General features: G+C 38.6%; 6 protein-coding genes across 9 annotated transcripts; 1 reads left to right on the top strand and 5 right to left on the bottom strand.

The window, feature by feature from the left end:
- Positions 1-1,152: 1,152 nt before the first annotated feature.
- fam167ab (family with sequence similarity 167 member Ab) lies at positions 1,153-8,962 on the bottom strand. Its single transcript, XM_055185397.2, has 3 exons — positions 8,805-8,962; positions 4,854-5,341; positions 1,153-2,376 (listed from the first exon to the last, which is right to left on the bottom strand). The coding sequence occupies exons 2-3, from the start codon at positions 5,190-5,192 to the stop codon at positions 2,113-2,115; spliced, it is 603 nt and encodes a 200-aa protein (XP_055041372.1). The 5' UTR covers positions 5,193-5,341; positions 8,805-8,962; the 3' UTR covers positions 1,153-2,112.
- Positions 8,963-9,518: 556 nt separating this feature from the next.
- On the top strand, positions 9,519-14,312 carry enpp5 (ectonucleotide pyrophosphatase/phosphodiesterase 5). The gene is made up of 4 exons (XM_055185393.2): positions 9,519-9,673; positions 11,602-12,464; positions 12,544-12,720; positions 12,811-14,312. The coding sequence occupies exons 2-4, from the start codon at positions 11,630-11,632 to the stop codon at positions 13,191-13,193; spliced, it is 1,395 nt and encodes a 464-aa protein (XP_055041368.2). The 5' UTR covers positions 9,519-9,673; positions 11,602-11,629; the 3' UTR covers positions 13,194-14,312.
- Positions 14,313-15,590: 1,278 nt separating this feature from the next.
- On the bottom strand, positions 15,591-22,060 carry eif5 (eukaryotic translation initiation factor 5). The gene is made up of 12 exons (XM_055185396.2): positions 21,917-22,060; positions 21,449-21,669; positions 20,625-20,904; positions 20,453-20,534; positions 20,205-20,377; positions 17,834-17,945; positions 17,280-17,401; positions 17,040-17,201; positions 16,781-16,942; positions 16,530-16,694; positions 16,026-16,166; positions 15,591-15,912 (listed from the first exon to the last, which is right to left on the bottom strand). The coding sequence occupies exons 3-12, from the start codon at positions 20,694-20,696 to the stop codon at positions 15,814-15,816; spliced, it is 1,290 nt and encodes a 429-aa protein (XP_055041371.1). The 5' UTR covers positions 20,697-20,904; positions 21,449-21,669; positions 21,917-22,060; the 3' UTR covers positions 15,591-15,813.
- A 6,352-nt stretch (positions 22,061-28,412) lies between these two features.
- Positions 28,413-35,316, bottom strand: LOC129429200 (tumor necrosis factor alpha-induced protein 2). Its single transcript, XM_073855926.1, has 12 exons — positions 35,284-35,316; positions 35,030-35,095; positions 34,222-34,849; positions 33,863-33,977; positions 33,032-33,149; positions 32,776-32,875; positions 32,315-32,407; positions 31,898-32,012; positions 31,694-31,819; positions 29,396-29,551; positions 29,054-29,175; positions 28,413-28,868 (listed from the first exon to the last, which is right to left on the bottom strand). The coding sequence occupies exons 2-12, from the start codon at positions 35,049-35,051 to the stop codon at positions 28,676-28,678; spliced, it is 1,788 nt and encodes a 595-aa protein (XP_073712027.1). The 5' UTR covers positions 35,052-35,095; positions 35,284-35,316; the 3' UTR covers positions 28,413-28,675.
- A 14,594-nt stretch (positions 35,317-49,910) lies between these two features.
- LOC129429361 (tumor necrosis factor alpha-induced protein 2-like) lies at positions 49,911-74,622 on the bottom strand. 4 transcript variants are annotated; one of them, XM_055185989.2, is made up of 12 exons: positions 74,498-74,622; positions 63,671-64,356; positions 60,896-61,508; positions 59,431-59,545; positions 57,857-57,979; positions 57,616-57,710; positions 57,305-57,397; positions 56,906-57,032; positions 56,708-56,833; positions 53,144-53,299; positions 52,717-52,838; positions 49,911-51,283 (listed from the first exon to the last, which is right to left on the bottom strand). In XM_055185989.2, exons 2-12 carry the CDS (start codon positions 63,873-63,875, stop codon positions 51,124-51,126), a joined length of 1,935 nt encoding a protein of 644 aa, XP_055041964.2. In that variant the 5' UTR covers positions 63,876-64,356; positions 74,498-74,622; the 3' UTR covers positions 49,911-51,123. The 4 variants fall into 4 exon arrangements, with proteins under 4 accessions (XP_055041964.2, XP_055041965.2, XP_055041963.2 ...); XM_055185990.2 differs by lacking the exon at positions 49,911-51,283 and having other exon boundaries at positions 51,474-52,838; positions 63,671-63,811; positions 64,015-64,356; XM_055185988.2 differs by lacking the exon at positions 49,911-51,283 and having other exon boundaries at positions 51,474-52,838.
- Positions 74,623-77,080: 2,458 nt separating this feature from the next.
- Positions 77,081-82,695, bottom strand: LOC129429364 (tumor necrosis factor alpha-induced protein 2-like). Its single transcript, XM_073855924.1, has 4 exons — positions 82,417-82,695; positions 81,763-81,915; positions 80,649-80,770; positions 77,081-80,411 (listed from the first exon to the last, which is right to left on the bottom strand). Exons 1-4 carry the CDS (start codon positions 82,417-82,419, stop codon positions 80,252-80,254), a joined length of 438 nt encoding a protein of 145 aa, XP_073712025.1. The 5' UTR covers positions 82,420-82,695; the 3' UTR covers positions 77,081-80,251.
- Positions 82,696-109,537: the final 26,842 nt, after the last annotated feature.

The following is a 109,537-nucleotide window of genomic DNA, read 5'->3' as shown; positions in this document are numbered from 1 at the left end:
TTTCAGTTATCAGAAATCTTTTCATTTATCTCATGATTTCATACGAAGCTATTAGTTTAAGTCACTGGTATGACCTTCTTTATTGTTTGGGAATTGCAAAAAAAAAAAAAAAAAAAAACTAGAATACAAATAGATTAAACTACGTAATTTAGTAAGTATACAATTATTGACAACATGTGGTTTGATACTTTGCAGCAGCAATTTTGTAAAATGCAGTTTTCATGAAAATTGTCACTGGTGTTACCTTCCTTATGAGTAACACCAGTGACTGGTGATTTGTTGTGTCACTGGTGTTACAGTTTTTTTTTATTTCACATTAAATACAATCTTTCACATGTGACATGATGATCATTTTAAATGCATTTGCTACACTTAAGAATTAAGCTGAAAAATGTATAAATAATATTTCATAAACACCTTTAATATTGCTAAAGAAGTAGGAAACACTAGTGACGAAAAAAATTGTATGCAGTCTTTAAGTACATGCACACAAAAAAATAAAAATCATTAAGCTGTCATTTGTGTGTACTCATATGTCAAAGAGTAATCTAATAATGTGGTCTAAGTTTAAATGTTAGAAAAAGAAATCCATTTTAAGACATCTTGACATACCAAAAGTGGACGTTTCTGTAGAATGACCCAAATACTGACTGAGTGGTCATGTTAAAGATTGAAATCAACTTTGATGCTCCTTATCTCCTAAAACATTAGATTGAGACTTTAACCTGGATTTTACAAGCAGAGTTACATTTCTCCGAGGTGTTTTTGTGCGTTTTTCACTCATTATATTATCACCATTAAATATAATTGCTTTTATAAAGCTCTTTAATGGTTAAACAAGATAAACAAAATCAAATGAGCCATAATATTACGCTGCTGTGATTATCAAACAGACATCTAAAAACCCAGAGATAAGATAGGCACGTCCTGCTTTATTGTAGTGTTTGCGCACATATGTCGGACCATTTGTTTACTGCACATGCCGTTTAAATAACGCAGAGCTACAAAGACACTGTTTCAAAGTCCCAGATTGCACTAAATGGAACCAATTAAAGTAATTGGCTACATATTTAGAGATCTGCATCAGCTCAATGTACACAAAGCAAAATGATGACTCTCGACTTCCATACTAACAGACCAACTCGACGGCAATGTACTTAAAAAGCTTTATTATAGGATTACATTGGTGAATTTGTATAAAACCACTTTGTTAAAAATGGCATGGGCAGGTTCCCATAGATAAACTGAAAATAACATCCTTATTGCACTATGCAATTATAAGAATCTTTAAAATACGTCCCATACCATTTTGGTCTGCATTGGCACAGTTATACAATAAGCATACAACTTTGCGCAGGCATTTATATTATTTACCAGGTATATTTTGCTGTATCTGAGTTATATACAGTATATTTTTCCATATAAAGATTTGTCCCATATAAAGATTTTGTCCAAGAGTTCAGTTATGTGGAAATGCTAAATGAAAAGCAAATGTAAAACTAAATGCTTGTAAAGACAAAAATACCTTTTTTGTCTTTGAGGAGGTACCCTCAAGGTTCATTTATGTACCTTAATGGGTATACAACAAATTTAAATGCTGTACCTTTTGGAGTACAATATTATATTATAATATTGTGTATTACAATATTGTGTACCTTTAAGGACCAATTTTGTACCAAAACATTTAACTGTATCTTCAATAAATCCTTAAGGTACAGTAATGTATTCCAAAAGGTACAACATTGTATTATGTTTTGTATACCTGTAAAATTACCCCCCTTGCAACAGAAGAGGTACAGTTTTTTCTGACAGTGTAACTGCTTAATCTACTCCATATAGATATCTGTTTAAAGGCATAGTGATATATAACAGAAGTGTTGATATGTTATCACCACAACAAGGATTGTATCTAAGGTATGTGATTGCTCAGACATTATCCTTTGTTTATTGGACCAATACAAGTGGTTTTACTGGCACAAGTACATAGAATAACAGGCACATGACGTTCTCTCACAATTCATGTTACTTGTTGCGTCAATGATTGGTTATTTATACTCTCTTTTTTTTAGTACTCTCTATCTTTTTACATGCATTGTTAAACCGACTTGTACCCTAGCAAAGTGAGAACCGTCTGGAGTTGATGTTCATCTTCGTTACACCGATAAGACGAAGTGGTGATGAGAGGCCAAATCCTGGAGTGACGGGTCCATCACACAAAAGATCGGAAAGCTCGTCACGTTCCTCCAGGCCAAACGTGGCATCATTGAGCATGCGCTGATGCAGGTGACATGTCTGCTCGACTTTGAGTTTGTGGATGTCACCACGCAGTCGCATGAGCTGGCGGGCCAACTGCTGGTCCTGAATACGCATCTCCATCTATGAATTCATAACAGAGAAAGGAATCAATCTAACGGCTACTCGGAGTATTGAAGCTGGGGAATGCTTGTGTTATGTCTAACAGTGCATGCATGTGAGCGGTCCATTGGTAGATGCTGATAATGGAATAATCGGTCACTGTGCAAAATATATTTAAAGTCCCCATAATCAAAACATACAATTCTTATTTTTTAACGTAATATTGCAGTGTTTATTATAAACAATTTATCCGTGTAAGTCTTTTTTTAATGTGTGTTAATCAAAATCTGAAAATGTACTTCCGGACTCATCCGATCATTCACTGATTGCGTCAGCTAGACGTTTTGGTTGGGAGCATCCATTAACTCCGCCCCCTCCAACTGTCAGTCTGCTGTGAGTTTCTAAATGAAATGCCTACTTTTCGAGATCCAATAAATTCACAGTGAAAAACACAAGCCACACCTGCTAATTTCCTTATTTTTTTAGTGCTATTACTGCGTTATATCATTGCACTCATACGTCACAACGTAAGTTGATTGCAATTTCCGGTTAACTGGGACTTTAAATATGTTATGAATTTCTACATTTTGCATGGCAAGTACCACTTACATTGAAAGAAATTGCAAAAAAAAGTTACCAAATTTTGAATTGTTTTACTAGAAATAAATCAGTGGGAAAATCCTTAATAGGAATCAATAATAAAACCATGACACATTTTCGAGAACTTCTTGTTTAATGTAGTGTGGCTGCATTGTAAAAAAAAAATTGTTGCCTTTAATTTTTGTTGAATCAACTCAGATTTACAAGTAATTTTAATTTACAATTATTTATCTTGACTAAAGATGAGTTGTTATAACTTATAAAATATAGTTAAAAAGGCAACTTCATTTTATAAGTTGTAGCAACTCATCTCTTGTCAACATAAATAATAAGAAGTTGACATGACTTGTAAATATGGGTTGATTCAACAAACTAAAGGCAGCAAAGTTTTTTTACAGTGTGCTACATATGTACCTCATAAAATGTATTTCTTTATCCCTTTCCATTCTTCAAAATGTTCTTTTACGAACACTTTTGTATGTTATTGTCTTGTATGTCTCTTATGTTAATATGTCATTTTGGAAGCAATTCCATTATAGTTTGATGAAAAGTAATACTTCATTTATTTGTTAATAAAAATAAAAGACTGCCCACCTTGAAAAAATGCTCACTGTGCATGAGATGTAGCATACAACCGAAAAATACTTTGGAATTTATGGTGTGTTCTAGGGATGGGCGATATGCCCTAAAATCCATTTTGCGATATACATTGCAGCCTCTTGCGATAGCGATATGTATTGCGGTATGATGCTTTTAATAGATTTGTTTCAGAACATGTTATAAAGACCCTTAGAAAAAGTGTTTAAGTCCATAATGCCAATTTTGCACGTGAAGCAGCAGTTAACTTATGAGCGATCTACCGGCATTGACCAGTCAATCGCAATCGACGTATTGGACACCCCTGCTCTACAGAGTATATTTTCCTGCTGCTTGTTGGACGGCTTAAATCCAAACCAAGTCCAAATAATAGATGTTGCACCAGTCTTTTTCACGAGCTCCTCTGTTTCGCTGACACTTTCAGCCATGTTTATTCAAAATGACGAATATGATTATGCGTTGCAGCCGGCAGCAGCTCTTGGCTCTAAATTTCACGGGTTGATAGCGTCATCAACATGCATTATCGCGATAGAATTGAAATCTCTATCGTATGCCAATTTTGTATCGTTTATATTGCATATCGTTTATATTGCCCATCCCTAGTGTGTTCTAGACAGCTCCTCCACGTCCTACTTGTGAATAACCCCTGTGACCAATTTTGCCTGTTAGAATCTACAAATAATATTTCATGTTATTTACATTTGACTGTGACTTGAAACTGACTGGAAAGCTTTGAGGTTGAAAATGGGAAATGTTAACTTCTCTGGCATGTTCAAAGTATGCACAGCTGTCCACGAGTAAGACAGTTTTCACAGTATAACCAGCTGTTTAATCTTTGTATGTGTCTAATGACAAAAGAACAAACTATTGATATTAATTCATATAACAAGGTATAACATCTTATATAGAATTTTTTACTATTGGCCATTTGAGTAACCTATTGAAATGTCTATCTTTAAAAACAAACAAACATTTTTTACACTTAAAGGGAGCTTAAAGGATCTTCAAAAGTCCTCGCTTTTCACATGGTTGCATCCAATTTTCTATGCCCAAATTTTGTGTACACAAAGCTGAAAGCGATGGAAAACGGGCTCTGCTGGAACAAATGGAGTCCAATTGCGTCAGCTATCATACACCTGTGCTTACAAATATGCCATGAGCCGCATGTCCGAGTGGAACCAAAGTGATTACACAGGAAACAGACTCGTACCCATCTGCTCGGCATCCCTTCTGCTGCTCACTTTATCATGAATCGCAATGCTCACCAAATGGTCAACAAATTAAGATGAGGTTACACTTACCAGTTCCTTTCTAAGCCAAACAAGAGCTTCGTCAATATTTCCAAACTCTCCCAAGGTTCTAGTAGTAAGGCTGTTTCCTGCATTCGTGATATTCCTCTGAGGTTTTCCACTGGACTTCAGCCCAACACTTCTCTCCAGCTCCGATGACCCTTGTGAAACTGCTAAGCCTTTAGAGTTTTGAGCTTCAACACGGGCCTTCCACTCAAGATAGGATGGCCGTCTGGTTTCAAGTCTTAACTTCTCCGTCAGTGCTTTCAGCGTTCTTAAGTGATCATCTGGGGCCACCTCGAGACCATCATAATCCTCTATATTGATCTGAGGTATTGAGCTGGCATCCATGGCCTTTTGAGGAAGTGAACGGTGTAGCCGAAAATAAACTGTGAAAATCAATTTCTGTGGTCATAAGATCTCATTGCCTTGTTTGATCAATAAAGATGTGGTAGACCTTTGGATTTGCTTGAAGGTAGCAGGATGCCACGTCTGTGGGTCTATAAAATAAATCAATGAAAATATTGGCATTTCATTTTTCCAGCAGTATCACCTCTTTAGAACATGCACTGCAACCACAAGACTTCCACAGTAGCTTCTTCATCCATCCATCCATTTAACTATTTAAAAATATTTTTTATGAAAAACACCCAAAATCTTTAGATAGACACATTAGGAATTTGATTAAAAAAACATATAATATGTAAAGCATAACCTACCTCCGGATCTATGTAAATTAGAAATAAATCACAGACTTTCCGTCTGTCTCGTATCATATTGGATGTGAGAAAGCTATTCGTTGCCATAGCAACCAAGCAGCGCCTATGAGTCAGCACTGAAGGGCTGTCTGCTTTAAGAACTGAAATGTCACCTCACACTAACAGCAAAACCTGTGACAATGACTAAAGAATATAATGCCACCGATTTACAGTCATTATAAAGCCAACATTATAATGATAATCAAAATCATATTAAGAGGCCATATCATAACTATACACACTATATTCCAGGAACACTAACTTATCTTAGTTCCAGACTAAAATGCATGTTGGAGCTGCCTTCATTTAAAAATATCTTGCACTGACATATTTTAACATATAAAAGTGCCATTGTTTTGTCTCAAGATACACACAAGTATTGTTTTTTGTAAGGTATGTTTGAAAAAACTACTTAAATGTCGTAATATAGCTTAAGTCCTGGATTAATCTACCCTGTTCGGGAACCGGCCCATTATGTAATTGGTCTGAGGACCACCCGAACTTTGAAAACTTTCCTAGACAAACCTCTGTTTGATCTGTATGTGTGATGTTTGGAGCATCGCCTTGCCTTATTTCATCACCCCTGGTGCTTTATGAATGCATCCTGCCCATAAGAGGGGTTTTTAGACGTTGAAGAGCACTGGTACTTAATTGGCACCAGTGTAACCTCCCCTTGGCCCCCGTGACTAATCACAACCCTCAAGTTTCGGCTCATTTAACATTCATTCCCCACCTCCTCTACTTTTCAAGCTCTGTGTGTGGCGGGGTTAATGTGACTCTTTTCGCAGGGTGAACCATTCAACCCAGGCCACTCTTTTTGTAACCCTGGTGAAAAAACAGTAAATATATTTAATTTCAATTTACTTCAGTATACTTGCGGTCACACTAATGACCAGTATACCTAAAGTGTGCTATTTTGGAACAACACTGTAAAAAATTTGCTGTAATTTTGCAGCTGGTTGCCAGTAACTTACTGTAGACGATAAAGACGTAAAATTTGTAATGTTCATTTAACTTTGAACAAATTGTTGCCAGTAAATAACATAAATGTAAAATCTACAGTAAGTTACTGGCAGCTAGTTGCCAGTAATACCCAATAATACTGTAATTTCTACAGAAATATTTTACAGTGAACTTATGTTGTACTTAATATATTTTAGTTGTAATTTAATTGTAATGAAGTACAACTTTAAGTGTATTTAAGGCACTTTTGTGTGCTAAAGTGGAACAACTTCAAGTGTACTTAATACAATTTAAGCACATGACTGTGTTAAATGCAGGCTTGATAAGTGAATTTAAAATGTGTTTTTATTAGTGTTAAAAGTACATTACAAATGTATACATCTATAATATAAAATGTAACTGAACACTGCTCTCTCGTAATTTTAAGTCTGAGTTATTTCTCCATAAAGATAATATATATTTGTTGACCACTTTCAAAATTAACTTAAAATATAATGTTTCTAAAGAATACTAAATAATGTATTTTAGAAATATGCTGTCAATGCATTATTATAATGATAACTTTAAGCAAACAGATAAAGTATACCTAAAATAAATTTTAAAATAAGTTCAAATTATTATACTTTAAACATTGCACAGAACATTTTTAAAGTATACTTTTAGAAAATATACTAAATTATAATTATTTTGAAGTATGTTAAAAGTTTAATTGTCAGCAAATATGTTGTAAGCATACTTTCAATATATTTAAAGATTTCTTTCAAAGTATATTTGCAATGGACTGTTGCAAAGTTGAATAAAGTATATTTATTTTTCACCAGTGAAACCTCTGAGGAAGACAAATTCCAACACATTTCTCAATATAGAGACCTAATGAGATCTACAGTTATTTAATTGGAAAAAATTGCTACACATTTTTAAGAAAAAAAATTTGGGTTGTTATTTCAACCCATGGTTGGGTCTAATATGGGCAAAGCTTACCAAACGTAAAACTAGCATTCCATTAATAACCCAACTTTGACCAAGCAAATGTTTTTAGAGTGTATATGTGATGAACTGGGACTTTCCCAGCAACCAATAGCCGTCATTACCGTCTGGGTTAACTATAGACCCGATATAGTCAGGATATGAGTAACTCACTTCCACCCAAAATAAAATTACATTCGGTTGTCATGTCTTTTCCCAATATAACTTGCGAGATATGATATTCAAATTTTTCCTAATAAAAAAATCATGTCATCATTTACCCTCATGTTTTTGTAAAGCAGTATGAGTTTCTTTATTCTGTTGAAACCAAATGAATGATGTAAGCAAGCAGTTGACGGTACCCATTTATTTCCATAGCATTTGTTTTCCTACTATGGAAGTCAATCGTCTGTGTAGTTATTATCATTTATCAAAATATCTTCTTTTTTGTTTAACAGAAGAAACGTGAGTGAGTAAATGAGGACAGGAGTGTCATTTTTTGGTGAACTATCCCTTTAATACTGTATCTTTCCACGCTGTGTGAAGCAGTAGCCTATTTGAAATGCAGATTGCAAGGGAAAATATCTCTTTTCCAGACGTATTAAATGCTGTTGGCCCAAACAGAGAGTTTGTAACACTAGACATAACAGAATCCATCCATGTCTAATTAGATGTGGTTAACTGAACTGTATTTACTGGAGTACGAATCTTGTTCTCTCAGCACAAAACTGTTATCCTATTTGGAATAAAAATGAACCGATCCAGACAGAGTCTCATTTCATGACTAGTCTTTTCCATCTCACTGAAGCTGTTCAGTTGCAATGGCCAAAGTTGTCTTTTTCCTCTTATTCCCAACCAAAACCTTTATTAATTAATCATCTATCACATAGAAATGATTAACTCTGTAAATACAGCTTAAGTAAACCTGTTTGAGTGTTGAACAACCTGTCAAGACAATATAGGTACACGAAACTGACTATTTTAAACCTAATTATAGGTGTATTTAAGACCATTATATACAACACATTAAAATATAAAGATGTTTATTTAAGATCAAAATTACCGCAATGATCTAAATATACAAACGTCACTATAAGCAAGCCAGGTATCAGCTAAATGCCCACTCTTAAGCTGTTGCTAGTAAATGTGCTAAAAATATTATCTAAACACTTTTTTCTTTATATTAAAATATTGAGTTGAGTTCAGAAAGTCAACTAGTTCGTACAGAACGAAGCTATTAAGTAAAAATTAGGAATAAAGTTAAACACGGGATTACCTTCATAGTAGTTTAGCAGGCTCTCGGCAGATCGGCAGTGCTTTTACACTACACTTGTTTCTTCAATGAGATGAGACGCTTGAATGGAGGAGGGGCGAGCGTTACGTCAGGTTGTGGTTGTCGTGGAGACGGTAAGGAATCCACTAAGAGCCTCGAGGACAGCACAGCAGCATCACTCGGATCGCTAGTAACAATAAGTTATGGGATGTGCTAGTAGTGCTCCTGCATTGATGCTATTTTGAAGTTCATACATTTTAGGAACTGAATAACATGTGGATCTATATACATCCCGTTTTAGTGCAGTGTAAATTAAATCCGTTATTATTATGTATGTTTGAGTTTCTTGGAAATTAAAAGGGACGAATAATGGGCACAACATTTTGCCGATAAATCCTTATATTTATTAATAGACATTGGAAATATATTATATTGGATTAATTAAACTGCGTTTGTTATGATTGTCTGACCTCTGCTGGTGAATGTTGTCACTTTCACCTGACAACATGAAGCCGAGCATTTATAATGTTAAATATTAACTAAAGGCAGATGCAGTTTATGCCTATAATATTATGAATGCTTATATAAACAGTTTTGTAAACTGTGTAAAGCAAAACTCGTAACAGTACAGTATTTTTATCTACACTTACTATTTTTTAGAAATTAATTCATTTAAATATCCCAGCAGGTCTAGTACGCATATATAACAAGCTATTAATAAACAATAAATGAAACTGTCAATCAATTTACGTTTTACCTGTTTTTCGACATCTCATTTTATAATGAGTTGATTATGGGAGCGAGAAATGGGCGGGACTTCCTGTGTTCAACCCTCTGTTTATTTTTTTGCAGGCCAGATATTTTTCACAGAGGTAAGATGAACGATTCATTGCTTATTTTACAGACACTCATTTTCTCTGTAAAGTCGCATCAAATCAGCGACATTTTCATGATGTAACATGAAGACATACGGCGTTGTCATTCACCGTGCACTGCGCTAACTTGTTCCGTTTGCAGCATCTGCCGTTAAACGCTGAATCGCGCGGTTCAGTTTTAATGACATATCTTATACATTTTGATCTGACTGTGATTGTTTTGTAGATTAAAATAAAAATAGTCACATGAGCGAGCAGTATAGCATGCAAAAGGCAGATGTACGCACTGCATTGTGAATGATGTCATCGTGTTCACTGACGCACTGCAATATTGCAACATTTAAATTGTTTTGTTATATCTGACGCGCGATTTAACTATCACTGTTTATAGTGTTGGTAAATCAGTTTTTTATATAAGTGAAATGCACCTGTTAACGGAGCAGTCAGGCTGAAAGTACGATGCACAGGCAGCCATGACCAAATATGAAGCTACATATAAAATGAATAATCGTATGTTCAGTTCTTACCATATATTTCGGAGAAATACTGCGTTTGTGATCGCATTTTACTGAAAAGAACATACTAGGCCAGTTTTATTTTAAAGAAATCCGTCTGTTTTATGTTTTACTTAATTTTAGGTGACTTAGACGTGCGTAGGCTATTTTTCATACGTTTATATTTGAGTGTCCAATTTATTTTAAAAGTTTTCTGTATATCGTCAGCACACCAACATTTTCTTGTATAAATGTATAGGTGTACTGTAAAAAATAAACTTTACAATTTAATAGCCTTTATTTTATATCATGTTCTGTAGATCAAGTGCGCATGCGTTAGCAGCACTAAAGGTCATAGGTTCGATCGCAGAGAACACATGTAATGATAAAATGTATAGCATGCAAGGCACTGTAAATGTCTGCCAATTGCATAAATCTAATAAAAAATGTAATGTTAGGATAATAAGTGTATTCTTAATTTTACATGGAATCCTAAACGTCCAAAATACCAGTATGTGCTTTTTATACTAGTAGCTATATCAGTATTTTATAAGCAAAATTTTTTTTTACATTTGACCTTTGCTTAAAGGACAAGTTTGGTATTTTACACTTAAAGCCCTGTTTTCAGATTGTTTGTGGTGAGGTGGAGCGGTTTTGACTGAAATTTGGACGTGTGATGCTGTCCCGAGAAGTTTCGGGTGTTTCTTGTATCACCTCCCACCTTTACAATGGGTGGATAGGTGCACAGGAACAATCCTTCCTAAAATGCATTAAACTTTCGTTTACAAAGATGTGAAACTCTCCGAGTGGTCAGGGGTGTTCACTGATATGCTCACACAAAAATTGCTGCAAAAGAAGCTTTCCAACAGATTTTATCATAATTTTTGTCCAACTCCATTGACTTTTATTAGATGTGCTGTGAGGTACGGTATTACACCGCACCGGGAACCTTGTTTGTGTTCTTGCAATTGGCAAAGACCGATTATCGCCACCAACTGGGCTGGAGTGTCTATTATTCAAGCTCTCAACGGAAGAATATACGGGTGTGAGGCGTTTGGAAAAATAGGTCCACAAGTTTACAACGAATGCTAAAACACCTGTTGGAAAGCATCTTTTGCAGCGATTTTTGTGTGGGCGTGTCGGTGGGCACCCCTGGCCACTCGCTGAGTTTCACGTCTTTGTAGACGGAGGTTTGGTGCATTTGGGGGGGGATTGTTCCGGTGCACCTATGCAGCCGTTGTAGAGGTGGCGGCTGATACAAACAGAAACCGAAAATTCTCGGGCCAGCATCATATGTCCAAATTTCAGTCAAAACCGTTCTGTTTCATCGTGAACTATCTGAGAGCAGGGCTTTAAGTGTAAAGTACCGAACTTGTCCTGTAATACTATCATGCTAATGCTTGCAATTAACTAATTGGGTTTTTTTTGTAGGTCCCCCTTTTACAGAACATCTTACATCATGTTGGACCCCCTAGTGTTTAGAAGCTTCTTCCTATGTTGCTTATTATTCCTGCTGCTGGCATCTCGCTCTCAGCAGGACGAGCAGAGCAAGCTGTTACTGGTGTCCTTTGATGGCTTCCGGTGGGATTATGTGAACCGAGTGCCCACGCCAAATTTCCGTGCCATGATGGAAGAAGGCGTACAGGTGGAGCAAGTGGAGAACACCTACATCACTAAGACCTACCCTAACCACTACTCCTTAGTGACGGGATTGCATGCCGAAACCCACGGCATCGTCGCCAACGAAATGTATGACCCGGTCCATAACCGGTCTTTTTCCATGGAAGGGCCAACAATGTATGATGCGTGGTGGTGGGAGGAGGCAGTGCCGTTGTGGGTGACCAATCAGAAAGCCGGACGGAAAAGCGGGGCTGCCATGTGGCCTGGATCAGATGTGGCGATTGGTGGAACGTACCCGACGCATTACTTGATTTATAATGCGTCAATGCCCTTTGAGAGCCGGGTTGAGAAACTCATCGACTGGTTCTTGGGACCAGAAGCCATCAATTTTGGTGTCTTATACTGGGAGGAGCCGGATGAGAGTGGCCATAATTTGGGCCCAGAGAGCCCACTGATGGATGTAGTCATAGCAGATATCGATGAGAAGTTGGGATTCCTCAGGGATAAGCTCAAAACAGCCGGCCTTTATGAGAAGGTCAATCTTATTGTTACAAGCGATCATGGAATGACGCAGTTATCACATGATAAGCTCATCGAGCTGGACACCTACGTTAGCCGCGATCTTTACACGTGGATAGACAAGAGCCCTGTAGTTGGCATTTTGCCTAAAGAAGGTAACTACGCATTAGGGTCATCATTGTTCAAATTGGTGCCGGTTGATTTATTGATTATTATCTTTTTTTATTAATTCAGGCAAACTTGAAGAGGTCTACAATTTGTTGAAGAACGCCAATCCGAACATGGTTGTCTATAAGAAGGAGGAGATCCCAGATCACTATCACTACAGACACAACGTCAGGATAATGCCTCTTATAATAGAAGTCAAAGAAGGATGGACGGTCATGCAAAACAGAAATGGGTCTTTTATGCGTGCGTAATAGTATTTAAACAATTTATTGTGTTTGCTAAGCACACTTTCTATCACAGTCAGTTATATAATGCATATATGCTTATTTACAGTGGGAAACCATGGTTACAACAACAGCCTTCGCAGCATGCAACCTGTTTTTGTCGCCCGTGGACCGGCTTTCCGTCGCGACTACACCAAGGCCTCCATGACGTCCATCGACCTCTACCCTCTCATGTGCAACATTCTCGGCCTTAAGCCCTTGCCCAACAATGGTTCTTTGTCAAACGTGCAAGACCTTTTAGTGGAGACATCAACCCCAAAGCCAGCAGTACCACCCGTGCCCAAAGAGCCTTCTTACGCCTGGGCTATAGGGTCCATCCTTGGCTCCGCCCTCGTGGTCGGGTTCCTCTTTATCTTTGTAAAGCAGGTGACACAGCGGCAGCTCCCACCTCTTCATCTCTCCAACAGTGAGATAACACAGCCCTTACTGTAGCACCTGTAATAAATATGCAGCCTTTCTTATTTTGGCATGAGGGTCACTTTTCTCATTAAGAGGTTATCAAACATGTAGCACTGACGGGTTTCCAGTGCCACGAATTCAATCGTAGTCAGTATTCAGTCAGTATTTATGGTACCATGCCAAAGTTATATATACCAAAAGCAATATGGGGAATGATAATACAAATGGACAGTGGTAGCCCAATCAATGAAATAATAACTGACTGAACCAATAGTGCCCTCTTCTGGCAAAATTGTCAGTGATAACTTTATTCTTGTCACCTAAACTAGTGTTCAAGGAAATAAAGATGTTAGCATCCCCATGCTTTTCCTTTCAATTTAAAATGTTTCTTTAACAAGAGATATATTTGCTTTGCGCACTTGGATTTGCGTGGAGTGGTGGTGGTGGTGTAAGAAACGGAAATTTTAAGGGACATGAATTAGTAGTAGTTGCTTTTCGAGTTTGTTGGTTTTCCTACTCATTACTGTTTTCTTTGTTAAGTAGTTAAATGCAATTAAGTTGGCAGATTGACATTATTAAGTGTTAATGAAAAGAAACGGGTAGTTTTTCAAAACTACCTCTGTGTTGCACTATGATAAATGTAAGCTAATCAGGATAGAGATGAGACTTGTAGGATATTTAGCTTATCTGCATTTTGCACAATGTACTACCATTCATAATTTCTAAAAAAAAAGGTGTGTGCCAAAATCTTTGTTTGTCATGTTTTGAATTAAACATAGTAATAGGATAGGTTAGGTTCTGCATTAATGTATTTTGTACTTTTTGAAAATGATATTAACGAAAAGCCCTTTGTGGGGCAAAAACACTGTGATCTGTCTTTTACTGGTGCAAAGACTGAGGCGAGAAAAAAAATGCTATTTGATATAAATGTTGCTGTAGTTTGTAGTTAGCTGCTTGCAGAATGGTTTTGGTTATTTAGGGGGACTTTCTATATGGATGTGTGCAGAGATTGTTGTGATTTGTGTTTAATGTCTTTGATTTAACTGGATTAGATTTACATGTTCTGGATTTTATGGCCTAATGTTTGATTTTGCCCTGTCTGAGTCTTGTAAGCGATACATTAAAAATAAATAAATAAACAGCTGGTTTGACTGCATGCGTCCCTTTGGTTCAATGGGTATAGCATTGTGTTTGTTTGCACCACAAAGATCATGGGTTCACAGGGAACACACAGTGATTAAATGCATAGATTAAATGCAAGTCATTTTGGATAAAAGCATCTGCCAAATATGGCTGCCAGTTAATTGTCTAATAAATTGTGACGATTAATTTTGTTTTATTGCTGTGACATTTTATTCTCATACATTTTTTTGTTTGTTCATGGTATAATTTTCACACATTGTTGTGATCAATTAAATTAAATATTTTGCAAGATAAATATTAATATGCATAACACAAATTTAAAATAATAATTTAATGATATATCTTTCAAAAACGGAAAATTCTTCAACACAACTGAAATCAAAATAAACTGACTATACCAGAACAGGTCTTAAATAGTATCCAATCCTACTAAGGTCATATAAGTACAGGACTACATGTCTGTAGTGGCTGCAAAAAATAAATTCCTTAAAGATCCTTAAGAACAGCATCCTTCACATCACTACATTTGGAACTGCTGTTTTAAATGCTATTTTTTTCCACTGTATTGAATAGCTTTGTAATGTATCACGTAACACTGTCAGTTAAGGATCTGATAGTGTCTTGTTTATACAGACGCTGCAGCTCCCCCTTGTGTTTTATAAAGAGATATGCAATCATTGCGGTGATCTGAAATCATCGCGATGAGGTCAAACAATTGCAATAAGACGATTATTTAATCATGGTGACAGCCCTACTGCCAATTACATAAATTTAAATATAAACCAATTTTCCCCCAGACTGCAATATTTATATATATGATAATACAGGTGCTGCATAGTGTACAATGCAAATAAAAATGTGATGGTAGGGTGCAGGTCTTAAAAACAAAACCGCATTTATAAATGATCAAGAATTTGTATGATTTGCAAAAGAAAGATTTATGGTTCATTGAACCAATCTGTACTTCACATAGGCTGGGACTTATAGCACCTCCTACTTTTAAACTAACCAATATAGTTTAGTTCACCTCACAGCCTGGTTTCTGATAAAAAGCTGAAGTGCAGAATGATGTCAAATATTATGAATCTATACTGGCAGAAATGGAAGATTGCTTGGCTTTTAAAATGAGAATTTTCTAATGCTTTGGAGCACATTGGTTTACAGATATCCGTATGGCAAACTCCTACTAAAAGCCACCAAACTTGAATTCTTGAGAACTTGGAACTCAACAGCACATCCATACTTTAATGGTAACCATCAACGGTGTCAGAATCAATTAGAGCGCAATTCACAAGCAAATCTTTAATAGTTGCAAAAATACAAGGAGAAATCATGTGCATTTTATGCTCTATAATCTAGGAATCTCATGCCTACAAAGAACAGCAACAATTCATTAAGAGAGCTGGTGAGAAGATTAAAATAAGACGCTTTCAACACAGCACTGCCGAAGAGAAGGCCCAAGGAGGTGAAAGGCATGCGTCTGACAAAACAAAGCTTTTTGGTTTTATCTTTAAATGGCATCAATATCAATGTCATCCTCCTCATGGTCCGCCTTTACAGGTTTCGTGGTCTCCATTTTAAGCTCACGGGCAGCGGAAGAATATACCACCTGGGAATAAAGGAATAAGTAGTAAGCATCACAATCTATACACATGACCTATTAGAGGAAATATTCTTCTTTACAACCTTTTTTGGAACTGTATGCATGTTAAAAGCAATCACCTCAACATTGTCCTCTTCATCATCTTCCTCTTCATCACTGCCCTCACTCTCTTCCTCTGCCTCCTTCAGCCATTTAACAAAGGGCTCGGCCTTGGCATGAATCTCTTTTGCCAACTCTTTAGAGACGTACTTCTTGGAGACCTACAGCAAAACGTTCAGAAATGCACCAGAAAATGTATGAACTCTGAAGTGGTTAGGAGCAAAGTGCATTTTGTTGCCATCAAACCATAGTCTAACGCAGGTGTTAGTAGTTATCGCTTTACACACTTTTGGACACTCAGGTTAAGTAATAGAGACCCAGCAATTGTTTCCTAGCAACAGGTTACTGACCACATCTCCCCAATATCTACGACTACGTCCACTTTAATACTGGCAACCAATTCACAAATAGTACACTGCTAACCAATAAACCAAATCTAATATTTTTAAAATAGTATGAATGCTTTTGATCCATTAAGCATTACATAACATTCAATAATTAATGTGTGTGAGTGGACAGATTACCTTTTCAGCCCATGCCAGTATGACATCTTCCTCCAGCAGGTCTGCATCATATAGGGCTTTAAGTATAATGGGGACTCGGGGCAGGAGCTGACTCGGATACAGCTTCACCAGGCACTCAAATCCACCCAGGAGATATTTTTGAGCCTTCTTATTGTTGTGGCAGAACTGAGAAATTCAAACTTATTATGACTTCCACCGTTTTAAAGAATGCTTTAATTACAACGCAACACATACACACAACAGAAACATACCCGGAGGAAGTGACGCTTGTACTTTTTGATCTGATCTCGAATGTTGTCATCAAAAAGCAGCTCGCTTAGGATCAAAGGACCCATGGCCTTCACATCCAGCCTTTCAGCTTCAGCCAAAATGTCTTTATCTGCAGAGTCAATTGATCCACTGTCCTTCTTTTGCTTCACAGCAGAAATAAAAACAGCATAAATAGACCACCATTTCTGGATGTGCATCTCAAAATCTTTATGCGTTTTCACTGAAGGTTAAGACAAACACCTTCACAAAGCTGTAAAATATGTTGACCCTCTCCTCCAAGGATTTTTCCAGGTCTTCACTAAGTGTGAGGCCCTTGGCATGGTCGCTGATCTCTTCCATCCTACGGCGCTGGGCCTCCTCTGTGGTCTCCTCCGCCCAGTCTTCATCGTCATCATCACCATCCTGCCATAATAAAACAAGTCTACTATACTGGTAACCGATACACACCTCTCACTAAATACGCTCACAAAGCAGCATTACCACAGCATCAGGGGCATCGATGTCATTACGGTTCCCGGCTTCTCCACCGCTTGAGCCGTTCTCTTTGTCCTTCTTTCGATTCTTTTTTTCTTTCTCCTTTTTCACAGATCCACTTTCATTCTCTGTGCAACAGGAAGGGAGAGGAAATTAACAAATAAAGCTTATTTAAATGGCTGTCAACATGCCCATTTACTGTGATTCACACCATGAAAACCTGCATGAACAAAAAATGCACACAACAATAAAAGCAGAGAGCACCTTAAAGTGTCAGGATTTTAATGCAAGAACAGGACCCTGGTGCAAACTGGATGAAGATGCTCTACTTTAAATGTTTGTATTGAATGTTTCTAGCTTTGCATAGCAACCAAAACATCACCGTACAAAGCACATTGTGATCCATATTGAACCACGACTGAACTGCACAGGAGATTTAGTGTGTCCATGAGACAAAGCGTGAATCTGCTGACTTGGTTTCAATCTCTCTCACACCACACAGGGCTGCGAGAGGATGCGGTTACACAGCCATAACAAATGTGAAGAATTTCTGTATTTACCAGGTGGATTCTTGAGAATGAAGGTGCAGAGTTTGTGTCTGGTGTCCAACATGCCTCGGTACCCACAGGCCTTGCAAGAGTTTCCAATGGTCTGCTTCTTGGGGTTAATGTGCTATAAAAAAGATAAAAAAAAGGGAAATTGAATCTATGTTGCTTATATCAATATTTAAAACAATATGTTTTTAGTTTTTGACAAACAATGGACCCTAAAATGACTGCATTTAAATAAAAAATGCTATGACAAATTATAGCTCTCTAAACTTGCAAGTGAAACATTTTGTTGCTGGCAAATGTTTGCTTTGCTCTGTATTGAAAGAGCTAGTTCACCCCAAAATGAAAATTGTCTCAGTTATTCACCCTCATGTTGTCCCAAACCTGTAGGAGTTTCTTTATTTTGTTGAACCTGGATAATGTTATTTTGATCACAGATGGTAAGCACTCAGTTGATGGTACCCATTGACTTCCATGTTATTCGTTTACCTATTGTGAAAGTACTGTTAACTTTGTTTTTTAAATACATTTTTTAAAATTAAAATATCTTCATTGTTGAAAAGCATTTAAAAAAAACCCATACAAAATTAAACCAACATAAGGGTGAGATGACAAATTTCATTTTTGGGTGAACTATCCCTTTATTTTAAGCCCACGTGCTTAAAAAATGGGGCGATACCACTTTTTCCATTACAGATCCGATTTCGATACCAGCATTCTGATTATTAGCTGATACCGATTCTGCACGTAGTGTATTGCATTGCATGCATCCAGCGGTTTACGGAGAATTTTTCCTCAGATGTTTAAAATATGGTTATTGTGTGTGTGAGTGAGACGCACGTTCCAACTCCGCGAGCACCACATTATTTAGTTTTTGTGACCATAATATCTTCATATATGCATTTGTTTTTCACATAAAGCTGTCGAATATATTAGGAAGACTTTGAATAGTGTATAAAAACGTTTATGGTGCTTTTATAATAGTCTGACTTTTCTATAGCATGACAGTAACAACCTAGCCTGGTTAAAACCAGACCACTCTCAGTAGTAACCGAGTTATGATCTGGCAAAGCTTCATAGACACATAATTTCCAAAGGGTCGTCACCAACGGACCTCGCTCAAATGCCTCTTGGCGCAATCGGATAGACCAATCAGAGCAATGAAGGGGATGACGTATGCGCCACTACCAGAGGGCTCGTTGCTCTCGCTAATACCCATTTGTTAAGCCACCAAAGTTGCAAGCTGGTATATCAGACTTTTGCCGAATCCAGTCAGGTAAGACAACGATAACATCTTTTTTAGATATGAAGGCTTCGAGTGTTGTTCTTTGCTCGGGTTTTAACAAAAAGGAACAGTTTCAAAATCGCTTAAAACGGACGCAATAGCTGATTCGAACGAGTGATGATTCACAGCGGCATTCATCTGTGTAATGTACAAAATCTGCTTTACCATTGCTGCTCCGCGGTCTTCATCGTGTAAAGCCAGCCACAACGTTTCTGATTGGTGCCGCGATTTCTCGGCATTAGAAATGGGCTTGAATCAGACTTAACCAGACTACTTGCAGAGCAAATCTAAATTTGCCGGAAGTTGTCTGGGTTTTCCCAGGCTAGTAAAAACCACGAGTAACACACAGTATCAAATTTGTATCGGCCCCGTTAGCCCGATACCCGATCCAGCAAAAAAGGTCTGGATCGGCCCGATACCCCCACTATTATATATTAATAACCCCTATGCTATTTTTGCTACAACCCTATAGTAATAATGTTTGGCAGAGAGCCCTATGAGAGACATCAGATCATCTGGAACCATTCAAAATCTCCCAACATCTCCTACAGTACTGCAATGCAGTGAAAATTTACAGCAAACAAAAAAAAATAAAGACAGCATGCTTGCATGCAAATTCTGTTAAAAAACCTTTTGCAGAAAAACAAACCAAAAAAAACCCTGCCTGCCAAGCCCCTTATTATTAGTTTTGCCAACTTTAAAACAAGGCACTAAATAATGAACAGTGACATGAGATTATGGGTTGTGTAACGGTGCACATTTTCCCGAGACCCGCAAAACAAAATGGGCACATACAAACTATCCGGGTGACCCTATAGAGACCAGCATACTCAGCAACATGCATGCATGCAAACATACAAACAAACAAACACAAAGGGCACCCAGTGCACAAAGGGCATCCAGTTCAACAATTTTAAAGCAAACAATCATGTTTGTCCACCACACATTCATCTGTAGGTCATGGTCAAAGTGACACGGGGCAAAAAAAACTGAAGCAGTCACGAACTTTCACGAAAACAAGTTGGTATGATTACTGTTCTCGGTAAAGGCACAAGTTTAAATAAAGAGGGGATAAAGCATTTCTTGTGTACTTACCAAATCCGTTTCTGGATTGTCACACTCGGGACACAGCACAAACTTGCGAATGAATCCATCCAGCATGTCTTGCAGTTTGTTTGCCTCGTGAGAGCCATTGACGATGTAGCGGTCGTTTTTGGCATCAAACTGGGTCTGGGCTCCCAATTCACAACCAAAGAACTTGGTAGGATCTAAACAGACAACATAGACAACAATATAAACTCATGTGAAACCAAATTTTACAGAATCTGGCCTACAATACTCACATGTTGGAGGCCTATTCAGAGCCTTGGCAACATCAACCATGTTGACTATGACTGTCTTAATTCCATTGCCCTTGCCTTCCACCTAGTTAGAAAAAGAAACAGATTTCCAAAACCTTAAATCTGAACTTGTATTAATACATGACGGTAAAACCATAATTGGTTTAACGCCCACCTTAGCAATCAAACGGGGCATTTTATAGCGGTAGAACTGGTCTGACACGCTGCGGTTGACATTGAGGGACATTTTGGCTTGCCGTATGGTTTATCAGCAAGACGAGAAGATCTTGATTTGGTAATTTTCAGTGTCTTCTGTTTGGCGAGCAGGGGATGACATAAACAACTGTAAGAGTACTCTGTCTCTGACATGAGAAGGGTACGGCCACTGAGGCGCCAGGGGTCGAGTTCGTTGACTAAGTTCCCCCCAAACAGGTTCCGACAGCTGCACTATAGCACTGTGAAATGGAAAACAGAATGAAAATAAGGATTAATAGCTGAAAATACAAAGCACCACGCATTTTGGCACCGTTACATGACTGGTATCAACTTCAACAGGCACTAAACTCGAGGGTGGCCCGTTCTATAAGGCTAAATACTTATCTCAAAGTACAACTGGTAAAAGTGATAAAGGAGTATGCAACCCACTCCATATGTCTGCAGAAATAAGCAGCTATTTTCATTTAAACAATGGCAAGTCACATGCATAGTACACATAAATAAAAGTGCATAGTAGATTTTACCTAAAATTACTTCTAAAACATTTCTATTATACTTTTAAATAACGTTATGTACTTTCAAGATTACATAAGGCCGCTGTTGAGCAACCTCGTGCAGCACAGCAAAGGTGGATAAAGGACGCCATTTTAATCTGAATAATATTTAACATATCAAGCCTGATGTGCACACATCACACGCAGACGCGATTTCACAAACCAGTTATCGCGAGATACGCGGACACACGAGAGTTAATATATGTTAGAAATAACAATATCAACGTACCTTTCCCATCCGTAGCTCCTGTCGTCCAGGTACTCACCGTTTTCGCAAAACAAAGACATAAACACACCGCTGGTCGCCCTGGGAAGAGGTGAACTGCTGGTTTGGTGTTGTCGATTAAGTTTGAAGCGCTAGTTAGCGGTAAGCACAGCTGGGTTACACCTTGCTGAGCAGAGTGATAAACCCTGGAGAGTTAACTCACGAGGCCTTCGGTTGCAGGGAACCTGGAATAAGACATAATAAATACAATACAACCAAAAATGTTAATATTAGCAATAAACTAACACGACTGACGTGAAAAAGGCTAGTCAGCTAACATATGGCAGGATTACCAGCAAGATAGCACGCAGTATATTTTAATTCGAAATAAAAATACTTTCATGTACGTCAAATGCGACATAAATATATCGTTAAAATGTTTATTTTATTTATAATTGATGAGTCGAAATGGTTTCATTCGGTTAAACTCACCTCTCACGCGTTTCCACTCGTAAGCTACAATGAACGCAAACAACCGCGTGACTTCCAATCTTAACTCGGCTACAAAACGAACCCCGCCCCCTTTTCCTAAATCATTGTTTTGATTGGCTGACTGATCTGTTGATTCTACTTTATTTGTCGAATTTGCAATCCGTCATGGCAAACGTCATTATTATTGATTATTGTCGATTATGTTGATTTTTATAAGCTGTATACATTTATTCATTTAACAGATTGTATTTTAAATTTACTAAATAAATTCAGAGTTCACATTTCGAGTATGTGTTCCATACTTGACAAACATGTCACTTTCACTTCACTAAAAAAATAAATGAGTCCCCTTGTGGACTGTTGAAGTAGTCCTTAATATTTGGCCCACTATCCTTGATATTTAACCCATTAACCTGTCCTGTAGTTCAACTGGTAGAGCATGTTAGCAATGAAAATGGTCATGGACTCGAATACCAGGAAACATACATAGTGATCAAATGTAAAGCTTGTAATGCACTGTAAATCACATTGGATAAAAGTAGCCAAATGCATAAATGTAAATTTAATGTAAACCAGGCCAAATGTAATAATGGTAATAGAAAAATGTGAGGGTTGGAGTTAGGTAACTATTATAATATTTTAGTATGAAAACCATTGAGCTACTGTTCCTCACTAATGTAGCTTTAAATATATATAGCCTATTTACATTTAAGAAATATGTAATGGGATATAACATGCTTTTAGAAGCAACACATATTTTCAGATAACCAAGGGGAGTAAATAACACAGAGAGTGAATTCTGGATGTGTTTACAAACAAAAGATTTTTGGCAGAGGACATCATGATGCAGGCCAATGAAGAGCAATTTAAAGTACAAACAGCCAGTGTGGGATAGGGTTACTCAAATGGATATTTATTGTTTTGGGGACAGTGACAAAAACCTTTTAGCCTAAAATATACATTAACACAAAAGAAAACAACTATATTTTTATTTGAATGTGCAATCTAGTTAGGGGTCCAAGCTATTAAAAAAGTAAAGTAAAAAGAAATGCTCACTATTATTTTCCCACATGACATGCACTGGGGACATACAGTGGAGCTCGAAAGCTTGGGCCCAGTTGGTAAATATGAGCAAAGAAAGCTATACAAATTATCTATAATGTTTCTTCTTTTAAGCTTTAATAAAAAACAATGTTTCATTGAAGTAAAACAATTGACAGTGAAGAGGACATTACATTACAAAATAAATCATTTTCTCTAATACTCACTGGGCATATATATGGAGCACACCTTTATTTAATCCTCTTTGCTACCCCCATTTGCAAGGATAAGAGCTCAGAGTCTTCTTTTTAATGTCTGATGAGGTTGAAGAATTAATGGCAGGTGATCTTAGATTATTCCTCCATACAGAATTTCTCCAGACCCTTCATGTTGCTGCTCTACTCTTCAGTCATTTTCTGTATGGTTCAGGTCAGGAAACTGGGATGGCTATGGCAGGACCTTAATTTTGTGTCAGGGATCCATTTTTTATTTACTATGTTTTTTTAACCAATGTCTTGATGAAAGATTTTACCATGACCCAAGATTTCTAGCAGATCAAGTCAGGTTTTGACTTTTTTATCTGTTGGTATTTGATATAATCCATGAAGCCATGTGTCTGAATAAGATGTCCAGGACCTCTGGTATAAAAGTAGGTTCAAAACAATGACGGTCCAGCAGTATATTTAACTGCAGAAATTGAGCAATTTTTAATCCATGTGTGCACCAAAACCATCTTGTGTCCCTGCTGCCAAAAATACTCTTCTTCGCTTTATATGGCTGCAAAAACCAAGTCCTATTTAATTTGCCATACTAGAACTTTGATAGTCAGATAGTCCGAAGAAAGTTAATTTTTTATTCCTGTTTGGATCCTAAGGAATGAATGGGGCTAGGCTAAATGCTAACACATTCACGAAGCGCTGTGCAAAGATGAAGTGCACGCATTAAAAAAAGATAGGTATGTAGTAATTCATCTAAGTTGAGGAAAGAACATAGTTAAACATTGAAAAATGGTGGTGTTTTCCTTTAAGTGCTATATTTGGGTACCCAGTGCTTCTTCTATTAACCTAAAAAATAAAGAACAACCAAGCAATTTAGTTTTGGTAAACCATTATCTGCAAGCATGTGAAAAAATGGGTTATTGAAAATTGTCTCCCCTTGTGATGTCAGATAATACCGCCCCTTATCTGCACTATCCAAACACAGCACTGGTATTTAGTGCAGAGATCAGCTCATTTGCATTTTAAATGACACGCCCAAAATGGCACATTTTTGCTCACACATACAAAGTGGCAATTTCCACATGTTATCAAATTATTTTGAGCTAGAACTTCACATATGTACTCCTGGGACACCAAATATTTATTTTACATCTTAAAAACGTCTTGTGAAATGTCCCATTTAAAAAGCAGTTTGGGGGTAGTGCTACAGACCCCGGTACCTAGCCTACTTGTTGGTTGAGGGTCTGTAGTTATAGTTATATTTATGAAATACAACACAATCTCACCTCAGATTTGGGGTTTGGGTTAGGATGTAATTTAATGTATTGGTTTCTACATGTTTTTCTTCCAATTTTAAAACTATTTTAGCTTGCGGTTGGGGTTAGAGTTGGGGTTTGGGTTAGGATGTCTGCAGAAAGTCGTTCTAACCCCAACCCCTAGCGACAATGGTAAAAAATAGGAAAAAACAATGAGGATGCGGAATCAAATAAAGCATATAAAGTGTGTGTGTACCTGGTAATTATCATGTTGTGGGGACCAAATGTCCCCACAAAGATATAAATACAAGTATTTTTCTGACCTTGTGGGGACATTTTGAGGTCTCCATGAGCTTATAAAAATATAAAGCTTATAAATCAAACAGAATGATGTTTATTGAAAACCTAAGGTAGCAGAAAGTTTTCTGTGATGGTTGGTGTTACGGAATGGAATAGAATATAAAGTTTGTACGGTATAAAAACCATTGCGTCTATGGAATGTCCCCACAAAACATGGAAACCAGAATGTGTGTATGTGTGTAAGACACAAAGAGGAAATTTCCAGCACAGGTCACACTTACAATTCCTCATTTACTACGAATGGAAATGGGGATTCTAGGTTGTATTTGATTTGGTCCAGCAGACATTGGGACCAAACCAAACACACACTTTCTCACTTTTCTGAGGCACTTCCTAAATACGAGATTGACCAAGTTTTGGAGACAAAAGTCTTAATTGAATTTGCGTTTACCAAACAATGTGTAGATTTATGGTGCTACCAGGCTTCTCACCCCTTTCAAAAATCAATAAGAATTGGGAATCAGATCTTAATCATGTTTTCATGGTTTCATGTATACATGTATCTGTCTGTGCACGGCATGCACTAATGCAGTTTAAGTTGCACAGAATCTTTTGGACAAAGAATAAATTGTCTGTGCTTTTATTTCTTCTATTATGCCATAACAAACGGTGACCTCTTTTTTGTTAAAAACATCAATAAACCAGTTTAAGTAAACTATGCAAAAAGAGAAGAAATCCTAACCTGTGATTTGTCAAATATACGCCAGATGGCAGTATAGCATCTGTTTAAAGATCATTTGGCCACAAACTTAAGCCAAATGTTTCTGTCAATCACTCTAAGACAGGGGTCTCAAACTCAAACTGGCTTGGGGCCATTTTTTAAATGGACATCTTGTTGTAGGGTCGGAGAGCTATTTGAACAAAAAAAACATTTCTGTATATGTACTGCATTTAATGTCTATTAATAGCCTCTTAACCTTTTCTTCAATAACTTTTTTTATTAAAACCTTGCACTAAACTAACAAATTCAGTTTATGAATGCATTTATGAACTACAATAGCCTATTTTGCAACCAAAGTGTGTGTGTGTTGGGGGGTGCTGGGCTGCAAATGGGCCACTGCAGAGAAAACCCCAGATAAAGACCAGAATGAGGTCATGCACCACTCTGAACCAGTACCACACCTTCTTCATGTGTGGAAAGATAAACCGAGGACAAGAGAAAGTAAAACTCCTTTACTGGCATTTCCAAAGTCTCTTCCCAAGAGTCATAAATATGTTAGTTCTAATTAGGAAAGCAGTGAAGTTCCAAACAAAACATAAAAAAGTGATGCTATGACCTTTAAAACAAACACAAAAACATGAACAATTCCAGCATTATGGAATTCACAGAGTGTATATTTATATTTGTTTATATTTTCCTAAACCCTAAGGAGTGGTTTCCCGGACAGAGTTTAGGTTAGGACTAAAGGCCTTATATTAGGTCATTTAAGAAGTTTTTACAAACAATTTTCTTCTATCTTAGATAAGGAAAGCATGCATATATTATGGATGTGACAAAAAACACAAATGTTTGGGGTACCACATCATCTGCAGGAATTCGGTGAATAAAAAGTCACAACTAGAAGCAATAATACCCAATAAATGGAGAAGGGACGGCTCTTTAAAGAACATTTTATTTTACAGTTTGTAGAAATAAACAGCATTATGGACATGAGTGACCATTCTGAAATTTGCACATATATGGAAAATAATATAAAATGCTTTAAAAACTTGAAAAACTGAAAACAGATTTCTTTAACTTAAAAAGAATTTGCATTTATCCACCAAATATTGACATCTATGATGTTATATGGTTAAAATACAATTAATGAAGTGAAAATAATTCACTTCATTATTTATAAATAATTATCATGATAAGATGACATTTGCATGGAATTGTTCACATGGTACAGTATATTGTGTATATTACTCTCGAAACACAAAACAGGCATTTACATATAGTGTACAAATATCTCTAAGCATTCTCAAACTTCTTTTAAAACAAATGTTTGTCCAATGGTGAATGACAAAAAAAAAATGCAATGAAATTCCTGACATTTGTGACCCTATCTGTGAAATGCAGGCTAAAGTCTCATAAACCAATAGGAGCATCAAAGTCTGATTTTGTACGCTGATTTCACATTGATTTCAATCTTTGACATGCTCTCAGTCAATATTAAAAATGATAATTTTTCACAGAATGTTCTTTATGCAGGAGGATTTTATAACAGAATCACAAAAATGACAGCATTTTTAATAGATTTTTGTCTTTCTCCAGTACAGTTATGTGGAGACCAGAGGTTGTTTTTGAGAATGCCTATAAGGCATGAGTGTGGCCAATATAAAGAATCTAAGATGTTTTTTATAGTTTTAATATAAAATAAAACAAAATAATAAAATATTTAATAATAAAAAATAAAAATTATTTTCAACCATTTCCATTTTTGTATTTGCCTCATGTTTTCATTTGTGTTATTGAAAGTGAAAGTGTGACATCTTCGTCAAGAAACCCAAACAGCAGAGGGCAGCATCCATGCAGTGCCTGGGAAGCAACCATTTTCCATTTGCTATTATCATTAAGTAAACAAAGATTCCTTTCAGAGATACACTCGGCTCTGAGAAAGGCCTGTTGAGGCACATTATGAAGCAAATGGGGCAGAAAGTTGTCTTTATATGATGTCACCGGTCAAGCCAAGGACAGACAGAATGAGAAAAAAGTGAAAATATTTCAATCATCATACTGTGCTTCCATTAAACACTGCCTTACATTGTTAGCCGAGAATGAAGGTTCTGTACAATATTCCCCAAAATGTTTGACAGGGTGTTTTATGCTGGCTTTTATGTGTTGGTCTAGCCTGTGGATAACCAGACAATCTGTCATTTTATAAAGAGAAAGGACTAGCTTAACTTCAATTCAGAGCAAAACATACAAATAAAATATATAAATGCAAAAGACTGTGTATATGATAATACTAGCTAGACATTGCAGAAGAATTTATTTATCCAGAATTGTGATTCAATACATGAAATATATAATCATAATACAGGTCTTATACAATACTTAAAAATAAATGCTTGATTTTTACATATACCGTATTCAGTAAACATATATACATAAATGATGTCTATACATCTATCAGTAAATCTATCAGATTTTCATGATTCATCCAGATTTTTTTTAGCAAATTTACATTCACTTCAATTAATGTGAAACCTCATAAGGGCTTCATGATGCACTTAACCCTGGATTATCTTTGTTTTTAACCCTGCTTTTAACCCCAGGTTAAGGATCGTTTTACACTTGAAATTTAGAAGACAGGTGCACTGTAAAAAATCCATAGAAATTGCAGCTGGGTTGCCGCCAATTTACGAAATGTATGTTATTCACTGGCAACATTTTGTTCAAAGTTAAATGAACATCAAACATTCACAAGTCTTTGTCTTTACAGAGCAAAACCAAAAAAACAGCATCAAGCAAAACATTCTGGGAAACAAAATCTGAAGCAAAAAACAGAAAAGTTTGATAATGATTTCTGGTTCCCAGAATGCTTTGCGTGAGGCTGTTATTGTATAGTTTCATTCTGTAAAGACAAAGACTTGTTAATATTAAAAAAATATTTAACTTTGAACAAACTCTTGCCATTAAATAACATAAACCCAAATCCACGGCAAATTACCAGCAACCCAGCTGCAATAACATTATAATTTCTACGGAATTTTGTTACAGTGTGTGTAGGACAGGGTTGGAAACACCTGACCCGGGGGTTAGGAATGCACAGTGTAAAATGTCAGATTATGAATACCAGGATTAACCCCTTGTTAATTATGAAGAGTGTGAAACGTGAAAGAGATAACCAGGGTTAAGAATAAGTAAGGCATTAAATGCTTTGGTACTGATTTATGTATCACATTTTTTTACATAGAAATAAAACAGCAGACTTATTGTATTTTCTTTTCACAATAACTTTGGAAAAAAAAGAAGGGGAGGACTGGTTGTCCTGCGTGACCCTGTTATCACGCAAACAATCTTTGATCCCACGCAGATCCGAGCTTGAAAGATTGCTTTTCAGCTTTAAGACAGCAACAACATGTTGCTGACTAGCAGAGAATGAAAACAAAAATGATTAATGAAGCAAGCATCTTACAATTTAAATATTTGAGAATTAAAGTATATTTAGATATTTTGGAGTTATGTTCATAACCATTATTAGGCAAACTATGAACATCTATTAGCATCTGTAGACATGCAGTTGTGATGTGAAAATGATTTAATAGACTTATACCTCAGGTCAGGATAATTTCTTGTTAGTGTAACCATCTCAAGTTTCAGGCTCCCAGGGTCTTGAAGTCTCAGGATCTCGGATAATCTTGGCAGTATATCAGAAAGCCAATTCTCATTGGACCCCTTGTCAAGAGAATAAAAATTTATTTAGAAAAGTACATAAACATACTGCACTCTAAAAAAAAATCAGATGTACTTTTTTTACAGCTGTTTTTGCTGTGATTTGAATTTACACTTCATTAAGTTGGCTTTGGAGGTTAACGGAAATGTCTGTAACAATAACACCGTAACAAAAACTTTCTCATTCCACATATGGAGTCTGTATGTGTCGTTGTTTTCTTACCACTTTGGCAAATGTAGAGCAGATAATTCGGCTGTCTTGGCACATAAATTCAGCTGCTTTCTCCTGCTGTTTCTTCCGTTTTAGCTTCAGTTTTCTCTTCATCATTCGCCTCACATACTCAACCATTACTGCTAAATGCAGCTCGCCCAGCAGTTCCTATACACAGACAGACACAGACTCCTCAGATATGCATGCACCCCATGATTTGTTGAATACATAAGATGTATGAATTCTTTTGCATTTGATTCTAAAATATGCTGTTAAGGCAATTATGGAGGATATCTAAAACTGGAAGAAGTTCACAATAAATCACAATATAATATGGACAGCTTTTATGGTTATACAGTGTACTAACACATTTCTTTACATAACTTTGATCTATTTATTGTTTCATTATTTAAAACACAATTTTTTTAAAGAGCACCTATTATGTTGTTAAAAACAATGTTACTTTTTGTATTTGTTATAATACAATGTGTTAGCGTGGTTTATGGTTCAAAAAACACATTATTTTCCGTATTTGTGGTTCCTCTATCCCCTGCCTCTCTGAAACGCTTTGTGTAGCTTATTGTTCTGAAAAGTGCATTTTTCTCCGATTGGCCAGCTTATATGTACGTTGTGATTGGCCTGAATACCTCTGCCGTCAGCAGGAAATGTGATGCTCCCTACCATGTTTGAAAGATTAGCTTCCAATGCAATACTGACAGGAGTTAATATCGTCTTTACTACCGTATCTATATGAGCCAAATCTAATCCTGAAAATGCAGATGACCAAGCTGATCGATCAACTTTGCTAGAGTGGCTTTAGCAAGACGTAACAGATTGGTAAGGTAAAGATTACAAAAAATTAAAACCAAGTTGGCATTTGTGATCGTAGAAACGACAAATAAACGCTACTCTGCACTGTAAAGTTAAGTCAGTTGGTTTAGTCGGTAGTAAATTCTTTAAATATGAAACGTAGACTACTTAAAGGCTGTGGGCTCTATCATACACCCGGCGCAATGCAGCGCAATGCGCGACACAAGTGTCTTTTGCTAGTTTCAACCCGGCGTAATTATTATTTTCATATTTGGCGACACGTTGTTTAAATAGCAAATGCATTTGCGCCCAGTTTTGCGCCCATGGGTGTTCTGGTCTGAAAACGAGGTGTGTTCAGGCGCATTGTTGGCATGTAAATACTACGCCATTGACCAACAAAAACCTGGTCTAAAGTCTATGGCGCAATAGTGTTTTTGTTATTTAATGAGCGCATTAGAAATATGCGCCTATAAAAGAAACAACAACGCGTGTTTGCTTATCACACACTTGGATGTGCCGAAGCACAAAAACGCTTTTAAATATGAAAAATTAAATTAATAAAATGTAAAAGATTATTATTCTCAAGTCTCGTTTTTATTGAGTCTCTTGGACATCGACTATCCGCACGTTTGTAAATTCTTTATCTCCTGTTTGTTACAAATAAATATTTTGGACTACAAACCTTTTCTTGCATATTTGCAAATTATCTTATGAGATGATTATGTAGGATATCAATACATTTAAGGCAAATAAAAGCCTGTTATTTTTACTTCCATGACTGAAGAAAATGGCTTTTAAGGTTTTAATAAAAAAAAAAACTATTTCAATACAAATGAAAACAACACAATTATTTAACATTAATCTTAAACTGGTGGTCTTCTATCTCCACTTAGTTTTTCAGTTTATAAATTAATTAGGCATGGGTCAAACGCCAGGCGCAACTTGCTCTTAAAGCGGATGAGAGCTGAGACTCATTGGTTTATTGCATGTTTAGCCCAAAACACTCCCATTACTCATTACGAAAATAGGAACAACCCTTTTAGGCTGTGCGCTTGGCACCTAAACAATTTTTCCTGTCTTTAAATTAGCAAAAGTTGGTTCGGACACGCCCGTTTAGACCGCGCGCCGTGCGCTTTAGACCATGCGCTTAGATCGTTAAAATAGGGCCCTGTATGTCAGATGCGGGCGGAATTATGATAATGACCGTCGTAAATAAGTAAATTGTTGCTAAACAATACATGTGTTTGTTGTAATCCAAGAAAATAAATGTATTTATTTTATCTTGCGTAATCGTTTACATTGGAATTTGTACCTTTTGCATATTACTAACATGTACTAACACACAATTACACACCAAATGAAATGTAAAATAATGAATCGGATAATAGGTGCTCTTTAAATTTTATATATGAATATAGGTATTTATTTTCAATTTATTTGGTAAAATAGTATTAACATCATTTTGACCAATAAAAGAGTAAAAGTGAGTTTGCTTCTGACCTCTCGGCAGACAGACTCCAGCGGTTTCAAATGATGTATTTGATTTTCAAGTGCTTTCACCAGGTCATCCAACACCTTATTATGCCCATCATACCAGGCATTAGTCCAAAACTTACGGAACAGCGGCTGTGGAGAAATAACACAAAATATATTAAACACATTTTATCTTTATAGAGAAACTACATAGAAGATGTCTTTACTAACCTTAAGTTCTGTGTAAAAATATTGCTGACAAACTGTTTTGATGTTTGCTAATGTACACAGCAGTGCTTTTCTAGTCTTTTCTGGGAAAAGACGTTCTGCTTCTTGTACATATTTCCTAAGGACATAGAGAAATAATGGTTGCCAGAAAGATTGCATGTTTACAGTCTAGAGAGAGATTATATAAATGATATGAGCATTATTTATGATTATATGAGGATTATAAATGATATAATAAATAATATGAGCAACACACAAATCCACAAATGTGATGCATGTGACCACATTTACTGTATGTTTGTAACTGGACATTCAAGCTTTTAAAATGCTTCACAAAACAATAAAGCATAGATTTTATTATTTAGTACAAACTGGTGTGATAAGCGTTTAAATAAATTTCAACGAATCAAGCAAACTCACCTAAACTGGTGAATGTTAACCAGATAAACACAGAGAGTTTTAGCAGGACCTCCTTGTTTAACTTTGATAAGTTTTCGATTTTTCATATAGCTGCTATTGAAAAACAAGGAAACACATGTTAGTCGAATCATTTTAATGCATTGAGAATGGAGCAATGAAAATGTCTTTAATGTGGTGTGTTTTTGTAAGCCACTTGAAATGCCAAATGTGGGTTAAGCTCGCAAACTACGTCACACTTCAAGTCACTTTGGATACAAGTATAGACCACATAAAAAAAGTTTGCTTCAAAAACCTGATCACACAGTATATCAGTCAAACTACAGTTTGTTTGTTTTGATTTAAGCCCTCATAACTAAAAAAAATACAGATTAGTAGCACATAAAAACACAATAAAAACATGATAACATAATAATGCTTTGTCAGTATCTTGTTTTGGAACCAAACTCTTCAAATTCACTTACTCTTTTAGATAACTGTCCAGCTGGCATAAAATGTACTCGTTTTTGGTTTCAGAGCCCAAAATTGCTTTCATCTCCTTCATAGTTGAATCAATAAGCGGTAAAACAAACATGGTGACATTTCATGACGGGCTATTTTGAGTAAAGCCTTTAACAATTCTATGTCAGCTACATGAAACAGGCATTATTTAACTTTATTAACAGACACAAATTATAAGAAGGTTAGAAAGTGACTAAAAGAAGCCACAACATACCGGTATAATATCTACAGCAAGGCTGCTGATGTAAAATCCATCTACCAGATTTGGCTCAACACCATCACTCCATTTCTTCATTTCTTTCCCAAAAGCGGTGGACAACCACTTTCTGACTTCATTCTGATGACCAATAAACAATAACAGGAAATATTAATAACAATATGCAATAACAATATACCTCATGTATGACCGTTCAACGTGATTACGCGTTACGTAAGGTTCACGCTAACACGTCACACAGCTAGTGCAAGAAAATAAGTTTTGATTTAAAAGTGCATATTTTTATTTATCGTTTATCGTTTCTCTGGTAAAGACCCGTATGCCTTGGTCAGGATCATTCAGGGTCCTTTTAAGCTGCAAAACGTAACATTAATAGTAGCTTTAGCCTAAATGCTATAACATTAACTAGCACATAGCGCTAACTCAGCTGTCACAACTTTGTTGTTAGCATTGTAACATTGTAATTAAATTAATGTAACAGTGTCACAGTCAGTGTTATGTTGAGATGTTTTTGTGGCCTGTTTTCCATCTTTTGCATGCACGAGGTTTACATAAAAAGGAGGAAAGAATAGTGTTTGAGGCTCACAGTATGTCATTGTACAGTATGTACACAACTCTTATTATTCAACTATGCTTACGTAAATACAGTTTTACATTCTACAGCACCCTTTAAAATAAAGTTCATTAAAACTATGACATTTGTGCTGTTTATTTTAAGATTCAAATAGTGTTTTATCTATTAAGCCATACATAGTCGGGTTCCCATTTAAATGCACTGATGAATATATAACTGTTCTTTGAAACCTAATAATAAAAGTCATCCACTGAATTACCTCTTTGTGTAAAAAGTACTGTTCATGTAATATCTTAAGAGTTCCTTCAGGCAGCAGAGGTCCAAGTGATGATTGGTCGATGTGCTCTTTCAATTCCTGGTGGTTCAGCACATCGCTAAAACATACCAGAGGTGAATTTTATTTAGGTTTTATTTTTCTGTTCTATAGCTAGGCTTAAATATGTGCAAGTTAATGCGTAAGCTAATGCATACTTGAGAGACTGATCATTACATGTAAAAACTAGATGCTAGAATACTAGACGAATCCAGATGTTATACAAGTTTATTCAAGAATTATAGCAAAGGTGTGCTTTTTAAATGACTCATCCTAACATTGCAACTTGGTTTAGTGTCTCTTACCTTGGGTAGTAAAATGCAACCCAACGTAATATATAGCAGCAATCCTCAACATCCACCTTAGATCTGGTCAGCTCCTGGAGTCTGGTGGAGAAAGCCTGATGGTAAAGCTGGGCATATTTTGTGCAAATGTCAAAGTCTGATGGGTAACATTCCCTCAACCGTCTGACCACCACCAGCAGATCTTTTTGTATTTGCTTGCCCAGTCGGCACACTTCTCTCTTCAAGGAAGAAGACAGCTTATCCGCCCCATTCTCCTCTTCATTTGCATTCTTCATTCGTTCCTCCACAAAATCCTTGAGTTGTTTGTCATGGATCTCTCTGAACCTTATCGGCCTCCACGATGGGCGTTTCTCTTTGGCCAGTGTCTCCCAGCGTTTGTCCTGTGCCTCCTCCTGAAGTATGGCAGTCACAGCACTCTTGAGTCTCTCGTGGTTGTCCTCAATGAAGGAGTCCTTGATAATCATCTCCAGATGAGTGATGAAGCATTGGTAGTTATTCGGCAACTCTCCCTCCTCTTCCTCGGCTCTAGCTGGTTTATTCGAACCAAACAGACGTTCCTCAGCAGCCACCAGCAGCTTCTGTGCTTCAGCCAGGTTCTGTTCCAGGATTCCATTGAAATCAAGGTCCACTGCAGTTTGTGAAAGAACAATTTTGTTGTTTGATGTCTTCTTTTAGAAAATTATCCATTATTAATTAAACGTGTTGCATAGCAACGGTACACAATCACACTAACTAGAGGTAGTCTTTATTAGCTAAATTAATTTACATTTTAAAAGTAGAAATACATCAAAACATTGTCCTGTTTTACCTAATAGAATTTCAGGCCCCATCTCAGGATCACCAGAGACACCTTGAATGCTGTCAGTGGCAAGTCCTACAAAAGAAAATTATATTATATCTATATAAAAATATTATAACAATTCACTCATAATGTGTCAATATGAAACATTAATTGTAAAATAAATAGCCTTTTGTCATGCACTCCCGCCACACATTGTATTTCTCACGCAGAAAAACTATTAATCTTATATGTAATATGCTGCAGTGTCTATCTGGCCGTACCGATCAAGCCTGTCTCCCTCTGAGTTCTAGTAGGACATGCCGAGTATGCCACTTATAAGCCAATCCAAAAAAAAAAGAAAGAAAGAGGCTATACAATAGCCCTGTTGTATCTGGGTAAGATTTAACGCAACAACCAATGAAAAAGCTTATCCTCGTTCACCCACAGAGGAATGGAGCTCTGCCTCGGAGAGCATCACTTCGAGCACAGAGAGTCTGATCCAGGGGCGATTCTAGGATTTTCATTTTAGGGGGGCTCAGCTCCCAGAAAGGGTATGATTAAAAAAATATTATTTGACAATTAGGGTATATTTGTATTCTACTAACCTTATTGCAATCCACTATTCCATTGTATTCCCTGTGTTTCATATATGGGACTAGAAAATTTTCAGTTGGGAATGGAGATATTTTTACAATGAATGAAGACTTCCTGATTCATTATTCACTGTGCAAATACACGACACACGTTTCCAGTACAAACACATCATTTTACTGTTTTTACTGTTTTATTGTTTATCTTATAGATTAATATTATTAGTTTATATAGCCACTGTGTTAATCTGGGAACAAATTTATACAGATCTAAAATATAGAAAAGGGGACTGACCAAAAAGTGATCTACCTTAATACTGAGTTGTCAAGATGCAATATGATGTGGTTTTCAGGACAGGGTTTAGATTAATCCAGGACTACGCCCTAGTTATATTCTACCCAGTCTCCTGAGGATGCATATAAATAGCACAAAGTGTAAAAATTATGCAAATAAACCAGCTAGAGCCGAGGAAGAGGAGGGAGAGTTGCCAAATTCCACTTTGGCGTGCATATGATACGCCAGTCCTTCCCATTCACTTAAAAGGTGCATCTTTTTTTGTCGTTTTATTTATTGGTTTCTCAATTTTTTTCTGTTTTTTAAACCATTTTTGCTTGGGTTTAGGGTTAGATTTTAGATTTGCTTAATAAGGTTATTTAATATACATGTTTCTCCATGTTTTTGTCCATATTTAAGCCATGGTCGCTTGGAGTTGGGGTTAGAGTTGGGATTTGGGTTTGGATGTCATTTTTATATAACAAAAAGTTTTTCTAACCCTAAACCCAAGCGAAAATGGTAAAAAAAAAGCAAAAAAATTGAGAAACCAATAAATAAAATGACAAAAAAAGATGCACCGTTTAAGTGAATGGGAAGGACTGGCGTATCATATGCATGCCAAAGTGGAATTTGGCGTATGTATTGCATGATTATTACACTTTGTGCTATATATACGCATCTTCAGGAGACTGGGCTGTTATATTAGGATGCTTATGTCGTTTTTACAAGCATACCTTACAAAATAGTACGGGTGAGTGCATCTTGAGACAAAACAATGTGACTGATGTATTTTATGTTAGTGCAAGCTACTTTTAGTTAAGAACTAAAACTCAAACAGGCATTTTAGTGTTGAACTAGACTAAAGCCCTGTCTGGGAAACTATACTGTAGTAGGTGAACCCTCAAAAACTTAGGAATACACAATGTATACTACCATACCACAGACAAATACACAGGTGGCATACACTTTTTAAAAGGAAGGAGTTCAAATGTTGAAATATTACTAAAAAATACTAAAAAGCCTAGTGGCGCCCGTGGTCTGATCTCCTGTTAATGTTAACAAATGTACAACTTGTTTGACACAACTTGACTGCTGTTAGAGAATGTTTCCCAGATAATCAGCATCAGTTTTTCATGAGTGTCTAGCCAACAGTTTTAACAGCCTGTTCACTGACAACACCTGCTCAGAACATGTAGGTTAGGCCTCGTTATATTTTCATTATCACACGAGGACTGACATTTTGTCACATTAAACATCTGTCTCCAAATAGGCTTAATAATTTTATAAGCAACTGCTTTGCATCCAAATTAAGCATTTTCTTTTTTTACCACGGAGGGCTTGTGGTCTACAAAATTTCCCGTTTTTTTGGTCCCACTCAGCTTCTGCACACAGCTGACATGGAATGTTATTAACCAGTTCGGGAACTTTATTTTTTTGTTCTAACCGGTTCTGGAACTTCAATTTTAGGGTTGAACCGAAAACCGGAAACGTTAAAATACTGTTTCTGTTCGGAACGAACCAAAACCAAAAATCTAGTTTAAAGCCCTGCTATACTGATAACATTAACACGGTCTCACACCCATGGCGTCAATATTTGACGACACTTGACCATGCGTCAATATGTTGACGCGGAGGCTATACCTTTCGCGTCATTTTTTGACGAACTGGGGACTTCAATACTATTAGGTACGCGAAATTAAACAGTTGTCGCCTGGCATTGGGGTTAGGGTTAGGTTTGGGTAGGGATGTCATTATGTAAATCTAAACCTAAACCGACGCGAAAATGGTAGAAAATGGTAAGAAAATAGGAAAGAGAATGCAAAGGACTTAATAGTATTGAAGTCCCCAGTTCGTCAAAAAATCACCCTCCGCGTCAACATATTGACGCATGGTCAAGTGTCGTCAAATATTGACGCCATGGGGTGAGACTGGGTAACATGCATATTTGGCACTACTAAGGACCCTAGCTTAGTCCCATTGGGAGACTGTTGTTTTATGCGGGTTTGTAACAACTTGAGAGTGAGTAAATGATGACAGAATTTTTTATTTTTGGGTGAACTATGGCTTTAAGCTCGTTGTGATAATTTACAGCTGTTATTTATCATCAACCGTCAAAACCAACATCTCTCTGAGTTTAACACTTGTTAAAGTATATTATGAAATAATTTTTTTTTATTTTCTATTCATATTTGTGCACTTGAATGAATATTACAGTTAAATATGTGGTACTTTCCTGTCTTGCAATGTGTGTCTATATTAAAACTAAAACAAACGTTTGTCTTTTCTAAAGGTCTGTCGCATTTCTTGAAGTTTATTGCTTCCCACAATTTCGATCTTTACATTTCTCCACACAAACACCACCACTGTCTTTCTGTGCTGCTCTCTCCTAACAGACCCAGCCTTCTTCCGCCCACGGACAGAATGCTCCACAAAGAATACACTGTCATCATGTCAGCCCTGTCTTGTTTCATGCAGCCCTTATTGTTGTCTTGTTTTAATGTAGAGAGTCACATGTAACCTCACTGCAATCTGTAGTCTGAAAGTCTGTTGGTAATGTGTTTCTTGTTTGATACTGTATATTTTGTTGTGTTGCACTATTTTGTATGTTGTTGTTTTTCTGTTTTGGGACTACAGTTGAAAAATCATCATTTATGCTATAACCTGGCTCATTTACAGTCTGTACAGTAATGTTGGATTGTTCATTAATGTGCACTGTCCTGAATAAATAAATAAATAAATAAATGTGTGCTTTGTGTTTGTGCGCCTCATGCTCTCCGGTCTTAAAGTCGCCATGAAACGGAAGTAGCGATTGCCTTATTTTCCCTGTGGTGATGTATATTCGAGTGAAACCGGCTTCTTGGATGAAATAAGGCAGGGCTGGAATTGAATTTGTCCATCGAGATCTAATTAGACTGTTTGAAGTTGGGTCATTTTGCTAATTGCTAATCGCTGCGATCTTCTCCCGGACCCCGCCCACCTGCCATACCATATGACCAGAAGTGAAGAGAGATCGTTTTGAGGAGGGGAGGAGATTTGCATTTTTGATTAAAGTTTATGAGCTCACACTTATTTTAAAAAAATAATGAAGCTCACAGATAAGTCATTTGTCAATAATACCACAATATTAAATATATATATATATATATATTATATATATAGTTTTTCATTTCAATTTGATTGAGACTTTAAGTCTTGACCTTGCCCCCCACTTGTCTACCCTCATACCCTAGTTTAGTTCTCCCATATTTAATGCCCTTGTGTTTGCTCTCTCATCCTGGTTTGTTGTGTATCTGTAGATTGTGTCTGCCTTGCAGTCTTGCCATGCACTGTAAATTCTAACATGTTCAGTTTACTTGAAAAAACGAAGGTAACCGATTGCCCTTATTTTTCCAAAGCAAACTTAAAAGGAAAATTCAGGTTAACTTACTAATCAGCTCTTTTCTAAAACTCATTCATAGCTCCCATCATGCATTGTAACTTGACAAAATTGTGCAACTTTCTTACCATTTATCTTCACCATCATTGAGATTTGTATCAGAAATCATGATGTCTCGTTTAAGCATCAATAAAACACCTTAAAGGGATGTTATTTTGGGAAAGTGCCATATGAGCAGCATTCTTATGTGCTTTATTTCTTTACCATTTATTTATAAACAAATGTTTGATTAACAACTTGGTACAATATAATATTTAAATAAACCCCAGATGATCTGACAGGCTGATCTCCTACATCAAGCAATGAACAAATGGTTTTATTAAAACACTGTTGCAGTTGCTAAAAGAGGAGAGTTAGTTCAGTGAACATCAAGAGACAAATGTCTAACTAAAGGCAACAGTAATCACGAAAATGGTGACTTCAAATGAACCCATAACAAAAAGACAAACTGGAGATTTAATGTGATACATTTTGTGGTAAATGTCCATTTAGAAACAGGTGTGGAGGAGGGGAATTGCGATATTTTGTGTCATTTTACTTAAATTGCTTCAGTTGTTGTGTTATACTATTTGATTTTACAGCGTGCCCTGCCATGTTTATATTTGGATTATTTTTATTGTTTGACCCTTAAGGATATTTTTTGTTATTAATAAAAGTATTTTTGGTTAAGAGCTATCTGCAATTGGGTCCTGATCTGTCCCCGCACATACAGTACATTACAGATTGCACAGTTTGTATAATGTAGGCTATATTGTTAACATATCGACAAATTGGCTCCTGGTAAAATGTATTGTCTTGTCTTCTTTAATAAATATGTATTTAGAAATAAACAGACAATAATGCTTATAAATGTTTGATAAAACGATAAAAGTCTTTTACATTTGTTTATTTGTTTGGGTCCCCATTAGCATTGCTAGGCTTCCTGTGGCCCACAAAAGTGCTAAAACATATGTACAATTATAATACACCAAATATAACATACATAAGTTTAACATACATATAATATAACCACATGTATACTTTTGTCCACATATACACATTCAAACACATACAGCATTTAAAAATATCAGTACCTATAACAGTCACAAATTAACTGGTATAAGACTGTTAATTGTAATCTGTTTTAGAGTTTTCTTAAAATTACATGTTGGATATATGCCTTATTCTTAAGTCCAATTTATTCCAAGCAGATGCCGATCTAACTAATACTGTTCTTATCATACAATTGGACCTTGCCGATGGAACCACTTACACACCTGAGCTCACCTGACGCGTTACATGTCCTTGACAATACCCACTAAAAACCAATTTATTTACAAAAGATTTTGGGGTCACACTTTATTTTATGGTATCACTGTTACAGTGTAATTATACATTTAAGTACTAAGTAATAATCATTAACCACATGTACTTACTATAGGGTTGGGGTTAGTATTAGGGTTTGGTTTAGGGTAAGTTGCATGTAATTATGCATAATTAACTGTTATTACTATAATAATTACTTTATGTGTAACAAAGACACCGTAAAATAAAGTGTTACCGATTTTGGATTATTTTTAAATAGAGCATGCAGAGGTGTAAAGTACTTGAGTAATTTTACTTGATTACTGTACTTAAGTATTATTTTTGGCGATTTTTACTTTACTTGAGTACAATTAAAAATCAATACTTTTACTTTTACTTAAAAAAATAACTTTTTACTCCTTACAATTTTATTTACAGTCAAAAAGTACTTTTTAGAGATCAATTCATTCTATTTTCCCGTGCTCTTACCAAAACAATTGAATTGTGCTGATGTCCAGTTTAACTTAAATGTATTTCATTTTGGATCCTTTGGACCATTCTAAGGAATTGGCGAACAGTTCATCTGATAATGAAGATTTTTTCGCTTCTTTGAAACCGTCAACACATGATGTGTGTTCCCGTGTGACACGTTCCCTGCTATTTGCAGCCTTTCTAACAAGACTAAGACCTTGTTCCGTCTGTCACTCCAAATCTGATTTTGCTGCATATCCAATTTGACAGATTCGCTGTCCATATTGTGTATCAGAACTGTTCAGATCTGATCTGTGCATCCTGTAGCGATCTGATGTTTTCCGGATTATCTGCACTGTTTGTATGGCAATGACGTCACGCTGCCTCTATGTCTGACGTGTTTACGTGACGCAAAAGTATGACATAACCAAAAAGTTACACAAATGCAATCAGGGTGGTCAGACTGAAACGGATTTCCGGAAATGCGATTTGAAATTGTCACAGGTCGGAGAAGCGGACCGCCCCTGTCGCGGGTTATTAGCAGACACTGGGACTTTCACTCTTACCTCATCGGCTCGTGACAACATACGGTAAGTACTTCACAGGTACGGTAGGTTCTCTTCTTCTGCAGACTTTTAGCTGTGACACAGAGGATTACTTTCACTCTCATTGGCTCGTGACAACATACGGTAAGTTCTTCACAGGTACGGTACTCAGGTTCTCTCTTACTGCAGGCTTCAATACAGGGGGGCACACACAGCATATACAATAGGTTGGTTTACTGGCTTCCACAGCCTTTCGTTCTCCCACGGCAAATTCAGTGAAGGGCGGGGACTACTGACAATACAAACACAGCATCACACTGCACTACTTCAAAGTGTTTTCTCACAGCAAAGACACGGACTCACCTACAGCACTCGTTGTGAACATTAAGGTCACCGCCCCGTCTTCCTTGAGCTGGACCAGGGACCGGTTGGCGTTGTCAATGTGGGCCAGTAATATGCACGTCGCTGCGACGGCCCCAGAATCGTCTCTGGCCGGCTCTCCCTATTTGTCAACCTATTTACTGAAGTCTCACAACACAGGTTGGACAGTTGACTCTACAGTACACACTGAATCAGACACTGAATACTCACAATCGTTACACAATTTCCTCCGTTTGTTCTCTTCTCCTACACACAAATGAAATCCCCTTCGCCTGTATTCAAAAGGACTGCTCTTTCAGCAACACATACGGTGAGTCGTTCCTCTCCCACACTGGCCTCACAGCAGTGATACACATAAATCCGTTTATTCCTGAAATCTTCATATAAAGCAACTACTCAGCCGCTGACTCTGTTTCCTCTTCTGCTTTGTTTCCAGTAACCAGTCGTCTCCTACCGCTGCCAGCGTGACTGTACCCAGGTCTTTACTCTGCAACCCGGAACGGTCCAACAGCATAACACAGCTGCCACCACCAACGACAATGACAATCGGTGCTCCTTTAATAACACAGCAATGCCTTTCTTTCACCTCCTTGCGGCTCCGCACTCTCTCCGCTCGCTTCCCAGCGATCGCCGGATCAACGGAGCCTTCGGGCTCTTCAAAAGGTAAGTGTGTTTTCGGTCCGCCCTTGGCGGAAAGGAGCTTCCCCGAATTAACCACACTAGGCGGAACTGTGTCTGCCCAAAGTCAACCGCCCTCTCTTGTGTTTCTGCAGCTCTATTTGTGTGTCTCCTCTTACACACATCCTCCAATCCCCAACCGCTACGTTTATTCCGCACACCTGCGTTTAATCGGGCTTGATTTCGTCTTGCGGCATTTACCGGAAGTTCCGGTGTTTCCGCTCTTCCGCCCGGAAGTGTTCCCAATCTTCCCCATCTTTGGTTCCGCCCCGTAGAAATCGTCACCGTGTGACAAAATAACCATTTCAAACCACAACTGGATGTAGCCTGAAACGGAGTAGGAAAAACGGATTTCATGTGTCTTTTTGGCCGTTCACACGTTCTAAATGTGATTGGATTCCTCTCAGATATGCACCAAAATCAGATTTGGACTGACACTGTGAACCAGGTTTAATAGACCTCTTCCTGCATCGGCTGCCTGTGAGAGGCTTGATAGAGCTTGAATTTTGAAAATTAGCTTCTGCTTAAGTTAATTTCAAGGTTTTAAAACTTTGAGTAGCATGTTGCATACTGAAATTAGGTAGTCTAAGTTTAATAAGTAAGGAATAATTGATGACGCGCAGCTGAATTATTAGAAAATAATGCACACCCTAGGTGCCACAACACAAAGTGGAGTTGTAACAGCAATCAGATAATTAAAAGGACCGGAGTCATTTGTACTTTTTACTTTTACTCAAGTATGATTCTGGCCAGAAACTTTTACTTTTAATTGAGTAAAATTTAGACTCAGTACTTGTACTTTCACTTGAGTAACATTTTTGAGTACTTTTTACACCTCTGGCATTATGCATATAACAGAGAAGACTTATATTAAGTTTGTCCTTCACCTTTAGCCAGCCCAAACAGGTATGCATTTTGTCCCCACTAGTGCGAAGAGCAACCAAGGGCTACCCTTGCAGCTCCGTTCTGAACAATTTGTAATTTTTTCAGATGTCCCTGTCCAGCACTGGACCAAATTACTGGGCAGTACTCCAGATGTGACAGAACTAAAGACTGGACAACTGTTTTCATAACTAATGGTGGACAATATACTGAACATCTCCGGGAAACAGCAATGCCTTTGGCCATTTTAGACACAATATGATCTGATCAGCCCAAGAGAGCTGACTATCCAGCTTCACACCCAAGAGTTTAGTCTGACTCACCTGTTCTACCACAGATGTATCAATAAATTAATTTAAGTTACAAGGCATACCAAGCATACGTTTAGTACCAAAGACTATAATTTAGTTTTAGATATATTGAGAGCTAATTTATTAAGTTTCACCCAATTTCTAATGGCATTAAGTTCCCTCTGCAAGGTGCAATTTATGTCCGTTATTGTAGGTGATGCATAAAACATTGTAGCATCATCTGCATAGAGTACAACATTTGCTCTTGACACAGCATATGACAGATCATTAACAAACACAGAAAACAACAATGGACCAAACAGTTGCACTGAGGAATATCACATGACAACCATTTCTACCAATGCAGTGTTAGTGGAGTGTCCTAGCTTATAAGCATGCTGTGAATTGGAGAGCAAATCATTTGATACAAAGTACTGCATCATTTGATTAAAAAGTAACTTTTAGGTAGAATGTTAATTGGTCTACAGTTTGATTCAGTGAGACCCAATCTATCATCTTTCACTAAAGGTATAATTTTGGACTGCTTCCAAATTTCCGGAAACACCCCACTTATCACAGATCTATTAAAATGTGACTAATAGGTTTGCATAAGATGTTAGCAACAGTTTTAAAAATTTTGCCATCCAAGTGATCATCTATACCTGCAGTTTTTTTTCCTCCGGGAGAGAGAGCAACATCTTTTCAACAATTCCTCTCTAACTATACAAGATTTATTCCTCATAATGTTCTTCACATTACTACAAGGTGAATCCTCAGGTAGATCTTAAATTTTCAGTTTTCTTCATAAAAAAGTCATTCAAATGATTTGCTTTATCAAAAGGTTTAGTGATTATTTCTGCTGCTGCTGTTTCCAAATACTTATTAGAACACTTTGGCTTTTTACACATTATTTCATTCATCACTTTCCACAATTGCTTGCAATTATTTGATGAGTTACTAATCTTTTGGCTAAAATATATTTTCTTTTTTAATCTATTTAAAGGAATAGTCTACTCATTTTCAATATTAAAATATGTTATTACCTTAACTAAGAATTGTTGATACATCCCTCTATCATCTGTGTGCGTGCACGTAAGTGCTGGAGCGCACTGCGACGCTTCGATAGCATTTAGCTTAGCCCCATTCATTCAATTGTACCATTTAGAGATAAAGTTAGAAGTGACCAAACACATCAACGTTTTTCCTATTTAAGACGAGTAGTTATACGAGTAAGTTTGGTGGTACAAAATAAAACGTAGCGCTTTCTAAGCGGATTTAAAAGAGGAGCTACATTTTATGGCGTAATAGCACTTTTGGGAGTACTTCGACTCGGCGCAGTAACACCCTCCCTCTCCCATTATTAGAGTGAGAAATCCGCTTAGAAAAGCACTACATTTTATTTTGTACCACCAAACTTGCTCGTATAACTACTCGTCTTAAATAGGAAAAACGTTGATGTGTTTGGTCACTTCTAACTTTAAACTGGTACCATTGAATGAATGGGGCTAAGCTAAATGCTATCGAAGCGTCGCAGCGCGCTCCAGCGCTTACGTGCACGCACACAGATGATAGAGGGATGTATCAACAGTTCTTAGTTAAGGTAATAACATATTTTAATATTGAAAATGAGTAGACTATTCCTTTAACTTTGTCACTTTATTTCTCAACTTACAATAATACCTTTCATCCATATCCCTTTTAGATTTTAGAATTTCAGCTTTATCATTATTCCTTTCCCTCATAATAGATTTTAGCTCGGTATCTAACCAAGGAGCTTTATTGCCTTATTGACCTTTTTCTAATTGGTGCATGTTTGTCTACTATTTTCACAAACCTATCCATGAAAACACGTAAAGAAACATTAACATCCTCCTCGTCACAAACCGCCGACCAAGTGGACCTTTCAACATCTTCCACAAACGCATTAGAATCGAACGTTTTATAAGACCTATGATAAACAATCCTTGCACCAGATTTAGGCGATTTAGTTTTCTTTAATGTGATGATTAAATTATGGTCACTGCATCCTACTCCTACTGAGATGACATGCAAACACAACTCATACACATTTGTTAAAATGTGGTCAATGCATATGTTAATTTGAATTTACCATTCAAAGAAATTATTGTGGGTTGTGTAACAATCTGCTTAAGTTTAGAAGCATTAGTTAGTAATTATCTTTTAACGTAAATAACACTTCTTTGAGAACCAATCAATGCTGAAATCCCCCAACAGAAAGATATCTTTGTTTTGAGCAGATGCCTTCTCAATGTTATCACGTATTTTTTCCAAATACTCTACATTTGAACTGGGAGGTCAGCAACCGCAGCCCACTAAAATGGGTTTGTTAAACTGAATATGTGATTTCAATGTCGCTGCCCATCAAATCTTCCCTTGGAATGACTGCAATATTTTCGCTAATATAGAATGCAACACCCCTACCATTTTGATTTCTATCTTTTCTAAATAGTCTATACTCCTCAACAGCTGTGAATTAACAAAACTGCAGTCTGATAAAAAAGTGTGTTTCTGATAAAGCCAATACATGAATCTCATTGGAACAGATGTTTATAATTCCATGAACCTACAAATGTTCAAATGAGCTAGAACTAAACCTTTCTTAGTTTGAAAGTAAAATTGTCATATTAATAACATTAAAACATCAAAGCAAAAACAAAACAAAAACATCAAACTACAGGTCACGAGCAGTTATTCAGATGCTTGCTTTTGTCCATTCGCCGGCCAAATTACATGAAATGATAAATAGTGAAAAAGGATGAATTGTAAGAAAAACCCATTTCTAATCATTAAAGTCAAATGTGACCATACCAAACAGACAATCATTATATCTGTCAATGCTATTTTGTACAGTCCGACAGACAATAGCAGATTTGTCTTACCTTCTTTCACTTTAGTTCACAAAGTTATTATCCACAGTTAATGGCGCTCTAAATGTGTCCGGGGCAGATATTCTTGTAACTTTCAGCTGCGTTTGATTTCCTCATAGCTTTTAAATACCCACACAAGCACCATGTGATCAAGGGGCTGGTCCTCCCATAGGAAAAACTTATGTTTTAGTGCTCATCCTGTGTGGGAATTTTCTGATTGCTGACTCCCTAAATAGTGTGTTTTAGCGGGGTTTTTGCCTGAAAGACTCTATAGAAATCTGGCACCCTATTAAACGACGTTAAACTGAGAGAGCGTGCCGTTCACAAACACCAGAATGAACGAGTTCACAGTAACGTTTTGAGGTACCCATGTTTTGTGTGGTAGCACATGGCCTTTTGTTTGGGCTGTGTGTTTTCTATTGCTGCGTCCGAAAACTCAAGGCAGTGACTCGTTGCCTCGCTGCCTCATGAGGAAATGACTTCGGAGGGATGAAGGTAGCTCAGAGAAAGACTTTCGGACACACTTCTAAGGCAGCGTGTTTGAAATTTAAACAGAGAGCGCCTTTGTGATAACTAATCACATATTTGAAAACTACAATACTAATTTATCGCTAGAAATGCAATTAAAAGGTGTAAAAAGTGAAAATATACCTTTATTTACACTACATTGGTGGTCCAGTCGCGTCCTTGGCCGCCATTTTATTTTTTCGAACTCGACCAGACTCGACCAATCACATTCTTAATGTACGTCCACGCATAGGTATCTCAGGAGACAGGAAGTAAACCTAACATTGAATTCGGACATGCCTTGATGCCTTGCTGCCTTGAAAAGCTGCCCCAGAAGGCAGCAATTTAGAGTTTTCGGACGCAGCCTTTGTCTCATCTCATGACCCCGCCCCTCGTTAGTTAATTGTTAAATTATTGCTTGCAAGTCAAGTGAGTTTGTCAAGTTTATTGTTCAAGTTTATTGTTTTGAAGCCTAGTCTTGTCCATGTCTTAGTTTAGTAGTCTTGTATATCATTTGTCTTTGTAATTGCTTTGTTTTACCCCCTCGTGGGTGTTTGTTTTCCGTTCAAATAAAAGTCCTTTGTGTACCCAGTAAGCATGTGGAATCCGTCTCTCTCTCTCCTTTGGATAAGTCATGACAAAACATTGAAAGAAGTCAGTCCACCCCTGACAAATCTTTTCCCTGCAATCCATTACAGTTTCCTGTAAACCTCGTGGTTTCCCAGGAGCTTTATCGATGCGTCAGTGCTGCCTCCAACCGGTAGGCCTACCCTGCAATACAAATGTGAATCAGGCTGTACAGTTTACTTCCACCCTTATGTTGAAATCGTAGAAGAACTGAAAGCTGATATTGTGATCATTACATCCAAGAAGATGCACAAAAAATATTTTTATTTTTGAAGGATAAAGTCACATCCTGAAGAAATGTTCTTATTTCAAATTTTTTGGCCATGCAGTATGTTTCTGTCCATCACTTTAAGGAAATAAAACACTGAATGGACCAGAATCAGGTCATGAATTATTCTGAACAATGGCTTCTTGAGTAGGAAGTTAAACTAAGGACAAGAGAAAGTAAAACTGAAACTGAGTACCCCACCCGCCTTATACAGGGCTTTTCCAAAGCCTCTTAGGAGCCATAAATTTGTCAATTCTAAATTAGGAAAGCAGTAAAGTCCCAAACAGTATAGAAAAATCATGTTATGCTAAAGACTGGAAAACAATGACCTTTTACATCCCCCTTTGCCCCCCCCCCCCCTCTTGGCGCCATGCCTGGCTGCCAGCTTTGAGCAAATGCAAACTGCATGAATATTATTACTGGTGACACTCTTATTAAACAAATATTCCTTTCAGAGGTACACTTGGCTCTGAGAAAGACCTGTTGAGGCAAATACAATGTTGTTTAGAGCAGATAGAGCAGAAAGTCGTTGTTATGACTGATGGCACTGGTCACGCAGGGATGAGGAAAAAGTGACTCAATTCTTATATTTATCATCATACTGTACAATAAAACATTGCCTTACATTGTTAGCAGAGATTAAGGGATAGTTCACCCAAAAATGAAAATTCTGTCATCATTTACCCACTCCCATGCCGTCACAAACCTGTATAAATGTCCTTGTTCTGATGAACACGAAGGGAGATATTTTGAGGAATGCTCGCAACCAAACCGCTCATAAGCCCCACTCACCTCCACAGTATTACTTTTCCTACCATGGAAGTGAACGGGGCTCACAAGCGGCCCGGCTACAAACACTCCTCAAAACATCTTCACTGTTAGACTTTTTATTGTATATATGTGGTAGTGTGTTACTGTAAATGCCCCATTACAGTACCATAACTGTACATGTTTTTTTACAGTATGATGCCTTTACTGCAGTTCCATTTTACAGTATAATACCCTTACTGTAACCTAGTTTTAAAAAATATATTGCCTTGAAGAGGAATCAAACCCGGGTCACCCTTGTCATAGGTCCATAACACTATCCACTATCACAGTACCACAGAGTCACTTAATAAAAGTTACTCGCTACACTCCCCAAGTAGCCTTTTCTGTCACTTTCCCGACACTCCAAGGAGCGAAATCTTGGCATCACGAGTGTTTTGAAGTCTTGAGATCAAATTCAAATCTGACGGTCAACAATTTTTAATAAATTATTTACACTGCTGAAAAACAACTCACATTTTGAAATTTGCTTCACTGCTAAAAGCATAACAAATAAAATGTATTTAATTTCATAGATATATTTTATTTTTCCATTTTATATGCTTTTATAACACTGTTTTATTCAACTACAGTAGCACTACTGCTGTTGTTTTACAGCAGTCTACTGCAAATTCAAAACATACAGTAAATCACTGTAAAATAAATGTTAATACCCATAATGCAATGCATATTACAGTAATGAACTGAAAAATTATGGTATTTTACTGGGCATTTTGTGGTAAGTAACTGTAGAAATTACAGTTAAGTCTAACAGTGTTCCTTTGTGTTCATCAGAACAAAGACATTTACAGGTTTGTAACAATACGAAAGTGAGTAAATGATGAGAGAATTTTTATTTCTGGATGAACTATCCCTTTAATTACACTAGTTTATCTAAATTTAAAGCAAAACCCACAAATAAAATATATAAATGCAAAATATTGTATAAATGATATGATAGTTATACATTGCCAATTTTAAAAATGCATTTTTATTACTCTAGCATTGTGATTCAACACATTATATAATCATAATACAGGCCTATACTATACTAATGAAACTGCTTGAGTTTTACATATTTATATCATCATTACACACGCACACATACAGTAAACATACATTTACATACATATTAAATTATGTCTAAACATATACAAAAAGATCACATTTTCATGATTCATCATCAGATGTTTTGCAAATTTACATTCATTTAAAGAGCACCAATCCGATTCACGATTTTACATGAATTATGATTAATCATCAGATTTTTTTTGATAATTTACATTCATTTAAAGAGCACCAATCCAATTCAAGTTTTTACATTTCCTTTGGTGTGTAAGTGTGTATTAGTACATGTTAACGACATGCAAAAGGTTCAAACCACAAAGTAAACGATGACGCTGAGTTATCGTCTCCAACATAAATCTCTTTTCTTGGACTACAACAAACACACGGATTGTAGGCAACAGTTTACTTCCTGGGATTGGTGACAAGGCCAACATTATCATAATTCCTCCTGCTTTGACTCACAGCCTGAAAGTTAACTCCTGTTAGCATTGCATTGTGAGTGAATCTTTCAAACATGTTAAGGAGCGTCGGTAACACTTTTTATAATTTTCCATATTCTTACCCTCTTATTACCCCAAACTTAACATATTGTTCACTTATACCTACAAGTATGTGCGGTAGAGGTACTCTGTTGTTACAAATACTGTAAATTCAGTTTAATTACATGGTACATTGCGGGTCGTAATATAAAGTGTATTTGACTGAGTAAATTTCAAATAAGAATGCATTAAAGGTGTTCTAAACGAACTCACACGTTTTAGAGCATGAAACATTTTTTGTTACATACAGCAAACATCTCCTCACTATCTGCTTGCTGCCTGTCCGCTGATCAAACTGTAAGAAAAAGGCAATCTCTGTAGACAGCCCAGGCTCCACAAACGGCAATAAAAACAAAGTGGCCAAACCTACTATCAGAAACGATTACAAAGTGTTCCAGCCAATAAACGACAAGAAGGATTTGGGGGTGGGGGTTAGGTGTGTTCATGAAAGCACGGAAGGGAGGGGGAAGAGGAGGAGTTAGCCACGCTCCGTTTGTTTGAAAACAGTTCAAACATCAACAAAAAGTAACTGCTTCAAATCTGATTTTTGTATCACATTTATGTACATAGAGATCAAACAGCACACTTATAAGATTTTCTTTTTCACAATTACTTTGGAAAAGAAAGAAGGGGAGGACTGATCATCCTGCGTGTCCCTGTTATCACGCAAACATTCTTTGATCCCACGCAGATCCGAGCTTGAAAGATTGCTTTTCAGGTTTAAGACAGCAACAACATGTTGCTTACTAGCAGAGAATGAAAACAAAAATGTTTAATAAAGCAAGCAAGCAAGCAAGCAATTAAACATCTTACAATTCTTAAAGGGTACCATTCCTATGTATGGCTTAATAGATTTACACACAGATTGGCTATATAAATGTGAGATAATTCCCTAATAATAAGTGACTATTAAACGTTTTACAAATGATGAATTTTTTTGCCTTGAACTACATGACGTCAAATGGTTGCAGTCAAAACCCGTTCTCTTAAATCGTGTTTTCTGTCAGATGTGAATGCACTGCAGGTGGCAGTATGTGCTCATTTTATTTGTCTTGATGTCTACGTTTAGCCTTTTCAACACGGTAGGTTTGAGTCCTTCATTCAAAAAATATCCCATATACAGGAAAGGATGCATATGTAGATCTTCTTCTGCTGTGCATATTGAGTTTCTGCACGAGAGCGCCCTCTGGCTTTTGGATGTTGTGGCATTTCACCATAATTGATTGAGAAGCTTAGCGAGCATCTTCGGGCGATTTATTGATGCACCCCAAATTAGATGCATGGAGGCTTATGATGTGTATTTCATTTTAGGGTAACGTGTAAGTGTTGTCTGACCGCTCTAAATTGGACAAAATGACCTAAATTGCGTAACTAAAATGTCATCAGTAAGCGCGGTAAAAGACCAAACGGGCAAGTGCCCTTCGTTATGCCGACTGGTTTTTCCGACACTGGGCCAACGGGTGGTATTCCTTACAGACTGGATGTAACAGCCAAAGGCATTGTAACTACACAACTGTTGTCTTCTGCAACCATTTGACATCATTAACCCAGCACTGCACGTAAACAGCAATAGTGGCCTCCATATGTTAAAATCGGGATCATATTTTAAGATTTTTTTATATAATAAAAATTTTATAGCAAAATTTTTTTTGTAGTATAAGGCATTTATAGCATGCTACAGAATACAAGTCATTACAGGGTACCTTTTAAACAATGACATCATGACTATAGAGGGAAATCACTTCATAACAGGGTTATGTATTTGAGTATTTAAGTTTATTGAAGTATTTAGCAGGTGCGATGTTCCTAACCATTATTAAGCCAACTAAAAGATGTCTATTAGTATCTGGAAACATGCATTTTTTATGTAAAAAAAATTATTTAATATTGTCATGGTATGCTTTATGGAGAGACTAGAAGGACGAATGGTAACATTAAATATATAACTTTAATAACAAATGGCAGGTAATACAAACATACATAAAACGTTGCAAAGAAGAGAACCGACAGAAACTGAAAACAATGGTGATTATCAATGGTGGAATGAGTATGATGTCGAGGAATAGTAAACAGGTAAAGATGGTAATCAAATATGGTGGATGACGGGGTGAAAAGGATCATGGGTGATGTAGTCTGGTGAGTGAGGGCAGATGACAGGGGATCCGTTACAAATATATACCTCAGGTCAGGATAGATTCTTGCAAGTGAAACTCTCTCAAGTTCAAGGCTCCCAGGGTCTTGAAGTTTCAGGATCTCAGATAATCTTGGCAGTATTTCAGAAAGCCATTTTTCATTGGACCCCTTGTCAAGAGAATATACATTTAATTAGAAAAGTACATTTACAGTACATACTGCACTATAAAAAAATCTGTAAACATACATCGAGGACAATGCAGTGTATTAATATAAAAGAATGATCAATAATACAGCTGTTTTTCTGAATTTTTAATTTACACTTCATTGAGTTTTGTTTTGGAGACTCGAACCGGAAATTCTCGGGTTACAAGCCCGACTCTCAAACCACTAGGCTACGACTGCCCTAAAAGGATAAAAGGAAAAACATTTTCACATTCCACAAATATAGGCATGTGTGTTTGTCCTCTCACCGCTTCGGAAAATGTAGAGCAGATCATTCGGTTGTCTTGGCACATGAAGTCAGCTGCTTCCTCCTGCCGTTTCTTCCCTTTCAGCTTCTGTTTTCTCTTCATCATTTGCCTCACATACTCAACCATTACTGCTAAATGCAGCTTGCCCAGCAGTTCCTATGCATAGGGTTAGGGTTAGTGGTCGGTGTGTGTGGGGGTATTTTCCTGATAATGCAGCATCCTTTTAATATTTTTAATAAATATATTTACACACTATGTTATTATTGCATCCTGTTAATCTAGAAAAATACGGAGGTACAAATAATATCTGCCAATACATTTAATTACGAGTAACACTTATTGCAAATTTGATAATAACTTATTTTTTACCTATACTGTAAATAGCATTTCGCTATAAGAAAATTCTAACATCGTTACTTAGTGTAAATAAAAATATATCTATATTTTTACGTAGTGTAAATAGTATCTATCGCTATTTGCACTTAGTTTAAAAAGTACCTTAGGGGTCAGACACCGGATGCACAGCTCAGCGCCGTGCCATTATAAAAACATCAAACACATTGTTTTCTATGAGTATACGCACACCGGCGCCGACAGGTGGCGCCTGTCCGTGGCGCCCAGCTTTGACTCAGGAAGTTGCTCAAAACATTAAATAACATCATATTTGTCCCAAATCATTAACGATTAACATTGGCTGCTAACGTTTATTTTGCAATTTGAAGTAGACGCTAACTGACTAAGCTCGCGCTATTTAATCTGCACTTCCGGTGTATGATACCTCCGAGTTGTCCTAGACGCGATGCGGCGATGAGCTGCGCATCCGGTGTGCGACCCCCTTAACGCTATTTGGATTTGTGTAAATAGCCGCTGCCTATCTAAAAACCTGAAGTAGTTCACAATAGATCACAATAACCATAGACGATTTTCATTATGTTTGATGATCATTTCTTTACACAACTTTAATTTGATCTAATTATAGTTTTAATACTTAAAACAAAACAAAAATGTTTGAAATGTGCTTGGGCTGTCTTATGTAAGCAATAAGGTACGAGAGGCTGTGCTGTATCGTGAATAAGCAACGGCCGAAGGGCGTTGTTAGGCACGACGCGAAGCGGAGTGCCTGCAACTGTTGGGACTCTGCCATAATCTTGTTGGTAATTATATCTAGTTTTGTATGGCAGGGTCCTAACAGTACATGTTTTGTGTGGGAGATCGTGGTTTTGGTTTTGTTATATTTAACCACGTTTTTCCCGTGTCTTGTGACCTTTTCCCCGCTCCCTTGTATTCTCTAGTCTTTGTTTTAATGTCTTGTTTAGTCTAGTGTTCTGTTTTCATGTGTGTGTATATATATATATATATATATATTTATATATATTTATGGTTTTGTCTTTGTACTGTGGTTGTCTTGTGTTTGTATGTCTCGTCTCCTGACTCCGCCCCCTCGTTTCCCTGTTAATTATCCCATTATTGTTTGATTCATGTCACCTGTTCACCTCTTGATTTGCTCCCCTATTTAAGTCCTTGTGCCCATTGTGCTGTCTACGTGCGTACTGTTTGTTCCTGCTGTGTTCCTGTCGGATTCAAACCAGTTAAGCCAAGTTTATTTGTACTGTTTAACTAGTCCAGTTTAGTGTCTTGTTGTACTTAGTGTAGTCTTATCCTGTCAGTGTTTTGTAACTTAGTATCTTGTATATTCTGTTTGTTTTGCCCCCTCGTGGGTTTTCTTTTACCTTTTGTTAATAAAGTCCTGTATTGTTTACTGCCGTCTGCGCTTGGGTTCATCTGTCCCCAAACCCTCACAGAACGCACGTAGCCCAACTGAACCCAGCAGACATGAGCGATTCCGACTCGGGATGGTGGAATACCCTCGTCGCCGAGACCCGGGCTGGCGAGGGCCCTTTTCCGCCTCAGGGAGGGCTCTCTTTGAGGGAATATGCCAAATCGATGGAGAGAAGGAGGGGATTGTTTCCTGAGGAGCTAGCCAACTCCTATCTTGTTGCTGGCCTTAATGTCCTCCCTCCTCAGCAGAAGCGGAGGGACCTGGTCCGTCTCCCTTACTGGGAGATGGTGGACCGTCTCGGGAGGCAGCAACCAGATCAGACCAGCATGTCACCTCCAAAGCTCTCGTCTAGTCCATTGTCCCCTATCCCAGAGGGTTGTGTCATCGGAGTCTTGACGCAAGAGGACCCGGCGCTCACCATCTCGACCCCAGAGAGCTTCTCTCAGCCTGTCAGTCTCCGAGGCAAACGTGAGAGGAGGATTTCCTGGGAGTCGGCGTCAGAAGGGTCCTCCATAGAGCCTGTCACTTCCACCGCTGTGCCCTCAGCTCCAGCATCACTTTCTGCGCCACGCCCCAAGAAGAAAAAGCGGAAAAAAGGGTCATCGGCTTCACAAGCTGTTGCAGCCTCCCCCGTCTCCGAGCCTCTGTCGCAGCCACCACAGCCGTCTGCACATCCGTCTGCGCAGCCACCACAGCCGTCTGCACAGCCACTGTCGTCTGCGCAGCCACAGCCGTTTGCGCAGCCGCCACAGCCATCTGCGCAGTCAGCTGCAGCACCCTCTGTCATTGACTCTGTGTCGTCTCTGCAGCCGCCCGCTGCACCCCCTGTCATTGACTCTGTGTCGTCTCTGCAGTCACCCGCTGCACCCCCCGTTATTGACCCTGTCTTTCCCGTCCTGTCCCAAGCTGTTCCTTCCCCTAAGATCCCGGTTAGGCGAGCCCGGCCTCCACGTACACAACCCTCAGCTACTCCCCGGGGTCAGAAGGCTCGCCCTGTACCCAGTCCCATCCCTCCCCCTGTGAACTTTGTTGTTCCCCCGCCCCCCCTCCCTTGTTTATTGTTCTTGTTGTCTCACCCTAACCCTCTTGTTGTTCTCTCTTGTCTTCCTTTGTTGGTGTTTGTCATGTTTTCGTGGATGTTGTCCAGTGTCCAGTCTGTCTTGTCCTGTGTCTCTCCTTGAGGGCCGCCAGGGGGCGTCCCTTGAGGGGAGGGTCCTGTTGGGACTCTGCCATAATCTTGTTGGTAATTATATCTAGTTTTGTATGGCAGGGTCCTAACAGTACATGTTTTGTGTGGGAGATCGTGGTTTTGGTTTTGTTATATTTAACCACGTTTTTCCCGTGTCTTGTGACCTTTTCCCCGCTCCCTTGTATTCTCTAGTCTTTGTTTTAATGTCTTGTTTAGTCTAGTGTTCTGTTTTCATGTGCCTAACAACGCCCTTCAGCCGTTACTTATTCACGATACAGCACAGCCTCTCGTACCTTATTGCTTACATAAAATCTTACATATGCAATGCTATTTATTTTTATATGGTATGATTAATTCCATATTATTTATTTTTATATTTATTTGTAAAGTGGTAAGATCCTACTAACTTGCATATTACAATACTTGAATAGCCTGAAGCCAGGATTAAGTAGATACAAATCGAAACTATTAGATTAAAAAATAATTTGTGCCAAAAGCCTTTTGTTAATATCATTATTTCATTTTTAGCAGCTATCTGAGCTCCTTAAAAACAGAGCAATCTATCTACATCTGTTAAATTAAGTTTGCTTCTGACCTCTTGGCAGACAGACTCCAGCGTTTCCAAATTATGTATATGATTTTCAAGTCCTTTCACCAGCCCATCCAAAACCTCATCGTGCCTATGACACCAGGCGTCAGTCCAAAGCTTACGGTACAGCGGCTTTGGAGAAATTAAAAACAAAGGAATTAAACACATTCTTATCTCTAGATAAACTGCATTTTCTTTACTAACCTTCAGTTCTGTGTGAATTCGACTGAGAAAATATTGCTGACAAATTGTTTTGATGTTTTCTAATGTACACAACAGTATTCTTCTAGTCTTTTCTGGGAAAAGACTTTCTGCTTCTTGTACATAAACCCTAAGAGAAATAATGGTTGAATGTTAGCAGATTGCATGCTAACAGAGAGATAATGTAAATTTCAAATATGAGAAACACAAAATCATGCAAATGTGACGCATATGCTACATTTAGTTTCTTTTAAAAAAATAATCAAACTATAAATAATTACACACCATTGTAAGTAAACATTATAACTATACTATTAAAATGCTCGAGAAAACAATAAAATAGATTAAGTACAAACCGGATCAATAAGGCCATGAATATTTTGATGAATCAACCAAACTCACCCAAACTGCTGAATGCTAACCAGAATAGCACAGAGAGTATTAGCAGCACCTCCTTGTTTAACTTTGATAAGTTCCTCTAGATTTCTCATATACCTGCCATTGAAAATCAAGGAAATCATTTTAATCAATAATAATAAGGCAATGAAATTGTATTTTTTGTTTCTTTTTATGTGATCTGTTTTTGTTGCTCAAGCGTTAAGCCATAGCACTGAAATGCCAAATGTGGGTTGAGCTCCCATGCAGCAAATTACCAAGTCATACTTTAAGTCACTTTGGATAAAAATGTCTGTCAACTGAAAAAATTCACTTACTCTTTTAGACAACTGTCCAGCTGGCATAAAATGTACTCGTTTTTACTTTCAGAGCCCAAAATCGCTTTGATCTCCTTCATAGATGAATCAATAAGCTTTAAAACAAACATGGTGACATTTCATGACTTGAGCTATCTTGAGTAAAGTCATAAACACTTCTGTCAGCTACATTTTAATCTTTAAAAACAGGCACAAATTAAATAAGAGGATTAGAAAGTCACTAGAAGAAGCCACAACCTACCGGTATAATATCTACAGCAAGGCTGCTGACATAAAATCCATCCACCAGTTGTGGCTCAATGCCATCACTCCATTTCTTCATTTCTTTCCCAAAAGCATTAGACAACCACTTTCTGACTTCTTCCTGATGACAGAAAACAAGGAAATATCAATACCAATGTGCAGCAGCTCGAGGAATATTGATGACATAAAGCATGGGTCTTCAATCTGGAGGCCTACAAGGGGTCCAGAACGAAACTATAGGGGGTCCGCCAAATGATGTTTAATCACAAGCTATTTTTTTGTTGTTAAAAAATGAAAAACATATATACAAAACGTTATAACCAATGTTCCCTTTAAGTTGCACACGTGCATGGTCGCGTGTGACCCCTTCTTATCTATACTTCTGAAATTAGACGGCTGTTTCAAGCTGTTCAGATTTGTTAAAGCGCTAATTCGACAGGCCACACCGCATCTACATTATAAACTGTGGCAAAACTATCACTTGCATTTAAAATCAATGAAACTGGCGCCGTGAAAAAGAAGCGTTTGCTAAGCACTCCACTTAATAAAATTACGTGCTTTTATAACAAAATCTGTTACTGTACGTCTGCACTGATGTCTTCTGCACAAACTCTATCCCCACCAAAATAGGCAGTCTTTGTGCCCTTCATGATCAGTCATATTTATAAACCCAAAGCTCAGGTTTAGGTAAATGTGTAATTGTCTATCTCACAGTCAAATGAACATGTATTACACTGCAAATACCTTAAAATAATAATTGAACCAAATAAGAAAAATTGCATGTACAATAGCATCATATTGCTAATGTACTGTCTGAACATAGTATGGCTGTGTGACAATATGCTTTGTTTTATCAAATTTATTAATCATTTATCTATTAAAACAGTTCCAGTCCATGATTCTGATTGGTAAATAGTGTTTTAAGCAGCAACTAGCAGTTGCACATCGACCTGATCTAATAAATTTCAATAGAAACTTGGTGACTTCCGAGTCAAACCAAGCGAGAGTGACTGTTGGCGACAAGGTGGGGTGTTTAGAGATAAAAGACTGACACACAGCGACAAAATCACTTATTATGGTAATGTACAGTCACTCCACTTTTCGTTGTGCTTAACCCTACATTCACATTTTGAGCGATTCACATTCCACATGGTGGAAATTGGTCATAAATTACTTACATTTTTATGTTTTTTGCCCAAAAACTAGTAAAAGTACACCTCTGGGAAAAAACTTGTCATGATATATGTGTATATGCCTACTACTACTAAATACTTTTGCTATAGCTCAATGGTAGAGCACTTTGTTAAGCAGCACAAAGGGTCATCATTTTAAAATCTACTGTTTGAGACTTCTTTACCATGTTTAGCTTGCTGCAGCATTAATAGAACAGGTTTTGGTTGCAACCTTTTGATGTCCCATTTTGCGATGTGAACAAAATGGCAGCATCTATATTCAAAGATTTTTTTCAAAGTTTATTAAAACTATGTCTATTAAGCCATACTTGTGTTTTTATAGTCAAAGTACCCAAAGTATAACTGTTCTTTGAAACCTAGAAGTCATCCACTGAATTACCTCTTTGTATGAAAAGTACTGTTCATGTAATATCTTAAGCGTTCCTTCAGGCAGTAGAGGTCCAAGCGATGATTGGTCGATGTGCTCTTTCAATTCCTGGTGGGTCAGCACATCGCTAAAAAATAATTAAAGTATCCATATGTGAATTTTATTTTACTTTCTTATTTACTTTCCTGTTTTATAGGATTTCAATTCAGCCTTAGGCTAAAATATATACAAGGAAATACATAAGGTAATGTATACTTGAGAGACTAATATATTAAATCATTACGTATTGTCGCTGTCCAATGAAAACCACGTATGTCCATTTTGCCGATTTTTAGATTTTTCGACGGATTGAATGTTCAGGTTTATTTCCGTATACAGTATGCTTCACATACCTAAATGGCCAATAAAAAGTTGTGAAATCATGTCATCTGATGTCTAGGAGTGTCATGTCACGTACGTCTAGGAGTGACAAAATTATGGTAGGACTGTGCAAACAAAGTATCTGTCTAGCATAGGTGTTATTTACACTTGGGGCGCTGGGGACATGTCCCCACCACTTTTTAAAAGCATTTGGATAAAATGTTCTGAAAAATCAAGCGATGCTTAAGACTGGTTTTGTGGTCCAGGGTCACATATGTTGCGTTGTATGCTTATGGTGTGTTTTCTTTTACATATGTAATGAAATTCATTGTAATAATTGACTAAACGCGCTGCTGTTTTCTATGGCATGGTGCTTTGGCACTGTTCGGTGGAGCTGGTGTTGCAGAGACTGTTACATGTGTGCAGTTGACATTGTTGAGGGTTTTATGCTGAATATTTTCTTTTTGACTGGCCTACGCTATGCCCATTTTTGATGCGCCGTTATTCAATATTTTTCCCGTCCTGCAGTAATGTTTTTTATCTGATCTTTTGTCCCCACCACTTTTCAACACAAACCGACGCCCCTGCTGTCTGGCATTACCATGTTAGTGTATTGATTCATTGTCTCTTCATAATTTGCAAGAGACATTTAATAAATGTATAATTAATATTAAATAAACTAAGCGTATTTAACTAAGACGTAGGCTATTTAATAAACTGAGCGTATTCATCTGGCAATATAAAACGCGACTTGGCCATTCTAATTAATGATCAGAAGAACGCGTATCGACATTACTGTAAAATATGTACGTATGTCCATTTAAACTCAATTTTGGTCAAATGTGGATTATATCATTACACTGGCAACAGTATGGTTACATGTAAAGATGCCGTACCAAGTATGACAACGCTACATTCAACTGCTTTTGATATACAGTGTTTTTATCACTTCCTGAAAAGTAACCGTTTTGGACATACATGAGTTTCATCGGGCAGCGGCGATATGTAAAAATACTACATGAGTCCAGGCGTTATACAAGTTTATTCCAGAATTATAACAAATGTGTGCTTTTAAATAACTGATATTAGCATTGCAACTTGGTTCAGTGTCTCTTACCTTGGGTAGTGAAATGTAATCCAACTTAATATATAGCAGCAATCCTCAACATCAACACTAGATCTGGTCAGCTCCTGGAGTCTGGTGGAGAAAGCTTGATGGTAAAGTTGCGCATAAATTATGCAAATGTTAAAGTCTGGTGGATAACATTCCCTTAACCGTCTGACCACCACCAGCAGATCTTTTTGTATTTGCTTGCCCAGTCGGCACACTTCTCTCTTCAAGGGAGAAGACAGCTTGTCCGCCCCATTCTCCTCTTCATTTGCATTTTTCATTCGTTCTTCCACAACAGTCTTGAGTTGTGTGTCATGGATCTCTCTGCACCTTATCGGCCTCCAAACTGGACGTTTCTCCATGGCCAGTGTCTCCCAGCGTTTGTCCTGTGCCTCCTCCTGAAGTATGGCAGTCACAGCACTCTTGAGTTTCTCCTGGTTGTCCTCAATGAAGGACTCATAGATGATCATCTTCAAATTAAGAATAAAGGTTTCATAGTCTGCCTGCATCTTGTCCACCTCTTCTTCGGCTCTGGCCAATTCATTCGAACCAAACAGACGTTCCTCAGCTGCCACCAGCAGCTTCTGTGCTTCAGCCAGACGGTTCTGTTCCAGTTCCGCTGCAGTTTGTGAGAGGACAATTAATTTCTATTGATAGTCTTTATTAGCAAAATGTATTTACAGTTTAAAAAGTAGAAATATTGTGTCAAGAAAAAGTATGTGAACCCTTTGAAACAAACTGGTTTTCTACAATGATTTGCCATAAAATGTGATCTGATTCTCATCTAGGTCACAACAATAGACAAACACAGTGTGCATAAGCTGATAACACACAAATAATTCTAGTTTCTTGTGTCTTCATTTGAAAACACCCATTAAACATCCATAGTGCTGGAGGAAAATGCAAGTGAACCCTTGGATTTAATAGCTTGTTGAGCCTCCATTGGCAGCAATTACTTCAAGCAAGTGTTTTCAGTTGTTTTGAAACAGACTTGCATATCGTTCAGAGGGAATTTTTTTAAGCTATCTGTGGTGGATTTACTTCAATGCTTAAGGTCATTGTCCTGCTGCATCAACCAACTTCTACTGAGCTTCAACCACCCTGACATTATCCTCTAGGATATTTTTTTAAACTTGTGAATTCATTTTCCTCTTGATCATGGAAAGTGGTCCAGGCCCCGAGGCAGTAAATCATGCACAAAACATGATGTTCCCTCCACAATACTTTACTGTTGAGATGATGTTTTGATTTTGGTAAGTTGTGCCCTTTTTGCGGCATAGTATTTTTCCCAAACAATTAAACTTTTGTTTCATCAATCCATGAAAATATTTTCCCAGTAGCACTACGGTTTGCCAAGATGCTCTTTTGCAAACTTCAGGCTCATGTTTTTAACTCTGCAATGTTTCTGCCATAGACACCGTGCCTGTTCAAAGGCTTACATATGGTAGACTCATGAACAGAAATGTGTGAAAAAGCAATCTGTCTAACTGTCAACTGATGGATGTCTAAATATTTTGAGATTGTTTTGTATCCCTTTTCAGCCTTATGGAGTGTAACAACTCTTGATTGGATATCTTTAGAGAGGCATGGTTCATAAGAGCTAAAGCATCCTAAGGACAGCAATCCTAAAATGTTTGAGTGTCTTTTAATCAATCAAAGTTGCACTAAACCACATCTTTAAACTAATTTTATTAATTGGACTCCAGATTGCCAGCTTCTGACACAAATTCACAAATTAGCTTTCATGAAAGTAATAAGTCTATGGGTTCACTTACATTTTCCCCCAGCACTGTGAATGTTTAATGGGTGTTTTCAAAAAAGACACTAGAAATTAGAATCTACAAACTAGAATTATTCATCAGCTTATGCACATTGTGGTTGTCTATTGTTCTGACCTAGATAGGGTGGCCATTCGTGCCAGTTCCGCCGGACACGTCCCGAACATGTTTTCAGGTGCGTTCTCCGGAAGTCGCGTTGGTCGACCGCGTGGGTCATCGGGGTTTAATATTTCGGGTTCAATTTCAGAAAAGCAACCGTTACATTTCAAGGTAAAAATGAAACTACAATGATTGTATGTCTTAAAAGAAATAAATCTTAATTTTCTAATGTATTTTAACTGAAATGTGATGACGTATGCGGTCGAGCAACGTGACTTCCGGAGAACGAACCCGAAAACATGTTCGGGACGTGTCCGGCGGAACTGGCACGAATGGCCACCCTAGACCTAGATGATGATCAGATCACATTTTATAACTAATCACTGTAGAAAACCAGTTCATTTCTAGGGGTTCACATACTTTTTCTTGCCATTGTACATCACACTAGGGCTGTAACGATTAATCTTGTGTCCCATTAAGAATGCCCGTCCGAAATCGATTCTGAATTGCAAGACTGCGATTCTGTGTTTCATACACAGCTTGTGCGTGTACTACGGCATTTGGTCAGTAGGAAGTCCTTATCAATCTAAAATCATTACGAGTCGTTTATAATGTGCATTTAAAAAAGCAACACTTGTAAAACAAAATCATTCAAAATATTCTTTATTATCATGAAAATACCTGAAACAATTTGAAGAACAGCGATATAAATATTAATTTCCTGGAATAGTGTTTGTAATGCTACTTCTTCTGTGGAACAAAGGGAGTTTCTGCACGAGAGCGCCCCCTGGCATTTGGATGTGCCTGGATTTCCCCATAATTCATACAAATTCATTCATTGAGAAAACGTGCATTTGCACAATTAATCGTTACAGCCCTACATCACACCATTGTCCTGTTTTACCTGATAACCTTTCATGTGCAGATTTTGATTTTGTGAAGTTTAAAAATTTTATTTTATCAGACACTTTGGTTCTCTGCTTGTTTTTCTGAGGCCCCAACTCAGGATCACCAGAGGAAACTTGAGTGCTGTCAGTGGCCATTTCTACAAAAAAATCAAAATATGTCAAAATAATATCAGTTCTCTCATAATATAAAATATGAAACATGCTTATATCTAAACTGAATGCTGCTTTAACAGATACAGACTTAAGTCCCTATTAAATCAAATGTAACTGGTTATAAACTGGTATTGTCCGAACCGCTGACAAAATTCAAATACAGAAGATATCAGCATTCAAACCTTACATTTCTGCAAGTGTGCTAAAAAAGTCTAGAATTTTTATGACGTCATCCTACGCTTCTCATCAAATTTTCTGTCCAATCAAATGCTCCCTAGACTTTGAAGCATCCCACCCCCTACATTACACTGAACCTGCGCCTGAAATCACAAGTGCATGAAATGAGACAGTTGTGAATACATTCGCTTGTTCTTAGGTGGGGATGGCACATAGTGCTATGTAGGGGATAAGAATACATTTATGCAGTATAAATATGCTTTCCATTAGGGTGAACAGAGTCCGCGTCAGTGTCACGTGAGCCTCTACAACACGCACACATACAGGGTGCTCTAATCCAGCGTGATAGCATCTGTGGATGAGATCAAACATCACAAACGGTTAGACAGTCTCAACATTATAAACATCACTGACGAGTAGAGAAGACGACTAACATCGCTGCATACACACAAATATAAATTGCACATCAATGTTATTCTTGTTTTTATTTTGTAATAGCAGTTTACATTATATCCAAATCACACAGAGCAAAATAAAGATAGCTATAAGTATGCATGCAAAAAATTAATGACTGCTGTAAAAGAAGCTTAATGACTTTGATCCTTTTTATCTCTGCAACACAGCAATGATTTTGCAGACCAACTAATTCATTTGCATCTATTCTTTTATTCTGCGTTTCAATGAATTTTGCACTGCCAATACTGTTTTCCATTTTCGCGCGTGTTGCGTTATCAGCTTGAGTCACAGACTACATCAATCTCTGCATTGTAAAATTTTTTTTTAGTCGCTAGTATTAAGGGTCACGTTCTTTCTGATCCAATTTTTTTTTAAACTTTAGTTAATGTGTAATGTTGCTGTTAGACAATAAATAATACCTGCAAAATGATAAAGCTCAAAGTTCAGTGCCAGGCAATATATTTTCTTTAACAGAATTCCCCTTTCAAAGCCTACAGCGACCGGCCGGATTGGACTACAGCCTCTACTTCCTGGTTAAATGACGTCAATATAAGAGTTTTCGACTAAACTCTGCCCACAGAAATATGTCAGTCGCCAGCTAAGCTAACGGCTCTGCTAAGCTAAGCTGCTGTCGAATCACAACACAGTAAACAAACTAAACAATCAGAACTCGATACATATTTCTGAAGGAGGGACTTCCCAGATCAAAGACATCAGCCCGTTTTAGGACAGTGAAAACAGTGGTATAGAAATAAATAAATTGTGTAAAATGATTGTTTTTGATTAGCATTTGTATTGCTGTAGTTTTATAACAAATACAATAGTTAAACTATGGCTACTGTAGTGGGGCCATGGTAAGTTACTATGGTTTTTAAAATACTGTAGCTATATATAAACTAAATTGCTGCAGCAATCTTTTTTTGGCTCAGTGCTTGTCTGGCCACTTGTGGCATAGCAAAGAGTGATCGGCACATGATATCACAGTATCGTGAGAAAGATTTGAGAGTAGATGACTTAATATGCTTTTAAATCAATCTTGCAGTAGTGTGACATGACAATATTGCCATGGCATATACATAAAACAAGAAACATACAACAACACTATAATAACAAACATTAAGGTGGAATGCAGCTAAGGTGCTGTACGATGTATAAAGTATTACTACGAATATAATAGAAAGAGAGGTTGTTCAACATCACAAAGGCGTGATTTGATTTTCCAATCTGTGCAGCAATGTCCTCTTCTGTACTACTATTACGCAGTGTCCGAAAATAGTCCTCTGCTTTTGAAAGTAACCAAGGGAACTATTTTCGGGTGCTGCGTAATATCATTGCGCCTCCTGCAGCCATGTTACGGCAGCAAAGTCCTTGATTATTATACCAGAATGAGAGTATAGTTTCTAGCCATATTGGCCTAGAAAATCTTAACTTTTAATTTTCCGTCTGTCTTAGTACATGATGTAACTACAGAAGAGTCAAGTTTTGTGTGATGCTAATGGTCTAATCAGATTCAATGGATTATGCTGAGCTAAGCTAAAAGTCGTACTGCCAGACCTGGAGATTGTCTCAATAGATTCCAAAATGGTAAAAATCAAATGTTTCACTCTATGGAAGCTGTAAAATGAGTCTACTTGAATGAGCGTCCATTTAAATCTTTGAATTTCTATGTTCAATTTTTTCTAATGGGGGGAGTTCAGCATATTCTTTGAGACTGCTTTTTATGAGTTTGGGACCCATTCCTTTAGCCATTTTTATTTCTAAGCCTGTGTAAAGCTTGGTTGCTACAAACATGGACGAGGATATGGATACAGCGATGGTTGAGGCTTCTGCAACAGTGAAAATCTAAAGGGGCATAATTAGGCGGAATGTCTGAAAAATTCATTTGCGGGTTTTCCTGACACTCCTTGTAAGCCCTCTGCTCAGAAGAAAGCTAAATCCAACAATCCCGACTCAGTTTCTAATTCTGTGCTGCTGTCGGCTATCGAAAAAGTTGGCAAATTACAAGAAGAGTCATTGGTAAAACTGCAGTCAGTTGAAGCATCGATAAAAGAAAAAAACTTTATTTTTCTGGGTCCACGGCAAGGGATGTTGACCTACCTAAGCCTAAGTTTTACCTGGAATTCAAGCTTTATGCTAAACAAATCTTCTAAAAAATGTTTCATTTATTGCAGTGGTCTCAAACTCCTGGCCAGCGGGATGGCTGCTGTAAAAAATATTGCATAATCTGGGCTGCAGAAAGATTTTTATTCACTTTGTTTTATATTCGTTTGATTTCTGATTTAAATTTGTCCGTTAACATGTTGGGTCTAACAACGTGTGTTAAAGTAGAGTCAAGGCATTTCTTTCTTTATAAAGTGCTCGGGAGGTTGGGCTCCCGTGGCGTGGCGTCACTCGTTGCTACCCAACCATGAGTCATGCTCTTCGTGATGGCGAGGATAACGGAATGCTTGATCAAATTTTAACTGCTCATCTGCACCTTGCTTCAATCATATTAATGTCACCATGCAATCAGTTAATCTGTTTGGGACTTTAGAGTGTTCATCCAGGCCTCAGCCTCCGAATGCCACACAGGAAACGCATTACTAGTTGGTCTTTGCCTAATAAGAGACTGACCGCTAAGGTAAGGAAGGCAAATATAGCTGTCACATAACCTTAATGGTCAAAGAAGACAGCCCAGCTGCAAACCGCTCCTATAAAGACTCCAGAACTGAACCTACTGGGCAGTTAACTGGGTCATATAAGTGCTCTTGGCACAATTTAATAAAAAGTCTTCTTTTAAATGTGTATAATTTCCTGGTGGAGGGAGCTCTGGAATGTAAAATAGTCTGCACAACCTCGGTTGAGAGACCCATTTTTATGAGTCTGTCCTAGAGTCAGAGGCCAGACACACAAACTCATTCGCTCTAGGCAGGGGTGAAACACAGTGTTCCTCGCTTGAGACTATAGACCCCTCCAGATCGGCACCTTAAATGGGGATCTGTCTAGAAGGTAGACCAGGTTCGAAAATCATACACGGGCTGGCCAACACAAGGCTACAAGCAACAGTGGCGCCTGTGTAGCCAGACCCTCTCCAGAGCCAGGCCCTCAGGCCCTTCTTGTGCCATGGCGTTCAGCCTGAGTTGGTCTTGGTGAGTCAGACAAACCCAAAGAAGGCAATGTGGGTACTCCTGAGTTGCAAAAAGCTCAGCTTTTGCTTGGCCGAACCTGGGCCAGATTTGCTCCACCAAATGTGGGTGAGGTCCCCATTTCCTCAAGCTTGCCTCAGAAGAACATCTGCTCCATGTGGACTTACATAGATTTTGACCTTATGGTCTTCCATAGCCACTTCTCAGCCTTAGAGGGATGCATCTGTCGTAAACCTGATGTGATGACCCTGAGCCCCCAATATCGGCCTTCTTGGATCCATGGATTCTTCCATAATACATAGGCACAGACCGCACCTAAATTCAGGACTTTAAACAAAAACCCGAAATATTTTCATATTCTTAGGGCACGAAGACATGTGCGCGCAACCCTGAACATGTGAAAAGGCCAACACTGGCCTTTTTGAGAAAGGAACCATGGTTTCTTTCATAATACTAAGGCACAAAGCATCTGCATGTGACCTTCTCTTACAAACATTAACCATGGTTTTACTACAGTTAAAACCAAAAAACATGGTTACTGTAGTAAACCCATGGTAACCACAAAATAACCATGGTTTTGACAACAATGGTTTTCAAAAACCATAGTTAAAGCATGGTTAGTGTAGTAAAACCATGGTTTTGCTGATAGTAATCCATACAACAAATAACCATGGTTACTACCCTTTTACCACAATAAAACGGTTAATTTTTGTAAGGGTTGATCATAAGAAATGGGTTGGCCCACAAATTATCCAGAAGCTGGAAGGAAGAGGAAAAGAGATCTCGTGTTAATCACAGTGAGAGTACCCCAAAGCATTGTAAAGCAGCATAATCATCTAGAGTGAACTATCTGTGAGTCTTTTTAGGATGTGAGTGGCCCCACTGTGGAGAAAGAGTGTGGGTGAGCCGGGAACGGGGAGCGAAGGAAGACGCTGGGTTGTCGCGGCGGTAACGTCTATCTGTAATTATTCGCTGCATCAGTGTCTCAGCGATCTCCAGGACGAGTCCTCGGTCAGACGTGGTGTTGACCTTAATTTCACCAAGAGTGTGTGGAGTGCAATGGGTGAGTCTTTGTCCTTTGCTGTGAGTTTATACACTTGAAAACTGCAGTGTTGTGCTGTGTCTGTGTCGTCAACAACCACTTTCCAGGCCAGACGAAATCCTGTGAAAGAAGTGAACATTGAGGCTGGCAAAGTAACCATCTCCATGTTAATGCCGTTGGCGACATCCTGACTCTTTTCCCCCACGTGACGGTGGTGTGGCAACAACCTCAAGTAAGAATAGTGTGGATACATTGGGAAATGTTAATGGTGAGAAGTTGGCTGCTGTAAGAGAAAATCAGCTGTGCGTGTGTATAATTACCTGTGTGGAGCATCTTCAAAGGTCCGCCCCTGTCTAGATCTCTTGCCCTGTCGGTTGGAAGAGAGGAGAGGGAAGTGTTCACATCCACCCAATGTAACACACCCCGGGTGGAACATCTCACCTAAACTTACCTGTGTGGTAACACCTGTGGAGGCCGTGTTCAGCCCAACGCAGCAGCAGCCTTTGACCCACATCTCCATCTGCCCTTGGCTTGAAACCTCAAAAAGGGTGAACACCCGATATCCATTTCTGCATATTCTGTATCCTGTATGCCCAAGTAAAGCCCCAGTTACCTTCAATGTACTTACCTTATGCCAAAAGCTAAAGCCAACATATTGTGTTGTACGCCCGCCTGTATGCCCAAGGAGGCCCCAGTTACCTTCAATGTACTTACCTTATGTCATAAGCTAAAGCCAGCATATTGTGTTGTACACCTGCCTGAAAGCCCAAGTAAAGTTCCAGTTGCCCCTTACTGTACTTACCTTAAGTCCAAAGCTAACCCCAGCATATTGTGTTGTACACCCACCTGTATGCCCGAAGGAGCCCCAGTTGCCTTTCAACATACTTACCGTATCACATACTTACCTGTCTCCTAAGTGAAGATCCAGTGGCCCCTCTGTACACCGTCCGTGCCCAGCCCTGTTACACTTACCTGTATGTTCTTGTGCAGATCTAGCGGGTCCCTTTGAAGTGTCTACCTGCACGTCGACTTGCCACTCAGGATACAGAAACTGTGGAAACCCTCCGTACACTTACCCGTACGGTTTCAGTCGGGTCCCGGCAGCCATTGTGTAGCTCCACCAGCATCTGGAAGGCCAGGAGTTCAACCCGCTGGGCCGCATCGGAGCTTCGCCACACATAGCAGCAGGTATTCAATTGCATCCAACATTGTGATACTTACCATCGGCATCCTTTTACGTCCAGGAAAGGAGAGGGCCCTGGACCGCTTTCCTGTAAGCCAGAACGAAGAGGCAGGTTGTGAATAAGCTGATTGTCGTTGCATAAACTGAATGGAGAAGAGTGAAGGACTCATCTGAGTTTTCCCGCGACGGAGTCCGAGTGACTCGGGATTGTTATGCTCCGGCTGGAGAATTGGATTTTAGCCCCTTTCCCCTTCCCTAATACCCTTTTTAAATAATTTAATAAAGTTTGTTTTACTATTTAATATTTACCTATGCTCTCTGTGTGTCTGGTCATTGGGGTGCTCTTGGGACCTCCTCGAGGTGGAAACTAGGGAGGGGCGAGACTCACGACACCAGTATTCCGCTCTGACCTGCGACAGAAGCATTTACACATTTTGTAAATGTACAAGAGGATAGCAATAGGATAAACGAAAGGACTTTGTATTGGTTTGCCACACCCAGGCCCGGATTAAGAGGACCCAATAACACCTTGTGTTTAATCCGCAAGCGCAAATTCAAAAATATGAGGGAATATACTGTTAGACAGAACTACAGAACGCGCGGCGTGTGCATACCGCACTATAAGGAGGGGAAGAGCTCGCACACAGAAAATCGGTGTGTGTGTGGGAAAACACTACTAACCTTTAATTAAGTCATGATAAACTCGATCAGCTGTCTTCTCTGTCATTAACATCTGTTGACGTTTACGAGAAAAGACAAGTACACGGGGGAACGCACATGGAAAACAGTGCCAAATTTTAAGTCTTTCACTCAGTGTAACGTGAGAGGCACTGTCGAGGTGCTGCACACAGCATGAGTGAGAGAACGCGTGCATGAGAGGGGTGCCGCTGAGTACTAGCAACAGCGAATGCCGTTTAAAAAAAAAATAAAAATTAATTGTAAAAATCTATATGGTGGGCAATGCTGATTCTGTGGCGGCGCACCACAAATAAATCAATGCATGGGAAACACCGCAATTACCATCCCAATCAGAGGCAGAGTCTTCACAGTCAAAGTACATTACGCCACCTCAGCGGACGCAGGTCTTGAACCGCGAGAGACATGATCATTGTCTGAGACTCGTCAAACAACGACGCCTATGACATCACGCCCAACCAATGGTCAAATTTGCTATACATACTAAAAGACCATCACGCTGTAGGAATTCCCCATAGCGTCAGCTCTCAGACGCAGCGTGAAGTTCCCTCGAAAGGGAACTCCTCATTAATTAGTCAGTTAGCTGACAATGCACGTCTTTTTCTTAATGGTGCAGTGTGTAATATTTAGAAGGATCTCTTGACAGAAATGCAAAATAATATACAAAACTATATTATCAGTGGGTGGTGTATAAAGACCTTTTTATAATGAACTGTTATGTTTTTATTACCTGAGAATGAGACGTTTTTATCTACAAACACGAAGGGTCCCCTTACGTGGAAGTCGCCATTTTGTGCCACCTTGTTTCTACAGAAGCCCTAAACGTTTTTTGCTAAGTTGTCTCCGACTATAAAATGTTTTTCTGGTGGCGGCTACCGTAGCTTCTCTATGCGTTTCAAAAGCGAGGGGTGAGCAGTGGACTGAGCTGTTGGATGCAATTCGCAATCTTACCACTAGATACCGCTAAACTTGACACACTACGTAGCGGTTTCCCGGACAGGGATTAGACTAGTCCTAGACTTAAACACTTTTAAGAGCTCTCCAAACTGAAAACAACTTGCACTGACATATCTTAAACTACATCAGTGCCCTTTGTTTTACCTCAAAATGCACACAGGTTATGTTATTAGCAAGGCATGTTTGTTAAAACTAGTTATATTTCCTAATTAAACTAAGGCCTAGTCCTGGATTAAGCTAATCCTGGTCCGGGAAACCGCCCCTACATCTTTAAAGATAAGTCACAGGTTTCTTTTGTCTTAAATGAACTGTATATTTTCTCTACAGCTTCTGGTTTAGTAGTAAACCCCCGTAAAAGTGAAATTTTGTATGTACATGAATCAGATCAAATTTCTGTTAATGGTTTAAATGTTAAAGAGTTGATATTTGCAGATCAGGTTTAGACCGTCTTCAACTTTCAACCAAAAGGTACTATGTGGCAGGCTGTAGAGATACTTAACAAATTATGGGAGAGTCCCTGCTGGCTAAGGCTAAAGGTAAATCACACATCCTGCTCTCTCCTTATATATCGATTAGAAAACTTTTAAGTTTATTAACTCTCTGATTTTCTGCTTCATTTGGAAAAAAATAAGTTAAAAGGAAATCTCTGATAAGAAGCTACAAGGAGGGTGATCTTAAAGGATTAGTCAATTTTCTTAAAAGTTAAATCCAGATAATTTACTCACCACCATGTCATCCAAAATGTTGATGTCTTTCTTTGTTCAGTCAAGAAGAAATTATGTTTTTTGAGGACACCAACACTTAACACTTAACTCAACACTTAACAGTTTTTTTCAACGGAGTTTCAAAGGTCTATAAACGATCCCAAACGAGGCATAAGGGTCTTATCTAGCGAAACGATTTTCATTTTTGCCAAGAAAAATAAAAAATATGCACTTTTAAACCATAACTTTTCATCTAGGTCCGGTCCAGCGCGACCTAACGTAAATGCGTAGTGATGTAGGGAGGTCACGTGTTACATATATAAAACGCACATTTGCGGACCATTGTAAACAATAAACTGACACAAAGACATTAATTAGTATTATTCCACATACAACAACGTCGGAACGGTCCTCTTCCAACACACATGTAAACACTGGGGCAGAGTTTTGCGTTCGTCCTCTGTGACCTCTTGACGTCATGACGTATTGCGTGAGGTCACACTGACACTTTCAGGACTGGATCTAGACGAGCAATTGTGGTTTAAAAGTGTATATTTGTTATTTTTCTTGTCAAAAATGAAAATTGTTTCGCTAGATAAGACCCGTATGCCTTGTTTGCGATCGTTTATAGTCCTTTAAAACTCAGTTGAAAAAAAAAACGGTTACGTGTTGAGTTAACTGTTAAGTGTTGGTGTCCATTAAAGTCCATTAAAATGAGAAAAATCCTGCAATGTTTTCCTCAAAAAACATAATTTCTTCTCAACTGAACAAAGACAGACATCAACATTTTGGATGACATGGTGGTGAGTAAATTATCTGGATTTTTCTCCCAAGAAAATGGAATAATCCTCTAATGCTTTAGATTTTCAAAAAATTAACCAAACAAAAAAAAAAGTAATAAAAAATGTATATACAACAATGATTTACAATGGTTTTAGATTCACAATGAAATCTTTAAAGAGTATGGTGGTCTCAGATTTTCATAAGCAGGCTCTAGAATCCTGGAAGATGGCTTTTAAACATATTTTATCCCCTCTCTCTTTATTATTTGGATTACCATAACTATATTTTCTGGTATCAAATCTCTGTTTTTCAAAGAATGGGTAAGTCAAAATATACTTTTTTTTTCTGATTTATTTAATTCTCAAGGGAACCTACTTTCTTTTCCTGATTTTGTGACTTCAAAAGGTGCAACTATTTTCCAAAGAGATTTTAACAAAGTTATTAATAGTGTCTCTGTCAGTTTAGAAACATTGTCATATAAAGCACATTCCTACACCTGCAATCAATGGTGTTTATATTTTAGATAAAAAATGCAATAATCTCTTTATTAAATATGCACTTTCTTCAACTTGAGGAAGCCTTAAAGCACATCTAAATGGAGTTTCGATTGTCTTAACTAAAAAAAAACGTATGGACTTTTCCCCACAAGTTCATAGCTCCAGTTCAAAATTACACAGATATTACCCTTACAGTTTGAAGAATGTATATTCATTATGCTCATTAATCTATTTTACATTTGTTTCATCATTGCCCATGATTCAAGTCTTGTTACTATTTTAGCTTTTCTATTGTCAGATTTTTATTCTATAGACATTATTCTCGAAAACACAATTTTACTGCTTTGTCTTCTGGGTAAATGCCCTGCATTTTGATGAAGCAAATTAAAAAGAAACGGCAAAGCATTAAACAGACCCAAAGTCATTAAGCTTCTTTTACATTTATATCTTTATTTTTGCTCTACATTATATATATTTTTTAAATTTAAATCTTCCTTGACAATTCAGTCTTTTTTCACTCAATGCTTTATTTTTTTGCAGATATATCCAGCACTGTATTGATTCTATATTGACATGGTAAAACCCAAATGAGAGGTTAAAACCTAATCGCTAATTCTGTGTCACTCCTTGCAAAAGGACATCCTGCCTATGTCACCCATGAAAATACCTCTGCAGTATGCAGTACCTAGGGTTATGGTGATGTGGATCTGATCTAACCGCCCTTCTGGTCCAACAGGGATCCGACATCATCACTTACAGAACAGCAATGCAGACATCACAACAATGTACATGTTGGAGTAATTTATTGTCATATATCATTTATTTGTAGTGTTTGTTGTTTATTTTGTGTAATAACCGATGTAATAATGATGTAGGTAGAAATAAACAGACATTAATGACTATAAAGGTTTGATTAAGGATAAAAGTCTTTTACATTAAATGAAATTATGAATCATTAAAAAGGATTATAAAATACTCTGTTCTAATCATTAACAAAGAATTGTAACAGTTTAACAGTCTGATAGACAAAAAATAGTAGATGTCTCTTACCTTATTTCACTTTCCTTTAACAGTATTATCCACAGGTAAAAGCACCCTAATGTCTCCTGAACCTCTTATAGCTTTCAGCTGCATCTGACTGTCCTCTTGCTTTTTGCTCACACAAGCACCATGTGATCAAGATGCTCGTCTCCCATAGGCAGACCTCATGTTGTGCTTATGATACTTTTGTTGAAACATCATCACATCTTTTCCTGATTCCTGAAAGCCTGTTTCCTGGACTTTAATTATAACATCCTAGAATCCGATCATTATCTAGTGTATTGACAGTTTCAGCAGTAACAACATAAACAAACGGCTTTTGTGGAACAAACGTAACTTCCGGTAAACTCCACAAAGAATTAATAACAACAAAGTTCTTTTAATTTAGTTTATTTCTCATCACAAGCAAAATAAACAACACATAGATTACTTTAGTTCAAATCATAGCTAAAGCGTATCAAAATCTAATCTACACTGAGCTAACGTTACTGTGTAAAATGTGTACTATAATGTATGCAATCTTATCGACCGGCAAACCATCAAATAGCAGTAATCCATGATCGCCGTCTCCCCTCGTCTTTAGGAAACCAAAACATTTGCTATATTCAATGAGGTATATGTTCAAGAGTTCAGTTAAGCCACTAGCCAGACCATTAAACAAACAGAGACCGGAAGTAAAGTTCCGTCCACATGCGTAATTGCGTTACCGCAAGTGCGTCCAATGCATCTGTCTATAGCCTATGTGGTAGGCTAGCCTGGCTCCGCCCTCCTACATTCTTCCGCTTAATTTTCATTTCGCTTCAGAAGAACGTCTGGTACTGCTGTGTAGAGTTTTGTTTTCTCTGGCAAAAATCTGCAGGTCCAATCAGCGAACAGCGGGGAGTGGCTAAGAAGATGCAGACGTTGAGGTCGTGCGCCAGACTGAGTGACATACGTCACGACCAAACGTTAGCGATTGGTTATGGCAGATTCAGAGTGACTCTGGGCAGATCCAATAGTTTTAAACTTCAACAGAGGACCCTCCTTAACGGAAGTAACGCTTTACAATGGAGCGTGGCCAGACTCTCTGTACAAATGAAATGAATGTACGAGAGTCTGGTTGCACCAGGCTAAGTGTAGGCTACAAATTGTAAACAAATGTATGTCAACTGGTGAATCCATTAAAATAAAATGCAATAAAATTCCTAACATTTGTGACCCTGTCTGTGAAATGCAAGCTAAAGTAATCTAACAATGAGATTAGTAGCATCAAAGTGTGATTTCAATCATTGATTTGATTGATTTAAATTTGTATTATTTTTATATTTTTACAGAATGTTATTTACAATATGCAGGATGATTTTATGCAGAAAACAGTAAATCACAAAAATTTGCAATTTTTCTGTCTTTCTCTCTCTACTACAGTAACATCTGTATACCAGTAGTTGCTTTACAGAATGATAGAGCATGACCTAAAAAAGTGGCCACTATGAAGAATCAAATAGTTTTTATAGTTTTAGTTTTTAACCTTTTTCATTTTTGTTTTCACTCCATTTTCCGTATTTCCATTTCTGTTATGTCATTGTGTTATCGAAAGTGAAAGCGTGACATTCTTGTCAATAATGAAACCCATACTCGAAACAGCAGTGGGCAGCTATCCCTGCAATGCCTGGAGAGCAACCATTTTTCCATTTGCTTCAACATGAGTGATGGTACTGGTCAAGCAGAGACGGAGCCAGACAGTCGCATGAGGAAAAAGTCACTAATTTTTCATATCTATCCAGATATCGTTCAGCCATAAAACAACGCCTTACATTGTTAGCAGAGCAAGAAGGTTTTGTTTATCAGATCTGTACAGTATCTTCCATTTTGACTTCCCACAATGTGTTTGACAGCGTATTTTATGTTGGCTTTACATTATGTGGTGGTTTATCCTTTATACTGTGGATAACCAGACAATCTGTCATTATATAAAGAGAATAGACTAGTTTTACTACAATTCAGAGCAAAATATACAAATACAATGTATAAATGCAAAAGATTGTATGATAATATCAGACATTAGACATTGCAGATTTAGATATTTTAATACTGCATTTATTTCTCCAGCATTGTGACTCAATACATTAAACATATCATAATACAGCTGATAGATCACATTTTCATGATTTTTCGCATATTTACATTTCAACCGATTTGACACCTTTCACAGGGATCAGAAACATTTCAAATAATATTGTACATTTTACTGAGTAAATACAGATTTTTTATTTCTGTAAATGTGCCAGTGTTAGCCAGCTGGCTAATTTTCAACTGTAGTCCTTTGGCCAGATGTTTATAGATGAGAACAGCAAGAAGCAGCAAGACAATTTATACAGGTTAAAAACTATACATATAAAATTCAACAAAACACCAAACAGACAGCTAGGCCAACAGAATAAGATGTCTATAGGTTGCCTTGCAGAGCTACAGAAGGCAGCAAAACATTAGCATATCTACACATCAAAACAGAAATTCTTCATACTTATCCATAAGATGTGGGACATATAAAAATGGATACAGGGCATGTTATAAAAAGCCTCAAGTAGGTTAGCAGCAACTCCGCCTAAAACAACTATAGTATAAAAAATATTAGGTGATTAAAAGTGTTCACATGTCTGACTATCCAAGAGCCTTGAGACTTTTTGAAAATGATGATATGTAGTACAATTTCTTATTTAATTTTGTAGAGTATTCCACGTATTTGAGGCTCTAACAGAAAAGCACAACTGACTGAAGGAGCTGGACCTGTAAGGGGTTTTTACAGTCCCCTCTCAGAACTGACCGAGTGGTTCAATTATTCAAATTTTTTGTATAATAAAAGAATTTAGTGGTGGAGGAGCTTTACCATTCAGGATCTTATAAATTAGGTGCATTGTATTTAATCAAATTTCCCCAACTAAGGATGTCATATTTGTGAAGAATTTTACAATAATGATACGTGTTGCCTATTCTGTCTAGCACTTTCAGTGCCTGTTTATAAAGACAAAAAACAGGTTTCAGGGTTGCGTTTTTTGCTTGCGTCCAGCTTGCCATACAATATGTTAGATGAGGAATAATCATTGAATCATTTAAATATAACTTTGCTGCTGAAGTTGTAAGGTAGCGTCTTATATACCTAAAGTTGGCGATATTGTATTTAGTTATTCGGTTTTCCACTTGTTTCTTGAAAGACAAGTTGGAGTCAAAGATGATACCAAGATATTTGACATGAGAGACAACTTGAGTATTCTCACCAGACACATAGACTTTGTGCTCACAGTCTGAGGCGGAGTATGTCTTTGAGAAAAACATGCAAACAGTTACATTTAGACACAGGTGATAGTTTTCAAGCCATATAGTTATATTTTCATATTTTCCATGGTTGAGTTAACTTTAAGAGTTGCATCTTTTTTTGTTTTTTTGCATGGACGTATATTACGGTATCATCTGCATACATCTGAACTTCACATCCTGTACAATTGATGGCAATTCATTTACATATAGGCTAAACAAAAGAGGTCCTAAAATTGAACCCTGTGGCACACCCATCTCATTGATCAGAAAAGGTGATGTTTCATTACCCACTCTTACACACTGAACCCTATCTGCAAGATAAGGCTTTATCCAGTTTAGCGCGTTTGTTGGGAAATTAAAATTGGCTAATCTGGAAATGAGTATTTGTTGAGATTACTGACAGTATCAAAAGGATATTTAACATCAAGGAATACAACACCACCTCTTTTATCTAGTTAAAGTTTGATGTTCTCCAAAAGGAAGCAATTTGCTGTCTCAGTTGAATGATTTACTCTAAAACCAAATTGCATAGAATGCAGTGTGTAAGGGCTAGTGTTGAGATGATTGGTAATTTGTTCAACAACACATTTCTCCACAATTTTTGAAACAACTGGTAAAATACTAATAGGTCTGTAGTTACTCATATCAGGCGGGTCCCCCGTTTTTAGATTGGGACAACTATAGCTGATTTCCGATCTTTCGGAAATTTCCCTTCTCTAATTGAGGCATAACTTTGTTATGGGCCTAATTAAAGGCGGAGTCCACGATGTTTGAAAAACGAGTTGGAACAGGAGACGGGCCGACTACCAAAACACACTTATAGCCAATCAAATCAAATCAAATGCCGGGTTGCATATGTGTGGGGCAGGTCTATCAACAGAAGGTCCAGATTGTATTGGGGTAGGGGCGTGTTAGTTTGGGTGATTTCAAATATCAACATTGGCTTTCAAACATCGTGGACTCCGCCTTTAAGGTATCGATATGGCTTTTTATAAGCATGACATCCAGTCCAAAAACATCCTTAGATTTGGAATTTTTAAGAGAATTCAAAGTTGTTCTAACTACAGATTCAGTTACATTTGTTAGGGAAAGACCGGTTGAGAGACATCTCTAGAAGGTAAATCTTGAAGTACAGAGCTCACAAAATAAGAGTCAAGCAGTGTTGTTGTTTCAACAGCTCCTTTTAGCAGGCAGCCGTTGTCGTTAATTTCTAGCTGTTCTGTTATGTCATTAGGCAGTTTTCCAGTGATTTTTTTTATTGTCCCAGATTTGTTTGGGATTTCCCTTAGCTTCCCCTATCAAACTTACAAAGAAATTAGCTTTTGCCACTGGGATGTCCTTTGTTACCTTATTTCTAAGTGAATATATGTCCGTCAATCTGTAGTTTTGTTTGATTGTTCTGAGAGATTCGTCACTACCAGCGTCATCGCTATAATGTAAAAGATTAGCTTTAGTGCTAGCTTGCGCTGTCTCGAGCAAACATGTTGTCATCTGTGCTCTGCTATAAGTTCCCAAACTCCCTTTTAGCGATGAAAAACATCCACAGGTTGAGAATCAGGGACATCATAACAGTTTTTTCCAAACTTGCAGTTTGTGGCGGAACATTCGCGACGAGCACGTCAGCATTATATGCACGGTTGTTTGGACAGCAACTGTCATGTGATACAGAGGTAGTGATAAACGCGATGTGCAAACATCTATTTGTGGTGGAGAAATAATAAATGTATGGGAATGTACAACGACGCTCTCACTTGTAGGATGTCACAGCAGTAGGCAGCGCAAATATAACGACACGCATATAATACCTCCCACTCCGAAGTGATACTAAACTCGATGGAAAAGCTAACCACACCAAAGTGAGGTGAGCTGACCCGACCCAAACTAAACTAAACTAAACCGTGGGGTACTATGCAATGGAAAAGCGCCATATCTCTCCTAATGGCATTATAGCCATGGGTGGTTTTTATGAAGCCATGTCTCCGACAAACAGAGGAAATCTAGATTAGAACCTGTAAGAAGATGATTAGTTCGTTCACTTTTTGGGACAATACTGCAAATATTTGGTTTAGCACCAAGATCCCACAGTATTTTAGCTCTGTTAACAGTTTGAAAGAAGTTCAACTCTGGGATGGTTTTTGTTGGCCAACGGTTACCTGACCAGCCACGGGAGTTGAGCTGTCGCTTGTGCTGAATTGAGCCTGTACAGTTGGACCCAGCAGTCCTTGGATCATTCACAGTGATCAATCCTGAAGACGCCTCCCCATAGTTGACTTCGCGACAGCCTGGGGAGCACGCCACACAGGCACCCCGGCAGCCAGCACTGCAGCAGCATCCGGAATTTGCCACAGCGCAGGGCCAACGCAGCATGCCCGTTCATCCCCCGTCCGGAAGGCACATTACATACTCAATGCATTAAATGCTTCAATACTGATATGTGTATCACATTTATGTACAGATAAAATAGCACACTTAAAAGATATTCTTTTTCACAATTACTTTGGAAAAGAAAGATGGTGAGGACTGATCGTCCTGTGTCTCCCTGTTATCACGCAAACAATCTTTGATCCCACACACATCCGAGCTTGATAGGTTGCTTTTCAGGGTTAAGACAGCAACAACATGTTGCTCACTAGCAGAGAATGAAAACAAAATATGATTAATGAAGCAAGCATCTTACAATTCTTAAACATAATGACTAAAGCCTATTATGCCTAAAAGGGTTAGAGACGTTAACGATTTGAATATTTAAGTTTAAGTATTTAGGGGTTGTGATGTTTATAGTTATTATGCCAACTAGAACTATAAACATCTATTATCATCTGGAGACATGCAGTTGTGATGTGAAAATGATATAATAAACGTATACCTTAGGTCAGGATAGATTCTTGCTAGTGCAACTATCTCAAGTTTCAGGCTCCCAGGGTCTTGAAGTCTCAAGATTTCAGATAATCTTGGCAGTATTTCAGAAAGCCATCTCTCATTGGACCCCTTGACAAGCGATTAACAATTTATTTAGAAAAGTACATAAACATACTGCACTCTAAACATACTGCAATGTGGAATTTGCTGTTTGCTGTGTTTTGAATTTGCACTTTATTGAGTTGTGCTTTGGAGGTTAATGGAAATGTCTGTAAAATTAACATATACACTCTTAAAAATAAAGGTGCTTCATAGCCATAGAAGAACGATTTTTGGTTCCTCAAAGAACCATTCAGTCTGAGGTCTTTAAAGGACTATTTTTTCTTACCTTTTTGTAATCTGGAGAACCTTTTTTCACCAAAAGGTTCTTCAGATGTTGAAGGTTCTAGAATCATTTAGACAAAAATTGTTCTTCTATGGCATTGTGAAGCATGGAAGATGTTTTTCCCACAATATAGTATATGCTTGGAAACAAAAAATTAAACTTCATTGGAATTGCGATAAAGTGAATATTTTTTTCTAACTAGTACTATAGGATAAACATTTCCATATTCAACATCAGTGTTGGCCGGTTACCTCTTTTTCGAGGGCACATGATGCAAAGCTCATCACAACATGTATTTAGCCAATCGTGTGTGTGGTTCATCATTTCAAAATATGTGTTCTGCGCGTCGAGTGAACCTATGTGCATCACGTGTCTTGTCAAAATAAGTGCCTGCTAAAGCGTCTAAAGCCCCTCTGATAAAAGTGACACTCGCGTTTGCCAGATACTCGCTTAATCTGTACATATGTAATCAGAGTTTAGTGTTAGGTTAGTGTCTTGTGTGTAATTTGTGAACATGAGCGTCTCTTTTATCATAAAACATTTTGACGCGTATGCAGCAGGCACTTATTTTGACAAAACACGCGATGCACATGGTTCACATGACGCAACAAACACATATTTTGAAAACACAAGTAACACACATAACACACTATTTTGAATTTGCGCCCCTTGGAAGAGAAGTTACCAGCTGCCAACGTTTAACATATGATGTCTGCATGTGTGGTTGTTCTCTCACTGTATTGGCAAACATAGAGCAGATTCTTCTGCTGTCTTGGCACATGAACTCAGCGGCTTCCTCCTGTTTCTTCCCTTTCAGCTTCAGTTTTCTCTTCATCATTTGCCTCACATACTCAACCATTACTTCTAAATGCAGCTCGCCCAGCAGTTCCTATACAAAGACAGACAAAGACTATTCAGATATACATGTGTCAGGATTCTGTCTGGACTCTTGTCATAGTTTCTAGCTTCGTGAGACAGGAGCCGTTTCTCAATGTCAAGGATACTTCCTGGGCAGGACTAGTCCTTACAAGTCACTTCCTTGAGAGGCGAGGCAAGGCTCCTTTTAAGCATTCGGAGAACACGTTAAATGGAACAGGCTAACAAGTGCACGTCATTACGTCATTGCGTGATTGAAAGGTGTGCTTTCGGTGCTGTGCGCATAGGATTGTGGGTGATTTCAGCGCGTGAAGAGCGCGAAGGATACAAATTTGCATCCTTTCCTGTATATGGGATATTTCTCGAACGAAGGACTCAGTCCTTGGCTGAAATTTCGAGGATCCTCAACATTGGAACAGTCCTTCGACGGACGTCGATGACGTAGCATCCTCGAAATTCTAGCTTCCGAGGATCCTTCCTTGACATTGAGAAACGGCTAGGGTTCTGGCAGTACCATGTTTTGTCTTCTTCTTCTTCTTCTTCTTTAGTGTTTAACTGGCGGTTGGCAACCAACTTATAGGAGCATTACCGCCACCGACTGGACCATGTTTTGTCAAAGCATGTGGCTTTGTTTGTCAGGCCATGTGCTTTGCTTGTCTCGTCTATCACCCCACCCCCTCGTCTCCTCGTTAATCACCTCATTATTATTTGATTCATGTCACATGTTCCCCTCTTGATTTGCTCCCCTATTTAATGCCCTTGTGTTTGCTGTCCTGTGCTCGTTTGTTTTGTACTTATCCTGTCTGTTAAATACTTGTTAAATATATTATTCAGTCAAGTCTTTTTAGTGTTAAGTCAAGTCTGTTTAGTGTTTTGTTTGCCTAGCGTGTTTGCCCCCTTGTGGGTTTTGTTTTCTTTTTTTTTTTGTTTAAATAAAAGTCTGTTAAACTGTCTGCGCCTGGGTTCGTGTCCAGTTCCTGACATACATGCACCCCAAATGTATTTTTATACTTAAGATATTCAACAGGTCTTGGGCTGTCTTACTTAAATAAAACGTCTCCGTTACGTATGTAACCATGATTCCCTGAGAATGGGAACGAGATGCTGCGTCATGAAGTGACACTTTGGTAACATGCCAGCAGCATGGGCTCATGTTAAATTTTTGTACAACTATACAAAGCCATTATAAAGGTGAGGAGTATTGACGTCAAAAGTGACAGCGGACCTGGTAGGTAAAAAATAGAAGAGTAAATATAGCATATTATACAACAGTTCTTTCTGGTCCTCGAATCTGATTGGCTAAGAGGCGTGCAATATTCTACTGATAACGGCACAGTAACTGCTTCACCTTTTGTATAATTCCGCCACCTAGTGAAAGGAGGTCCTCTAAACAGGCTCATCTCTGAATGGAAAAACTGCCCACACACGGACACACACAAACACGCTGTTTTGAATCACTCTCCGTGTGTCTCATTAGTTCACTAGCTCGTGAATCAGTGTGTGAATCCCAATCGGAAGTTATTATTCCGTCAAAGATCAGCGCTCTTGGATGTTACGTTAAACTTAATGGAAGTTATGTCTTGTCACATCGTGTGGACGATTAACACTTGGAAAGAATAATGTAAACAATTTTTTTTCTGGAGCTATATCTCTTCTCAGAACTCGAAAACACCGTGGAACTGCAGGTAAGCACCGCAGCTTTTAAATGTGGACATTGATCATTTACTTTATCGTGACGTGACTATTAAAACATGTTATGAGATATTGTCACTGATATATTTATAAGCAGCATGCATCTCTCTGACACTTATAAAAAACCATTTTATATAGTACTGACAAGAACAAAGTTTAATAATAATCGAGTGCTCGTATCGCGTTAAGAGTAAATGGGAAAGCAATAGCAGCGTTATACAAGTATAGTTTTATTAACTTTTACCTCGCGCCAAAACAATAACAACACAAAAGACACTAAATATGAATAAAAAAACAAGTAGTAGTTTGATCATGACACCAAATACTGCTGATTTGATCTCATTTTGACGATCAAAAACAAACAAGGCTAACATGAGAGCCAGGGAATCCCTGTCAGAGATGTAGCCCAGAGAGGGCGGTGGTCAGCGGGGCGAGTGAACACTGACGTCCGCTCATGCTTTGGTTCTCATTCGTTCCGAATCTTACTAAGCAAGTGTTCAAACAGGCGCTATCTTTACTTATCGACTGCAGATTTAAATATAATACATATACATTCTCGACTGAACTAATCTTAAAACTACACTTTGTGACCAAGAAACGTTAATATAAAGAAACGGCTTTTCCATCCATTGAGTTGTTATGAGATTCAAAGCAAACGAAAGTGTTACCTGTCATTCTGGCCGCCCTCAAATCCGTGGCAGAAGAAGTAGTTCTCAAACAAAGAGCCTTTTAAAATAACTCTGTTGTTGTTTTCTAGTTTTCGTTTTTCAAACGTGTGCCGTCGAACTGTTGTATAAAAGCAATGTCGCTCTCGGAGTCGTGTGGTGTGGCTCTATATCATCACGGCTGTGATTGCCTCCGGCACACGGCCTACGGCCTCGTGCCTCTGGCCTCGTGCCTCTGGCCTAATCACAGCCTTGATGATATAGAGCTATATCACACTCCTACTCGAGTGATATTGCTTAATTAGCTTTGAAACATGAGACAAGCGTTCCCTTTCTCAGAGAACCATGCTTACCTACGTAACTGACACGTTCCCTTTTGAAAGAACTTCAACGCTGCATCATGAAATGACACTTTTGGAACGACAATGCCCACTATGCCATAATATAAGAGAGGTAATGGTGAACAAAAGGTTCCCATCAGCTTAAGGGATATGTTTGTCCGAAGCTGACTGTAAAGGTTCGAAGGTTCAAATGAAAGCTCTTCTAAAACTAGTGCCAAGTTCCAGGGTACACAATAGACGGAGGCCTCATTCTCAAAGCGCCACACAGGAAACTTAAAATTATAGGGTATGTGGTATGTGAAAGGCTAAAATAGCCACATGGTAACCTTTGAAGTAAAGTCTAGAGTCAAACAGTGTTGAGGAAACTCCAGAATTGAAACCACTGGACAGTTAACTTGATCTATATGTCTATAACTATACCCCAGAGTTGGAAAACCCTCCATTTTAATATATAAAGTTTCCTGGTGGATGGAGCTCGAGAGTTCAAATGGTCTCTACAACCTCAGTAGAGAGAGCCTAAACCTAGAAGTTCATGGCCTTCAGCAGCCATAGTTTTCACATTTCTGGTCGGGGGTTAAATATTGCACCACCGGCCTGAGTTAGAAGATCTCTCCTGAGGGGAATCTCCCAAGGCAGGCTTGCCACGAGGGGTAGGACATTCCATAAACACCATACCCAGGTCAGCCGAAACAGGGCTACCAGAATCAAATTTATCCCTTCAAGGCAAACTCTCTCCAGCACTCCTGGAAGCAGAGCCATCAGGGGAAAGCATTGCCTGTACAATAGCATCCAAGCCCAATGGGGCTGGATGAGTCAGAGAAAACCATAACTGGCAGTGGGTTGTCTCGGGATGCAAAGAGGTCTACTTCTGCTCTACAGTATCTCTCCCAAAATCGACATCTCTCACTCGCCAATAACGCGAGTGGGGCTGGATAATATTGTGAGCCTAGGGACAGCAACCTTCAACCCAGTGGCATAACAACACTGGCACTCGTAGCAAAAAAAGATCGTTCCAACAGGAATTCTCCTGTTCCTCCATATGGCCAATCCGGGCCTGACAACACGCATGAAACCAATAAAATTGTCTATAGGTCAGTCCATTAACCTTATCTTATCTGTCTCCTTTATAGTATCTCGCAATGTTTGTAGGCTTCTCCCTCAAGACCAGCCCTAGCATGCTCTGCTCCCAAACATTCTACACATAACTCATGTGTAATTAACTCTTTCACCGCCAGCGTTGAAAAAAAGTTGCCAGCCAGCGCAAGCGTTTTTCATGATTTTCACCAAAGTTTAATGCCTTCCAGAAAATGTTCTTCTTTAAATATATAAACACACAATATACCAAATGAAAGAACAGACCCTCTGCTTTCAAACAAATCCTACCTTAAGTGGTTCTTTTGTAATCAGCTTTTGAATATGGGTAGGTTTCTGCAAAAACACCACATTTTGAGCAAAAAGCAGAGATAATTCCATTTTTGTGACGGACTTTTCATAGAGATCCCATTCAGAGCGATCTTTAAAACAAACACAGACATGCAGCCACTTCCCATAGGGCAATACTTCCGGGTTTAAAAAGTTGCGGAAGGGCGCCACCTTGTGGATAATAGCGGTATTGCGGAAAGACGGAAAATCTTGTCATTGGCGGGGAAGCGTTTTCTCTTAATTGACGAGATATCTCGTCAATGGCGGTGAAAGAGTTAACATGGGCAAGGAGGAGCGCACAGTCTAAGCTGATTCTTGCTCATATTTGCTCATATATTGCTCATATATATAAAATAAGACAGACTTTTTGTTTTGACAGAGAATTTCAACATAGAGCGCTTCACTGAAATGGCAGAAGCTAATATGCTATGTTTACATTTCATTTTTATACCTTCCGGATCCGCCATCACTCGTGATGTCATCACTGCTAGCATGTACCTAAAGTTCCCTTAAAAGGGAATCTTATATATGCAATGCTTTATATTTTCAACTTATTCTTATATGGTAAAATAGCATTAACATCACTTTGACAAATGAAAAAGATGACTTGTATATTACATAATTTTCCAAAACTATAATTATAGAGCTATCTATCTATAGCTGTAAATTAAATTAGCTTCTGACTTCTCGGCAGACAGACTTCAGTGGTTTCAATTAATGTATTTGATTTTCAAGTGCTGTCACCAGGTCATCCAAAACCATATCGTGCTTATCACGCCAGGCGTCAGTCCAAAGCTTACGGTACAGCGGCTGTGGAGAAATAACATAAAGGAATTAAATACATTCTTATCTCTAGATAAACTACATTGAAGATTTCTTTACTAACCTTCAGTTCTTCGTGAATTTGACTGAGAAAATATTGGTGACAAACTGATTTAATGTTTGCTAATGTGCACAGCAGTTCTCTTTTAGTCTTTTCTGGGAAAAGACTTTTTACTTGTTGTGCATATTTCCTAAGGATATAGAGAAATAATGGTTGCCAAAAATGTAAATGCATATGATTACAGTTAGCAGATTGCATGTTTACAGTCAACAGTGAGTTACTATAAATTATATGAGCATTATACATTATATAAATATAGCTGCAAGCAGTGATGGCAGGCCCTTGCACGACATCGCAATCACTTCATGGTGGCTCTCCGAAAATGATGTGTGGTGAGCATGTGCAATTAAGTGGGAAAATATCAGTGGACTCTTTTTTAATGTTGTAACTGACCAGTTTTGGAACTGTAGTTAAAACTAACTCCACCACTTTACTTAAAAGAGGCAACATAGATAAAAACACTTCATTGTAGATGGACATTAGAACTAATAAAATGCTTTAGAGAACAACAAAACATACATTTTATTATTTAGTACTGTTGCAATAAGGCATTAAATAGATTTTGACGAATAGAGCAAACTTACCTAAATGTGTGAATGTTAACCAGATTAGCACAGAGAGTTTTAGCAGCACCTCCTTGTTTAACTTTGATAAGTTTCTCTAGATTTTTCATATACCTGCCATTAAAAAACAAGAAAGTACTTGTTAGTCGAATCATGCAATAATAATGGGGCAATGAAAATATTATTTCTGTCTTTTATGTTATGTGTTTTTGTAGCTCAACCGTTAAGCCATAGCACTTAAAATGCCAAATTTTGGTTCAGCTCCCAGGCAACACATTACTAAGTCACAGTTTAAGTCACTCTGAATACAAGTGTGTGTCAAACGAATAAATGCTCTTACTCTTTTAGAGAACTGTTCAGCTGGCATAAAATATACTTGTTTTTACTTCCAGAGCCCAAAATTGCTTTGATCTCCTTCATAGTTGAATCAATAAGCTGTAAAACAAAAATGGTGACACTTCATGAAATGTAAAGCCATAAACTGTTCAATGTCATCTACATGCATTATTTAATTTTAAAGGGCATCAATGCTTTCCTAGCTGACCGTCTGGCTTGTGTAGTCAAACCTGTACGGATAATCCAGAATGCAACGGGCAGAGTAGTTTTCAAATGAACCAAAGAAAGAAAGCGCATGTCACACCCCTCCTCATCAGTTTACATTGACTTTCCACAACTGCCCGCACCAAATTTAAAGCTCTGCTATTAGCCTATGGCTCTTTACCTGTACTTACTAATTTGGAATGTGCCCCCCAGATGTCTGTGTTCTGCTAGCGAACGGTAACTTGTGCCATAACAAAAGGCACAAAATCACTGTAATGCATAGTTTTATCAACCTTTTTTCTATTTTGCCAATTTTTACAAAATGTAATATATGTCTCAGCTGTGAAGAATAGAAGTCTCAGGCCGCCACTGGTCTAGTTGTTTTTACCCACTGCAAACACATTTATGGACAAACCCCTTGTAAAGGTGGTTTTGCATAATAGTTGCTAAAATAAGAGAAAGTTACTAGAACCCACAACCTACCGGTATAATATCTGCAGCGAGGCTGCTGACATAGTATCCATTCATCAGTTGTGGCTCAATACCATCATTCCATTTTTTTATTTCTTTCCCAAAAGCGTTGGACAATGACTTATTGACTTCTTTCTGATGACAAAAAAACAAGGATATATAAAAAAAATATGAAGCAGCCCCTGCAGTAGGAGAAATATTAGATAACATAATTTAAAGAGTACCTCAACTATGAAGATTTGTATGATTTTATACTTTGTATTTGACTTCTACTACTCAATGATTGTGGTCCTTTATAGCTCAATGGTGAAGCACTGCATTAGCAGCACAAAAGGTAATTGATTCAAACCCAGAAAACACACATACTGATACAATAAAACTTGCTTCCTAGGGGGATATCTAGGTTTTTATTAAAATTAAAATACTACATGAATTTCAAATTATTGTACTGAACTGCCACGTGCAGTGATAATCTCCATTATTTGTCCCAATTTTGCAATAAACTAATCCAAAAGATTTCTGTCTCAAATAAATGTAAACTCTCAAATGCGCCTCACGATGGTTAGGGTTTGAGTTAAGGGTAAAATGATGGGGGCTTGGAAGGGGGGTGGGTCTTAGCTAGGGGACCCCATAATCTTTGACATAATTCAAACACTAATTGGGACCTGTAATATATGCACCATGATTGTAGAGGATGGCTTGCATGCGTACTTTGAAAAAGCGCAAAACCCTATATTCGTGCAATGTGCGCATTTCAAATGATGAAATTTGATTGGAAGCTTGTGCCATATAAACACGCACATCGATCTAATCATATTATTAATATATTGTTCATGTAAACACTATACTAGGATTTATCAATCAGAATGAAATCATTCCAATTGAGGCAATAGGTGTCCATGTAAACAGCACTGCTTACAGTTACAAATGACCTTCTTTTAACATCCAATAGTGGTGAAATCTCAATTCTTATATTACTAGACCTTACTACAGCCTTTGACACAATAGATCACACAATCTTACGCAATAGACTAGAAAACTATGTTGGCATCAGTGGTCAGGCATTAGCCTGGTTTAGATCGTATCTAACCAACCGCTATCACTTTATGTAAATAAGGAAAAGTCACCCTCCGGTTAAATACGGCGTACCACAGGGATCAGTTCTAGGCCCTCTCCTGTTCTCGTTATATACGTTACCTCTAGGAGACATTACCAGGAAACATAACATAAGTTTTCACTGTTATGCAGATGAGACAAATGTTTTGGGTTCCTATGTAATCTACGTGTTGTTTATTTTGCTTGCTATATAAATAAATTTCTTTAGAAGGACTTTGTTGTTATTTATTCTTCGCAGAGTTTACCAGAAGTTACGTGATGACCACGAAAGCCGCTTGTTTATGTTGTTACTGCTGAAACCATCTAAAAATGGCTGGGTTATTTTTGACCCATAATGCGTAAATATTGGACAGAACACGTGCCTGGTTAAAAATTACCCTGTGCTGGGTTAAAAATTACCCAGTGTTGGGTTGTTGTTATGCAAACGGTATAATAACCCAGCAGTTGGGTTAGAATAACCCAGCATTGGGTCAGTTTTTAACCCAGCACGTGTTCTGTCCAATATTTACGCATTATGGGTCAAAAATAACCCAGACATTTTTAGAGTACTGACAGAGAGAACACACAACAGACATAAGAAGTATATTTATGTCAACCACTAACAATATTGTCCAAGATTTGCCAGCTGATGGTTATCCAACTTTACAGTATGCAGTCATGAGTTGCACTGGAGTGACGTCAACTCCCTTTGCGACTGATTGACTAGGAGCTGCCAATCTAAAAAACGAGTGGCTCAATGGTGACACTAAAGCCCGCCCTGAATTGCATGAAACTCTTAACAGCAACTTTTGGAAAAGCAAGCACAAAATGTGGCAATAAGAGCAAAGAAAAAAACAGCACACAAAAAACTGAATATAAGCAGAAAATATTAGAGTGAAGAAAATAAATATAATATAAACTAAGAAAACATGGTTTTGTATGCAATTTGGATAACTTTGCATTCGTTTTTCAGTTGTCTGCAATATCATTTTGAATGTGTTTACATTTCTAATTCGAGCTTATTATTTTTTATTCACGATGACCTCCTTTGTAACTGGCTCTGCAGTCTGCACGTAGGACTATGGCCGCATGGCGACTAAAATGTGAATGTGATCTGACCGCATTGCTGGTCCAACAGGGATCCGATTTCATAACTTTCAGAAAGCAATGCAGGCAGACGTAAGGAGCATTATATTGTATCGACTAAGCATCTGAAATCAACAGACAGTATGACTAAAGGTTTGATAAAAGAATAAAAAGTATTTAGATTAAATGAAATGATAAATTGTAAAAATGGATGAATTTTGAAAAATACTCAGTTCTATTCATTAAAAGTCAAATGTAAAAGTCAGTCTTATGTTATTGTTTCAAGAGTCTGAGACAAAAATAGTAGATTTGTCTTACCTTTTTTCACTTTACGCAATCCACTGTTAAAGTCACTGTACATGTGTTCAGACTTTCTTGTAGCTATCTGCTATATCTAACTCTCTCCAGCTTTTTTATAGCCTACAAGCACCATGTGATCAAGAGGCTCATTTCCCATAGGCAGACCTCATGTTTTGATACTTTTGTTTAAACATCATGACATCTTTTAGGGCTTTCCCTGATTGCTGGAGCTAGCCTGTTTCCTGGACTTAAATTATAACATCCTAGAATCCAAATATTATTTGGTTTATGTGGTGACCTTATGAGACAAATTGTTTTGTTAGCCTTGTGAAGAAATCGGACATCTGTTCAGGAGTGCCACAAGAAAAACTGTGATAGGCTCCAGCAGTGTAGATAGATATATCTTATCTTTTTGTTTCACTGTTTGCATTATCGTAATTCTTTTCCCGCTATTGACGAGTTATCAGTTTATAAAAAACTGAAGCAAAAACAATTTTTTTGTAAAATAGTGCATTCATGAATTGGTGCAATAAATATCTATCTATCGAATGTGCCATGATGTCATGTCAGCCACACTCTTGTCACTTTGCAGTCGTGTCTAGTCGTTGGTGTGATGTTGTGTTCTTATATATGTGCTTTTAATATGTTTAAATCTGTATACTATGGCATATGACACATCCTTACATTGTCTCTTCCAGTGCGGCCGGGCTAGACGGAGGTCCGCCCCACCACACAAATAATTAAAGATGAGAAATAAAAATAGAAAAGTTTTCCTATCCAGGACTAATAATTAAGTAAACTTGAAATAATAAAAAGAAAATACAATCATTATCTGACTTCCTTACTGATAAAAAAATAAAACAGTAAAAAAAAAGATAAAAAGCATTTACATCTAAGCATTCTAATACATGGTTTCATAAGTCTGGCAGTGGTGTGGTGTCAGCTAATGGTGCAGTATTTATGTTTACCATTAAGCCATCATGACCTTGGCGTGTTTGCACCGACATCTGCCTAGGTGTTGCTCTAGCCACCACAGACCTGAGAACAGACAGAACACAACACAACAGAAGAGCAAAAGAAAAACAACATGTGCAAGGTCATGTAAGATGACAATTTTGGTTTAGACAATTTTCCCGGGAACCAGAAGCGAACCAGTCATCAACTTCTGAATCTGTGCCAGCATTAAGTTTTAATTCCTCTCTTTGTTGTTATTCTTGGCTTTTGTGAAAGCCCCGTTAGGGAAAGTGCTATTCGGTATATAGTACAGCAGTCTTGCCAGGGGATAATTGTTGCCCTATAGCTTTCAGTGCATTGTCAGTATAGTTCATAAATCGCTGCTGATTGTAATAGAGATAGTTAATTTGTTCAGAATTTTTGTTGGGAGTTATCCAAATCAGTATGGATTCAAATGCAGATTTGATTTCGCTTCTGGCTTTAAATTCATTTGGTGTTCCCCTTGACTGACCATTGGCATCTATCCAAGCATTATAGGATCCATTTGATTTGCTCTTTTGCCTGTATGATTGGTTAATTAAATGTCTATGACCAACGGGCACATCAGGTTTATTCAGGGGCAGACTGGCCATCTGGCAGACCGGACAATTTTCCGGTGGCAGACATACTTTTTGGGTCGATACATCTCTACTATTATACTATTTTTGTCTGACACCCTAACACTCGTACATCACGCATTGTTGGCCACTTCATTCTTTCCTAATTCATTGATGGCGCTGCAAGGCAGTGTAATGCTTTTTCAAAACAGTTAGCGTATGATGATTTTACAGGCCTGTCGAAGTCTGTGGGCCCTATTTTAACGTTCTAAGCGCATTGTCTAAAGCGCACAGCGCAACGTCTAAATGGGCATGTCCGAATCCACTTTTGCTAATTGAACGACGGGAAAAATGGTTTGTGCGCCGAGCGCATGGTCGAAAAGGGTTGGTCCTATTGTAATGGGAGTATTTTGGGCGTAACGTGCAGTAAACCAATGAGAGACTCAGCTCTCATCCTCTTTAAAAGCAAGTTGCGCTGGCGCTATATCTAATCTCTATTTAGATGACGAACTTTGTAAACTGAAAAACTAAGCGGAGGAAGAAGATCCCCAGTTTAAGATTAATGTTAAATAATTGTGTTGTTTTTCACTTGTATTGAAATTGTTCTTTTTTTATTAAAACCTTTAAAACCCGTTTTCTTTAAGTCATTGAAGTAAAAAGCAGGCTTGTAATTGGTTTACATGTATGGCTATCCAATATCATCAAAACAATTTACAAGTATGTAAGATAAGAATTGTACTCTAAAAATACTTTATTTGTAACAAACAGGTGATAAAGAATTTACAAACGGCTCTCCTCACGTTTCAGCACTTTGGACAGCGTTTTTTTAGCTAAGAGTTTTTTTAAGCATTACTTAAAAATGTTTCTCATCTCACCATATCCGCCAACCCAATATCACGAAATTACGTGACTATTTCAACCGCAGGTACAGAGTCATCATATACAATAAATCCGTGAGGTAGCATTAAAAAAAACATTTAAAAACAGATGCATTTGTTCAAAGCAAAGCATTTATTTACTTACCAGGCTGCAGGTGAAGCAGCTCTTTGCGCCTTCTAACGTCTCATAATTAGGCCCAATCCCAATTCTACCCCTTACCCCTTCCCCTTTCCCCTTCCCCTTTGTTTCGCGCGTTCACGTGAAGGAGTAGGGGTGTCTCAATTCTCTTTTGGCTGAAGGGGAAGGGGTAGGGGTAAGGGCCAGATAGCCCTTCAAACGAAGATTTTTCAGGACCACACTTCAGACGAAGGGGTATGATACATTTCCAATATGGCCCATAAATTTAAGTATTTTTGGACATTAAAAAGTTTTTTAATAACAAATAATCACTTGTTTTATGTTGCCTTTAATCTTGTGTTCATGTATAAGGTATGTTCTCAGAAAAAAGATTTGTAAAAATCGCCATGAAAAAAGTTTGCTAATGTTATTGACTTTGTGATAGTTCCACAACATATATTTTTTTAATAATTTCTTGTAATATTAAATTTTATTGTATTATTACATTGGAGCATCTATGATGTAGGAGCTAGCAACGACTTATGATGACGTGTAACGGTCTAGTAGTGGTGTCCCATTTCTTAGGGGAATATTTTCAGCCCTACCCCTTGACACTCTGTTTCAAGGGGCAAGGGGAAGGGGTAGGCGTAGGGGTAAGGGCAAGGGGGAGGGGCATAAAATAGAATTGGGATTGGGCCTTAGTCCTCATTTATGTCCAAGAGACTCAATAATAATCTTTTACATTCAATCCTTTAATCTTTCATATTTAAAAGCATTTTTGTGATGCTGTGCATTCATGTACTTTGTGATAAGCAACCGTTGTCCTCCCGTTTATAGGCGCATTTTACTAATGCGCTCTTTAAATAACATAAAACACATTGCGCCATTGACTTTAGACTTTAGACCAGGTTTTTGTTGGTCAATGGCGTAGTCTATTTTAGTTGCCTCAAAATAGCAACGCGCCAACAATGCGCCTGAACACACCTCGTTTTCAGACCAGAACGCTTATGACATCACCAAAGTGTGCCGCGCCGGCGCAGTACACCCAAAGGTTGGCAAGTCCATTTATTTTTGTTAAAGGGGTATTGTTATTTTGTGTATGTTAATGTTAAGTGTTTATTGCATTTGATTTATGTGTTAATATGTGTATTTATCTTTTAAAAGATAAATGTTATTTTTATGGTTGGATTAATATGGGCATTTAAAATCCTTGAAGATGAAGGAGGGTTTTAATTAATTTATACTTACCTGAGAGTTAAGCTCCCGATTTAGGGGAGGAGTCTGGCCTATAAAGAGAGAGGCCAGACTCACTGAAAGTACTTGTTTACCAAGTCGACCAAAGTGAGTGGTAGTGAAGAAAAGTTGTTTGATATATTGCTGATATTTGCTTGTGTATACGTTTTCATCATTATTTTGCCTTTTTGTTTTTGTTTATGTAACGTATGCTCTTAAATGAAGTGAGTTAGAAGTGAATCCATGTGCAAAAGGTGTTTATTTGTAAAATCCCAATAAAGGGCCAGCAACCAAATCCAAACAGGGTAAATCCAGTACACGTAATCCAAATAACAGGCGAGAGGTCAAGGCAGGCAGAGTCACAATCATAAATCCAATAAAACAGGCGAAAGATCAAGGCAGGCGGCAAACAGGCAATAAATCCAATAAAACAGGCGTGGGTCAAAAACAGGCAGATACAGGTACAGGATACAAGATAACAGATAACAGACACAGGTAACAGGCTGGGCATACGAATGTAATATACAGCAGGGAACAGGTGTACAGGAAGTGACTTATATACAGGAACAAACAGGAAGTGTGAAGCGTGACATGGCATGATGAGTTTCAAAATAAAAGTCCAAACAAAGCAGAGAATCAAAATACAAAAACAAATAACAAAAATACACAAAATACAAGAAAACACAAGACAAAACCTTACAGAATCCCCCCTCTAAAGGGCGACTCCCGGAGCCCAACATTCACAAAACAAAGTCCAAATAGAGGGTGGGCGGGCGGGCCAGGACCTCTTGGCAAGGCAGGGCAGTTCGTAAGAGGTCCTGGGTCATGAGGCCAGGATGGTCCAGGGTCGTGGGGCAGGTGTGGGTCTGGGTCGTGGGGCAGGTGTGGGCCTGGGTCGTGGGGCAGGTGTGGGCCTGGGTCGTGGGGCAGGTGTGGGCCTGGGTCATGGGGCAGGTGTGGGCCTGGGTCATGGGGCAGGTGTGGGCCTGGGTCATGGGGCAGGTGTGGGCCTGGGTCATGGGGCAGGTGTGGGCCTGGGTCATGGGGCAGGTGTGGGCCTGGGTCATGGGGCAGGTGTGGGCCTGGGTCATGGGGCAGGTGTGGGCCTGGGTCATGGGGCAGGTGTGGGCCTGGGTCATGGGGCAGGTGTGGGCCTGGGTCATGGGGCAGGTGTGGGCCTGGGTCATGGGGCAGGTGTGGGCCTGGGTCATGGGGCAGGTGTGGGCCTGGGTCATGGGGCAGGTGTGGGCCTGGGTCATGGGGCAGGTGTGGGCCTGGGTCATGGGGCAGGTGTGGGCCTGGGTCATGGGGCAGGTGTGGGCCTGGGTCATGGGGCAGGTGTGGGCCTGGGTCATGGGGCAGGTGTGGGCCTGGGTCATGGGGCAGGTGTGGGCCTGGGTCATGGGGCAGGTGTGGGCCTGGGTCATGGGGCAGGTGTGGGCCTGGGTCATGGGGCAGGTGTGGGCCTGGGCCATGGGGCAGGTGTGGGCCGGGGTCATGGGGCAGGCTGGGACCTGGGTCATGGGGCAGGCTGGGACCTGGGTCATGGGGCAGGCTGGTACCTGGGTCATGGGGCAGGCTGGGACCTGGGTCATGGGGCAGGCTGGGACCTGGCACACAAGGAGAGGAAGGGTCCGAGCACACTTCGGCCTCCGCCTTGGTGTCCTCTGCCTCCTCCCTGTGTCCGGGTACTACCCCCCCCCCCCCCCCCCCAAAAAAAAACTTGGGAAAGCTCCCACTGTCCCAGGTGGCGATGTCTCAGATGGTGAATCAGGCCGGACAGACAAATCCGATGAGTCAGGCAGATCAGATGAGTCAAGCAGATCAGATGAATCGGGCAGATCAGATGAGTCAGGCAGATCGGATGAGTTGAGCAGATCAGATGAGTCGAGCAGATCAGATGAGTCGGGCAGATCAGATGAGTCGGGCAGGACAGACGAGTCGGGCAGATCAGATGAGTCGGGCAGATCAGATGAATCATAGGAGTCGATTGAATCAGAGTAGTCGGATGAATCAGATGAATCAGATGAGTCGGATGAATCAGATGAGTCGGATGAATCAGATGAGTCGGATGAATCAGATGAGTCGGATGAATCAGATGAGTCGGATGAATCAGATGAGTCGGATGAATCAGATGAGTTGGATGAATCAGATGAGTCAGAGGAGTCGGGCGGATCAGGTGAATCAGGCAGATCAGGTGAATCAGGCAGATCAGGTGAATCAGGCAGATCAGGTGAATCAGGCAGATCAGGTGAATCAGGCAGATCAGGTGAATCAGGCAGATCAGGTGAATCAGGCAGATCAGGTGAATCAGGCAGATCAGGTGAATCAGGCAGGTCAGGTGAATCAGGCAGGTCAGGTGAATCAGGCAGGTCAGGTGAATCAGGCCGGTCAGGTGAGTCCAGGGGTTCGGGTTCAGGGCCTTGAGAAACACAAGAGACAAACGAGCAGCAGGCAGACCAAACGCACCACAGGGCTATGGCAAACTCAGAAAGTCTATAGTCCAGGAGACATACCTCAGCTGTAGTTAAAGGCATGGCGGCCATCTTAACGGCAGGTGCAGGGTGAAAAATAGCTCTCCTAGGTGCAGGTGTGGTGGTGACGATGGCCCTCTGAATAACAGGTGCAGGAATGGTGATAGCTTTCTCACAAACGGGTACAGGTGCAGACACAGACAGGATGGCGGCCATTTTGGGAACAGGCAGGGTGGCGGCCATTTTATGAACAGGCATGGTATTTACTGACTTGGGCTGAACGGGCAGATCATGGCTATGTATGTTATGGGTGCTCACCGGAGGTGTATCCCCAACACCCACAGTGAACGGTGAACCACATAACAATAGTGCAAAGTCAATATACTCCTCAAGTGTCCAAGCATCCATATCCCGTGGCATCAGTAAACGTAAATGTTCATCCAGGGCATTATAAAACAGACTTTTGAGTGTGGTGTTGTCGAAATGTACCTGATAGCTTAAATCCAAAAAGTCCTGAACATAATCCTCAATGCGGCGGTGGTTTTGACGAAGTGCAAGCAGAGTGTAGATGGGTTTCATGGTGCTGGTGGGAAATTACTGACCTTTGCTGGATTCCGGTGTGGCTGTATATTCTGTAACGTATGCTCTTAAATGAAGTGAGTTAGAAGTGAATCCATGTGCAAAAGGTGTTTATTTGTAAAATCCCAATAAAGGGCCAGCAACCAAATCCAGACAGGGTAAATCCAGTACACGTAATCCAAATAACAGGCGAGAAGTCAAGGCAGGCAGAGTCACAATCATAAATCCAATAAAACAGGCGAAAGATCAAGGCAGGCGGCAAACAGGCAATAAATCCAGTAAAACAGGCGTGGGTCAAAAACAGGCAGATACAGGTACAGGATACAAGATACAAGATAACAGATAACAGATAACAGATAACAGATAACAGATAACAGACACAGGTAACAGGCTGGGCATACGAATGTAATATACAGCAGGGAACAGGTGTACAGGAAGTGACTTATATACAGGAACAAACAGGAAGTGTGAAGCGTGACATGGCATGATGAGTTTCAAAATAAAAGTCCAAACAGAGCAGAGAATAAAAATACAAAAACAAATAACAAAAATACACAAAATACAAGAAAACACAAGACAAAACCTTACAGTTTATTTGGTACTTTGTTTTTTTTTTGTCTGCACTTGTAAATATAAATATATCACATTTGGTTATCTTCTCATACACTGTAAATAAACTTCACCTTGTACAAAAGTACTCTTACGGTTTGGGCCATCATTATTGTGGTATTTTGGGACATACCCACGTCTCAAAGCGAACTGGTGGTGTTCGCTTAGGGTGACCAGATGAGATTGTCTGAAATTCGGGACGGAGGGGGGGTGCAGACGTAAAGGGGGGGGGGGTCATCCAATAATAGTTTTATTTATTAATTTTATTTAATAATAAAAGATAATGAATTTCAAACGGAATCAATCATATGTAAGTACATATGCATATAAATAAATTTATATAATACGTATAGTATTTTATACTTTATACAATAATAGTTCATACAATAATAGTTTTCTTTATTTTATAATAAAAATAAGGAATTTCAAACTGAAGTTACTGAACTAATCCTATTTTTATTAATATAAGTACATATGCGTATAAATTTATATAATACGTATAGAAGTATTTTTTTTAACAAAGTTTCTTGCCTGCCCTCGACCAATCTGACTCCTTCACGCGACTGACTGTCACTGCCTGCACTTTCAACTGTCCTCGCGGTTGCTGCAACTTTCGCTCTCTTAATCAACTCTATAAAACAAAAAGGTCCTATTGTCTTTGTGCATATAGATGAATAAGATACATTAATAGAAACAATCAATGTCAGCATATTTCGCGGAGGTTTTAACTGCTGCCAGCACAATGAGAGCCTACAGTATAAAAACAAGAAGCTGCAGCCAATGAGGAGCCGGCAGCGGCTGGCTGCAGCCAATGGGCAGCCGGCGGCGGCTGGCTGCAGCCAATGGGCAGCCGGCGGGGGCTGGCTGCAGGATGACTTAACCTCCTCGCTCATGTTTTATCAGACAACTACTACTCAAGATTTTGCTTTAGTATAATTTTCGGGGAAATTAAAGCGGGATTCGGATTAAGATTTAGCTTCAGTATGATTTTCGGGACAATTAGAGCAGGATTCGGGATTCGGGACAGCAGCTTAGATTTCGGGACTGTCCCGAATTTTTCGGGACGTCTGGTCACCCTATGTTCGCTTTATCACACAGTTCATGCGGATGCACATTCGTTAGAGAAAGTCAAGATTTACCTGGGAGGAATTTACCAATTTAGGACAGATTTAGAAAAAGGTTCATGGAAATGTAAAGAAATTTGTTCATTCATTTTGCATGTAAAGACTTATGCTATGAACTAATGCTTAAATACACACTATGCAGTTATTTTACCTAAATATAACAGCTTCAAAGTTATTTCAGTGGTAAACAAAGTCATAGTAGGGCGAATCATCCTCCTGTTGAAGTTCGGGGAGGACACCGCTAGCAAAACCACCAATGCAAGCTTGAGAGAACCGCCCCTGACAAATCTCGCGAGAATCACGACTTGCTTTACGGCAACGACGTCACACACGTTAGGCTTGTTCGACTTCGTGTGGCGCTGCAAGAACCGACCGCCGGATGATGTCAAAGTACCGCGAGAATGATCTGAGACGGCACTTTGACGTCATCCGGCTGTCGGTTCTTGCAGCGCTGCATTAAGTCGATCAAGCCTATAACAACAACTGCACGTGCAAATTTGAGACGTGAGGCTAAACGATTTAAAAGTTAAGAAAGCACGCTCGGAAGAGAGTAGGAAAAGGAAAAGAGAATCTGACCGCCTTAGGAAACGGACAAGAGTCCCACTCGGTCAGGTTTTTACTCGTTGGCGTGAGCTAAAAGACAGCACTGGGTGGGATGCTGATCTGGCGATCTTGTTGATGGACTAGTAAGTAAATCTCTCATTTGTAAACTTGTTTGCGGTCTATGGTGTTGCGCTTGCTTGTAGTATGTCATGCGATTATCATGACAACAGATTAATCCAGGTGTGTCATATTATTGTTGTTGTGACTACTGAGGTCAGGCACACCTGGATTAATCAATTTGTCCAATAATGGCAGACAGGAAACAAGGAACCGGCTGAAGTTCAGGAAGTAGTGCAGCTGGGCATAAAGCCTATTGATGCACAAAGTGATTTGATTCACATACAATCTTATTTTTTAAACATCTTAGGTCTTAAAACTTTCATCACATTTAGTCTTTTCTGCTGCAGCTCTATGAAGCTGACAGTAACTTCCTGGAACTCTTGAGAGGCTCTGTGATCCACTATCTATCAAAAAGTAATTAGAGATAAGGAAAAAGGAAGTGGGAGAAGGGAGTGGACCTGCAGTAAGCAGAACTGCTTTTAAAACACTATGTCATTAGTCTAGATATCCTCTTGCTAAAACTCAGTCAACAACACAAGTGATAGACCAATGGCTTTTGATGGTGATGAAACTGCTAACAAAATGCAGTGTGGGCAGAATTATTAGGTAGCTACGTCAAAATTTTTAACAATTCCAAATCAAATAACTACTATTCATTTTGTAAGTAATCATTTATAAGCAATACATTATTGTTAATAATGGCTGAAGGAAAACACCTCATATTCAGGTGTTAAGAATTATTAGGCAAAATGTTTCTACATGTAAAATGGGCCAAAAAAAGGTTAAAAAAACACACACTGGAAAATACATTATTAAATGTCCATGAGAAAGACACCATAGAAATTGCAAAATTGAGATGTGACCATTAGACAAGAAATCCTGATTGGAGCAGCAGGGTCACAAAAATAGGATGAAAAGAAAAGATATATACAAAAATGAATGATAGTTATTAAAGGAAAACACCACAATTTTTCAATGTTTTACTATGTTCTTTAATCTATGAAAAAATACCATTTAGTATGTTTTTTAGCTTTTCCATTTATGGGGACACTCTCTGTGTCCCCATAAACCACCTTTATAGAATAATAAACATGTATACACTATTCATGTCCTCGTAAACCACATAGACCAACCCACACATGCACACACACACAGACTGATCTTGCAGGCACTCAAACTCAAGTGTGCTTCTCATATGCTCACAGCTCACCCAAACAGCTTCCCAAATTTCTGTTTCAACAGAATTCACCATAGAATATTATAATAACAGGACACAACACATAGACCACAGCTACTCCAACCTGACCTACAGGATGTATGAGCGCTCTGGGTGCCAACACATTACCTAAACGTGGTTTCACTCACGCCCTAACTCTTGGAAGATGCTGGGTTTAGGGTTAAGTTTGGGTTTATGATTGGAATGAAAAACAGTGTTTTTATCAACAAATCTTCAGCATTTAACTAAGAGTTTAACTTTAAACAGCATTTAAACAGAAGTGTAGATTACTTCTGTGAATGATGGATGCACTTTTTGGGGCTTTAAAATCTCCAGCCCTGTTAAGTTAAAAGCTTATTTTAAAGCTTGGAAGAGCCAGGACATTGTCTAATATAACTTCGATTGTGTTTGTCTGAAAGAGTATAGTCATATGTATCTCAGATAGAAAACAGTGTCCATGACTTTCAAGACCAAAAAAATTATCCACACGACCTGGCCCCAGCCTCCTCCGGGTCCACCCTGTTCCCCACGTTCCCTGCCTTTACTTGGACCTGGCTCTCCTTTCAACTTCCACTTTCAACTACGCTCTGCGTAGCCTCACGTGCACCTCGCCAACAAACCACAGATAAAAAATGTGTTGCACCCCATAATAGGCATTTCCACTTGCAAACGTAAGAACAAGTTGATGAGTTGTTTAACTCAAATGCCAACAAAGTCGCTGTCTATTTATCTCCATCACTGCTGGTCTTCTCAAATCATACACAACAAGCTGCTTCTTCTTTGTTTGTGGGTTTACTGGCAAAGCTGCATCTTCTTTGGCTGTTGCACTGCTACTGTGAGTTACACACATAGATACTGCCTAATAGCAGTCTGCCTCGACACAGAAATACAATGAGCCCTTTGGGGGGGGGTTATGGACCATGTTGGTAAACTACAACATGAAGCTGAGTAAAAGCGACAATAAAAGCGTGGATGGAATTATTTATTGATGCATTTCTTCTATTAAGTCATAACAAACGCAGAGTAATTCTTTTTATAAAAAAAGCATAGATAAAACAGTTAAAAACAACTAAACTATGTTAAATTTACCCACTTACCAGCAAAAAGAGAAGGAAGCCATGGGAATAAATACTCACTGTTTAAGGCACTGTGTACATAAAATGTGTTCTTAAAAGTCCTGTTTTTCCTGCGTTTTTGAAGCTATGATTGTGTTTATGGTGCGTAATATAACATGTGTTCATAATTTGTGTGTAAAAAACTGTATTTTTCACACAATTTACTTATGTCTTTACTGCTTTTTCACTGTCTTAAAAACAAACTGTCTTCCTTGTTCTGCGATGTCCCTCCTTCAGAAATTCATAACGAGTTCTGATTGTGTAGCTTGTATTGTGATTCAACAGCCGCTTAGCTAATGCGTGAAACAAAACAATATCCAATCAGAAAGAAGATGATGGAAGACGGAAGCAGTCATGGCGCAGCACAAAGTGAAGTTGATGCAAAGTGAACGTGTACAGACCATGTTCCCGCTGTCTCCTCGACTTCACCCAAACCCTTTTCTTTATTTCCCTTGAATTTTCTGTGAAAATCAATCCAAACACTATCATTGAAGTTTCTTCCTGCATATCCTCTGCCATGCTTATTGTGAAGTCGAGATTTCCTGTGTTCACAGTCGAGATTCTGGTTGAAATTTGTTCGTGTGTGGTGTGCTGTCTTTGACACATCATGGCACACCACACACTATAAGCGCAAAACAGTTAAATTAGGATTTTTTATCCTCATGTTTATGGTCTATCACATTTTGAAAATCTTATAAGATGTAAAAAATCATTTGGTGTGTATCCAGCAATAGCAGAGCCGTTTGAGCTTAGCTGGCGACTGACGTATTCCTGTGGGCGGAGGTTAGAAAAAATACTCTTATTTTGACATCATTCAACCGGGAAGTAAAGGGCTGTAGTCCAAACCGACCATTCGCTGTAGGCTTTAAAAGAAGAATTCTATTAAAGAAAATATATTGCTTGGCATTGAACTGCCATTGAGTTTTATCATTTTGCAGGTATTATTTATGCACTAACAGCAACATTATACACTCATTAAAGTTTGAAAAAATGGAATCAGGATAAACAGGACCTTTAAAAGCTAACCTGTGATTTGATCAATATTCTCCAGATGGCAGTATAGCATCTGCTTAAAGACCATTTGGCCATTAACTTAAGCCATATGTTTCTTTTCATCACTCTAAGGGAAAACCCCCAAAAGGACCAGAATGAGGTCATGTACCACTCTGAACAAGTACCACTCTTTCTTCATTTGTGGTAGGATAAACCGTAGACAAAAGAAAGTAAAACCGAAACTAAGTTCCCCCTAATGGATTTTCCAAAGCCACTTCCTAGAAGTCATGAATATGTTAATTCTGAATTAGGAAAGCAGTGAAGTCCCAAACAGAAAAGAAAAAGTGATGCAATGTTAAAAACAGGAAAACAATCAATCAAAAACAAATGGCACTAAAAGTGGTTAATTGGCTCTAAATGAATTTTAAGTGCCATGTAGAACCATATTGTGCTCTGTAGAATCATACGTGGTGCTATATCGTTCTTCATAGGTGCTATATTAACTCTAAAACATGCTGGATTGTTGAGTTGAGCTGAGTTATTTTAACCCATATTTGTTGGGTTGAATATATATTTATTTTGGGTTAACTGTAACCCAGCTGCTGGACTCGTCCCTTTTTGACCCAATGCAATGATGAAAATAACCCAGCATTTTTAGGGGGGTGCACACCTAGATTTGTGCCAGCGACCAACATATGTTTTCAACTGTTTCTAATGGCACCACACTTCAAAAAAGCCAGCCGCTGGCAGGTTTTGTCCATGCTGAGCGCCAACACTTGGCGTTTTTTCCACGCTGAATGCCGAGAGTTGAAAAAGGTTTAAATGGGTGAAATGAAAAAATGGGTAGCTCGTCAATCAGCCGTCCATTCACATTGGAGGAAGGGTGGGACAAATATCACATAAAACAAATGGCACACCGTTCAATGACTGATAACCAAAGCAAAAGTATCATAGCAACCAAAGCGCTCACTTGGAAAAAGAGCTGGCAAGCGCCTACAGTCGGCGTCCAACTGCCGTTTTCTGCTGCATTTAAATGCTTTGGTGTACACGCCCCTTTGGATTGTTGGTACTATATAGCACAAAAAAATTCCCCTATTATTATGAACTTTTGCAATTTATCACCAATATTTTTTAAGTGATGGCAATGACCTCTGAAACAAGCACATACATATTGTACAGTATTGTGAGGACTACAACTAAACACAAAACAGGCATTGGCATATACAGAAGTGTAGGCTACAAGTTATATCCATAAGCATATTGTCACGGTCCTGTCGGACATCCGTGCTAGATGTAGGTCTGAGTGCATCTGACAGGACCGTGGCAGTATCATGTTCTGTGTGGGGACATGTGGGATCACATTCTGTGTGTGGCTTCCACATGTTCTCGGTGTCTTGTTGCTGTCGTGATCTTGCCAGACCTTAGTATTGTTTCAGGTCTATGTTCTGAGGGCAAGGTCAGGGCAGCATTGTGTTTTGTGGGAACACGTGTGTTTCACATCATGTATGTGTAACACGTGTTCCCAGTGTCTTGTCACTTTTACCCTACTCCCTTATGTAATCATGTCTTAAGTGATTAATTATGTTCACCTGTTCCCCATTGATGTGCTGTCTATTTTATGCCCTTGTGTTCTCTGTGTGGTGTGCGTGCGTTGTTGTGAATTCCCAGTGTTATGGTTCCCGTTATCTGTTCCAGTCATTTGTGTTCCATCACATTGTTTGTTCCTTTCCGTTTTACCCCCTCGTGGGTGTTTCAGTTTATTTATAATAAATCAGAGTTATATTTTTATACATCCTTTTGCAATTGGGTTCTTCTTTATTTTTCACTATCCGGTGTTTAAACCGAACGTGACAGAACGCACGCACCAAACTGAACCCAGCAGCGATGTTTGCTGGCAGCCGCCTGGCGATACGGGGAAGGAGATCCCGCCCCGCATATGAGTCGGGTTATGAGTGTTATGACCCACTCGTATGCGGGCCCGAAGGTAATGCCAGGCGGCGACCGATCGGACCGGTTGGATCCCGCCAGACTCAGTCCAATATGAGGGACATGATGACCGGAGCTGTCAGGATGGGGAGATCGACTCCCGTCTCCTCGGTGCTGGATACTACTCCCGGGGCCGGTCTCGGACCGGCACTCCCTGTGTCGAAAGGGAGGAGGAGAAGGACGAAGAGGGCCTCGGAACCGGCGCAGCCGGAGACACGTCATCCGCCGGCGCATCCGGAGACACGTCATCCGCCGACGCAGCCGGAGACACGTCACCAGCCGGCGCAGCCGGGGACACGTCACCAGCCGGCGCAGCCGGGGACACGTCACCAGCCGGCGCAGCCGGGGACACGTCACCAGCCGGCGCAGCCGGGGACACGTCACCAGCCGGCGCAGCCGGGGACACGTCACCAGCCGGCGCAGCCGGGGACACGTCACCAGCCGGCGCAGCCGGGGACACGTCACCAGCCGGCGCAGCCGGGGACACGTCACCAGCCGGCGCAGCCGGGGACACGTCATCAGTCGGCTTTTCAGCCGCGGAACTTTAAAGATCAGGTTCTCCATGGACATTTTGTTTCCCCTGTTTTTGCCCCACCACCCCTTCATCATGTGTTGTTTTTGTTAAATCACCCCAATCCGTTTGTTACTTATGTTTGTTTACCTTTGTTGTTTGTAGTAATGTTGTCGTGGTTGTCTTCTGTTGTGCAGTCGTTCGTTCCTCGTGTTTAATGTTTTTGTTTGTTTTTTTTGTGACGTCTTGTATCCGTCTTTAAAGAGGGGGGTACTGTCACGGTCCTGTCGGACATCCGTGCTAGATGTAGGTCTGAGTGCATCCGACAGGACCGTGGCAGTATCATGTTCTGTGTGGGGACATGTGGGACCACATTCTGTGTGTGGCTTCCACATGTTCCCGGTGTCTTGTTGCTGTCGTGATCCTGCCAGACCTTAGTATTGTTTCAGGTCTATGTTCTGAGGGCAAGGTCAGGGCAGCATTGTGTTTTGTGGGAACACGTGTGTTTCACATTATTTCTGTGGGACACGTGTTCCCCAGTGTGGTGTGGCTGTTATGGTCTTGCCTGACCTTGGTTATTATCCAGAGGGCAAGACCAGGGCAGCATTGTGTTATGTGGGAATACGTGTTGTTTCACATCATGTATGTGTAAAACGTGTTCCCAGTGTCTTGTCACTTTTACCCTACTCCCTTATGTAATCATGTCTTAAGTGATTAATTATGTTCACCTGTTCCCCATTGATGTGCTGTCTATTTTATGCCCTTGTGTTCTCTGTGTGGTGTGCGTGCGTTGTTGTGAATTCCCAGTGTTATGGTTCCCGTTATCTGTTCCAGTCATTTGTGTTCCATCACATTGTTTGTTCCTTTCCGTTTTACCCCCTCGTGGGTGTTTCAGTTTATTTATAATAAATCAGAGTTATATTTTTATACATCCTTTTGCAATTGGGTTCTTCTTTATTTTTCACTATCCGGTGTTTAAACCGAACGTGACACATATTGGTAAACTTTTTAAAACAAATGTTTGTCAAATGGTGAATGAAAATAAATAAAAAAAAAAATGCAATGCAAATTCCTAACATTTGTTACCTTGTCTGTGAAATGCAGGCTAAAGTCTCATAATCTAACAATGAGATTAGGAGCATCAAAGTGTGATTTCAATTATTGATTTCATATTGACTTCAATCTTTTACATGACCTTACTCAGTCAATATTAAAGATATCAAGGTTATATTTTTACAGAATGTTATTTACATTATGCAGGATGATTTTATGCAGAAAACTGTAAATCCCAAAAAATGTGTAGATTTTCTCTCTCTTTCTCTCTCTCTCTCTCTCTCTCTCTCTCTCTCTCTCTCTCTCTCTCTCTCTCTCTCTCTCTGGTGCATGCTGGGAGTGTGTGAATGAGAGCGTGTTTGTTGAGAGCGAGTGCGTCTTAACTGCGCTTTTTTCTTTTTTTCTAAATATCTTTTTTCCCCTCGTTAGTGTTTCTTTTACATCGTGAAAAGGATATTTTTCCCAACAGTCGCGGTTTATTAACCGCGTGTTTTTCTCGGGTAGCAGACGCCGGGATGGAGTCTGTTCCCGGGTCGGATTTGTCGCCCCGGCACGGGTGCGGGTGTGTGCCTGAGCCGGGAGTGACTGTGGAGGATCTGCTTTTAGTTGTCGGAGAGCAGGTCGGTTTTGACAACATTGTTTCTGCATCGCGAATGAATAAGGCGATTGTTGTGTTTTTAAAATCTGAGTTGCTGATAAATCAGTTAACTGTGAGTGGTATATGGGTTAAAGAGACTTTCGTTCCCGTTACACCTTTATCTGCACCAGCTACAAAAATCACAATCTCTAATGTTCCACCGTTCGTCTCCAATGACGCGATTACTAAAGAGTTGCAGAGATGGGGAAAGTTTGCTAGTCCTATGAAGATAATCCCCCTTGGATGCAAAAATGCGTCCCTTAAACATGTGTTGTCTTTTAGAAGACAGATTTATATGTTTCTAACTTCACCCACACGGACTTTGGAAGTTTCGTTTCGCGTTAATCACGATCAAAGCTCGTATATGATTTACGCGAGCACTGAAAGTCTGAAATGTTTTGAGTGTGGAAGTGTAGGCCATAAACGCTACGCGTGTCCACATAGAGATGATCAGCAACCATCCACATCTCGCGGTGAAGGAGTTACTGTAGAGCTACACAGAAATGTTGGAGTTGAACAGAAAAGTCAGGAACAGGATGGAGTTACAGAAGAGGTGAATGAACAAGAAGAGGTGAGTGATAATGATGATGATAATGCTGGAAATGTTGCTAATAATGAACCTGTAAATGCTACTGATAATGTGCTTGGAATTGCTACTGATGTTAATGAAAATTTGGCTGAGGATATGACTGAGGTGGTTGATAGAGTTCAGGCAGAGGGTTTAGAGGAGAACCTCACTGATGAATCAGAAGTGTTGTCACAGTTTACTGATGATGGTATGGGAGACGGTGAGCAATGGTCAGATGAGCACAGAGATATTGAAAAAGATTTGTACACTGTAGAAGAGATTAACTCTTTTCTTGACACGACTAAAGGAAAAACAGGGGTGGAGATAAGTGATTATTTCCCTGATATTGAAAAGTTTGTTCTTTCTGTGATGCGTGTAAGAAAAAGGAGTAGCTATGATGAGTTGTCACAACAAAAGAGGTTTCGTCTAAAAAAGCATCTAACTACTATTAGACAGAGTAAGAAAATAGGAAAGGAAAGACTACCGAGGGGAAAAACTAAAGCTTTATAATGACTCTCACTTTCAATCTTACTTTCTTCTGTTTTTTCTTTCTCCCTCTCTACCTTATGGCTTTTTTACGGGTGGGTTCCCTTAATATTAATGGTATGAGGGATGGGAGGAAGAATGGGTTATTGTTAGAAATGATTCATTTGAAAGATCTAGGTGTTATTTTTTTGCAAGAGACCCATAGTACTGAAAGTAATGAAAGTGAATGGGGCTTATGGTGGAAAGGAGAACATGTTTTGAGTCATGGGACAAATCTAAGTGCTGGTGTAGCCATTCTTTTTTCCCCTACTATTAAAGCTAAAGTTTTAACAGTCAATGAAGTTGTCACAGGAAGACTTTTATTTGTGAAAGCTGAAATTAATAATTTCATTTTTTTATTTGTGAATGTTTATGCACCTAATGTTGGAGCAGAAAGAGTTACTTTTTTTAAAAAGTTAGAAAATCTAATTCAAGAACAAATGGATGATGTTTTTATTGTTGTGGGAGGAGATTTCAACTGTATTCTTGATTTTACTTTGGATAGAAATGGGGAGGAACCTCATGCTTTGTCTGCCACTTGTTTAGCAGGAGTTATTAAAAAATTTAATTTTATTGATGTGTGGAGAGAACATAATCCCTCAGTAAAGCAACATACATGGGTGAAAATTTACAATGAAAGAATTTCTGCTGCACGTTTAGACCGTTTGTATATATCTAACAACCTAAGAAATAGGGTTGTTAATACAAGTATTATTCCTACTTCTTTTTCTGATCATAAGTTTGT

The sequence above is a fragment of the Misgurnus anguillicaudatus genome, chromosome 18 (genome assembly GCF_027580225.2).
Source record: "Misgurnus anguillicaudatus chromosome 18, ASM2758022v2, whole genome shotgun sequence".
NCBI classification, from domain to species: Eukaryota; Metazoa; Chordata; class Actinopteri; order Cypriniformes; family Cobitidae; genus Misgurnus; species Misgurnus anguillicaudatus.
This window is presented reverse-complemented; position numbering and strand designations above follow the sequence as displayed.

Bases quoted from the DNA above. Each gene is read 5' to 3' on its own strand.
- fam167ab (XM_055185397.2), bottom strand. From the start codon at position 5,192: ATGGATGCCAGCTCAATACCTCAGATCAATATAGAGGATTATGATGGT. The intron at 2,377-4,853 runs GTAAGTGTAACC...ATGAATTCATAG, and splicing joins TTTGGCTTAGAAAGGAACTG to ATGGAGATGCGTATTCAGGA.
- enpp5 (XM_055185393.2), top strand. From the start codon at position 11,630: ATGTTGGACCCCCTAGTGTTTAGAAGCTTCTTCCTATGTTGCTTATTA. The intron at 12,465-12,543 runs GTAACTACGCAT...TTATTAATTCAG, and splicing joins TGGCATTTTGCCTAAAGAAG to GCAAACTTGAAGAGGTCTAC. The intron at 12,721-12,810 runs GTGCGTAATAGT...GCTTATTTACAG, and splicing joins CAGAAATGGGTCTTTTATGC to TGGGAAACCATGGTTACAAC.
- eif5 (XM_055185396.2), bottom strand. From the start codon at position 20,696: ATGTCCCTCAATGTCAACCGCAGCGTGTCAGACCAGTTCTACCGCTAT. The intron at 20,535-20,624 runs GTGGGCGTTAAA...TTTTCTAACTAG, and splicing joins TGCCCCGTTTGATTGCTAAG to GTGGAAGGCAAGGGCAATGG. The intron at 16,943-17,039 runs GTGTTTGTCTTA...TCTGCTGTGAAG, and splicing joins TATTTTACAGCTTTGTGAAG to CAAAAGAAGGACAGTGGATC.
- LOC129429200 (XM_073855926.1), bottom strand. From the start codon at position 35,051: ATGGGGCCTGAAATTCTATTAG. The intron at 33,150-33,862 runs GTAATTCAGTGG...ATTGGTCATCAG, and splicing joins AGTACTTTTTACACAAAGAG to AATGAAGTCAGAAAGTGGTT. The intron at 29,552-31,693 runs GTCAGAAGCAAA...GTCTGTGTATAG, and splicing joins TGGAGTCTGTCTGCCGAGAG to GAACTGCTGGGCGAGCTGCA.
- LOC129429361 (XM_055185988.2), bottom strand. From the start codon at position 63,875: ATGTTTCATATTTTATATTATGAGAGAACTGATATTATTTTGACATAT. The intron at 59,546-60,895 runs GTAAGAGACACT...ATTATTTTTTAG, and splicing joins ATTACATTTCACTACCCAAG to CGATGTGCTGACCCACCAGG. The intron at 57,398-57,615 runs GTAAGTGAATTT...TTTCAATGGCAG, and splicing joins CTGGACAGTTGTCTAAAAGA to GTATATGAGAAATCTAGAGG.
- LOC129429364 (XM_073855924.1), bottom strand. The intron at 80,771-81,762 runs GTGAGAGAACAA...TCGCTTGTCAAG, and splicing joins GCTCTATGTTTGCCAATACA to GGGTCCAATGAGAGATGGCT. The intron at 80,412-80,648 runs GTATACGTTTAT...ATTCTCTGCTAG, and splicing joins AGAATCTATCCTGACCTAAG to TGAGCAACATGTTGTTGCTG.